The sequence below is a fragment of the Phodopus roborovskii genome, unplaced genomic scaffold, assembly GCF_943737965.1.
Source record: "Phodopus roborovskii unplaced genomic scaffold, PHOROB, whole genome shotgun sequence".
Taxonomy (NCBI): domain Eukaryota; kingdom Metazoa; phylum Chordata; class Mammalia; order Rodentia; family Cricetidae; genus Phodopus; species Phodopus roborovskii.
The window spans coordinates 11,310,535-11,454,713 of NW_026126638.1; the positions used below are offsets into that span (position 1 = coordinate 11,310,535).

At 42.2% G+C, this 144,179-nt stretch overlaps 2 protein-coding genes across 2 annotated transcripts; one reads left to right on the top strand and one right to left on the bottom strand.

Annotated features, from left to right (window-relative positions):
• Positions 1 to 44,986: 44,986 nt before the first annotated feature.
• Positions 44,987 to 83,444, bottom strand: Plcz1 (phospholipase C zeta 1; the record flags this gene model as incomplete). Its single annotated transcript, XM_051173116.1, has 12 exons — positions 44,987 to 45,102; positions 45,823 to 45,972; positions 46,337 to 46,457; positions 55,156 to 55,328; positions 56,843 to 56,959; positions 60,179 to 60,335; positions 62,772 to 63,011; positions 65,973 to 66,122; positions 68,547 to 68,691; positions 73,775 to 73,976; positions 78,074 to 78,305; positions 83,307 to 83,444. Coding segments are annotated over 12 exons (1,914 nt in total), but the record flags the coding sequence as incomplete, so codon positions are not given.
• A 2,153-nt stretch (positions 83,445 to 85,597) lies between these two features.
• Capza3 (capping actin protein of muscle Z-line subunit alpha 3) lies at positions 85,598 to 86,641 on the top strand. The gene has a single exon (XM_051173059.1). It carries the CDS (start codon positions 85,716 to 85,718, stop codon positions 86,613 to 86,615), a length of 900 nt encoding a protein of 299 aa, XP_051029016.1. The 5' UTR covers positions 85,598 to 85,715; the 3' UTR covers positions 86,616 to 86,641.
• The last annotated feature ends 57,538 nt before the right edge of the window (positions 86,642 to 144,179 follow it).

Below are 144,179 nucleotides of genomic sequence, written 5' to 3' on the forward strand. Positions count from 1 at the left end.
GATTCTCCCTGATCCTTGTACCTGGACATATTTCCCCTAAAGAAAGTTTTGTACCTGTAGTCACAAAAGCATAAGTTTAAATTCAGCAAATTTAAATTTTTGTTCAAGCTTTCACAACTAAGGGTAGAAATTTAAAGCCTTAAAAACTCTAAGCTCTTATTCTTTAATCTGGATTTTATGAGTAGTGTTTGGTTATCCTACTAATGCATACTTAGCTTGAAAATAAGTCAATAGAAGTTTTCTGAGATAAATAACATGGAGAAACTATAAGACTGAAACAGAATATCAATAGTCTATGGCGAAAATATAAATCTAAACATAAGCATCTTTTAATCTGCAGACAGACAAAAGAGAAATTCAGGTGAAACAGTATTTGAAAATATATTGGTGTCTCTGACTCTTGCCTGCTCATAGTACCCTTTTCCTCCAACCTTAATGTGAGGGTTTGTTTCTAGTCTTGCTGAATCTTGTTATATGTGTTCAGTTGATATCACCGGGAGGCCTGTTCTCTTCTTTCCTTAAGGGAAATGGAAGAGCAGTGGATCTGGGGGAGAGAGACTAGGAGGGGTCTGGGAGGAGTGGAGTGAGGAGAGGCTCCAGGCAGGATGTAGTATGGGACAGAAGAATAAATAGAAAGAAAGAGGAAATAATGGATATAATTGTCCAAAATTTCTGAACTTTGGTGAAAAACATAAAATTGGAAATTTAAAAACCTCAGTGAGTAACAGAAAGGAAAAATTCGAGGAGAATCATAGTTTTAAATACTGAAATCAAATTGCAGAAGGACGGGGGCACTTTCAAACAGTGAGGGAAAAAAGGAACACACTGGAAACAATGAAGTCGTAGGAGGAAGCCAGCTGAGAAACATGGAACCTGACGGGCAACAAGGACCTGCCAAGTATCCAACAAAGGAATCTTCAACTTGGGATTTTGTGAGCAAAGATAATGCTTTCAAAGACTGTGGGAAAAGAAACAAATAGTCAGAGATAGTCAGAGATAAACAGAGAGAGAGAGAGAGAGAGAGAGAGAGAGAGAGAGAGAGTCAGTCCCAAGCAGGCAAACTCCACAAACTAAAAAGCTACAGTTTTATGTTGTTCCAGGTTTTCTAAGGTGGAAACTAAGGCAATAGCTTGAAATGGTTCGTCTTTTCTGACATAGGTAATTAGAGCTGTAGTTCTTCCTGAACTTTAGCTGTAGCCTCCAAACACTGGTACATTGTTTTTCATTGTCCTTCAGTTGGTGGATTATTTGGATATGTGTTGTTGTTATCACCTGTTTGGGAAATTGTTAGGGATGGGGCTGTCTTTAATATCTACTTAAATTTCACTGTGGTCCCAAGTCAGAGAAATCTGAGAGAAACGGGGAGGCAAAGAAGCCAGCTCCCTTCCAGACACTGGTTGGGTATCAACATAACTTAGAAAGTCAAATTTCTTACAGGGAATGTGGTTGCTTCTAAGGACATCTTAAATAAGGATGTTATAAGCAACAAACTAGGGTCTGGATGTGTAGTTCAGTGTGTACTGAGGTTAGCAAAGTGTTTACTCAGTTTGTACCAAAACCCTGGTCTCAGCCTCATACCACAGCCAAACAACAACAACCAAAAATAAATAAATAAATAAACCGTAAATCATAGTGATACACTCTTACACAGTGGCACACTTGTACATGCTGGTACATGCTTACACACTGGTGCACACTTTCATGGTGATATACTCTTACATGGTGGTACACTATTACACGCTAGTACATGCTTACATGGTGATATACTGTAACATGGTGGTATACTCTTACATGGTGATACACTCTTACGTGGTGATATGCTCTTACATGGTAGAACACCATTACGTGGTGGTACACTCTTACACGCTGGTACACACTTACATGGTGATATAGTGTAACATGGTGGTACACTCTTACGTGGTGATACGCTCTTACGTGGTGGTACGCTCTTACGTGGTGGTACGCCTTACGTGGTGGTACGCTCTTACGTGGTGGTACGCTCTTACGTGGTGGTACGCTCTTACGTGGTGGTACGCTCTTACGTGGTGGAACACGTGGTAGTACGCTCGTATAATGTCACACAGGGAGGGAGAAGTGAGCGGATCCCAAGTTAATTCAAGGATGTATTTCCTATGATCCGAGTCTCTTTAGATTGACTGAGGGAACTCAATAGAGCTTGGCAAATGCTCCAAGTATGACTCTAAAGAATCTGCACAGCCACTGCTCAGTGGCGAGTTTGGTGAATGTCAACTGGGTCATGCTGGTTTATTACGTTGCTCAAGTCTTAGACCATCTTAGTGATTCTGTGTATATTAGTCCTGTGAAGTATTAAGAGAAGAGTGTCAAATTTTTCAAATATGATCATGAACACATATAATCCTTCATGAACATTTGGATTCTTGATTACTTGATTACTCTTGGTTACTGCCATTTGTCATTGCTCCTGATAGGACGTTGTGGAGTTGGGGTTTGTGATATAGATAGTGCAGTTCTCTCTTGACTGATATTAATATGTCTTCTCTATCCTTTTACTTTCCTTTGTATCAAATGCAACTTTGGAGGTTTTTTGTTGTTGTTGTTATTGTTGTTTTGTGTTGCTTCACTGTTTTGTAGGCAAGATCTTACTATGTAGACTAGGCTGGTTGTCGTGTGGGCACATGTGGAGGCCAAGGATTTGCGTTTGGTGTCTTCCTCTGTTCTCTCCATCTCTTTTGAGACAGTCTCACTGAACTTGGGGATTGCCCCTTCAGCTAACCTGACTGGCCAATGAGCCCCCTTGATTCGTTGGTCTCCAGCCTCCCCAGTACTGGGCTTGCAGATGTAGATCACCACATGCTGGTTTTTATGTAAATACTGAAGATCTGAACTCAGGCCCTCTGGCTTGGGCAGGGCACACTACCGACTGAGCCACCACCCTGGCACCCATTCTATTGTCTTCAGCTTCATTAGACACAGTTTATTGTTTCATACCTCTCAGCTCAGCACTCATTACCAACTCCAACATGCCACAAAGTCGGGCTAGATATACATTACATACCAAATCATGAAAACAAAACTCTAGGAACAAGATTTGTGAGCTTCTGAGAAGCATAGGCAGGCAACTCTTTGGACCCCTTAAAGTACTCACTCTGCCCTTTCTAGGCCAGTTTTCCCCTACACTGATAAGCGTAGGGCAGAACACATCTACTCTTTTAATATTTGCTGTTTTGAATAGCTTCTTAATTTAACATCACGTGGTCATCTCTGACTTGTGCACTTTCCTTGGGACCTGGAGGTAGAAGTCAAGAGTCCAAAGGTTCAGAGCAGCTCAACAATTTTAAAACGAGAGTTTAATTATCAGCTGACCCATAAACATCTCATCAACCTTTTCTATTGAGCAGATTATAAATAGTAATGAAGTTTAAAACCCCACTTTTTACGTGTTGTTAAAATGAGGAGCAGCAAATCTTGATGAATTCCACACAACGCTTCAGTGATATAGTCTGTGGTTGTGATTAGAATTCTGAGTTTTTAGAAGCAATTCGATTGATATGCACTGAGTCAGAAAATCTATCTGAGTTTGACTTTTGTGAACTGTTAAAGATGTTAGGTTAAAGAAAAAAGTGTTTTTTAAATGCAATAATCCCTTGGTTGCAGGAATCCCCTGAAATACCTAGATTCCCTGTATTAAATGATATACTTTTGCAGGTAACCCACACAGAAAATGGTATATACAGAAACCATCTCTAGCTTGCTTATGTTGATGGTATTATGACTATTACAAAAAAAATAACTGTTAAGTTACATTATTTTGACAATAATTGTGAGTAAAAACATGTTTTCAGAATAAATACAATTTAAAAATTATTTTCTATCTGTATTGAGTTGCAGCCAAACCCCGACACTCTCTCTCTCTCTCTCTCTGTGTTTGTGTGTGTGTGTGTGTGTACAAATGCATGTTCCTGAAGTAATCACATCAATGAGTTGCTTATGTCTTTGAATACACCAGAGAGATGACTCTGCATTTAAGAGCATAGCACATACTGCTCTTGCAAAAGACCAGAGCTTATTTTCCAGAAGCCACTTTGGGTGGCTCACAACTGCCTGTAACTCCAGCTACATGCACATATCCACATACAGGCATCTAAATACATGTAACTTCAAAATGATAATAAATAATTATTTTTTAAACAAAAATAACAAAGTATGCTGATGCTTTAACTCTGTTTGGTCATGGACCTCACAAAATAATAAGTACATGATAGTTAGACTTTAAGAACTATTGTTAAAAAGAAGTCTTGAACATCATCCCCTAATAATATGAGTCTGTGAAAGGCTTATATTAGTGTGAAATTAAGCAGAGACCATCCTGGATTAACTCATAAAAACCCCAAATCATTCCATTCATATTGATCAACATATACAGGTTGGAAAGATGATTATAGTATTTAAGTAAAGAAAAAAAAAAGAAGTCCCAGGCACCTCTATCATACACTTCTGTTGTTTGCTGCACACCAGCTAGTCTGATGACTGACTTGAACACAGACATTACAATTTGTCAGGCATGTAGACAGGTGAGAAAATGTTTATGTCACATTCTTTTGTTTCTGGCATCTATCTCAGGCTTTGAAAATCCTATCGTATTTTAACCATGGTCAGTTGATTTCCACTAAAGCTTTCATTATTCAGTGATTGGAGGCATTTAAGTTAAAAGTGATGGAAAATTCTCATAAATTATTCATTGGAAAGATAATAATGGATTAAACACAATTAAGCTTTGGATTAATGCAATGAAGGCTCCAAAGTGTCTGGTGACTTTAAGCCATCTGCATCTTCCTCATTCTCCCCATAAAACTTGACCTAGACGTACCCTAAATGACTTTACTTGCTTCATGAAGCTGTGGTTAGATGTGAGTTCTATAGACAAACCTCTAATGAAGTACACAATATTAACTTGTGCATTGTTTTAAGAAAGTGGTCCAGAATTAGCAAGATGGCTCAGAGTAAAGGCACTTTCTGCTAAGAATGCCCGCTTGAGTTTGATCCCTAGGGCCTGTATGATAGGAGAGAAATGACTCTCTCTGGTTGCTCTCTGACCACCACTTATATGCCATGACATGCAGGGACCATTTTTCTAGACAGTTTCACTTCTTGTGTCTAAGAACAACAACATTAGCAACACAGGAAGCCATTTGAAATGCTATGTGCAATCCAGAGCAAGAAGTAAAGGCAGAAAATTAGTGTATTCAGTTATTCATGCAAGTAAAATGAGATCAGTTCGACATCAGCATCGTGAACAAAGACTTGTGAATGCTCGTGCACACCTTTTAAATTCAACCACATCGCTCATCCCCTACGCTTCATTCTTGAGTCAAGGAAGAAATCATCCCACTAGTAAATTCTAAGGTCACCTGAAGCCCTTGATTCTATTCTTTTAGACTAATGGGAAACTTGTAAAAAATTACTTATGAAGGGTGTAAAGGGGTGTACACATGTGTGTGATGGTGTGTATGTCCATGCTGCATGTGTGGAGGTCAAAGGTCAACATCAGATGTCTTCTTCTTCAACCTTAGTTTCTGAAACAGAGTCTCTCATTGAATCTGGACCTCATGCACTAGCTGTCTGGCTAGTCAGTCCTCACCATACTCCAGAGTCCATCTCGTATCACTGAGGTCACAGGCATTGGTCACGATGCCCAGCTGACTATGTAGGGTTTGGGCATCTAAACTAGGGTCCGTACTTGCCAATAAGCAATTTACCCACATTCCCAGCCTCCAAAGGATCACTTCCCAAATGATTCATTGGGTTTCACTGAAATCATTCCAATGCCTGCGCATATCAAATTTATGGAATATACAATATTTTCCAAATACTGTAAGTGAAGTATTGCTTTTTATTATCTTTTTCCTTTGTTCTTGTGAGGCAGTGTCTCACGGAGACCAAGCTAATCTCAATCTCAAGATCCCCCTGCCTCTAACTACCCAAGGCAGGAACTACAGGTATTGATCACCACATCTAACTTGTAAAAGCAGTAATTTTTTAAATATCCATGTTTTGCTAACAGAACCAAATAAATATACTTGACAAAACAATAGCAGATATGTTTCAGACATTGATTTCATCTGTTGAAAATAATGACAATGGTGAGTCCCTCCTCAGCCTTCAAATAGGGATCTCTATGAGGTATCTGTCCAATTAAATGTGAGGACTGTAATCAATATCACAAGAATAAAGAAGCATAGTAATTTCCTTCTGATTCATCCTTGTTCTCAACAAAAGAGGAACAAAATGGAACGAATCTGTAGAATAAGAGAGGGTACAAGAATACCCCACAGCATACCTTCCATTTAGTCACAATCCAGATGACCATGCATTTGCTTTTAATGCTATAATAAACACTGACAAAAAATCAACTTGGGGTTTATCTTGCTTTGCAATTATAGTTCATTACAGTGGGAAGCCAGGGTAGGAACTCGAGGAAGGAACTCAAAGCAGAAGTTGAAACAGAGAACTTCTCAAGGCCAGTCTGGTCTACAGAATGAGTTCCAGGACAGCCAGGGCTACATGGTGAAACCCTGTCTTGAAACACACACACAGAGAAGGGGGGAAGAAGGGAGAGGAAGAGAGAGAGGGGGGAGGGAGAGAACATGGTATGCTCAGTTGGCTTTTTTATATGACCCAGGACCACCTGCCTAAGGGTAGCACTGTCCACAGTTGCCTGACCCACATCCACCATTAAAGGTGAAAATGTCCCCCAAAGACTTTCTGCGGGCTTAAGAAGAAACCCTAGCAAACTGCCATGTGCATAACTCTGAAAAGACAACAACCCTCAAGACACTCAAGCAAACCCTCAGGATGGTTTGGAGGAGAAGTATTTTTAGCACAGAAATGACAGCTCTATTCCTGCTCTTCCCTAAGTTCCCTACAGTGTGACAATAACTCCATTCCTGCTCTTCTCTGAAGACTCTACAGTGTGACTTCAGCTAACAGGCTTCAGCTAATGCTGAAGCAACTGTGTGAATTTCTCTTCCAAAAAGGGGTCTGACTAAGTTACTGGCCTCGAGTTCACTTGTAGCCATGGGGTACAAGTTTACAGTTCCGAAGTAGTAAGCTACACTAAACAGCCTGGACATACAGTTGGCAATACCATCCAGTTGTGTGTAAGTACTCACCGTAAAGAATTTCCCATGGTGCTAGGATCATCTGACAGTTCATCTCTCAGAGTACATCCTCATGGGTCTATCTTTGGTGCTGCCGCCTCCCAAGCAGCGTTGGGGAGAATGTTTGAGTAGGAAGGGCACGTCTATTTAGGAATAAAGGTAAAGGGAAGCCAATTTTTAAATAAAAAATTCAAGCTTTTCATTTGAGACTGGAAGAATCTGCAGCTGGAGTCAGGTTAAACTTATCCATTAGTTCTCTATTGCTGTGACAAAACCCTGGCACAACTCTTGATTTGAGCCCAGGGTTTGAAGGGAGTTCAGTCCGTGCTCTGCTGGCTCCTCTGAGTCTGGGCTATGAGTGGGAAGAGCTTCCTGGTCAGGGAAGCACGGAGGGTCAATGTTCATCATCTTAACCAGTAGCAGAGGGAGAGCACGTGTAACACTCACAGGTATACCCCCAAGTGATCCAATTCCTCCAGCCAGGCCCCAGACGTGGAAGTTTCCAGAACCTTCCAAAACAGCACTATCAGCTGGTAACCAAGCTTTTCATGCACCAGCCACATGAGGGAACATGGTAAGATTTGTGAATAAGTGATAGAGAAAAAGCACAAAGGAATAGGGAACAGGTAGAATGAGAGGGATCTTCCAGGGACGAACATGAGCCCCTAAGATGATATACACATGGGAAAGGTTTGTTCCCTGTTGTTTGTTTTATGATCCATTTCAAATGAAAGTCTAGAATGTGTAAAATTTGAATGAACAACAAAAACTAGGCTGATAAGGTTTCACATTAACTTTTAAGCGCTTTCTAAAAATAACAGCCAAAATTCTAAAAGAAAGTAGTGATGCTATTTTACCACAGTCCACCATGAATAGAGAGTCTTCCCATTGCTCAGGTGGGGTTTGACCGCTCTCCAGGTGTCTGCTGAGTCTTTGTGAAGGTCAAAAGACAACCTGAGTTAAAAACAACAAAATAAAATCCTGAGATGAGAGTTAGACAAGCAGGAGTTGTATAATGCTTTTAAAGTAAAAGTTAATTTGCATGAATATAAGGGCAAAGAGTAAATTGAGAATTCTTGATGAAGAGACGCTGTTGATGCCTGTAATAAATTATTTGAGATCCTGAAGGAAGAGAATGCAATGCCAGAAAGAAAAAAAGGCTGGGGGAGAGAATTAATGATGAGAAGACAGCTACACAGGGAGGAGAGTTTCTTGCAAGACCCAAAAAAATCGATGTCTGCACTTAAAGCTCTTAAAGGACAGGGCAGCCTGCTGCTCACAATCACCACACTCCTGGCTCTCGCTGAAACCTGTGCTCTTCTGGCATTCTGAAAACTCAAGACTTTTCAAGGATCTTCTCAAGGATACTGAGTTGGAAATAGAAACCAGAAACTTGAGTGTGACAGTTGATAGAGACTACTGAACAAAGGCTTTTAAAATTTGGTCATTTGAGTTGATTCTTCAGGCACAGGAGAAGACAAGAACATCTTGGGAAGCAAGGTGATGTAGCCCAATCAGTGTGGGAGTGCCATTGAATAAGCCAGTGATCTACAAACCAAGCCAACGGAAGGAAATAGTTAAAAGGAGATTTAAAAGGGCTGGACAAATGGCTCTGTCAACAAAGTGCCCAGCTTCCCTGTGAGCATGAGGAGAGGACCTCAGTTTGGTCCTCCGTCCCTGGGCATGGTGGCACACAGCTGTCCTGTCCAGCTTCCTGGCTAGCTAGACTACCCAAAATGATTAGTCACAGGGTCAGTGTAGATGCTGTCTCAAAATAAAATAAAGTGGAGAGCAATAGGGAGGCAACCCCAATGTCACCCTCTGACCTCCACATGAGTGCACTCAAGCATGTTGTTCACCCCCTCTCTAACACACACACACACACACACACACACACAGACACGTATGTATGCACCCATGTGTACACATGCATCAAAAGAGTAAAAATACTTCATTCGTTTTTAATCTCTTTGATATACTGGAGCTTAGATACTGTCATAAAATTAATAGCCTCGTTCAGGGCAATTTGAACTTCCAGCTCAGTGCGGTCACCATCGTGTCTTCTAGTAGAACACAGCGTGTGGGAGCAATAAGTAAAAAACGTTACAAGTGGGTCATTGGAGTGGAGAGAGGTCCCACTCCTTTTCCACCCCTTGACCGTGAGGGCCATGGACTGGCATGGGAGACATACAGTTCCATATATTGGATGCTATACATTAGCTATACCCCTGCTGGAGATTCTTTCCCAACTCTGCAAGGTATTATCTCCTAGCTAGAGCTGCAACTGAGTCTTCAGAAGGCCATTCAACCATTCCATAAATGACAAACATCTCAGGCTGTGAAGAAACATGATAAAAAGGAGTGCGTTCCATCGTGTCACTTTTGTGGTTGAAGTGAGTCTCTTGGTCGGGAGTAATGTTGCATGGAAACCACGGTGCTGCATACAAATTGGTATCATCCTATCTACCCCAGTATGAAGGGAACATTGCCCTTCCACATTAGAAGTGGTGCCGTGCAGTAACCCTGCTATCGGGCAGCTGCATGGCTCAGGGCATGGCCCATCTTCAGGATTCAATATCCTCCTCTCTTCTGGGCAGACTGGCCACACCATCATGGGCATAGCCTGGTTGTATGAGGCTTTTCCTGGGAAGATGCAGAACACATGTCTACTCGCCCCAGATTGGGAAACCAGATACTTCAGAGAAAGGGTTGCACCCAAGTCCTCCTTGGTATACTAATGACTTTTTACTTGTGGGAGCATGGATGGCTCAAATGCAGCAGCATCACCGAACAGCTTCACAACGGGGTAAAGCCTCGTGAAAGTTGTGTCGCTGGAGCTCTCTGGGTCACTCATAGGTAGCTCTATAGATCCAAGGCCCTCTTGTCAACTACCTTGTTCGGAGTCTCCTTCCCCCACAGATACTTGTGTTTTCATAACTGTAGGGGAGGACCCTCGTGAATCTTGAAGCTTTCCCACACATGTGGGGTTTACTCCTAGGTCTCTGGAATCTGGCAGCCTCCTTCCTTGACAGAATGCTGCAGTTCTGAGTAATCTGTTATCAGATACTTGGTCAGCTTAGTGGATGGAATCTGTGTTGCTGAGCCCTTAGAAACTTTAAAACATCCACCACACCCGCTTTCCTCATGGGTCCATTGGGGAATGGGAGAAGTGGTCGGTGGAAATGGATTGGGCTGTCCTTGTACACTTGATTATTAATATCCCACTCTGATGATATTATTCTCAGACGATAATTTGCACAGACCACAAATACATTCCTGGCTTTCTCCCCAGTCAAAAACTCTATCCAGTACCTTTCTCCCAAATTTCCCTTTCCCCAAGTTTGCAATCATGTTCTTTCCAAGTTCCTGCCCTTGAGCTGGTACATAAACACATCTGGCCACTTCAGCCTTTGAGCTGGTACATAAACACATCTGGCCATTTCTCCTTCCAAGCAAAGTGAACAAGCAGGTGTTCATGCTTGAGGTCCTGCCCCCCGGGGTGATTTCTTTAGCCTGGCCTTCAAGACTGGAGATGGGAATATCCAGATATACCTACTGGTTGTAGAGAGCTATATCTGTAGACCAGGCCTTGGCCTTCACTTCCTTTGCTAACCAGTCATATGAAATTTTGGGGAAGAGATGAGACTCAGTGGCAGAGCATATATTGCACACACAGGTCTTAGGGGCAATCCCCAACATCAATAAAAACTGATAGGAACTCTTCTGCTGCAGGAGGTAAAATCTGGGTGGGGACGAAGGACAGGGTAGCAGGAGTTCAGGACTTTGAACATTTGGACCAAGTCATATAATACCCAGGCCACCAAGATTGTGACAACATTGTATTTTAGAGTATTAAACAATAATTCTTGAACATTATAATAGGTTGCATAATAAATAATAATAAGCCCTCAATCACTCATATCTGATTTTTAAACCACCTTTCAATTTAAATCTTAAGAATATTTCTCACAGAGTTATTCACTAAATGTCCATCTCACCATGCCTTCAGTGATAGGGTCCATTTACTACAAGTCATTTTATTTTTTAAAACAGTAGACTCATTCTACAAATGGTAAATTAATAAGCAAAAAAAAACTTAAAAAATAATAACCAATACGCTTGAAGGAAAGGCAGATATTCCCAGACAATCTGTAACCATTGGCTACATTTTTCCAGAAAGGTCTGATAGCCTAGCATGTAGTCTCCATGTACTGAATACCATTTAGATGGTGTGGGAACTTAATAATCACTGGGGACTGCAGGGGAGAAGACGTTGGGAGGGGTCAGAAGACCACAGTTCCGCATTGCTCTGTGGGCAGCTCCTTCAGCAGACACACCACCCCGTTGATGACACTGTCTAAAAAGTTACCTAATATACTCTACAGTCACTTAGGTGATAAACTCATCGTAGCCATCTAAAACCTTGTGGGCGTTATAGGTCCGATTGCTTTGTTGATCAAACTTCATGAGAATGTGATGTCATCATAGATGCATCCAGAACACTAAGGGCTTCATCTCACTGTATGGGCTAGTATCTGTTAAATTTGATTTTTAAAAGAGTCCTGAATACTGTACGTCCTCCCGAGATATTTAATTCCCATCTTCATTTGTGACTAATATTCTTCTCTGTCAAAATTGCAAATTTAGATTCCACTCTAAAAAATGAACTGTAATTGATGGACTTTTGAACTCTGTTCTCTCATATAACAACTTCAGGTAGGAAATAACCCTTCCTTTCTCCCTACCTTCCTTCCTTCGTTCCTTCTTTCCTTTCCCCCTTCCTTCCTTCTTTCCTTCCTTCCTTCCTTCCTTTCTTTCTTTCCTCCTGATGAACCACAGTAGCGTTCATGATTCCAGATCCTATCTCTGGTTTGGCCACTTGGTACCCAGGTATTTGCTGTCTTTGATAGGGGCACCATTAATATTTATGGCCACTTTCCTTTGCAGCATCTCCCAGATGGCTCTGCGCCCAGTGCACATGTTGAAATTTATCTTTTACCACATCCCAGTGAAGTTCGCAAGAGGAAAACAAAGTCGGTTCCAAAATGCACTGACCCCACTTACAATGAAATTGTAAGTATAAAAGTTATCCACCTGTCCAGGTACTTTGTTTTCCTCTTAACAGGTTTTTGGTTTGGTTTGGTTTTGGGTTGGTTTTTTTTTTCCAGCTTCACAACCAAATACGGAGAATTTTTAGTAATTGGAAGCATTGTTCCATAAAGGAATGATGTTGCCCAAAATAGTCTTAGCATTCTGAACAGTGCTCCAGATGCCATGGGAACCAGAAAATACAGACTCGGCTATCACAGTTCTGACAGGTCAACCTCCAGCAGGCTGGAAGGGCTGGTTTGCATACTAACACTTTCCCTAACTGCACTGAATTTTATCTACTAAGTTCATCCTATTCTTTTAAACTTTATTCTGGTGCACTTGATTTTCCTTACCTAATCGTTTTATCAAAAGCTATTGTGTGAAGAACAGTGAATCTCATAATACCCTTTTGACAAAATGAAAAGAAAAAGAAGAAAAGTACAAAACACAAATCAAAGCTACTGCAAGCCCCAAATAGCAAATCCAGTCTTTGGTTTCTTTCTGAAGCCACTCCCTGTGTTTGTCCCTCTGGACCTCCTCCTCTCCTGCCTCGATTGTTTGCCTATTTGTTCTTGCTGAGTCATCTGCCACAGGGTCCACTCAGAAGTATCTGAAAACGAAGGCATCTCGCCTTGACATTTCAGTTGTTTGTTGGGACAGGCCTTACTGTGCAGCCAAGGCTTCACACTAGCAGGTATCCTCCTGTCTCAGCCTCTCCCTCTCTGAGTGCTAGGATGACATGGTGTTGACTCATCTCCGCCTTTCTGAGCAACCTTTCTTTCCCTTGCTACCAGCCCCGTTAAGACATAGAAGCTGTTTTCACTGCACTGATGACTTTCACCCTCTAATACTTTGTTGTGCAGATTCTCACCTTTCCGGGTAGGCCTTTACACCAGCATGTCTGCAGGCTACTAAGGGCTAAACCTAATGAGCCCTCCGGCTCTTCCCCCACAGCAGGTGCAAACTGATAGCAAGGTACCCCGACTCTTTAAACCATTCTGGTGCCTCCCAGTTCTATCTTTCCTTAATTCTCCCCCATTTTTCTCTGACCAGTGTCTTGTTTCCATTCATTGCAGTTCTTCCAGTTAAAATGTTGCTTGCTGAAGTCCCACAGTCAGCCCTGGTCTGCTTGCACTCCAGAAACAGCCCCCACCCCCAGCCAAAGGTTGTGCATCCAGAAGTTCAACCAACCTCACTGATGAAAACATGTCTTAAATCTATATGGGTAGGGACTCCAAGTTCCTTTTCTCCCAGGACTCTCTAAGAATCACAGTGACACCCACATATTTCTTGAGTAGTTATGGATAAACTGCAGATGACTACAGTACCCAGAGTGAGGAGCACTGGCTACACCTAAACTCTCAATAGTTGATTTCCTTGGCATCCTTGAACATCCAAGGGATTTCTGACATCAGTCTACACTGGACGCTAAAGGATGAGGATAGAGACTTATAAAGTCTGGATACATCCACTCATTTTTTTAATTGATTTTTTATTTAAATTAAAAACAATCTGATTTTACATACCAATCCCAGTTCCCTCTCCCTCCTGCCCTCTCATATCCCCCCTCACCAACGTCCCACAGACCCATCCACTCCTCAGGGAGGGTGAAGACTCCCACCGGTAGGGGGGATCATCAAAGTCTATCACATCATTTGGGGCAGAGCCTAGGTCCTCCCCCATGTGTCTAGGTTGAGAAGAGTATCCCTCCATAGGGAATGGGCTCCCAAAGCACTATTTTTTATCACCATCTCAGTATAAGCTGCATCTGTATTGATTACCCAAACTCCAGCTTTCTCATATGACCCAGGCTGGTCTAGAACTCGTTTTATAGCCAAGGATGACCACGTACCTCTCATCCCCCTGCCTCTACCTAAAGTGCTGGGATTACAGGTGTGCACACAACACCTGATATCTCTTAAGGTTTGACCTGCCCCTCCTCCCCATTGCTGGAGCATACCATGTAGAGTTCTCCTGGGTATTTGGAAGGCAGGCTTGCTTCTTTGCCATCTCAAAAGATGGCTTCTTTTCGGGGGAGGGTACAGGAGTAGTTTTTATTCTTTGACAGTCTCATACGTGTATATATTTTATAACTCAATGTGTCCAGTTAGTGTAGGTGTGGAGCTATCCACTCAAGTGACCACCCCTGAAAGGGAACTGACTACCCTATCCCAGAAGCCTTTCATGTAGGGGTGGGGTCACCCGAGCCCCTTCCTCATCAGCGTTAGAATGTTGACTGGTTTGATTATGTGCAAATTCAAAAAACACCATGTAACGACCCCTCCTTCTCCCTCACACACATGTCCAGCTAAGTAGAGTTGGTGCCATTGCCGCTAGCGCATGGTTTGACCCCTGAATGCAGTCTTCTTGGTGCAATTCTCTCTGGGGTTCCCACCTCTTTAGCCATTACAAAGCTGTTCTCTTGCTCCTCCGTAGTGTTGATTTTTGTTTTGGGATAGGATCTCACTATGTAATCTCAACTGGCCTAGACCTGGCTGCGTAGACAAGGCTGGCTTTGAACTCACTGAGATCTACCTTCCTCCGCCTACCAAGTGCTGGTGTTAAATGCATGTGAAACAGTTTTAACAAATCTTTTACCTAGGGCCTTATCCAGACATAGCTGTTAATTATCCATTTAAGTTATTTGAAGATTCCTCACTGCCAACTGATGATCAAAATTCTAAATGTAGCATTCACATTCCTTAAATTTTTAATTCAATTACTTCCCTCAGTTCTCCTGTTGAAGAACAGCACCTGCTGTTCTTTTCCTTCTTAGATTCATGTGAAGCTAGAAGAAATATTGCAGATCTCAATGCCCCTTGAGGTCTTTCCCCCTATAAGACTGTAGTTTGCATCAACACTCGAAAACTGAAGTTGGTATGACCAAACTGAAGTTGGTATGACCCAAATAACTCATTCTAATTTTAGCATCCCAGAAGTCCCCTTCTGTGGGTGTAGATGTTTAGCTCTGAGCATCGGTTCACTCTTGTTCCCAGAGTCAAGACACAGAAAAGAGCCATGCAAGGTTTACAAAGACTGCCACTGAATGGCACTGGATCTCTATCCCTATGAATTTATCATTTGAAACGTTACATGAATGGAACTGTATAGTTTATAATGTTTGAAACTGGCTTTTATGTCAGTTACTTTTTATCATGGCTATGACAAAATATGTTGAAAAAGCAACTCTAGAGGGTACGTTTGGGGCCACAATTAGAGACCATGGTCCAGCATGGTGGGGAAGGGATGCCAGTGGGGGCCCAGGCACACGGCCATCGTGTTGCCCACATTAGGGAGGTGTCTTCTCCACTCAGGAAAGCTAGTCTAGAAATTCCTTCCCTGGCATGTTCAGAGTTTTGTTTCCAAGGTAATTCTGAAAACCATTAAGCTGGCACCCAAGACTCAAGCTTTTTATACTCACTGTAACTCCAAAGCATTTCACCTAAATAGTGGCATATGGTTCTGATGACCCCCTCCACCCAGTCACCCCCCCCCCGCCCTTCTCTGCTGCTATACTGGCACCTCAAGCTCCTACACTGCTTTGTAACCTTTAGACCTAGAATGTAAATTTCATGAGTACAAGGGAAATGTCTCCTCTCCCCTCATATCTTTAACACTTGGTGACTTCTAAAAGCTGTGTCTTTAAATATTTAAGGTTGTTTTATAAATGATACTACATATGTATGTGTAAAATGTTCATGCAGCCATAGCATGTATATATGCATGCCTACAAGGGATCTTCTAAATTAATAGAGATATTTTGATGTCTTATTACTCACAATAATGCCCACTCCACTCATAGCTAAAGGAACATATCCAACAATATGGAACCTATTTCCTTCCTTGAATACAAGATAATCAACCCCACTATCAAGACATTTTTCAGAGACCCTGTATCAAAGGGTAAGTAGGGGACTGGTGAGATCACTCAGTAGTTAAGAGCACTAGCTGTTACTGCAGAGGACCCATGTTTGTGTCCCAGCACTGATGTGGTGGCTTGCAACTCTCTTTAACTCCAGCTCCAAGTGATATGACATCCTCCTTTGTCCTCCATGGGCACTGCACATGTGTATTATACTTATACACCCCGGCAAATGCTATGCATACAATATTTTTTCAACCTAAAATTAAATGAATTGGGTGGATGGAGCCTAGGAAAAAATATCTGGAGAGGTCTTCTGGCTGCCACGTAAACAAAACACAGACACCGACAGACAGATACACACACACACACACACACACACACACACACACAAGCTGTTGAAATAGAAAGAAAAAGAGAAGCGAGAGAGGGAGGGAGAGAGAGGGAGGGAGAGAAGAAGAGAGAGAGGGAGAACAGTATGTCTCAGTCTCCACACTACAAGTCAGTGTTTGCAATCTATGGAAACACTTAACAAAAAGCCCCTAGAGAGTCCGTATTATTTTAATAAAGTTGGAAGTTAATTTACCAAAATCTTAATGGATTATAAAATCAGCAGTAAGTACACATGCATGAAGCTTAGTTTATAATTCTTGGTGTGGACACAAATTTTCTGGTGGCTTTGAAATAATCCCAGGTCTTCCTAAATCCATGACCTAGTGGTTCAAAAACACAATCACTTCTCTACGATTCCTTTAGGCAGCCGAAGCCTGCCTAATGCACAAACACGCAGTGTTTGTATTTCGTGCACATTTTAAAAGACTAACAAGTAACATAGTCCACACTCGCACAGTTCCAGTGTGCACGGAATCCAAACCAGCAGAAAGCTGAAGGAATGTGGGCTTCAGAGAGCAGGTCAAGACTGATGGGGGACAGAGGCAGGCCAATGAATTCAGAGAGACGCAAGACAGAAACAGGTCACAAGATTCAGTTTTCTCCAGTCATATTCTTCTTCTCCATCAATACAGCTTATCAATAGGGCTCATAAAATATGCACAAAACGTGCATTTAACTTTACATCTGACTTTATTTTCTCCTGCCCTCCACTGTGATATACGATCCAATTTCTGTGATAAGCCCTGTGCTTTATTTCTGTGCGTCTTCAAGGGCACCCTAATAGATGTCCTTACTAAGAGACCCGGTGCTTATTAAAGAGCTCAGAGGCTTACGGCGCCGCACCCACGGGTTTTAAATAGTTCTGCTCCTCCACCTCGTCTAAAGCAAGCTCACTGCATCAGCCACATGCTGCAGCTGCGATTCCTCAAACCATCAAGGCCTTGCAGCACGCTGTGAGGGAAGAGGAAAAGACCTTATTCCCATCTTTGGTCTTTGTGTAAATCTCTCGGAGTCAGAGGAAGGGGATAAGGTGTTGCATATCAATGTTTTGCCAAATCTTTCACTAAAACAATCCTTCTCCCCCCCTTTTTTTGTTTTATTCATAGCCCCCCCCCCTCAGAGGGAAGGCTAGTTCAAGGACTGTGTCCAGTGGCAGGGACTCCACCCTTCAATTAGCAAAGCTCTGGTCTAGAGCCCAGCTTGTCTATCTGACACTTCCCAGTGTGCACCTCAGCAGGTTTTGCCAGCAGTCTCTCTGAATTCTCAATCTTACAGAAATCCCACGGTCCATCTGGGCCAGGAGCGGGCGGCTTAGGGCACCGTCCTGACAGCTTTGAGAAACAGAGCTGTGTGTGATTCTAGCCCCGTCGTCACCATTGTTCTTTGTGCTCAGCTACCTACAACACCTGGCTAAAAACTGTCATTGCTAAAGGATTCATAATGAAGGGAGAATTTCTACCCTGTATTACATGGTTATAGTCCATGTGCTCCTGCACTGTCATTTTTGAGGGTATATAGAAACATTCTAAAGGAAACTCTAGGGCAGGACACTCACGTGCTTTACCAGCCTAGAGCTCTCTTGCAGATGAGCAGTGACAGTACAAGGTCACAGTGTTCTAGGTCTAGCCAGTAGCCAGCATTGGCATCAATTGCAGCCACTGGTACCTCTCCACCATCATTATTCTCTGTCTGTCTGTCTGTCTGTCTGTCTCTGTCTGTCTCTGTCTCTCTGTGTGTATGCCTGCCTGACTCTGTGTGTGTGTGTGAGTGTGTGTGTGTGTGTGTGTGTATGTGTGTGTGTGTGTGTGTGTGTGTGTGTGTGTATGGAGACTAGAAGTCATCATCAGGTGTGTCCTTTCTCAGGTGCTATACTTTAACTATCTTTGTTTGTTTGTTTGTTTGTTTTTGAGACAAGGTCTCCCAAGATGAAGGCTAGACTGACCTCAAATTCACACAGACTGCCCCTGCTCCGCCTCTGACTCACTTCCAAATCTTGGGATTAAAGGCATGCACCACTACACCTAGTTTTTCTTATCACAGGTTCTGGGGATCAAACTGGGGTCTTTTTTCTTTGCTGCTGAGCTAGCTGCCCAGTCCCACCTCTTCTGATGTTCACAAGGTGATAAAACTTGTTCTGACACATCCTATAAGTTTCAGAGAGTGGGTCCCTAACTTTCTGTCTCCTACAACACTGCAGCCATCTTCATAAGAAGACAAAGGTCACCAAATAACAGTTTCAGGACACATCTTTGAATTAAATGGCAGGTGCCTATATATGTAAATGATGTTGAGGCCCAGAAAACACACAAGCCGTTCGACCTCGGAAGTGACTGATCCCGAAGCCCAAGTCCACTCCGCCACAAGACCCTGTCCACTCCGCCACAAGACCCTGTCTCCCTTCACACTTTTCTGCTTCGCCGCTCTCAGGTGTACCCAGCTGGCTTTCAGCCCTGCCTCCATGTCCTTCCCACTAGCACAGGCACACTGACCTCCTTATCACACTCCCACCACAATCATGAAAATGCACTTTAGCATTATTGAGTAGGGCCGTGTCAAATAATGCCCAGTGAATGCGTGTGATGAGCTAACAGACACTCAAAGCTTTCTGTTTGAGGTGCCAACCCCAAGCCCAAAAATGCTGAATTTGTCAAAGTAACTAAAGACTTGACTCGTGCTAATGGGTAAAAATGTATGTACATGCTATAAAACTTAATCAAAGGAAATATTTATTCTTTATTCTGTTTATATCAGGACATACTAAGTCATTCGATGAAAACGTCATGAAGAATACATTCATCTGTGTTCTTTTCTAGCACGACACACCAACTAATCATTGCATGGTAAAAGAACATTAAAAACAGCAACAACAGCAACAACAAAAACAGCCCTGTGGGTATGCAGAACAATTAACAGCTTTATACCATCAATGCTATAACTTTGGTCATTTTAAGCAAATGATTTGCATTACTGAGAAACAGATAAAAATCTACCAAGTAACATAAGCTTTGTAGGCCCCAGTGTTTATATTTGGTGCAGGAAAATAACAAATTTCAGAATCACTTCCTGAGACTTCCTACTTTCTGGGTACATGCAGGAATCGCTTGTGTCTGGAAAGAATATTTCTCAGTCAAGTGAGGCCAAGAAGTTTCCTCTGTTGTTGTATTTGATGGATATCTTAAGATGACTTATGACTGTTGGATATTTGGCAGAAAGCTTGCATTATTCTCTCATTAGCTCTTTTCCACAGTGCTACAAGTTAATGTTGTTATCAACACGTGCAAAGGTTCACAGTTGATGAGAGATTCGTGTGACTGTAAGTTATTGCTGTATTTTCCTGGAGCATTCCCTTTTCATAATTGATGTGCACAGTTCACAGTCCTTGAGCCAGACCTTTCCCAGGGCCCACTGCTTGGAATTGTGTTGCCTTCCTCCTCCCCACTGTCAGTCCCAAGGGACCTTCGTCTGTTTTCCCTGTAGGACAGATGAGGCAGGCACTGTTGAAATGTTATAGGAAGGAAAGCAGAGGAATCAGAAGGTTAAAGGTGGCCTCTGCCGAAGCAACGAGGGGGTGCTTACGATGAAGTTCTGGATGGATTTCTGGGCAGCGCTGAGCATCCAGCTATAGTGATAGAGCGTGAGCCACGGGGACTGAATTTGGGGGCATTTGAAGCATTCTTGAAAGCCCTTCGCTATCCCTGAGCGCCGCGCCTGGCTTGGGATACTTCCAATAGAAATACTAGAAAATCAAAGATAATTTCCCATGTGGAACTGAATAAGAGTCTGCAGGACGAAGGAGCTGGGTGGCGAGACTGGATAACATTGCATTCCACATCCTGGGAATCAGCAAATTTTCATACATCTTTGTCTAGGGCAGAGAACAGGTTGCTCTTGAATCAAATGTCTTTGGTAACTTCTATTTATTCAATACCAGGAAAGAAATCATGTTCGGTAATGGATTTCCTTTGGGGCCTCAACCCAGCCTTAGATGATAGAATCAGGGATGATGAAAGGATCCCAACACTACAATTGCTCAGAAATGCGATCCACACACAGAGACCACCCAGCTGTCTGGGGATTTTCCTCTCAAGCTGCCTCCTGTTTTGCATATACCAAGAGCCTTCTCTTCTCTCTTGTAATGTGGTTGTAAACAGCAAATATGTAGCAATGTGTGAAACTCCTTCTTCTAAAAGTATTCTAACACGTTTCCCTGGCAACCGTGTCAACCTTTCACTCAAGGCCTCCCTTCCTTTCAGGTCTCATAACTAAAGTCTTCATCCATACTCCACTTCCAATGACTCTTGACAGCAGCAAGCCTGTCATGGTCATGATGGTAGTATCTTCAATATTAAGAACTGGGGGAAAAGTTAAATAATATCAACAACCATATAAATACATGTGTATACATGTAATATACAAGTCATATCTTTAAAAAGAAAACAAGTAATTGTATATATACATAAGACCAGAATAACATCAAAATGTTGGCTGTGATTATGTCTCTAAGGTGGAATTTTTTTCCTTTCTCTTTTGTTTTTGTTTGTATCAATGTGTATTGATTGGGTAAACATGTTGCTCATAATCAAAAGTCATGCAGTTTTAAGTAAAAGAAGTAATCACAAAATGATCCCATGACATGTGTAAAGAAATATCACCTTCTCTCTTTAAGCAGCACAAGGAAAACATACCAACTGGCCTATCTCTGCTCAGGAACCTGTGACACACAGCATGGTACCCAAGCTGTGCGACAGTCCACAGGTTCAAGGGTAGTTAGAGGCAGGAAATATTTAGCTGTATTCCTGGTGAATATTTGGCAGAATCACTGACTTTGGAGGGGGAATTTTTAACGGAATCAGTAACTGTTAAGATTTTTGAAGAAGTAGTCATTTAACTCCATTATATTAGTAGAGCCTTGGCTCTTCGGGGTTAGCATTGAAAATAAAACACCTTTGACATCAACCTATTTGCCTGCAAGGTATAAGATGTTAGCATCATTTTAAAAAATTAAAATCAGTGTTGAAAAGAAAGATGCAGTCATCCATTTCTGATTTGTCCATTCCTTCTCTTTCCATTTTCAGGTGGTGTACGACGAGGTCTCAGAGCTCCAAGGCCATGTCTTAATGCTTACTGTGAAGAGCAAATCCGTATTTGTGGGAGCAGTTAACATCCAACTCTGCAGTGTTCCCCTTGGCGAAGAAAAGTGGTACCCATTAGGAAACAGTATTATCTGACCAATGTTGATTAAGGACCTGCATGTTTTTAACTTCTCATCCCCTCTGTCACATAAGCAAGGCACCTTTCTTACAGAAAATAGAAAAGTATGAAGGACATAGGAGAACCAGATCAAACTCAGTCTTCTGTAGTTATGTAGTCTCTTATTCTCTTCTTGTTTCCCTATCATATTATCTCCTTGGAGTATTCACTGTGTGAAATTCCATATACAAAATAATGAAAGAACGGTTAGTTTTAATGTATATTTTCAATCAAACATAGGTTCACACCTTGTCTTAATTGCCTTTTGTAGTCAAAATTATACCTTCAAGATGTTTTCTAGAGGATGACAGCTAGGAAAAGCTCATGAATGAATTAGAAAGCTAAGAACATCTGTGATTGCTTTAAAACTTAAATATGTGTGCAACCCACATGTCTAGTCGCAATCATATTTATTGAGAGAATTCGTGAGCTCCAGCCATGTTCTATAATTTTCCTATAAAGAAAATCCAGGGTTTTCTATTATTTCTTATGTTTTTCTTTAACAATTTCATGTGTGTGTATAATGCCTTTCATTACTCTAGCCTCTCACCCTATTTTAGTTCCCTCCCACTCCTATCAATAACCACTCATCTCTACAAATTTCTTTCCCATATTCTTACAGGGACTTCTTTTTTGGCATGAGCATCTTGCTATATATCTCTGACTGGCCTAGAACGAGCTATGTAGACCAACCTTGCCCCAAACTCACAGTGGTCCTCCTGCCTGTCTCCCTACAGCTGGGGTTCCAGGTCATTGGACCTGGCCTGAATGTTCAGGTCTTAGAAGGATTTCCTCTTGTCACTGTTTCTTCCAGCCAGGTCATGTTCACACCTTACACCTTCTTAATCCCCAAACGCAAAACATTACACTTTGAGTTCACCGTTTAAAATTCTGGTTTGTTTGTTAATTATTGTCACTGCACTTGAGCCTTCCCCTTGCGCTCACTGTAACCTGGAAAGGTAACCCTTACAGAGTGTTGTCTGCACAGCAGGCAAACCCAGGGTTGTATGTCTTCATAACGATCAAACTGGAAATCTAAAAATTAAAACATCTGTCATGTAAATTGCCATTGATTTTGCTTCTTTAATGATCTTTATTTGCTTCATTAAAACAAGGAATCCAAATTGTTTTGTTTGGCCATTTATGTAATCATATAAACACATGAAAGCCTCTATATTTAGCCACTGAAAATTACATCAGTGACTACTTACATGAGCCAACAGGGCCTCGCTAAAGTGCATGATGGCTCCATCCCAGAAAGCACTACCATTATGAGAAACTGCTCTGTTCATTCTTACACTGCCCCTGTCCTGTCTTATAGACAATGGCGACACACATGCTCTTCCGCTGAGACCTCCTCGGCATATTCTCCCTTTAGCCACATTCCCCACCGGAGACTTTGTTTCAGCTTGGAATCCATCCAAGGAAACTTCCAGTCTTCCACTACTGCTCTGCCTGCTGCTCTAGCAGCTTCTGTGGTTGCCTCCCTACCGGAAAAGACTGATGGGTGCTTCTCCCAAACCAGTCCCCAGCTGTGCACTTAACACTGTTCCTCACCCACATTACCCCAATGCTCTGTTCCTCTTCACATCAAAACATTTTCAAACGGCTGTCTCTGCCTTCTACAGTTTCTATCTTCCAATGCCCTTCCATGCGCACCAGAGGAAGCTGTTTGCATCCCACCACTCCAGAGGAAACATAACTGGCACCAACTGTGTTCCATCTCCAGTCTGGCCTCTCCCATCCATAGTATCAGAGTGTCAGTGCAGTCCCGAACTGCCATCCACCTACTCTCTTCCAGTGACTTCTCACACAGCCCTGGCCTTCTTTCTGCAACCTTGGTCCATTGCTCTCATTCTCCAGTGCAAGGATTTCCTTCCTCCACCAGACCCCAGTGCCACAGAGACCCAGTCTTCCTTCATCCCTAGTAACGGTCCCGTCCACTCTCAAGGTTTTAAATGTCATCTGAATGCTAATGGATCCCAGCTTTATAATTCTGTCCATCCTACAATACCTCCCAAACTCTAGCTGTGAGTGGCCAATTGCCTGCTCACCATCCCCAAGTAGCTAATAAAAATCTAAAATTTGCTATCTCGGAAATAGAGCTCCTGACCTTCTTCCCCTACTTGTTTTATACACAGTTGTTTCTCTCTTGGTTGATAAAAAGCCTGCCTTCCAGGTGCTAATAGCAAAAGAAGGCCTCAGTATATTCTTAACATCTCCCTATTCTATTCTCTTCTCTCTCTGTCTCTCTGTGTGTGTGTGTGTGTGTGCGTGCTCTCTCTCTCTCTCTCTCTCTCTCTCTCTCTCTCTCTCTCTCTCTCTCTCTCTCTCTCTCTCTCTAGTCAATTAAGAACTTGTCTTAAACTACATCCCAAGTCCAATCACTTAAACGGTCTTTTCCTGCTTCCTCTCTGGTCCAAGTTCCTGCTGTCCTCTTTCTCCTGGATTATAACAAATGCCTTCTAAGTGCTCCCCACCCCTTACACTTTTTCTAGCACCAAGGCCTGGGGAATGCTGATGTCACTCTGCTCTAAACTCTGTGGGGGCTTCTAATCTCAGAGCAAAAGCCCTACCCTTTAAAATAGCCTGAAAGGCCCAATTGCTGACTTCTCAACAGCTGTCTGTCTCTCTTTGTTGTGTCCCTCTATCCTCATAGATCAAGTCCGTGGCCTCCTTTCTGTCCCCTGGGCACCCCAGGCAAGCTTCCTCTTTGAAATCTTTTATCAGCCAACCCCTTCTTCCAAAACCTGTTCCTCTGCCCTGGTGCCCACTTTTCTGACTCCCACACACCCTTCAGATCTTCGGCAAATGCCTCCATCTCTGCCAAGCCCATCCCATGGCACTATAGTGGCACAGCACACTGTGCTGTCCTCAGGTACACACTAGGTCCATCCTGCCCTACTCTGCATTTCCTCCGGCAAGTTTATCTCCGGACAGTGTGCATATTCACTTCTTACTTTACACAGTGTTGATATCTGCTTCCCTAAGCCAGGTAATAAGCTCTAAGCCAGCACAGGTTTTTCTCATGGACAGTACATCCTCAGAGCAGAGAGGGGCTCCTGCTCTATGCCCTCACTGTGAAGAAAGAGCCTTAGCTCCTCCAGAAGTGACTAGGAGTCACACACGGAGCCTCATTCCAGGCCAGCCTTGGTACGGAGATCTGCCAATTCTCCATCCGGGCCTTTTGGCCTTGCTCTCTGGCTCACTCATCTCCAGTCTGACTGTACCACCAGGGGGATAATGAAAGGAGACCGGGGGAAAGCTGGATGTGACTTGAGTGTGCCGGATGAGTGGCCACAAAGATGTACACAAGGCCACCCATGTCGAGGAGGGAGCCAGAGAAAGAAGAAAGAAAGAAAAGCAGCATGTGGGCCCTGCACACAACCAGCTTCCCACCCAGAACAATCCTCAAAGGGCTCTGAAGAGTCAGAATCTGTCCTTCTAGGTCCAGATAGAAGTGTGTTTTTAAGCGGGGGAAACACACTGTACTTAACAAAAGTGTTGACTTTAATTTGCAATGTCTAAATTTAGGCAGATGGTGTGTGATCATTATGAAATGGAATGGAATTTATCCTGCGCGAACAGTTATGGCTGCTTGATAAGATGTAGCTAGTGTTTGCCAAAGGCCCAGCTCAGAGAAAGTGTCTATTTTATTTCACTCAGAACTCTCCCAGTGCTGAAGTAAATACCCAAGGAGAATTTTCCCAGAGCATTTCAGAGTCTCAGATTCTACTGACTGAGCTAGCCAGGCAGCCCACTTGCCTGGACAAGTGTACTAGTTATGTCAGCTGAGAGCAAGGAGTAACTGTCATGACAACAGACTAGCTGAACAGCCAGAAGATGAAGGCTACGGAATGTAAAGCCATAAAGAATGAGCTGGAGACCTCAATGGAGCTGGAGAGATGCTCTCTGATTCAGAGCACTGGCTGCTCTTGCACAAGATCTGGGTTTGGTTCCCAGCACCCACATGGTGGCTCAAAATCACTGTGCTACTCCAGCTCCAGTGAATAAACTCTTCCGGTCTCCTGGGACTCCTGTACTATGGAGCAATGCCCCCACACAGACACAAAGGCATAGACGTAATTAAAGACAGAATCTGTAAATTAAAGAATAAGCACCTGGACATTTCCCCACTAATTCTTAGGGATCTAGCAAAATACACAAATGCCCTTCTTAAATTCACAGTGGAAGTACCCATCTCTGGCTGCCTCCCAGGCTATGCAAGGCTGATGTAAAGGTGATATGGGGTCTAGATCCATGTGAAGGCATGCTTCGCCAAGCCCAGAGACTCAATAAAGACTGAAAAGGATGTATTATATTTACTTAGGTTCTAGGAGTTTAAAGAAATCTGTCAAATTACATTTGACCTCTAAGTTAACTACAAAGACATCAGACACAACAGAGAACCCTCTCTTTAAAACAGGTTCAAAACGGCACAAAACAAACTATGCTAAGACTGCAACAGCAAACCCAAGGACAAACTGGAGGCAAGAAAGAATGGTAAATTGCTTTTATACCAATTAGCCAAGGAGGGAGGGAGGGGGGGGGGAAGGAAGGAAGGAAGGAAGGAAGGAAGGAAGGAAGGAAGGAAGGAAGGAAGCTGGGCATGGTCGCATGTGTTCCCAGCCTCTGGATGCAGACAAGTTGCAAACTTGAGGACAAACTAGGGTGAAAAGTTGGACCTTGATTTAAAATGAAATGAAGTGAGATGCAACTGAGTTACATAAAGAAGGGAAAGAAGGCCTTTAATTATACATCAGGCTTTACAGAGCTACAAAAGCTATGGAGATAGCTCACTGATGGAGCATTTGCCTGGAAGGTTAAAAGCCTTCTTCCAGTCTCAGGCATTAAAAAAACAAAGCAAAGCCAAAGGGGGAAAAATCAGCCAGAGTTGAAGAAGAGGCCACTATTACTACAAAATGTTATTATTTAAATACCTGGCTTTTAAAAAATGTTGTACTATAACAAACCACAGAGAATAACCAACTCAAAAATAAATAAATAAATAAATAACCAACAGCAAGTGCTCTTGGAGCAGGGCCTCCGGCGGCGAGTCCACACAACAGACTTTAACACAATGCATCAAGCTGCTCAAAGCCGAGACAAATACAGAGAAAGTTAAGCAACATGGAGGGCTGGATACAAAGAAAATGTGACAAGGAACCATAATTAAAATTCCACAGCTGAAAAAGTAAAACAAACAATAGCCAAAGTTCAGTAGTAGAATTTAAAGAAAGATTTATGCTGGCAGGGTATGGAGACAGCAAATATTAAAAGGAACAGTGGGGACTGAGAGGCAGGGAAGGAAGTGGCTATAGGAAACTGTAGGGAGACACAAAAACAGACTCCTGCAGGCAACAGTAAATGCCATGAAGGTAATAGGTAATGTTGTAACTTTGTTTTGTAACATTTTGGTTTTTGACATGATTTAAGACATTAAAGAGGGGCTGGAGAGATGGCTCAGTGGTTAAGAGCACTGTCTGCTCTTTCAGAGGACCCAGGTTCAAATCCCTGGCAACTCACAACTGTTTGTGACTCCAGTTGCAGAGGATCCAACACCTGCTTACACAGACAGACAAGCGCATGCAGGCAAAACGTCAATGCACATAAAAGTAATAATTCTTCAAAAGACGTTAATAGCTAAAACTCAATTATTAGTCTGTGGTTTTGGATCCCTATGTATGAAGATGTAATCTTGTCATATAAGGAAGTAAAAGGGATGGTGCTGAACAATAAAAGAAAGGCATAAATGATAAACGAGTGTGTGTGTGTGTGTGTGTGTGTGTGTGTGTGTGAGTTAACCGTTAACCTGTTATAAAGTTGTAATTTCAGGATATTAAGTATAATCTCCATATAAACACAAAGAAAATAGTTATAAAATGTACACCAAAAGAAGCTAAAAGGGATTTTAAGTGCATCACAGCTAAATTAATTAATTAAAAAGAAAAAAATGTATACTAGCCCAGCAGTGGTGGTGCACACCTTTAATCCCAGCACTGATGAGGCAGAGGCAGGTGGAGCTCTGTGAGTTCCAGGCCAGCCTGGTCAGCAAAGCTACACAGAGAAACCCTGTCTAAAAAAAATGAAAAAAAAAAAGAGTTGTGTATTAAACATAAAAGAAGACAGAAAATCAGAAACATAAAATCAATAAAACAGAAAATAATGACCCAAGTTCTTCCTTATGAGTAAATAAATACTCGTATGTAAATGCATTAAACTCTTTCCAATCCAAAGATACAGATTAGAAAGTCCCTTAGCGGGATAAAATCCATAAGTATGAAATCCACTAAACACCACCCTCCTTGGAAAAAGATTTAAAACTTTCCCTTAAGATCAGGAACAAGGGACCAGAAAGAGGGCTCAGCTGGGCAAAGTGCTTGCTGTCAAGTCTGACAGCCCAAATTCAATCCCTGGAACCCAAATGGTGGGAAAACAGAATCAACTCACAGAAGTTATCTTCTGACACACTGATTCACACACACACACACACACACACACACACACACACACACACGTGCAAAAAATAAAATTTAAAAGACAAGGAAAGAGCAAAATTGTACTAACTATTCAACTCACTACTGAGTGTTGTAGTTGGAGCAATTAAGCAAGACAAAAAAATACATTAAATAGGTAAAGACAACTATGATCAAAGATGATGTATGTCATATGGAGAAAACCCTGAAGGCCCCACCAGAAAAAAAAAAATATATATATATATATATATATATATATATATATATATATATATATATATATTAGAATAAATGTTAAGTTTTGTGTCTGCTCTTGACCAAAAATGGAGACTTGTACTTTTTAATTTCTAAGCTTACTACAAAGCTACAATCATCAAAACTGTGGCACTGACATGAAGCCAGCCACATAACTGATGGAATAGAATTAATACCCAGGAAATAAATCCCCCATATATGGCCAGTCCAATCTTGATGACCTTGTCAAGCCCATCAGTGGTAAAGGCAGTCTTTTCAACCAACAATGCTGACATTACTGGATATTTACAAGCAAAGAATTAAAACAAGATCTAATACCATACACAAAATTAACTTTAAATATATACAAAATCTGAGTATAAAATAATAAACTATAAACTCTCAGGGGAACACACTGGACATATTGAAATTGGATCTGCCAATTCTTTTTGCTGCTATGGAAACAATATGGGGTTTTTCAAAAATGAGACAAAAGGGGGGAACACGCTTAACTAGATTGAATAGATATCTCAGTCATTTTGCTGCGCAAACATGCGTATATAAGTTCATGGTTCCAGGATTCCAGAACCCACATGAAAATCTGAGAGTGCCATTGCGCATCTATCTCCACAGCATCGATGAAGTGGGAGAGAAGGGTGGACAGACCCCTGCAACCTCCTCCATGGTGAAGTCTGAGGAGAGAGATACAACACCTCAGTTACTCTCTGCCCACCACACACAGGTGTGCAACCACACCCCACACATGAACACCCATGCACATACACATGGCCCACGCTTACATGAAATAAATAATTTTAAAAGCAAACTTGCTATGTGATCCTGCGATTCTACTTCTGGATTTAACCCCCACCCCACCCCCCAAACACTAAGAGCAGAAACTCAAAGAGATCTACATGTGTCTGTGTGCATCTCTGTCCACGGCAGCATTGTTCATAACTGAAATGCTGCGGAAGCTATACAAATGTCAGTCATCAGATGAATGTATTGTCAAACTACAGTGTATACGTACAGTAAGATACGACTCTGTATGGAAAATAAAGGGAATTCATATGCTATCATAGATAAACTCTGTGTGTGTGTGTGTGTGTGTGTGTGTGTGTGTGTGTGTGTGTGTGTGTGTGCCATGGTACACACGGTGGAGAAGGGGCAGATTGTAGAAGTAACTTCTCTCACCATTGTGGTCCCAATGATGGGACACACACACATCATCAGGTTTTGTAACACAATAAATAAAAGACCTGGACACTGGTGATGGGATTCAAGCTTCAAACTGAAGATCAGAGAAGCAAAGCACCCGGGCACTAGTTCTTACTCTATCTCAGACTGAAAGGCGATCCTGGCTCCATGAAACCTTAGACTGTAACCTCTCCTCAGCATGGCTGGAGAATCCTGAGACTTCAGTGTCTTCCTATCCTCAATGTGGCTGGAGAATGAATGCCTGATACTGACCACTGAAGACTCTGCTCCTATCTTTTAGATGCCTCCAGTGCTGGGATTAAAGGCGTGTGATCTCAGGTGTGAGATCAACTTTGCTTGAGCTGTTTCTCTTTAGGGCCGAATCAATCTTATGTAGATCTGGGTGGCCTTGAACTCACAGAGATCATCTATCTCTTAATCCTGAGTCCTGGGATCAAAGGTGTGTACCACCACCTCCTAGCTTCTGGCTGCTGGGATTAAAGTGTATCACCACTGCCTGATCTCTATAGCTTGAGGCTGATTTTGCTTTCTGAATCCTCAGACAAGCTTTAACGAATCATAAATAATATATCTATCACCACAAGGTCTGGTGGCAAGCACCTTTATTGCTAAGCCATCTTGCCAGCCACACTCACATAGATAAACTGTTGAAATCATTGTGCTAAGTGAAATAAACCAATCACAAAAAGCTAAATATGGTCTGGTTACACTTATTAGGGGAAAGGGACAGAAAACACAAAACAGTGATTACTGTAAGTACTGAATGGGAGAGCAAGATACTCTTTATCAGGTATTTAATTTCAGTTTTCAGGACCAAAGAAGGTAGGGATGGATAGTAGAGAAAATTGTACAAAACTAACGTGTTTAATACCACTGAACAACTCACTTAAAATAAGTACAAGAATCTGTACTGTGTAGTTTACAACAACAAAAAAACAGGAAAAAAATCAGTATTGAAGTGTTTCAGGTTTAAAATGCTTTTGCCTGTATTTAAAATTATAAAACAATAATTCTGAGAATATGTCACATGACATATTTTGTGACAATAAAAACAGCGAGAGATGAAGTCACATAGGACCACGGCTTTCATAATACTTGATAGTGTATGGATAACAGTTTGACCTAGATTATTATACTCTAAAATGTTAATTAGGATGTGCAGGCATAGCATTAAGAAAATAGCTATGCTAGGAGAAACAGGAATAAAAAGGCTATTAATGTGTCTAACACAAAAGAATGAAATCACAGAGGCCCCAAGGAACCAAAAGGGTGCCATCATCAGAAAATAAAGGGAAATTGGTAAGGCTAAGCACTCATGTCTCTGTAATTATATTACATGTAAATGGGTTAAACTCTCCAATTAAAGGCAGGCTTGGAATAATGCGTTAAGTAAAGCAAGATTTAATTATAAACCATCTACAAGAGACTGTATCCATCTGATGTAAATAGGCTAAAAGGAGGAAAAAATTAATTTATGCAAATAGTAACCAAAAGAGCTGAGTAACTATGTTAATATTTGAAACAGAGAAAATAATACTGAAATTGAGAAAATTACAATAGACAAAGAAGAATTATATATATATATATATATGTATATATATATATGTATGTATATACATACATATATATGCATATACATATAATTTATATAGAACTAAAATGTTATACAGCCTTGTCTAGGTTAGTTATATATAATAATATAATACTATAACATATAGTAATAAATAAGGCTAAATCCATTAAAAAGTGACACATTGAACAAAGTTGAACAAAATTGAAAGAAGAAATAAAAATCTCATCAACATTTGAAGATTATTTTGATGGATCATATAGACAGCCTGGACCTATGGGTATAAAGAACACTCCAGCCAGCAATAAAAAAGGAGTGCAATGTATTCTCAAGCCCATAGGTACCATTTCTCAGTATAGGTGATTGATTAGGTCACAAGTAACATTCTAAACCTCAATGTACTGAAGTCTATGTATCTTTCTTCACTTTTCTGTAAACATAAAACTATCATATAAAGATGAAGGCTTACTTAAAGAAATACCCCCAAAAGGCAGGTGTCTTAAGAGTGGTTCCTCAACAACAGAAAGAAAATTGTAGTTTCAGTACACAACTTAAGTGGTAGATTTTCATAATACTGTAGCTTCCATCATCAGATAAAGTTCATCCTTTATCAGGGCAGGGCCAGGACCTCCCTACACACACACACACACACACACACACACACACACACACACAGCAGGGCCAGAACACACACACACACACACTCACACACACTCACACAACACACTCACACACACACACACTCACACACTCGCACACACACACAGCAGGGCCAGGACACACACACTTAACACACTCACACACACACTTACACACACACTCACACACATGCACACACGCACACACACACGCACACATGCACACACTCGCACGCACGCACACACACGCACACTGGCCTCAGCTAAAGAATGAAAACCTATATTTATTTATTTTAATTTTTAAACTTATTTTTAATTCTGTGTCTATGTGCATGCTTGTCTATGTGTGCACTAGATGCACGCAGGCTCCCAAGAATACTCGGAAAGGCTCTGTGGCCCTGTGATGGTGGAGTTACTGGTGGTCATGATCATGAGCTTCCAGGAAAGGATGCTGGAAACAAAATTTGGGTCCTTTGCACCAGCAGTAAGTTCTCTTAGCTGCTTAGCCATCTTTCCAGCTCCTCAGAGAGATTTAACTCTCTGAGGAGCTAAGCAAGTACTCATGACAAAGGCTGCCTCCGTTACAAAGTTGGGAACATCGTAAGACTGCAGGAATCACTGACTTTATTTCCACGGAGTTATTAATTAGCTTGTGACTAGCGCTTAGAGATGTGACTGCACAATACCTTAGTCCCATGCATGGAGGAACCTGGCTCCAAGGAGTGGTGATCGTGAGCCATGAATCTTCAGCTCCTGTAGCCTGGTGGGCACTTGTCAGAGCTGGAACCCAGGTGAGCATGTTCATGTTCTCTCATCCCCACACCCTGATTTCTTGTGATGTTCAGTAGAGACTCTTTAACTATTTATTAACAACATAGTTTTGCTAAAATAACTAGCTTAGGGTGTAGTTTATTTTTAAAGTTTTTAAGGTAGTTTTTCCTTTTATCTTACCCTTTCTTAGTGAGCCCCCTTGTTTACCAATTCCTAAAAAAAATTATATTTAGTACAGCTAATTTAATATGGTATATGATATAAAACTCTGTAAAATAAGCAATCGCATAATTTCTTCCTAACTTTGAGTTTTAATTTTCTCATGTTTATATCCATGCTGATAATTTTCTTATTATTAAGAATGTAAACCTTCTACATTTTCTGTCATCCACCACACTGCATTGAAATCTGACCTCTTTTTTTTTTTTTTTTTTTTTTTTCAACTACTGCCCTGAACAGATGACATACCATGCTCCGCTAGATGGCTCTTTGCCTACTTTGGCCAGAACAACACAGTGGTATAGTGAGACTCTTTTCCTGCATGCTTGGAATACTTCACCAGCCTTTGACCGGCCCAGCTGTATCAGCCATCACAAACGAGGCTCTCATAGCTTAAGTGAAGCCCCAGTCAACTCTAGTCCGAGATTCCCAACATCCTTTCCTGCAGTGGCAGAAATGCTTTCCCCTATCCAATATGGCAGCCACTGATACAAGCTGCTGAGTACTATTGGAAATTGTGGCTACAGTTTTTGAATTTTAATTTTATTTGATTGGAGTGGGTTTAGATATAAGTATAGATTGAACAGATCCAATCTCTCGGACTGTAGTAAAGAGTAATCCCAGGTAGTCTAGACTAATTATAAGTTCACAGACAGATGAGTGACTATTCCAAATCCTGGTTGGGGTTGGGGTATTTTTATGACCATTAGAGATTTATGGATATATTAAAGTTACAAAAGCCATGCAAATCAGTATATATCTCTGCTTCCATCATTCTTTTAATTTTACAGAGGTTTCTCCGGGAGCTTCTGACAGTCGTCTTGGACCCATGAGGCAGGAGACTGCTGGGAAAAGGAGACAAAACTGTGCATATGGAAGCCAAAGAAGAGAGAAGCGAGGTCCCACTAAATTATTTAAGTCTCTTTTGAAGCAAAACTCACCCTTTCTATTTAATAGTAAGGGCCAATGAGCTTTGTTTGCTTAAGCCAATTTAAGACACATTCTTTGTATTTTGCAACAGAAAGAATAGTGTGTAAGCCATATCCCATCTTTCATGTTCTTCTAAATGTCCTTTTGGCAATCTGGAGTTGTGTGGAATTGCCTTTGAGGTATCACACTGAGTGTCTCCCAGCTGAAGAATGGTGTTTGACTTATTCATGTGGGAGCTGTACTACTTTTATAGTTCGGTATTTAAGACAAAAATGTATCCCTGATGCTATAGCGACTCTGATGTAGATTGCAAAGAGATGTTGCCAAAGCGTGAGGACAAAATCCTCAGCATTCAGTATCAGCTCAGCCACTCAAACCAATAATGGCAGCCAAGAGATGAGCAGTGTTAAAAGGAAGGGAGGAAACCTAATGAGCACGGTCATTCTGAGAACAACAAATGTAAATGTCCCAAAATATCAAAGCCATCTTCATAAGGCTAACGGGAACCATGTGCTTTATTTTATTTTATTTTATTTTATTTTATTTTATTTTATTTTATTTTAGAAAAAGAGAAAAGGGGGGCCTGGTCTGTGAGTAGTCGATAGACCAGATGGTCTTGACTGGCTAGGGATCTGGTGGATCATTATCTCCAGGCTGGCTCTACAAGGATTCTGGGGATGTCAAAATCACTGTCATCGCTTAAAGGCAACAAACTGAATTTCACGAGATGCTATCTCTGGCTTCAGAATACAGCCTCACAATTCTGGGTCGTTGCCTGTAACAGGAATAATAAAAACCTAGAGATGGGTGTTGAGGTTCAAGCTGAAGATCAGAGAATCAAAGCAGCCAGCTACTTGCTCTTACCTCAGCCTCAGACTTAAGTGGGTGACCCTGCCTCCACAAATCCTCAGAGTGCAATCCTGACGGTACCAGTGCTCTCTACCAAGCCTCAGACTCTAATCCTCTCCGTTCCTGTCTCCTCCCACTTTATATTTCTCTCTTTGCCCCACAGCCATATCCCTCCTGTCTCTATATCCCTAGTGCCGGGATAAAGGCGGATGATCCCAAGTGCTCACCTTTGTGCAAGCTATTTCTCTTTTAGACTGGATCAGTTTCATGTAGCTCTATGTGGCCTTGAGCTAACAGAGATCCATCTGCCTGTCTTCTGAGTCCCGGGATAAAGGGGTGTACCACAACATCCCAGCCTCTACCACTAACTAGTGTGGCTGCTAGCATTGAAGGTGTGTATCACCATTGCCTGGCTCTGTGTCTGTGAGTAGCTTTACATTTTGATCCCCAATGGCTTCGTTACACCATGAATTATATATATATAAATATTGTCCTCATGAGGGAGGTGGTCTTATTTGAGGCTCATTTCTGTTTGGGGGACAATTTTACTTCTTTGTCTGAAGACATGTGCAAATCCTGCAGTTCATGAAATCTGGTGTAACTGAAGAAAGGGCTGATGCAGGAGAAAAAGACTTTCAAATGACAAACATTGAGAGAAAGAAAATGGACTTCAGTCAGTGACTATTTCTCTCCTCCCACACAGTCCTGCTAGCCAGGCTGAAATGCTGCTCAGCAGAGCAGTCCTGGGCATTTGAGACAATGTGTTCTACTTAGGCCAACCTGCTCACACACCATTCCTGTTATGTCACCTCTCCCTTCTCGCCCAAGGCACTGAAAGGTGAGGCGATGTGAGAGAACCCAGGCTCGATGCTTTCTGGGAAGGTATTTTCGAGGAATAAAGAAAAGTTTGCGCACAGAGGTTCTGATCCTCCTGGTCCCTGCCGCCTTTCAGCCCCAAATAAACACACAGAGATTTATATTAATTAGAAAATGTTGGCCAATGGCTCAGGTTCCTTACTGGCTAGTTCTCTCTTAATTACTAACCCATAACTGCTAGTCTATGTATTTCTACATGGCCTTATCTTACCGGAGAAGGCTCCAGCATGTTACTCCTTCAGTGAATACATGGTGTCTCATCCCAGACCTCTCTCTGCATCCTCTCCCCAGAATTCTCCTCATCCCTTAGCCCTGCCTACACTGACTACTGGCCAATCAGTGTTTTATACATCAACCAATAAGAGAAACATACACAGAAGGATGCCCCACCCCACCAGAAGTTTTGATTTTGTAACCTTTGGGAATCTGAACTCTAATGTAAATGATGAGTACTTACATCTTCATTTTGTCATCTTGCACAAGTACAACCATTCCCAAGGCTGCATTTCTGTTCCGGCATGCACAGATTGCTTTTACCTTACTGTGAGTGGGCACTCAGGCTCAGAGTAGAGCTTTAGCAACAGGAGTTCTGGTAACACGACTGGCTGGTGATGAGAATTTAGTTTCTAGAAAGCTAAAGCAGGCACATAACCCCTGGAGAATCCACAGTGTATCAAGCTGGCAATGAGCAGAGGTCAAGCCAGCAGTCCTGCACTAAACCATCAATAACAATAGCTACAAACCTGAGCACAAATCCGCATCACCCAGGAAGGTGTTTTAGAGCACAGGCTGATGGGCCACAGCTTCTGAGTTTCTTATTCAAGCATCCTGGGGTGGCCAGGATGGGTAGTGTAAGCCTATATCCATTTCATTTGGGAAACAGAGGGAGGAAGACTGGGATTTCAAGGACATCCTGCTCTACATAGCTAGTTCATGATGAGCCCCACTAGGTGGGACCCTATGTATGAACAAATAAAAAATTTTGAGGTGGGGTCTAGGCGGTTGTATTTCTGAAATATGTCCTGAGGCTAATGTTGTTTTCCCCTGTCCTGAGGGTCATATTGAGGTCGCTGCACTGAAGTGGCCTGAAGTACTCAATGAAATCACTGTATCCAGACAGACAGCATACATCACCGCCATCTCTAAAAATGGGATGAGGGCATTTAGCTGTTTTAAGATGCCCTACATGTTTCCAGTGTGCAGATGCGACAAACCACCGGCCTAGTCTAAGAACAATCCTAAGTATTCCTAGGAATATTCATAAACCTTTCTACATAGAACAGCCTCTTCCATTGGACTTTCTGCAGTGCTCATCAGCTGATTAGAACTTCAATGATTGGAGGGTCCACAATGGTCCAAGTGTCAGCCATGTTCCTGACCTGACATCTCTGTGACCATTAGGTCAGTCCTTTGGAATGCACAGAGTACTTGCTCCTAACCAAAAATGGAGATCAGATGCTGCCCAAGAGCATCTTCAGTCTCTCACAGACCCCTCACACCCCTCTTCGCTGTAAGCCACTGTGGTCCGACCACTGTGCTTGGGAAAGGGTCTTGATTTCTGACCTCTTCACTGTAAGCCACTGTCGTCCGACCACTGTGCTTGGGAAAGGGTCTTGATTTCTGACCTTGCTCTTTTATGTTAAAAGCTTCATCCTCTCACATGTGGAAATAATGGAATCTGGGGTAACCTAACCCTGTGCTTCCAGGCCATGGTTTCTAACATGTTGGCTCCAAAATTGACCTCCTCTTATTGCCCTTGAGTGAGAGACTGTGTTTTTGTGTTGACAAGTACGTACTGAATACGTAGATAGAAGATCGAAGTACAGATCTACCTTTTATTTTGTCTTAAATATTTTTTATCAGCATCAATATAAAATTTGCAGTATTTAATTGTAAGCATGCATAAGTCTGTTTGCTCATGAGTTATGTCTAGAAGTTGTTTTCAATCTAACATCCAAAGAAGTCAGTTAGAATTTGAAGCTCTCTAAAATGATCCATGTTCCAGACATGGGTACCCTTGAAGAACTTTCAGCATGGTGCTTCTAGTATTCCTTTCCATAATAGTGATCCAGCTAACAAAAAGGATATTTTAGAAATATGTGCTTCAGTGGTTAAATAGGATGTGTAGACCCTGTGGGTTATATACAAGTGCTTTATGAGTATGTTTCTACCAGCTTCTGCAAAACTCCATGTGCTCCAGTCTAGAATAGCAGTATGTTCCTATCATTCATTCAGTCTTTTGCTGCTCAGACAGGGAAGTTCCCATCACCTAACTGAATTAAAGTGTTGGCTAGTCCTGTTGTCAGAGCACGCATTGCCAGTCCTGAGGCCACTATACTTCTTATGTACCACTGATGCCAGTTATTTGTCAGAATGCCCAAGAGAGAACTGTGGCAGTACTACTCATTATTTTGCAATCAAGGTTTTTATTTCTTCTATGCTTTCAAATATGGTTAAAGGTCATTTTACTTCATGTGTCTAAATGGCACTGCATGCTTAGTTTTGCAATCAAACCACTGTTATCATCAAGGCATTTCCATTAATGCCAAAAGTTTCATGGTTGCTCTCTTCAACATAATGAATTTTCCAGTCCCAACACCAGCATTGAGTGATGCTATTCCTTGGAAGACATGAACAAATGTCCAGTCTCCTTACCTCAGAGAGGAAACTGATGACATAACAAAGTATTGATGCCACCAGAGCCCAGTTTGGTCAACCAATGAGTTGTATCAGGGTTACTTACAGGAATATGGATGAGGGGTTACTTACAGCAGAAATGACTCAAAGATAAGTCTATCATAAAATGTACACCCAGACATGAGGAGAAGCTAGCTGGAAGCCTGGATTGTACTGAATGACCTGCAGGTAGCCCAACAAACTGAAGATTATCCTCTCTGGGCAGCTTAGTTTGTCTGAGTCTCTTTCAAGAAGGTCAGCTGATCTCTGTTTTCAAGGCCGATAGGCTTGTCTGAAAGTGTCTTGACTGCTTATATAAGTTTGAAGAAGAGACCTAGTGAATCTTGTCGAATTCAGGAACTTCCTGGAGCTTTTGAGTTGCTTACTTCCTGAGCTTAAGAAGGTTCCCTACAAACCAGGATATATTCCTGGTGCACAAAGGGACCTTGCGGACACATCCCCCATGGAGGGATACTCCCTTAACCTAGAGGCAGGAAAGAAGTCCTAGTCCCTACTTCAAATGACTTGACAGATTTACATGAGCCCACCTGGATGGCATTGCCCTACATGTGGAATTGGGGTGGGGGGATGGGAGGGAAGGGTGGTTAGAGTGCATGTGAGAGGGCAGAGAAGGTAAAAGGGAGGGAGGGAGAGAGGGAGACAAGGATGGAGGGAGGGAGAAAGGGAGGGACAAAGGGAGGGGGAACTGGGATTGGCATGTAAAATTAAAAAAAATAAAAATAAAATAAAATAAAAAAAGATTCCCTACAGACTGGAACATTTCAAACCCCTCCCCCCATAGAACATCTACTATTTCATTTCCTCTTACAAAAACCCTGGCTTAAGGAACTTCCCTCCAAGACTGACAGCTTGATCTCAGGGGAAATCGTGACCTTATATCCACTTGCTGGTTTCTTCTATGTTTGTGTTTTTTTTTTTATCCATTTGGATAACTTTTTTTTAGTTTCATTGATATTGATGCATGTATCAACAGCAATCTTTTGTTTCATTTAATAATGCACTATTACATGGCTATAACACAATTTATTTTCCATTCCCTGTCAAGATATTTGAGTTGTTTCTAGTTTGTGATAATTTAAATCAAGCTGTTGAGAGGATAAGAAGGTTTTAAAAGTATCGTGCTCTCTCTGAAGCTTTGTGATTTCATCCCATCATTAAACTGGTAGCAGTCAGATTAAAGAAACACACATTTATTAATATATCTAAGCACAGGAGCCACGCATATACACAAGGGGTCAGGACAGTTAGAGCTTGTACCTTATATAAAGCTAAACAAATGGGTCATGGACTTGGGCTTCTTGGGGGAAAGCCCACCAACATGGTATGGAAGGTGGGCTAAGGAGGCAAACAGAGAGACAAACTGGCTCACTGTACAGTAGCGAACAATGTCTCCCAAGTAACAGACACCAGACCCCACAACCTCTTCCTGTGTAAAGACCTCTCCTGGTCAGGCAGAATAATGTGGGTAGAAAATCTTGCTTATATCTACTGGCTGACTGCTTCCTTCGCTGGGGTAGCTTTCCTTTCTAGGTGTACTGACAGCTGTATTTTACAAAAGGCCAGCCTGTGTCTGCAGAGGCCTGCAGTTTCTCTGTGTATCAGGAAAGAAATCAGGGAAACATGCTGTGGAGGGGGTTATTGTCCCCCACACTCCACTGTGTGAAACCCTTGTGGAGACACATGTTTTTGTTCCCCTTGTGGGAATATTTGAGGGTGAATAGCTGAGTAGGCAGATGGTTAATACATTCATTACGTTCTGTTGCTGTGATAAAGCACGGCAACCAAAAGCCACTTACGGAAGTGTTTATTTCGGCTTACAGTACCAGAGGGAGAGTCTGTAATGGCGGGGCGGGGGGTGGGGGGGGGAGGCATTTCTGCAGGCACTGGAGCCAAGGCCGGGAGATTGAAACTCCCTTGGCAAGGGGAAAGCAGAAAGTGCAGCAAAGTTATGAACTCGCAAAGCCTGCCCACAGTGACACACTTCCTTCTGTACGGTTCCTCATCCTACACATCCCACACCCTTCCCAAATGCTGCCGCCCATGGGGAAATTTCTCACTCAACCCCCAACCCCATTTCGCTTTATTAGAAACTGCCCAGCCAGTTCCAAAGTGAGTGCCCCGTATGATGGGTGTGTGGGAGCTCCAGGTACTCCTCTGCAAAATTTGCTGTGGGAATCTTATTCTAGGGAGAGCTAATTAGTTTTAATTTGCATTCTCCTGATGACAAATAATATCCAGTTGATATTTTCAAGTGCTGATTGGTCATACACATGTTTCTCTTGGGAAATAATATCCAAATATCTGCCTCATTTGTCTTATTGTTGACTTATATATGGATCTAGTTCATATCATAAACGAGTGTGGCACATGCCGTATGTACATTTTTTACACATATATTAACACATTACATGTGTAATATGTTATCTGTTATACTTGCTGTTATTATGAATATAATGTCTTAGTTGTTTTTTTCTGTTGCTGTGAAGAGACATGGACAAGGAAACATAGCAAAAGCGTGTTTGATGAAGACTTTCAACTTCAGAGGATGAGTCCACTACCGTCATGACAGGGAGATGACAGCGGACAGGCAACACAGTCTTGGAGCAATAACTGAGAACTCACACCTTAGGGCACAACCATAAGACAGTGTGAGAGAGAGCAAACTGGGAATGGCGTGGGCCTTTTAAACGTTAAAGCCACCCCCAGGGATACCTCCAACAAGACCACGCCTCCAAATCCTTCGCAAACAGTTCCAACAACTGAGAACCAACTGTTCAAATATATGATCCTATGGGGGGGACATGCTTATAAAAACCACTGCATATGGGTATATGACATATATAATACACAAATATGTAACTATTTTCAGAGGGTGGTTACATTGAAAATAAAGCAATTCAGGTTCCCCCCCCCCCGTGGTATTCATAAGGATTTCAATCAACAGTAAACATTACTATTTTGGAAACCCACAGGGTCTTACTATCAACCCCAAAGAAAGGCAATGAATTCATGTCCCTCCTGCCATGGCCTCAGGGGTCTTATAAGCATGCTTCAGAGCCCAGCAACAGTAAGGAACTTCACTCTCTTCTTACGCCCAACATGACCTCCTCTCCCCAGGGTGACTCCCAAGTCTCCCCAGAGATGGACACAAGGGTTCTGGTGGAGGCTCAAACCTAGAGTTTGATCTGGATCTGTAAGAACATTTACAGACTTCCTTATCCAAAATTCAAAGGAGAAGCTAACTTTCGGTTGTTGATTGGAGGCTGCTTTCAGCGGCAGACCGCCTTCTCCGTTAGGCAACTAGCCTGCCACTTACTCCATAGTGTCCCCCCTTCCCACTCTAAAACCTGGCTCAGGGAGGCTGAGGGATTTTGCTTTGACTTTTGCATGTCTGAAGGCTCTGAACCAGCAGAAGCAAACTGTGGTCAGAGCATAACAGATGAATCTATTTTTGATTTTAAAAAAATAAATTAAAAAAAAAAGCTCAGAGTAAACACTATTTAACTTCCATATCTCTGATCTGTGTAAGGTAATAGTGGATGTCTAAGCTTGTGCCCTTTCCTGCAGCCACAGACGCCCACCCCGCAAGGGCCAGACACAGCTGGATCCATTGCAAAGAGGGGACTGCACACGAGAAATCACCGGGTGTCTCTATAGAGCAATGCTTCTCAGGTTCTCAACCTGTGGGTGGCATCCCCTTTGTGGCCAAACAACCTTCCACAGGGGTCACACATCAGATACTTGCAATGCATAATAATTGCAAAAAAAAAAAAAAAAAACACAGTAAGGAAGAAGGAACAAAGTGATATTGTGGTTGGGGGTTGCTATCCGTGAAGAACTGCATTAAAGGGTCCCAGCATTGAAAGCACGCATGAAGGGCTCCACGGGATCCGGGCTTGTGTTAGATGACTTGATTCTAAGTGAAGGTCTCCTCTGGATTGGATGTGTCAGGGATAGGTAGGCACTGAAAGAGCTGGGGAGGAGGCCAGTCAGTAAGGGCCTGCTGAACAAAAATGAGCAGTCACCCACCTAAAACTCACTTGTGGCCACATGCTCCTAATCCCAGCATTGACAAGGATACGATGGAAGCTACGGGCCAGCCAGTCTAGGTCCAGTGGGTGATCCTGTCTCAAAATGTAAGATGAGAGCAATAGAAGACTACACCTGACACCAACACATGTGTGAGCATGCACACACACACACACACACACACACACAGAGAGAGAGAGAGAGAGAGAGAGAGAGAGAGAGAGAGAGAGAGAGAGAGAGAGAGAGAGAAGTGAGTCCGTGGTTGGAAAAACCATCTTATTTGTACACAGAAATAAGCTGAAGCTAAAACTGTAACTGGTGATGAGTCAACCTATTCGCATTAGCCAGAATAAGAGAGGACTGGACACATCAGTACTCTGACGATGCTCATGCCTCTGACACATGCTGAGCTGTGAACACACACTTGTCCCATCACAGGAGAATGGGTGGGTTTGCAGCTGAGGTTTATGTTCTGCAAGGAAAGCCCAACTCCAAAGGCAAATTCCACACCAGCTTCTAACCACCCCAGTGCTCTCCGCACGGCGCACAGCCTGTACCTAGCTGTCAGCTTTACCAGCTGTAAGCAAGCAAAACCAGGAGATGTGACCTAATCAGAACGAGCACACACAGCTTCTCTGAGGAACTGACATTTTTACTGAATCTAAAATGCAAAGGTCTTTTCCCCACCACAGTCCCAAGAGTTCATTTAGCCTTTCCTTGTGCTTTCTTCTCCTCATGACACTATTATTTCTTACAAATGAATTATGCTTAAGAAGCAAGAGTTGAAGCTGACTTTCCACACCATTCATTCCTAATCTTCCCGAGATGTGAGAACATCCCACAGCTCTGGAGCTTCAGCCAGTAATGTCAAAAATACCAGTTCAAAGAGTAAATGATAAACAACACACGTTTTAAAAAATATGATCAAAATGTTTAAAGACAACACAGATTGTTGGATGGGAAGTAAAAAAAAAATATTTCTTCAACAATCATATACAGAGTAGAATATTTTAAAAAATGAATCATCGGGGTGGGATGATAGTTCAGTGAAGGGATTGCTTTGCAAGCATGAGGGGCTGAGTTCAATCCCCAGTACCCACATAAAAGCACACAGCTCACACACACACACACACACACACCGGAGAGCGAATAGTCAGGCCTTGAGGACTGCTGGATAGCAAGCCTAGTGAGCCATGAGTTCAAGTCAGAGACCTTCTTTCAAAAAATTAGGTTGATTAGACACACACACACACACACACACAGTGCTGCTTCACAAACACATACAAGCAACAACAAAAATAGTTTTCCAAGTCAGTGAGATCCTAAATAGTACCTGTGGGAAAGGTAAGAAGACAATCATTTTCCATTTCAAAGCCTAATGCTGCAAATGAAAAAATAAAAGTTTCCACCACTGCAGAATGAATGCATTGCTTGGTAAACTCACTTGAAGAAAGCCTTTAAAAGATGGTGGAATCCCAGATCTGCACAAGACCTTGGAGATTTAGAGGTTGGAGCCTTGAATCAGTGCATGAACATACCCCGCCCCTCTGCTGCTGGGTTTACAATAGAGAACTCAGCAAGATCTGCCCACTGTCTGCTAAATGGAAGCTGTGCATTCCTCCTGAGAAACCTAACTGATAACCCATCCAGCCCTCAGAGAGGGTAAGAGGATGCCTTGGACACTATCGGTGATCACTTGCTTCTTATGCTTGGGAATTCCAATTCCTGGTGTATTTACAGTGTTAAAGGGGATATCTGGTAAAAGATTGTTAGATGAGCCATCAGAGGATAATGAGGTTGGAGTGCGTCTTAACACCGATTTCTTGGATTTTAGTTACATCCAAAGTTGGATTCAGTATCCACAAATTTCTCCTGGGGCTGCTAATTTGTCTGATGTACTGAGTGTGTCGGCATGGTGGGGTGATCATTGCTGGCTTTGTTGTTGTTTTTGTTCGTGTTTGTTTTGCTAGTTTGCCTGTTTTGTTTTTAAGAATACTTAATTAGGAACCATATCCTCCACCACCTTTAGCCAAGTAAAATCTCACTGTTGGTGAAAAACTGAGGACTCTCATCTCTGACCAAGAGACAATCTTAAAAGTACATTAAGGACAGACCCAAAAATACTGCAAATTAATTCAAGGCCCAAGCCTGTAAGTCCGCATAATCGCTTTCTTTTATAGATACGGAGTCTGACTATAGTAGGGATGCAAATCAACTTCATACATGCCTATGAAAATGTCTGTATAATTACAGGGTACCAAATCAAGCACACGGCATCTCAGAACTACATTGAGAATTCAGGGGTAATTACTCTCTAGGATATAAGAGGGCACAAAGGGCCCGCAGCTTAATTCCTTCCCACTGCGGTAGGTGGTGGTGGGTGTTGAGACGTTACAACATTCTTCGATTTCATGTCTTCTGTGCTGATATTTGCCAACACGTCTTAGGTGAACAGGCATGGTTTTTAAAGCCGTGCATTCTACTCATTAAAGGTGATAAAAGCAACTGAAAATGCGACCCTGGAAGCAGAACTGTGGGAGAGATTGGCAGGCAGGGGATGGTACATGCACACCATCCGATGCTTTTATACCCCCCCCCCGTTTTGTCCATTTAAAGGTGAGTAAATAGGGTATTTCTGACTTGAAAGAGTTAGGTATTTCTGACTTAAGGAGGCTTTTTTGGTTAATTTTACGATTAATAAAAGGAAAAGTACCAACATTCCTTTGGACTTTTTATTGTTGATATGTTGCTAACAAGTCCGGTACATTTAGTCACTCTCTGATGGACCAAACGTAAATGAACAGCGAAGAAGGTTCAAGGTTTGCTCCCTCTTTGGAAAACAAAGGAACACGACGATAACCTGCAGTAGAGGAATTGTGTCGAATTAGAAATAACAAACTAATAGCGGCAGGCTCTACTTTGCTGCTGAGGAAGAAGGTGTTATCCACTAAGAGTCTTTACATAGTTGTCACTGTGGCTGCAGAGTTCCTGAATTCTGTGTATCCCCATGTTGAGCCCATAACCTTATATGTCTCCACTCACAAGGGCATCATGATCCAAAATTAGCCATCACCCTCTGGTTCAGAAACCCTGCCTGCTTCCTGGCATTCCTCAGCTTCCTGAAAGGCAGCCATTGCTAGCATTAAGTAAACCACTCTGGGAAGGAGCCTGCACCATGCTGCCAGCCCAGAACATGGTTCAAAACAGTCTGGCCCCCAGGCTCCCAGGGCTCTACTCAGGCAGAAGGATGTGCCAGTGTTTCCCCTCAGCCTTATCCTTGTCTGTCACATCTTCTTGTAACCATGACTACCTTTCACTTAAAGGGAAGAATTATGATCCTGGCAAAGAAGCACACATGCCAAGTTTCCCTAGCATCATACCGTACACAATCCCATCACTTTCTACACAAAGAACACATCTCTTCAGTCCCACAGAAGAAAGTACACGGGTCCACTTAAAACTCCCTTCATACCCCACTGGCGTATATGAATAGATAGAGAAATTTGATATGATCAAAGTGGGGCTTTGGTAGAGATACATATCGGCGGCAATAAAATCATCTTATATTTGATAACATTACCTTTGTTCATGCACAGAACTGGTAAAGTGTACTGCCCAAGAAATTCATTTCCTGCTATAAAGCCTTGATTTTCAACAACAAAACGTATCAATGCCAGTTCTGGTACTTGAATAATAAATGTAAACGTTTCATTCCACCTTGGACTAAAAGCTGAAACATAAAGAAAGGAATATAAGAATATCACAGAAACTTTCTCAAAGGAAAATGAAATAATAAGAGGTTTCCACAGCTTTTCTTTCTGACACTTGGGCAATAAATAAAAACAATAATAGTTTGTATTTTCAAGCACTCAATAATGTAGTCAGAGGGTACAAAATCTTATAACAACAATGACACTGGGTTTTGAAAACTTTATATAGATTGAAACCCCAATCTGGGTTAACAGGTGAGGAAATGGTATCAAAGATATCACACCACATTCTCTCTGACTAAGTTACTTTCAAATTCAGCTTTTTCTAAGAATTAATATCAGAAAAAAAATAAATTTTTTTTTCTAAATAGTAGAAGAGCTCACCATTTTTCTTAACAACACGAGTCTGCTGCTTCACGTGGTCGTTTGGGACACCGTAGACTTCTATGATCACTAATGCATTGCTAGAAGACATGTTAATAGGCAACTGGATCCCACTGATGAGCTGTGCAAACATAGGCGAGCAGGAGAGCTTAGATGAGCAGGAAACTGCATTACTACTTCATCCCAATCAGACAGCATAGCCCAAAAAACCAAGACTCCGTATCAGCTGCTACAAAACTGAAGCTGGCCAATCACGGTAATCTCACATTTCACGTCTTTTACCAGCAAGTGTCACTAGATATTACCAAGAACCTCACCTCCTCCAGTGCATCTGTAGTGGAATCCACAGTGCCCAAGGTTTGTAGTGCATTTGTATGTTTTTATTTTAAAAACACAACCTTTTGCTGGGCGTTGGTGGCACAAGCCTTTAGTCCCAACACTCGGGAAGCAGAGGCAGGCGTATCTCTGTGAGTTTGAGGCCAGCCTGGTCTACAGAGCTAGTTCCAGGACAGGCTCCAAAGCCACAGAGCACAAAGAAACCCTGTCTCAAAGAACAAAAAACAAAAACAAAAAAAAGGTAAGGACCATTTTTACTAGTTCAGTATTACTGCTCTGATAATTTGCACTGTCTTTAAAATCATGTTATATATACTGAAATACTTCCAAGAAATATGAGATTAGATTACTTTTCAAATATAAAATATTACACCATAACATTTTTCATGATAGCATTTGCTAAAATAATTTATATTGGAATCATTTATAAAATTTGATATCATCCACTCTTACCCATATTACCATACCAAGAAACTGGAGCTGGCAAAGCTCAAATATCTCACATGTACATTAGGGACATGAATAAAAAACATACTTTAAAAAGTTTCTACTTAAATTTTTATTTAGATTTCTTATTTTCCTAGATAATGACTGAAGCAAAATTGTGTTTTTTTTTATTTTAAGAACAAAGTGAACACAGAACATTTGAAATGTGTTGATTTAAGGCGAGAAATATAAATTACAAACCTAAAACACTAGGCCTGGACCTGACTACTGCTAGGAGCCATTCACCTCCCACATGCCTCCTCACTACACACTCAGCTTCCTCAGGTCTCCTGTCCACAGCCATCTGTTTGCCAGAGCTTACTTGTGGTGTAGCAGCTAGACTCCGAGAGCCACACCGGAAGGCAATAGAGGATAGGGCCAGCTGGAGATGTGCTGACTCTAAAGTAATCTTCTTACACAGACTTTAGCACACTTTCAAAAGACTGGAGATGGAACCTACAAACCTAAATACAATTTCCTTAGAAGAAAACAGTTGAATCAACCCTCTCGCAGCTAACCCTCTCTTCAACATTGTGTATGTTGAATGAGGAAATTTGACAAGCACAACAAAAAACGAAGATACAAGTAATGAATTGTTTCAGATTCTCCAGTTCTAGAACAGAAGTAAAAGTAACATTAAAAAAAAACATGACAACATGTCCCACACACACACAAATAATAATAATAATAATAATAATAATAATAGTAATGACTAATCCTATAGTAATGAACCCAATTCAAACGGCCAGGAAGAGCCTCCAGACAGAGTTCAAAAGAACAACTATAATTATGTTCAAACATCTCAAAGAAGATAAAAGCAAAGTGCTGAATGAAATGTTTAAGTCAATCGAAGATATAAAAATTCAATTCAATACAAATACAATAGGAAAAAATAATTGTAAACATAAAAAACTCAGTAAGAAAAAAAAGTGAAAAACCTCACCAATACAATAGGTCAGCTGGAAAATGACAAGTTGGGGCTGGAAGACAAAGTAGAGAAAATACATAACTCAGTAATAGTGAATAAAAATGTAAAATACATATGGAAGCTTCAGAACAGGTCACTATGAAAAGACAAGTTTTGAATTATGGAACCAAAGGAAGAATAAAACATAGAAAAGGCATCAGGGATATCTTCAATAAAATCAGAGATTTCCCAAACCTAGAGAAAGAGATGCCCATATTAAGACCTACAGAACACCAAATAAAGAAGACCAAAGAATAATCTCCCCATTAAATACTATAGCTAAAAAATAGAGAATAAAGAAAAATTATTGAAAACTGCAAGAGACAAAGGTCAAGTCACTCGTCAAGCCAGTCCCTCCAGAATAAAAACTGACTTTTCAACAGAACCTTTTAAAGACAGAAGGGTTGGCAAAAATGTATTCTAATTTCTGAAAGACCACAAGAGTCAACCCAGTCTATTATACATGGCAAAACTATCCATTAAAATGAAAGGGAACTAAAAGCTTATCAAAAATAGGTTAAATGGATTTTTGAGCACTAAACCAGTTCTACAGAGGACACAAGAAGGAACATTTCAGTATGAAGAGAATGAGAAACATGCCAAAGGCCACAGGAAAAAGGTAAACACAGCCAGGACCGTTAACCAGAAGTCTAACAAAACAGTACAGAATCAACAAGGTGACAGCAATCGATACACATCTTTCAATAATATAGCTCCTAATGTATCAGTGTACTCAATTCCCCAATAAAAAGATACATCCTCGCAGAATGAATGAGAAGACAGGACCCATTTTTTTTTGTCCCCAAGAAATTCACTATATCATCAAAAATAGATGCCACTGTATGACAAAAGGACAGAAAAGGGTTATTCCAAGCAAATAGAACTGGGAAATAAGCAGGTGTGGCTATAGCTATTTTAATATCTGACAATAAATTTCAAATAAAAAAATGAATCAGAGAGAGTAAGGAAGGTCACTTCATATTCATTAAGGAGCAATCCACAAAAAGGCTAGTACAAATCTTAACACATAAGCCAAACACAGATGTACCCAATTTCACTGAAGACTTTACTATATTTAAAACCATAATTTGAGCTGTCACCAGTAGACAGGTCATCTTAGCAAAAACTAAACAGAAAAACTTTGGGTATCATGAATCAAATAGACCTAATCCATCTATGGACTATTGTGCTCAAACACTAAAGAATACACTTTCTTCTCAGCAGTCGGTGGCACTTCCACCAAAAATGACATGTTGGGACTTAAGTCTCAACAAATGTGAGAAAATTGAAATAATATCCTAAATGTTTTCAGACCTTGATGTAAGTACTGAACTCCTGAGCCCGTTAGAGAAGAAAGTTGGGCATATACTTCAACCTATAGGCACAAAACACTAAACAGGATCCTGACAAGACAGACATCAAGACAGACACCTGATGAATTAGACCTCATGAAACTAAAAGGCTCCCATGCAGCAAAGGACATCATCATTGAACTGAAGAGACAGCCTACAGGATGGGAGAAAATTCTTTATCAGCTATGTGTCTGACAGAGAGTGTCTGCAAAAAGCTATAAAACAAGCAAACAAACAAAATAAAAACTAAACATCACAAAAACAAACAACCAATTAAAAGATATAACATAGGACTAAACAGGAAGATTATATTACAGTGCATGATGCAGTTTAAAAATGGAAGCACAGTTTGAATCACTGAAGATAATTATATTCTTGTATATAAATAATTATTCATATAAAAAAGAAAGAGGGAAGGAGAGGGGTAGGATAGAGGACAGGATGGGAACAGGAAAGCTGCTAGTGTGTTAACTTCTCCTGTGCTAAACCCACAAGTCATGACATCAACTATACACTGTGTGACTGAAATACTGAGTGACCCATATTCAAGAGGCAGATTATTCAGCACAGTTAGACATCTGCAAGTCTGGGAGGAAAATTCTTTATAGATATTTACTACACATTCCCAAACATGAGTGCTGGCCAGCTAATTATCAGCTATTTGGAGAAAGGGCCTACCAAAATGGGGCCATTTCCACGTTAGTACACGCTATCTCCAAAAAAAAAAGAGAGAGAGAGAGAGAGAGAAAAGAGTGAGCTAGACAAAAACTCTGAGTTCACAGGGGACAGAGTAAACTGGATGTGATAATTGTCTTCGTCGAGGACTCCAGGAAGCTTACAGTAAAGCCAGGCCTTCGGGGTTCCATAACACAAAATAAGCAGGAAGGGAGGACTCGCTCACATGGTTGGGGTGTGTAGCTGTGGTGGCTATGGTGGCTGCCACCCGGGAAACTCGGAAACCTGTCTGAGGCCAAGGCACTTCAAATCTCAACACGCGGTTCTCGGAATATAAGCCCACAATGCTTGTCAGTGCCCCAGTGCACAAACTGCCTTGTCGCTTCATTTTCAGCAAGACAGCACAGACACGCGGTACTGTCTCAGCAGGCAACAGACTCCGTCACTCATTCTGTCAACTTCCACGTATGAAGCATGTGTCGTATGCCAGGCCCTGTCAACTAGGCTTGAACAAAGCACGGTTCTTGTCCTTAAATGTTGCTCAGATAAATGGGGAATAAGGACAAGAAAATAATAACGCAGGCCGAGTGTTATAATATGTGCTCATGTAGGTGGCAACAAAGAAAGGAAGGAAGGAAGGAAGGAAGGAAGGAAGGAAGGAAAGAAAAGAAAAGAAAAGAAAAAAGAGGAGGAAAATGAAGAAAAAAGGCTTCAAAAACTAGTGATTTTTTTTTTAATATTATGAGCCCATCAGGTTATATTATCTAAATTTAATTCTCTCTGTGAGTTCAAGGCCAGCTTACTGGCCTAGATAGCAAGTTCCAAGAAGTTCCAAGATAACTTGTTTGAAGGGAGAGAGAGAGAGAGAGAGAGAGAGAGAGAGAGAGAGAGAGAGAGAGAGAGAGAGAGAGAGAGGAGAAAGAGACAAAGACACGGAGAGAATTCAACAGGAAAAGTGAATGGTAAGGGGGAAAAAGAAGACCGCAATTCAAGATTCAATCCTGGTCATGGCTATAGAATAAGCTAAGGCTACACATGGTGAGACATGGTTATAGAGAAGGAAGCTAAGTCTTGGCTAGGAAAGTAATTGGTGGACAGAAATGAATGTCAAGTACTAAGGAGATCACCACTGTAGCAAAATCTAAAGTTTTCTTTTCAACATAAAGAGGAGTGGGCTAAGGCGACAGAGACAGGCTGTTTTACTCTAATCTCTGACAGAAGTGGCCTCGAAGAAGAAATGCTTGTTCCACTTACACTGTGTGGAAGTCAAGGCAGGAGCTTGAAGCGACTGGTCACACCCACAGTCAAGAGCAAAGAGAACTCACACACACACACGCTTGCTGCTCAGCCTACCTTCTCCTTTATGCATCCCAGGACCCAGCCTAGGGAATGGTGCCTCCCACTTTCAGACTGCATCTTCCCAAGAAATCCAATAAAAAAAACCTCTTATTTGGGACTAGAGAGATGAGTTAAGAGCACCTACTGTTCTTCCAAAGAAACAAAGTTTGATTCCCGGTACTGGCTTGGCGGCTTACAACCTTCTGTAACTCCAGCACCAAAGGATCCAACGTCCTCTTCCAGCCTCCATGGCCACCAGGCATGCACAAGACACATAGACATATGCAGACACCCATACACATAATAAAATATTTTTAAAAATAAAACTCTCTCAAAAAAAAAAACAAAAAGAAAAAGAAAAGAAAATCTCTCATAGACATACCCACAGACCAACCTAATCCAAAAGCTCTCTCACTGATACTGTCTTCCCTGGTGATTCCTGACTGGGTCAAGTTGGAAGTTAAAATTAACCATCAAGTGGGCTGATTGGACATGTTTAAAAGGCCAAAAGAAGAGACCTTAATGATAGATAATAAATTCCTGAAACAGGACAGGAGCAAAGGTAGCTACACCACAGGAGTCGATAATGAAGGCAAGAGGTGGGCTGGGTAGAATTTAAGGATGGGTGATACAGGAAATGATGGAGCTGTGTAATAGCTTCCTGTTTCCTGGTTTCACTGGTTAGACCATTCATTGACATATCAATAAAATATTTAATGATAGGTTGACTAGGAAGGGATGTTCGGGTTTAAGATTTTTAAGTTTGACAAAATACTGACTTAATATGTGTAGATGCTTGGAATACTGTTTAAAATATTCTTTGATTTCTAAAAAGTGAGCTCACAGACAGCTGACCTGAACAAGGGGGAGCTCATGGACCCCCAGACTGATAGCTGGGAAATCAACATAGGACTGAACTAGACCCCCTCAACTCGGGTCTCAGATAGAAGGCCTGGGCTATCTAAGTGACCCCTGACAGTGGAACCAGGATGTATGCCTAGTGCACAAAAGGACTTTGGGAGCACATTCCTGATGGAGGGATATTTCTTTAACCTAGAGACAGGAGGGAGGACATAGGCCCTACCCCAAATTACTTGACAGATTTTGATGATCCCTCCTGGAAAGCCTCAACCCTCCCTGTGGAGTGGGTGGGGTGTAGTGAGGTAGTCCTTCTGTAGCACTGACCACGCCCATTGGGGGGTGGAGCTATGGGCGGAGGTGACCTGAGGAAGGAGGTCGGAGGGGGCAGGAGCGCCTGGCGTGACTCGGACAGGAGAGGATCGGGTTGATTTCCTGGGATCTGTTAGGTGAAGTTTTCTCCCTGATAAACATCTATTCGGCTTATTTGTTTATCCTGATCCTTATTTACCGCAATAGTGGGGAATGGAAGGGATGGGGGGCATGGAAGGATGGGAGGGAGAGGGAACTGGGATCAATATGTAAAATAAGAAAAAGAAAAAAATGAGCTCAAGTTAAAGATTTGAGCCTTATTGGTGGTTAAAATCATGAACTTTTGCATAAGAGAATTAGAAAAGAATCATAGTTTGGAACAAGGGTTAGATAACAGCTTTATCCAGTATAAATACTTTAGGAGTGGGTACAGAAAGAGGAATCCTTCAATGGAATTGAAACAGAGTCCCATGGCAGGTAAGGGAAGAATGCAGGGCTAGACAGCAGAAGGGACTTGAGTGTGACATGAAGGGTTCTTAGGAGTGGCTAATCCACCTTTGCCCCACTGAGTCAACTATTTAAGGTACAGAAAGAAGGCCTTTGACAAGCCCCTTGTAAAAGAAGCCCAGTGGTCAATAATACTTCTCTAGAAGCCAGAAAAAGTGTCAGCTAATCGATATTGTCTGTACCCATTGTAGGTGATTTCTAGGTCTCTACTTTGGCTGGATTACAGTGTCACCATGTCCTCACAGAAGGAGCAACGACAGCTGTGTACCCCACCAGCACTGCCTCCCGCCAAGCCCGAAGCATTTCTTCCCAGGCCGTCTCTGCTCTATTCTCCTTTCAAGATCATTTTTGGAAAGTGGCTATAAAATCTATTATCCCTCACTGGGATTAAATGGCTAGGACCTGAAGCAGGTGACGGTGGGCTCCCAGGCCCTGTAGTAGTGTGACAATATGGACAAAAATGAGAGAGAAGTTATACATGAATCATATTATGGGGACTCCAGGGTTTCAGGCACTACAGCCTAGAATAAAGATCAGAGAGGCCACTCAACATCTGGTAGAGTCCCCGCATCGAACATGTGGCTGGAGACAGCAAGATCACTGACCCAGATTCCAGAAGAGCATCTCACAACAGTGTCTACGGTTGCAGGGGCAACTAGTTAACAGAAGGAGGCATTCCAAAGAGGCCATGCCTATCCCCTTCATTAGCAAACAAATCCTTCAGTTGCAGACATTACAGGCAGGCAGCAGGGCAGCCTAAAGGAGTGGCTTGTAATTACGTGCAACCAGACCTTTGTAAGGTTCATACAAAGTGAATAAACATTGCATTTAGGTCATAGAGAATAAAGAAAAGCCTGCGCTAATGGAGACAGCTGCTTTGGCTCCCAGTGAAATCTCACAGGAAGCAATAAAGCAAAGGATGAAATAATGAGGCGGGAGAACTTGGAGGGGCAGGATGCAGATAGAAACAGAGAGGAAGCAACCTGAGCTAACTGGCGAGTGGAGACTGAAAGTGCAGGAGAAAAACACACATCTTCATTAAAATGAAAATAAAATTGGACCCAAGATTCTGAAGGGATGGCTCAGTGGTTAAAGGCACACACTGCCAGGGATGAGAGTTCAATTTCTAGCACCCGCTGTAGCGTGAATCCACGAGAGTCTGGTAAAGGGTCTCAAGAATTTATTTACGTATAAAAATAGGGGTAAACACTCGCTGATAAAGAACAAGTTAGATGCCATTGCTGATCCAGCTGCTCACAATCCCCTGGACCTCCAGCTGCCCTCTTCAGAACTCCACAGGTACACGCTCCACACGCACACACACACACACACACACACACACACACACGGAAATAAACCTAAAAACTGAAGTATAGATTTTGAATCGTAAATGTACAGAACAAATGTCAAAAGTTTTCCCAAACTACAGGAGAAAAACAATGAAAACATTTTAAGCTTGTTAACACATTAAAGGACAAGGAAGATGGATACAGAAAAAAGTATACACATACCTTCCTTCATTTCCAACTGAACAGAGTTCAGAGACTTAGCAGGGAAAGAATACTGCATTACAAAAGTAAGAGATTAATGAAAAGGAAATAGCTCCTAGAATTTGCCGGTGAAACTCTTTAAAGTTAAGGGACAAAAAGTGGCATGTCCACAAGGTCATCAGCGGGCTGAAATCAAACCACTCCATCACAGTGCTAAATGGTGAAATACAATGGAATAATATAAATAGATCTCTCAGAGGAAAAGGTTTTAGCCTCAATATTTCTGTTCCCTGGCAGAAAATCACTCATGTGAAAATGCACAGAAAGATATTTTTCAGACACAGAAAATGATGCTAAAGCAGTACCCATTAATTATGTCTAAAAAGATTAACACGAATTTAAGAGGCATTAGAGCAAATCAGTGGAATTGAAATATTAATGTACATGATCTAGTTTACTTGACGACCAGCAAATAAAAGAACAAGCCATTAATCTTACTCGTACTGTGAGGGTGATCGGGTGGCCATCTCCTTTTGCTTCACTTGGGTTAAAGCTCAGGGTTGTGTCTCTTAGAAAGTCTGGCTTCAGAAGATATCCAGAGCCTCCATTATCCAAAAATTTTCCATTCTGCAAATCCATAGGCAGTCCAGGGGTTTGGAAGTTCAGGGCCACTGTGAGAAAGAAGTAGATCAATATTGTTAAGAAACAGGGAGTGTAGTTAAAGATACTCAATCCAGTATGTATCAAAATCATCGTACACTGCGTATCTTCCTGTATTCTAAGAATATGGATCATTTACCTAATAATTCACGGTCGTTAAATATTTTATTGCTGTCTCACTGTGGTGGTTTGAATGAAAATGGTCTGCATAGGTTCATAGGGAGTGGCACTATTAGAGGTATAGCCTTGTTGGAGGAAACGTTGTCATGTAGGGTGGCCTTTGAGGTTTGAAATACTCAAATGAGGCCCAGTACAGACAGTACCTCTCTCTCTCTCCTCTCTCTCTCTCTCTCTCTCTCTCTCTCTCTCTCTCTCTCTCTCTCTCTCTTCCTGCTGTCTGAGGATCCAGATGTATAACTCTCAGCAACTTCTCTAAGACATGTATGCTGCCATGTTTCCTGCCATGATTATAAGGGACTAAACCTCTGAACTGTAGGCCAGCTCCAATTAAATGTTTTCCTTTATAAGAGTTGCTATAGTCATGGTGTCTCTTCACAGAAATAGCAACCCTAAGACACTGCCTATGTTAATTATGTCTGTGAACTGTAACATAATTTGTAAATTAAATTATTATATAGTTGTTGGTTGGTGAAGTCCCAAATCCCTTGCCTCCCCTTTTCCCAATACTGAGATTACAGGCATGTCTCATGATATCCATCTACTATACAGCTTTGAGTAAGGAAATAAATTAGTATTCAGTATGGATTACAGAAAAGTAATGCCTGTATCAGATAACATTCAATAATTATAAAAATAAAGAAAATAGGGCTGGGGCTCTAACTCAGGGCTGTAGTGTTTTCTTACTCTGTCTGGGCATTTATATTCAATCATCAGTACTGGTGTATACCACTAAGGAAGAGAGGGCACCAACTATATCACAAATATCCAGGTCCTAGAGATGGATGTGTTCCCTAAGAAGGTGAGAAACTGGTACAGATAGTGCCTGATAAATGGCCCTGATACACAGCCCTCCGAATTCCATCGAACCCTCGTGCCTACATGTAAGCCTCTCCAGAGTTCAGGAAATGAAGAACGAGCCTTGACAAACTATGGCACTAAGTGGTTGGTGCTGGTGCCATGCCTGCTCTTTGGTTAGAAACAAGGAGAATCTGGCATAGAGAAATAACCAGCCCTGTGAGGCTACTCACCTTCTGAATCTCATGTGAAGTTAAAATGATGGACACTGGTTTGAAGAGGGCTTAGCCTAACTCAAGCAAGTAACTTAATCTTCAGTTCCCCTCTGGTCAACCCTGTCTCCCTGTCCCTCAAGCACACATGTCCCAGTGTCAAGTCTTGTGAAATTAGTTTAGATCTTCCAACCCTTTCCAGCCATTTGGGGGAAACTTTAGCTTTGGAAACCAGTGATTTACCATGAGTGCCTCATCCCACTTCCAGGACCAAAACTTTTCCAGAAATTTCTATTAACTCATAGAATAAATTCATTCCATTATCCTAGATAACCTACCCATCTGACAGCCTACATTCCAAAACTCTTGAGGGTCAAAATTGGAAGAGTCTGCTCTGGTCAGTCTAGGGTAAACTCTGGTGATGAATGTCCTGGTGTGGAAAATGAACTCATGGGCTAAAAAAGGGAAAAAGTATTACAATTTTTTGAAGTATCTGTAATCAGTTAAGCAAGCTAATTTTGTATATTATTCATACATGTGAAATAATTCTATGCGTAGCCTAGACAAAAAAAAAAACATTTTTCAGTCACGAAATAAAAGAGAATCCTATACATTTATGCTTAAAGAGTCACTCATAAACTTTTATAATAGTTTCATGGAACAACATACACAAATTAATTTTATACTTGAGGAACTATTTCACTTTCACACATCCAAATTAATTCCACATTAATATGAAAATACACACAATTCCAAAATAAAATGTTTTTTAAAGAAATGTATTTACCAATTTGATTCTTTAACCTCAATTTTCACATTAAGATGGACTTGCATGTAAGTCATATGAAGCCATGAATTTCTAGTTAAATTAGTTTAGTGATCTTTTCACATATTTAAAGAGCTTAGAGGGACCCTTGAATTATCTGGCTTAGCCTCCTACCCCTCTGGTCCAGCATCTTTTTTCTCAAGTGTACCCAATCTCTGCTTTCAACCTTCCACTGTCTACCTCACTACTTCCCAAAACTTTTATTTTTCATATCTCTTTTGCTGATCTATCTACTTTGCTTGTAACATGTACATATGTATGCATGCATATGTAATCTATACATACTCTGTGTATTTCTGCTTGTCTATACACTAAGTAGTCTGGTATTAAGAACTAATTTGCATCCTTCACCATTTGACTGACATCTTTTAGCTTTTTGAACATGTGTCATGTTTTCTTCAATATTTTTCTTCTTTCACTAAACAGATCTCATTGCCACAACCACTTCTGACAATATGGCAACTGCCATTGAGGGAAGTTATTGCTATATATAGCCCATGGTGTTTGCTAGTGGGATAGAGTCCTTTCCTCCTTGACCTAAGCAATATTAATTAAGAAGTGTTATTAAGCTGGGTGTTGGTAGTGCATGCCTTTAGTCCCAACACTCGGGAGGCAGAGGTAGGCAGATCTCTGTGAGTTCGAGACCAGCCTAGTCTAAAGAGCTAGTTCCAGGACAGGCTCCAAAGCAATATGTCTTGAAAAAAAAAGTGTAATTAATTTAAAAGCTGAACGCTGTTTTGAAATCACATACCCTTCCGAGCTCTAAAGAAAATCTATCCATAAGTACAGCTTAGGATCTAGGGCTTACCATCTACACAGTGATGCATAAATGGTCTCCATGATGATAAATTCCGAGTGTCAACATGATTGGGTTAAGAAACACCTGCACGTGTGTCCCTGAGGGTATTTCTACAGAGGATTAACTAAGAAAGATCCCCTCAATGTGAGTGGTATCCACCCATGGACAAGGTTCTTACATTGCTAATAAAATGGAGAAATAAGGAAAGCCAATGGATCACAAGCATCCATCTCTCTTGCTTCCTTATCTAAAGAGATGTGAGCAAGCAGCTGTCTCATGCTCCACCAGTGTGGAGCTATATCCACCATGCTCTCCAAGCCAGGATGGAGTGTGTCTCCTCAGACTGTGAGTCACCTCGGCCTCCTTCCTGAAGATGCTGCTTGCCAGGAATTTGGTCATGGTAATGAGAGAAATAGCTAACACCATCTTGTAACATGACATACCTGTGGTGCTTCTGAAATTTGCCACTAGAAATTACACACAATTTATTACAAATACACTTCATGTTCTTTCCAGAAGCATATGGAAATCAAATAAAAAAGAGGAAATAAAACTTCGTACAATCTCATCACTCAATTAAGAATTACCAATATCTGGATGATGTGTTTCTTTCCATTCTTTTCTATCTATATGATAATTTTTCAAATAGATTTATATTATGTATTCACATTCACCAGATACCTTTTTTAACTTAACTGGAATAATGTGAGAATCATTCCATTTTGATAGCATTCCCATATTTTATTTTTGTAGTGTTTATAATGATCTGTATAGTAAGTCTAGGTATCTGTGCAGTTAACCTTTGCCACTATCATTAATTATTTAATTACTGGCTTTTGGCACAAGAAAAAATGTTATACTCTCTATATGGAGATATGCAATATATCTGGGCTCACTGCCCCCAATCATTTTTTAGAATTGTTTGTGTGTATTTAATATACAAGGAATGAGAAAATTGTAACTATTCCACTCTGCCCAGACAGGCTGTTCTTAATAAATCTAAAAAGCTAGCCAGTAAAGTAGGTCATTCAAACTCTCTTGATCCAATATACACAACCCAAGTTGAGAGACAAGAGCTCAGCAGTTAAGGGCTCCCATTGAACAAGCATGCAGACCCAAGTTTACAACCCTATTACCCACTTAAGAACCCAGCATGGCTACATGAACACCTGTAGCCTCAGCACTGTGGCAAGACTCCCCCAGCTGCTGACTACAGCTCCAGGTTCCGTGAGAGATCCTGCCTCAAGAGTTTAAGACGGAGAATGACAGAGTAAGACCATGCTATCTTCAACTGGATTCTGCACGATCACACGTGCATACACGTACATATCAGTGTCCTCTCTCCTCTCTCCCTCCTCTTTCTAATGGCTTCATAAAGTATTCCTTCCCGTTACCTACAATATAGTCTTCTATTCTACTGTATTTTTTTCATTCCATCCCATTCAATAGCTCTCTATCTTATTATTTTATTTGTTTGATCCTCTAGCTGTTATGCAATGCACCAAACCATGCAGAGGCTCATGCCACTCCCAGAGTGCATCCTGCTTCTGCTTCCCCTCTCTCCCAGGGAAATCCGAGTGCTTTTTTTTTTTTTTTTTTTTTTTTTTTTTTGCCCTGTCACTCATCACTCTACAGTACCACCTGCCCACCACAGATTTGCCCACAGAAGGATCCACACCTCATACTCCCAACCAAAATACCATGACTTAAGAAGGCAATTAAAACATGATGTTGACACACCTTTAATCCCAGAACTCAGAAGGCAGAGGTGGGGACTCTGTGAGTTCAAGGCCAGTCTGGTCTACACAGTGTGTTCCAGTCCATCTAAGACTACACAGTTATACCGTGTCAAAAAAAAATGCTAAGGCAGTTAGTAGCAAAGTTTTATGATGTACAACAATGCAACTAAAACTATAACCCCTTTCTAAATTAAGTGAATTAAAACTTAATAAGAATATACACACTATAATTATGACCAAACATGGCAACTCCTCAGCAGTGAATAGAACTGATTTAAATCCTCCATCCTTTGGAGTTTTAAGAGTTTACCTCTCAACTTTGAAAGTTTTCGAGCTCGAGACTCCCCAATAGAATTATTTTCATTAAATTGCTGATGAAGTCTTGAATATTGGAAACTTCGGAACTTCTCGGCTTTGGTATAAATGACAAGATCAGATAAGGCCAGAGCTATTTTTAGCTTCCTGCTCTAAAAATAAAATGCAGTGATTTCACATTTTTACACTAATCATTTGAAAATTTCCTATGCTAACAACAAAAAAATATATACTTTTAAAGAGATAATTTCAGTTTTTTCTTAAGCATATCTTCCCAAAAATTCTTTGGACTCAGTCAATGTGACCATTTTTATGGCCACAATATTTAATAACCATATGAACTAGACTAAACTCTGAATCTAGGTAATATTTCAAGATTTGAGAACAGCAATTTTTACAATTTTCTCATCTCCCAAAGATCTCAGCTTATTCTCACAAATTTTTACAAATTTAAGAACTGTAATCATGAACATATTTCCAGTTTATTGTGACATTTAGGGATGGTTTCTATTGTGTAGTCGGTATTTGCTCATCCACTGAAGTTCCCTCAGCCACTTCCCAGGTTTGTGAAAGAGCATCCCTTACTCATGTTACACATTAATACTTAAGTTAGTATGGAAATGATACATTTCTTAATGACATCCTCGAAAGTATGTACCATTATACCCTCCTCCAACTCATCTCTATCCCACAATGCCCTTCCCCTGTGGTCCTTCTGGCTGCCTCCTGCTCCTTCTCTCCTCGAGTTTTATATCATGTAGACTCCATTATCTTCTCTTAGTCCTATCTCAGTCCTTAAATTCCTTCATCCAGTCCTCTTCCTATTTTTGTGTCATATATTATATATATACATATATATATATATATCTCATATATATATCATATCATATATATATCATATATATATATATCATACATAAATATGCATTGTTTCCCTGAATCTAACTTATCTCCCTTAGTATAATGACCCGCAGGTCCAAGAAGGTAGATGTCAGGAAATAATGAAGACCAAAGGAAAATAGGCATCCATATCATACCCCTGCAAGGCTCAGGGAACACTACAGAGGGGGAAGCAGAAAGATGATAGCGGCCAGAGGTCAGGGAATGTTGCTGAGAAAGGGTGTTTGCTAGACACAACATAGCCACCACACTAATGAACTCACAGCAGGTGTGGTCGCCTGCACAAGACCCACACAAGCTCAAGCCAGCCAGAACTCTACCACGGAGTGGGAAGGGTCGCCTGAAGATCTATTAGCAGTTGAGGGTCACTGAAGGAAGGAAAGTCAGTTTCCTTTAGTAGTGTGGTCGTGATGGGTTGCCCTACACCACGAGCATACAGATGGACATAGGATATGAACATACAGGGAGCATTAGCTGGCCTAAGAGGAGGAGATGGAAGGAAGGAAAGAAGGGGAGAGGGGAGAAAAGTGAAGAATTCACTGAGTGGGAGGAGTTTATGTGGGGGCAATGACGGGAGGCACAAGAGAAGCACCCAGTGGATAGGGCCTAAACACATTGTGTTTGCTCATGAAACAACAAAGAAGTTAAAATTTAAGAAATGGAAATGTTTAGAAACTGAAGAACAATGATAATTCGATTAATTTAAAAGATAAAACAAAATTCGATAAAGTAGAAACTAAAAATCAACACATAGAACCCATCAAGCAAAAAGTTGGCTCATTGAAAAAATAAGATCAACAAACCTCTATCCAAACTGCGAGAGAGAGAATCAGAAGGAATAACGTTAGAGACAAAGAGGGTGCTACAACAGATCTAGTGACGTACAAAGGATCATTAGGAATACTTTGAAAACTTATTTTCAAAAGAAAAACCTAGAGGAATCGGCCCAATTCCTAGATGCACACAGATTGTCCATGTTTAAGTACAAATCATTCCACAGGGTCTCCCAGTCAGAGCTGACCACTCCAGCATCAGCAATCGGTGCAAATGGGAAGACTGTGGTGGTCATTCAAAATAAAATGCTTCTCTACTAGATATGCATGCATTGTGTTTGATCCTGTAAAGTATACAACATTGATTTTTGCAATAATCATTCCCAAATACAGAGAAATTGGGAGCAAAGATGCACAAAGTTCTGGACGTCTGGTTTGACATACTGTGTCAAGCCATTCCTCAAACAAGATTCCTTCCCATGAAGTGCTCATGGGAGAGGGGAATCAGGTCTCATCTCCATTAGCATGCATTTTAACTTAATAATACAAATACATATAATACTGTGCACCATTAACATTGATTCTGTTGCTTCTGCCTCTGCTATGGGGCAGGGAAATTGTGTTATTTACCTCTGCGTGCTTTCTACACCGTACAATGTCCACTACATAGGAGCTCATCGTAACTGTCTCCTCTGGCCAAAGTATTGTAAGAAAAGCTACCCCAGAAAGAGAGATCTGTTTCAAATGTTCTTATCCACTGTCAACGTCTTTCAAATAATAAGATTTTAAATTGGATTCAAGTTGTCATTAAAAGGTACTGACTCCCTTACATAAAATTATTTCTACTCTCCACCAAGAACATTGGAACCAAAAACATTGGTAGCTTGTAAAGATTTGCAGGAAACTTGATCTCACCTTTTTCTTGGCAACTGTTCCTCCTGTCAGCTTTGAGATATCTGCCTCCTTTTCCTGCTGGACCCGTGACAAAAAGATGTCTCGTGTTTCTGGTTCTTTCAGTGACTCTTCCTCATCATCTTCATACACATCTTCTTCAGCCTCTAACACCTGGCCCTCTTTATTAGTCCCCTTCCTCTCATGGGTCTCCGGCAAGGTCCCTACCTTCTTATTTTTCACTAGTATCTTAAATTTTAGTGCCTATAAGAACAGTTGGAAATGAGACATATTCACAGGTAAGTCATCACTGCACACTCCACAGGTACCCTGACATATGTACAATAAAAAGAAAGTAGGACTGAGTCTGGAACTCACCTACAGCAGCAAGATACTGCAGGGATCTCACTGTGTTTTAGAACACTATCCATGCTCATTAGAAACCAGTGGCATTACTGTCCTGTCCATAATTCACCCTAAAAGAAACCTGTAGGGACTTACTATAAATGATCTTTTCTACATTCCATGCGTTGCTACCATTTGATAAGTTTGAAATAGGTTGGAAACTGCAGGTATGTACATTGAAATGTTGGCCACATTGCTGAAGTTAAAAGGTTGCAACTCCTGGCAGTAGATGCAATACTCTTAATCCAAGCGTCCAGTGGGATCAGGTATTAAAAGTCTGTCTGACATATAGTATGGACTGCATTCAAAATGATAAAGCTTCTTCTGTTGAAACCCATGCAAATATCAATCCATCAAATCACAGATGGGACAAAATTCACCACTGTCAGAGAGGGTCATTCACTGTGAGTTCAAAGCCTTCTGATGCATTTCTGAGCTATCTCCACCCTTTTCAAAAATCTATTAATGTATTTAAGTGCCTGCCATATCACATTAATACTGAAATAAGTGTTCTGAAGTAAAGTTTCCCTCTAAAGAGACCTTAGTCTTCCTCCCTCCCTCCCTCTTTTCCTCCCTCCCATCAGCCTCACATCTTGATTATTCTCTTTTATGATGTCCCTTACATTACTCTCTAATATAGAATTTCCCAAAATGTATTCTGTGCCCAAATGCCAAAGGTGCTGTGAATGACTCTTGCTAAAGGGGCACATTTTGGGGATGTACTTCACAATTAAGAAGTCCAAATCTTAACTCATCTCTCTTGACTCAAGTGTCTGTTACCTACATCCAGCCCTTCCTCATCTCCGCAAGCTTCCCTCCCCCTTTTCGGTCTCCACTAGACACACCCGAATCGAGAAGGGGGATACAGAGCTGATTGTTCTTCTGCTCTTAAATCTGTTGTGCATTTTTTCCATTCTTTTTGTTGGTGGATAAATTCACGAAAGTGTTTTTCATAGTGAAAGTGTAGAATTCAGCATGAACCTCCATGGCCCCAGAGTGGATAGCCCAACTGTACAGGAGTTTGCTGAGATCTGTGGACTTTGGGTCAAAGTTTTAAGAAAAGCTATCTTAAGTTGTGGGGCTGAGATAAGGCTGTGTTAACAAGGTCCCAGGGAGTTGTCTCTCACACTGAAGTCTGAGCACTGTGAAAAGAGGCTTTATCTCTAATTATTCATTGATTCCTCAGAAACCACCCCCTTATAATAGTGTGGAACTGAGACCTCAAAGACAGCCATGGAGTGGAATGCAAGGAAAAACCAAAACAAAACAAGAATCTGCTAATAGGATTCAATATTCACAGAGAATTGTTTAAAATTTCCCAGAATTGGATCATGGCTCTGAAGTTGCATCTTTGGTGATTTACAACCAGCATTTTGTGTAAATTCTTACAGCTTTTGTCAACTGGGCATACTTAGTCTCAGAGCATTCTTCAGGGGTCATGATTATTTTCACTCACCAATAAGTTTATATTGTCTGTGTTAGTTCTATCATGTGAGCACAATAGCTTTTTTTTTTTTTTAATTTTGACATTTCTCACTAATTGAAATGACACGAGGAAAAATACTCAACTCTCACAAGAAATAATGCTACATTATCAAAGCTGAAGTCACATCAAAAACCAAATACTGACTGTTAGAAAATACTGTTGAGGAAAAAGAAAGTACACTTATCATTTTATGGCATTGAGGGCTATGGGTCAGCCAAAGAAATCATAGAAGTGAGTTCGAGAGAGTGGATCACACTGCATCCATGCTGGAAGCAATGCTGGAAAATAAGCGAGCATTTTAAGGAAAGAACAGAACGGAAAAGTCCTGGCTCCTGTGTGTTGCTGGGGAAACAGGTGGGTCACACGTACTCTGGGACAGACCCAGTGGGATCCATCGGCAGGAAGAATTGTGATGACATGAATGCCGAGCCCTCTGAGGCAGGCGGAGAGGAGACAGGCAAAGGGGAGCCCTGGGAGCTGCGTGGAAAAGGGGAGTTCACTCCTTCTTTGTTGATATTTCGAGTATGGATTCTGTTAACAACCTGGGTATCTCACCTCTTTCTTAACCTTCTGCCTATAAAATATACCACATTCCTGAGGTTCTATATGGAAATGCCTTCACGGTTTGCACTCATGGATGAAGTTAAGCACTCCATCAAAAAGTGGATTTCACATCTATCTCCTCTTTGGTTCCTTTCCTGTAACTATTCTTGACAAAAGCCACTTGAAGGAGGAAGGATTTATCTCAGCTCACGGCTCCACACTACAGTCCCTCCACACTACATAGCAGGGAAGTCCCAGCGGTGGCAGGTGGTCTAGGGAACTGGTCACATTGCATACACAGTCAGGACAGACAGCAGTGAATGCATGCCTGCCAGTGCTCAGCCTTGACAGTCAGACAGCCTAGGTTCCATTCATAGAATGGCTCTTCTCACATCAGCTAAAGCCAGCAAGGCAATCCCCCCTCCCCTCCCCTCCTCGACATGATTGGCAGGCCCAGAATCCAACCTCCCAGGTGATTCTAGATTCTTTCAGGTTGACAATTAGCAAAAAGCCACCAGTCTCTATGAATGTCCCTTGTTTGCCATGTTCTATTTCTTCACCAGCATAACTTATACTTAACAGAGCATTCCTTAGGCAACACAGAGCGAAGCAGCTTCTCTGTTAAATAATTAAAAATGGAGCATCTGTGCTGGTCTCTAACCTACTCAAGAAGGTGACCACGATGTGTACTTTGTTTTTCGGTTTTTGTGTGTTTGTGTGTGTGGGGTTTTTTTTGTTTGTTTGTTTGTTTTGTTTTTCCTTCATCTGAGCTTTCTCAGACATAGCTTTACCTCTGGAGATGGTAGTCTGTCAGGAAACTCATCAAGCATGTCAGAGAGCAGGAAATCTCCAAAGGTACTCTGCAGAATGTCAGCCATCACTTCCTGCTGGCTGGGGGAGCAGTGGTTTTCCAAGGACAGCACCACTGGGTACTCAGATGTCTACAATAGAAACCACTGCTATGGTTACACATCCGAGCCTTTAAACCACCCTGATGCAATTCATCTAAACATTTCATCTCTACATTCATCTCCCACCATCTTTCCAAAATAAGCTTGCTTTAAAATGAAAATTATCTTTGCCTCTGACAAAGGGCTTCAAAAACCTATGTAAAGATTATTATTCTTGTTTGCCTTTGAAGTATGAGCAAAGCTTGAATCACCCATCAGTGGGGATTTATTTCAGTAAGTTGTATCACGTCCATAGAAAAAAATGACTTAGGTTTATTACCAAGAAGTTGAAAGCCAGGCTTGATGGCTCAGGCCTGTAATCCCAGTTAATCAGGAGACTGGGGGGGGGGGGGGAAAGACCCACATTCAAGGCTAGCCTGGGATAAAGAGTCTAAGGACAGCCTTGGCAACTAAGTAAGGCCTTGTCTTAAAAAAAAAAAAAAAAAAAAAAAAAAAAAAAAGTAAAAACAAAGGTGTGGATTCATCTCTTTGGTAGAGCATTTGCCCAGCATGCACATGAGCCTGGCTTTAATCCTCAGTGCTCAACCCTGCCCTCAAAAGATCTGTGAAGCTGTATATGCCACTGTAACAGTTGAAAGGCCCCCAAAGTTACGAGAGGTATGCTTAATTAACAAAATAAGGCTTCATTGTAACACTCATAGATGCACTTGGTCCATATTCACACATATTACTTGCTATTTACCATAAATGGGATTTCTTCCTAAATTTCATTCAGTTAGGCCATTTTTTTAAAACAAAAATTGTTATTAATTATTTATTTTTATTCAGATTCTTTTATTCTACAAATTTACTAGCTCTCACAGTTTTTTGAGAAATGTTTGTGATTTTTTTGTTTTACATTTATTATCATCACCTAAAAATAGAGAAACTTTTATTTCTTCCTTCATAATTTTAATGTCTATTACTGATCTATTTCTCATTTTTACACTTGTGTAGTGTATGTGTGCACACCTACATGTGTGTGTATGACACGTGTGTGGAGGTCAGAGGACAACTTGAAGAATCTGTTCCCTTCTTCCACCATATGGGGTTAGGGATCTAAGAGTTTGTCAGGCATGGTGGCCCTCGCCTTTACACACGGAACCACCTCTCCAGCCCATCCTTTTAGTTGCTCATCAATGTTCTTTGGACTCTTGGAAAATTCAGGCTTTTAAATCCTTGTGAAGACTTTGAATTTTAAGACTGTGTCTTTTGCCTTGTAGTGTCTAGTTAAATTAAGCTTTAAGTTCAAGCATTAGGGAAGAGAATTTTAGACAAGTAGAACACTAAGTACAAAAGGTTTTCGATGCTCCTGGAAAACAAAACAAGACCTGAGTGAACAAGGGACAGAGCAGCAGGGGGACTCAGAGGTCACAGAAAACTTGTCGCATCACCACGGGGACATGGCAAAACAAGGGCGGAATCTGGCCTTTGCTCCAAAAGCCATGGAAGAGGGAATGATGTAACTTGTCACAAAGTCACACTGATGAAATTATGGATGAGAAATATAATGTGGTTTCTAGCTTACGTTTACAGAGTAGGCGATGCATTTGTTTATTGAACCTGCAGGTTTCCTTTTTTATGTACATACTTACTAAATAATTGCTGAGGAGGATTTAGTTAAATCCTTTGATGGTAATATCTCTCTCTCCTTTTTTCTTTTTCCTTTCTTAGTTTTTCAAGACAGTGTTTCTCTGTGTAACAGCCCAGGCTGTCCTGAAACTCACTCTGCAGACCAGGCTGGCCTCGACCTCACAAAGATCTGCCCACCTCTGCCTCCCAAGTGCTGAGATTAAAAGCATACACACCAACAGAAGCAATTCAGATGCAATAGAAAATAAATTGGCTGTATTAAATTTTCAAAACAGACTTTCCTTTAAAGGTTTTTTTTTATGAGATCACTAAAATCAGCCCAAATCATATCAGACTTGTAAAGTGCACTTAGTTCCATGAAAATTTAGACCTCTGCATCTGTAGCTAATGAATTAGTTCATTTAAACTCCAAAGGGTACAACAGAACACTACTTGTGATTACCATTGTAGTTGTAAATAATGTCATCAATTGAGATGATGGATAGTTGACACATTTTATTTTTGTTGAAAAAGTAAAATATTTGGGCACGGGTAAAATGTTCATTATTGTCTAGATCAGTATACCTCAAAGTTTCAGTTCATGACACATAATAAAAATAAATATATTTCTTAACATAACACACACAAGACTAAATAAGAAGTCCCATGAACACCCACTATCTTCCATTTTGGTAAACCTACCTTCAGCTACTACCCACCCCGTGGACTTTCTTGCCTATGGTAGCTCACAATTTAAAATGCTACAGGTTTAAAATAAGGACACGCTATACAGAATTTGGGAGCCGGAAACTCTGAACGACTGGGGCAGGGATGTGCACATACCAAGAAGGCGTACTTGTTTATTGCTTGGATGACAGTTTTGAAGAGGAGCTTGCTGGTAAAAGTGTAACCATGGTACACAACAGGTTCATTCTGTGCTCCATCCCAGCAGTCGATTTCTAGACAGCGGCAGCCCTTCACAAGGGCACTAACCAAAATTAAGCAGAGCAGTGTCATAGGCAGACCATAAACAATGGGTAGAATAAGAACTATTCAGACTTTTAAAATAAACATGTAAGGCAATCTGTAATAGAGAAACACTGTGAACCTTAGAAAATCATAACCTTATAAAGTAGAAAGACTATCTTTGTATCAGACAGATGACAGGTTCTCCCATGTCATTCTGTATTGATCTCTATGAAGCTTGTAGGTATTGGGGGAGTTGGAGATGGCTGCCTCTACCTATCTGTATTGATCTCTTTATGAACCCTGTATGTGCTGGGGGGGGGGGGGAAGAAGATGGCTGGCTGCCTCTAGCTACAGTTCCGAAGTCCTTTGCATCCGACCCAAACAGTACTGCTTGTTCACGGTGCTACTATTGTTTACTTTGTCATCATTGCAGTATACAAAGGCATCTGGGAATAATAAAATACATTAGTAAAACTGTATACGGTTCTTTTCATTACACTATGTTATTTTTTTGGAGGTGTGCGTGAATTACATTGTGGGATGGGAAAGGAGGAAAGAGAAACCATGTCCAAAGCAAGCGAAAAAGAGCAGTGTGGTTGCCAGCCCGGTAAGCCTGTTTGACCTTCTCATGAAAGGACTACTGGAACCCTATTCCAGCTATTCAAAGCCGGAAACCCGCACACCTGCTCATCTACGCTGCTTTGACTCACAATGTCTTTGGAGAAAATTGTGAGTGACTATTTCAGAATGCACCAATTTCACAGCTCTCTCCAAACTGAGGACAATACATTCCCACTTCCCTTCAGATCTAAAACTAATTTGATTTTCCATCTATCAAATAAATCAGCTTCTTGAGCTACACATAAATTCTACCTTGGGTATTGAAGTCTGTTGTACCTGCTGGTTTTAAATGGATTTTCAGTGTTCTTACTCAGAGAGTGACTGGCACTTTAATAAACATATACCTTTATTTAAAGTATGGTAACTGGAGTAGACTGCATTCAGATTTTTTTCACTGAGTTGACAATGGTGAACTGGGCAATGAGGGCTGTTGCTAAGGTCTTCAGGGACATCCTCAGGCAATCATTTTATGTCACTGTGAAATGGGTTGGGCTTTGACAAGGGTTTACTGTGACTTCCTGATTTAATTGTAAGAATTGTTTTTACCGTGATGGGGATACAGCTCAGGGGCAGGGTGCTTTTCTAAGCTGTGCAAAGCCCTAACTCAATCCTGGGGATCACAAAGGGTATGTTTAGGGAGCTGTTCAAATGTGCATAATAGAAATAGGATGTTTATTTCACATGCACACACAGTTGCCTAGAACTAAATACATCTTCCTTCCTTCATTTCCCCCGTGACTGGGGACTAACATGCTAACACAAAGGCTAATACCGCTGCCGCAGTGCAAAGACAGGATCCGCTGCCACAGGTCAGACTCTCACTGCGGCCACTGCTCACTACGGCCCAAGCTCCAGGAGACTGAGAAGCTGCCCTCTCGTAAAAGCAGTCTGACACAGAACCAGTGATTTACCGGTGTTCCGTGTTTATATGAGAAAAGGACAGGAGCCCTGCCTGGTGGCTAAGAAGACAAGCAAATGAGACAGAACTAAACCACATCTTTGGAGGAGCCAAAGGTGCAGAAAACCAGGCTGAACTGAAGCCCCAGAGCCCTAGAAGGTTCTCACTCATTCGGGAATGGGTTCAAGCAGTTCACTTGTCTTAGCACAGAACTACCCTCTCCTCGGAGAAAATGCTGAAGGCTGGCTTTTCCAGAAGGATCTTATTCTATATGCCATGTCTAGGTGGCCAATTCTCAGATGGAGGTATACTGAGTCCCACAAGATGTCTAGCAGTGTCCAGAGGTGGCTTTGATGGCCACAACTGGAGACGGTAATGAGATTTAAGCAGAATCCTTAGGGGTGCATATAGAAATGTTGGTAAACATCCTACCATGCACAACATGGAGCCTTCCCGCCAAGGGTCATTTCATTCAAATATGAGAGTGTGACAAAGGCTAGCCCACACTGTAATAGCATGGGATGGGGTGGTACCAGCATCATGCACCTCATCCAGTAGATGATGGAAACAGAAGCAGACACACACAGCTAAACACTGAGCTGAACTCCTGGAATCCAGTTGCAGAGAGGGAAAAATGATAACAAAAGGGGCCATAACCAGGCTACATAAACCCACAGAGACAGCTGACCTGAACAAGGGGGAGCTCATGGACCCCCAGACTGATAGCTGGGAAATCAGCATAGGACAGACCCAGACCCCCTCAACACGGGTCTCAGTTAGAAGGCCTGGACAGACTAAGGGACCTCTGACAGTGGAACCAGGATGTATCCCTAGTGCACAAAAGGACTTTGGGAGCACGTTCTCCATGGAGGGATACTCCCTTAGCCTAGAGACAGGAGGGAGGGCCTAGACCCTACTCCAAATGACTTGACATATTTTGTTGATCCCTCCTGGAAGGCATCACCCTTAAATACTGCCTGGAAAACATTATAGAATATTATTAGTTTTATTTATGAGAAATTACTTTCTATTATGTGAATAGTTGTTTTTTATTGTTATTATTTGCAGTTGAATTATAACCATAAATTATAAGGTTTGGATTGGGGTTAAGGGATGTAGCTTAGTTGGTGATGTGTTGTTCACTTGCCTTATACACAGGGAGATTCCAGATCCTATTTCCTGCACAATATAAACCATGCATGTCAGGAAACATAATCCTTAAGGAGTAGAGGCAGGAGGATCAGAAGTTCAAGGTTATCCTCACCTTTATCGTAAGTTCCATGTCATCTTGGGATACTTGAGACCCTGCTTCAAAACCCAGCCCTCACATTTGGAGAATTCTTGGTGGATTAAAATGGTTAATGTTAAATATGGTGGTACTGGTTTTCTGTTTAGAATGAATAGAGATGTGTGAAGGTCTTAACCATCACATAGTGAGGAGGGGAGACAGAGGAGAGGACCAGAAGCTCAGACACTACTCTGGGACACTGCTTTCATCATTGGCCGAGAGCAAAGATGTTTGGAAGGATGCTTTGATATGTATCTTCCAAAGGTGTTTTGAAGGAACAAGAGAAGGCACCCAAACGCAAACTCTGATTTTTTTTTTTTTTCAGTTGACTGGAACAGTCCTTGGCATTCAGAAGTAAGTTTCTGTATGTCTAGACAGATGCATTTTGAACAGTTTTCCCTCTTTGAAATAATGGAATAGCATCAAAATTTCTATCGTAAGTTTGTAACTGGGGCTATATACTAAATTCTAAAATGATAAGATTCTTTAAAATTTCTATGTTTATTTGTCTACTTGGACTTTCATTTGGACAAGCATGGGCAATTGTTTTTAATTTTATGTTACTGTAGGATTATATCTTCCCTATATGATATTTTCTTTAAACAACACGACCCAGTCTCATAGTTTTAAATATCACCTATAAACTAGCGACTTCCAATTACATTTTTCCAGCTTGGAGGGTTTTTTTGTTGTTGTTGTTTTGTTTTGTTTTGTTTTCTGAGATACAAACTCAGATTAAACCCAGCTGCCTGCTTGACAAGGCCTTCAGAAACAGGTTGGTGTCACAAATTCGGAATGGACGCCCTAGGTCTCTTGCTTTGGACTCACACCCCACCCCTGTGAGCAAGCATCAGTGCCGGTCAACAGTCTCCCTACAGGCTTGGCTACTGGGCCAAGCAACTTGAATTCTCTCCCTCGCTCACACTGCTTCCACAGCACCTGTTAAACCGCCATGGTCCTGCCTCCTCAAACCATTTCCAGCTGTCATCACCACGGCTGCTACCCCTGCCTTCATCATCTGCGGTCACATCACCACCCAGCCTGCTGTATCTCTCCTGCTCCTAGGGCGTCAAAGTGTGACACTGTCTCAAGGAAAATCTCCCTGATGACTCCGCCACCTTTCCATCATCAATAAGACCTTCACACACTGTCCCTTCTTCCCAAACCCAGCCCCTTCGTTTACCATACACTCGTGGCGAGATGTTTTTGCTAACTTCCAAGATTTGAAAATACCAAGTCCTTAAAGTGTCTCCATTCTTCTATGGGTTCCTCTTTACCCTCGGCCAAGATAACGAGAAATCTTTTCTGACAATGTTAAGTGACACCCTCAGGCCCATGTCATACTCTTTAATGTTTGGTTTATCATTCTCATAAAACTCATCAGCTCCTGATAATATTCATTTACTTTTTTTTTTTTATCTTATTCCCTGCTAGATCGATCTCTGCTGACTAAGCTGGACCCACTGTTAACAGCATGATGTCTTTTAGGATATGAAGTTGGAGGTATGGAATGGCCTGCTTTAATCTACATAAATTATTTAACATATTGATCCACAAAATATCACTGTCTGGAACACCAAACCACGCAACTTACTGTATTTATGAATTGGCTTTTCTTAGAACATTGTGTCCTGATGTCTAAGAATTGATACTAACTATATTTGTTAATTATCTAGTGTATTCCAATTATGTATAAAAGTCATTATTCTCCTACAAGAAATGTACAAATTGGTCAAGAAAGTTCAGAGTGTAGACCCATGGAGCAAAGGTCAGCAGAAAGGACCAGAGGGGAAGTCTATGGTGCTAACATGCACAGTATGTTGCATTTCCATTTCATCCAAAGGATGGACCAACAATGTAGGAACAAATTACAATTCCTTGTAAGTTTTTTTATGCATAATCTCCTTATCACTCAGCACTCTTACTGAGTTAGTACAGCAGGAGATTTATATGTAAGAGACTCCAAAGTCCAAATAGCTGATTGTGATGGCACATCCAGGTAGGATATGAGGAAGAGGCAGAGGCAGGAGGATCACAGGTTCAAGGACAGCCTGTGCTGCATGTTCTAGGGGCCGGAAAGACAGCACAGAGGTTAAGAGCACACACATGGTTCTTGCAGGGGACCTGAGTTTGATTCCCAGATGTCACATCTGGGGGCTCACTCCAGCTCCTTGGAGATCTAACACCTTCTTCTAGACTCTATGGGCACCTACACTCATATTCACAGAATCACACAGAAATACATGTAGATAAGCTTAATTTAAAATGAACTTTTTAAAGAATCAAAATAAATACCTTACGTATCCCCAAATGTCACTTGGTCCCACTAATTGATCAGATATCAAATATGTGTTGTGAGAAGATGAAATAAAGTAATCACTTAATGGCTGATTCATGTCTTGATACACTGTTTTACACTTCTGTTTAAATACCAGACACTCCGGTGAAAACATGTATCTTGCAAAGCCTTCAAATGACATCTGGCCTTCATTCTTCACTGTAAAATAAGTAAAAACGATACAGATATACCATTAGTACCTTACAACTTTTATATCTCAATTGTAAACCTTGTGGTAGAGCACATCTATAAAATATATACTTAGAAATAATAGTAATCTCTTTCTAAATCTTTCTTGGGAAATAAATTAATACATATACATATATATATATATATATATATATATACATATACATATATATATATATATATAAATTCTGTGCCTGGTTGTTTATATAGACACTACATATATGGAGGTTCCTGCAGAGGTCAGAATAGGACACTGGATCCCTTGGAACTGGAGTTACAGATACCTGTGAGCCACCACATAGGTGGTAGAAATCAAACTCAGATCCTCTGGAAGAGCAGCAAGTACTCTTAACCACTGAGCCATCTCTCTAATCCATTATGTGGCTTTTATGTCTGGTTTTGTTTGTTTTTTGTTGATGTTGGTTTCGTGTGTTTTACTTTCTTTGTGACATTTACTCCTGTGGTTAAATGCAGTCACACAAGGCTCATTTCCATTGCTTACTAAAGAATTCCATTCTACAAGTGTGCTATGCCATACTCACGATCCCTCCCTTCATGAGCATGTCATTTCACATGAGGAACTGTCACAAAAAAGTTCTGCTGTAAACCACTAGTACATGCCCTGGGGTGTGGATGTACATTTCTGCTCTGTGAAGGCCCAGATTATGACCACTTACAGCCAATTACCTCTCAGCTTTTAACTCACTATAACAACATGCACTGAAACTATAAACCTGTGCTCCGGATCCAGAAAGCCAGGTTTTGAATGCATTTGCTTGTCATGTGACCTGGAGGATGCTGGTTAATCTCCCCCAGAACATGAAAAGTAGTTACCAGAAAAGTTGCCCATGTAGAGCAATGTCCATTGCTATTGTGGCTGTTGGCTTGTGTTTGACTCAAAAGGAAAGTGGAGAATGCACATTCACTTTAGAGCCTGGGCCTTTCACTTTCCCTATTGTGAGTCTAGGTCTCAGAAGCCAAGTTAATTTCTAGGAATTAATCCTGAAGAAGACAAAATTTAGACAAAAAAGTGATATGCACACATACTAGCATCATTAACATTGCTTACAAAAGCAGAATAAATAGGGGGAGGGGGAAAAATGAAAGCTCAGACTTTGGTGCAGAGCTAAGTAGCCATTAAAAATGGTGTATCGTGAGACTATAGTGATATAAGTCAGCCAATGTTTATGACAAAATAGAAGTGAAATGACAGCTTTCAAAACACTGTCATGAAAAGAAAAGCAAGCCAAAAAAAATACCCTGCTGTTCCTTCTTATCCAAAAACTAAAAACCCAGAAGAAAACACATAAAATTTTATAGACATACAAATTGTTTCAAAGCCATATAAATTCAAGGATACGGGGAAGATTCAGAACAAAAGCATCATGCAACATAACAATAATAGTTAGCATTAATTTATTAATTGGATTTGGCTTGGAATCCTTTTGAACTCCTAAGTAATTAAATAAATGTTATTGAACAGTAGAATAGAAAATGAGAGACTAGGGAGATGCCTCAGTTGGTAGTGTTTGCTGCTCAAGCACCAAGACCTGAGTCCAACATTCATGTTAGAAATAACAGACATGATTTTAGTCCTAGCACTGTGGAGGCAAAGACTGGGGGGTCCCTGGGGCATGATGGTTAAAGCCCAAACAAACAAACTAGTGACCTCCAGGTTGTGTGTGTGAGAGACCCTGCCTCAAAACATACAGTGGAGAGCAATTGAGGAAGGCACCCAACACCAACCTCTGCACACACATCTGCACACATGAGCACATACACATGCAGTGAAGAAGATATAATAGAATCATTTTGTGTCACTTAAAACCACTGGATGGGGAACTCACAAGACAGCTCAGACAAAAGTACTTGTTGGGCAAGCCTGAGTTTCATACCTGAAATCTACCATAAAAAGAGAAAATCAACGCCTGAAATCTGTCTTCCTCCACACACATGCTCTCCTCTCTCTCCCCTCTCTCTCTCTCTCTCTCTCTCTCTCTCTCTCTCTCTCTCTCTCTCTCTCTCACACACACACACACACACACACACACACACACACATGCACACATGCACACATGCACACACGCACACAAAGACACTTGACAAATACTTTCTAAAACTAAAGATATGATGAAAATTAATCTCAAGGATTTTGGTACACATGCCAAGCTGACAAGAGATCACAGACCTCAGCAGCACCGAGGACTATATATAAGATCATGAATTACACGGACTTTGAAGACTAAATTGATGAATAATTATATTGATCATACAGAAGTCTTGACTTCATATGACAGTGTCTATGATGAGTAGAAGTTCAAAAGATGGAAAAGAGAACAATGCAATGCCCAGATTAAAATGAAAACACTTCTCCACAGTATCAATCGCTATCCTTTTGTATATTTAATTGGCTACCCAGAGATAAGATTGCCAGTTTGAGTTTTTATATATATATATATATATATATATATATATATATATATATATATATATATAATTTTCACTAAGTCAAGCTGGAAAGAACTCATCTGCAAACGACTGTTTCTAAACAACGGCTACATAAAGAACTTTAGCCATACTATCCATCAACTCACAGCATCCCTGAGGAAAGCTTGCTATTAAAGGAAGGAAAGGTCAGCTGAACTTTCCATCTAGTGCTGGTGATACAGCTGTTAGCTGTTTTACCTACTGGTGCAAGTTCTTTGTGTTCTTTCACAGCCAACAAAGGTTAATGGTGTTTGGGGCAAGCTGTGACTAGCACTGTATTTCATCATGTTAGCAAAGCGGGTAAGTCCTCTCCATATGTATGATGCTGTCCTGAAGCTCCAGCCCTAACTCTGGCCTGGAAGGTCTGCTGTGATTTACCTATCACCTTCCCATCATGCCTCAAGCTCTAATCACCCCCATCTGGTAAGATTCTCCTTGAAATAAGATCCAGTTAACACAGAAACCCTCAACTGGGCAACAGACAAAAAATAAGAGGGTGTGGCATTGCTCAGCCCTAAATGACACTTCTATGTCACACCGATCCCCATAAAGCCCAGGGATTACTGAAAAAAAGAAATGAAGGAAAGATTGTCAGAGCCAGAGGTGGTAGATGACATCAAGAAAAGAATATTTTACAGACGCAAGACAGCTGTGTATGTGAGCTCATGTATGTAAGCACACTGCCACATATGCCCATTCCTCTGACACACACTCTCTATGTGACACACTGCCTTGCCACAAGTTGAAGCAACAGGGACAGTCATGGGCTGAGACCTCTAAAGACATGAGCCAACGTCAGTCTGTGCTCGTTACAAGATGATCATCTCTGGGGTGGGTGCAGTGATGGAAAGCCAGCACATCTATACACGTCAGAGTTGATCGAAAGCAAGAGACCATGAGCTTGTACATCTGTTTTCATTTGACTTTCACGTGCCCATAGTTTCTTATTTAATCATATTGAAATGGCACAATGCATTAAACATCAGGCGGTCTATATTTTTTTGTTTTGTTTTTGTCTTGTGTTCGTCATAGTCATGAGATTAAAACACTTTTAAGACATATATGTATGTATGTATGTATACATGACTTTAGCATGTGTGTCTGTGCACATGAATGTATATGTATGTGTGTTTGCATATGTGTATATGTGTGTTGAGGTACAAATGTGGAAGTTTGAGAACACCACACAGTTCATGCTCTCCTTCCACTGTATGGGGTTCTTGGGATCAAACTCAGGTCACCAGGCTTGGCGGCAAGTGTCTTTAACAGCTGAATCATCTTCATTGGACCTTCAAGATACTTTTCTTTATAGGCACAGGTAATAGAACTGTCACCTTGCTTTTACGGTGAAAGATCAGAAATTCAGTTAAAAGAAGATGCCTAACCAGCAGAGTAGAGGTGGATGTCATTGTTGTACGTTACAGATTAAGAAAAAGACAGACATCCGATGAAATACAAAAACAAAATTTATGCTTCCTAGAAGCTCATCCACCTCCAAAATTTTCATTTGATGATCATAATTTACCAAAGCACTTTAAATATGAGTATGCTGACAGGTTTTAACTGTAAACAGAGCTTACCTTCGTCAATAGGCTCGTACTTTTGAATGATCTCTGTTGAAATGGAGTAATTTATCTCCAGTTCATACTGCTCTCGGGTTAAAAATTCAATTAGATTTTTTTCAGAAAGAATCTTCCGGTTCTCAGAATATGAGTTGAAAATCTCAATAATTTCTTCTCTGTGTGCAATACACCGATAGATGGCTCTAAATTCTTCTATGGTGATTTTCCCTTGTTTCTGTCTGTCATTTTCCTACTAAAAAAAATGACTGGTGGGCTCACAGTGGAAGAATCAAAAAATACAAAGTAAATGTCACCATATTCACATCCTGTATGATAATCCATAAATGTTAAACCCTATGTTGGATCCTTATTGAAGATAAAATGCATTAACCTGTGTGGAGTGAGGTCAAAGTTGAGGATAGGTTAGTACCTGGTCAAGTCAGGAGACTGTAGAAATGTGGGGGGGGGGAGATAAGGGTTTTAAGATGTTTGTCAATTATGCTTTGTGTGTGTGTGTGTGTGTGTGTGTGTGTGTGTGTGTGTACTCCATTCCACCTCAGTTCCTTTCCAAAGCCAGGCCATGATCGTGTGCTTCCAATTCATAGCCTGGGTCATATATGTCAGACACATTCAAGATCATGGTAGACTGTAGCGGCTATGGTCATTAAGAAGCATCTTGAAAAGAAATCTCAGCAAGCATTATAGGGTTTGATACAGGGCCAAATAAGATGGGCTCCGGACACGGCAGCTGCTTTGATCTTTGAAGAACGCCAGCTCCACATCTTCTAATCCTCTCTGTCTCAAGTTCTAGGTCTTCTGAAACATTCTTCACAGTCTCCTCAGAGGAAGTTCAGTTATTCCTTCTTCTCCTGAGAGAAAGAGCCTCTCTTCTTCCCCACAGTGCAGACTTTCTGAGAGACCAATTGCTAATTGCCTAGACTATGAAGACCCATGGAGACAAATTCTTGAAATTTACAAGGATAGAATTTCATACTTTACTGGCAAGCACAGGTATAGTCAAAGACTACATGCATGTATTGAAGTCACATGCAATATTGCTTATAAAATATTATAATGCTCTAAATTAAAGACCATTGTAAGAGCAATAAATCTTCTTGTAAAGGTATAATTAAAAAAATAGTTTAATGGATTGCTGCTCAAGCCATGACTCAATCATTTATCTTGTACAAAGAACTTCGGAATATGTCGCCAAGATCATAAACTTGTATGTTTTTTTACCCAAATTTATAATAAAAAGTCACCTTGTTAAGAAATTGAATTTATGCCATAATCTATGTGAGCTCTTTAGGAAATCAATATATTTTGAATAGTTGCAGCTTCATTCACTGCTTGCAAAGTGTATACTTTGCGCACATACAAGGCACATTCATAAATAATGTCTTATTTATGACAGAACAATCCTCTGGGATAATATCCCCAATTCACAGACTAAGAAATTTGTTTAGGGGATTTTTGGTTTGCAAAACCAATAGCTAAGCCTAAAATCTCTACAGTTTGAGATACTGCCAGATTTTAGTCACCCAAGTCAACTTTGTTTCATTAGATTTATTTCAACAAAAAGTGCAGCCATGTAAAAAGGAAAACTGAGCGGATTAGGGTTCAGTGAGAGTTAGATGCTCTGGACTGGAGAGAGGGCACAATAGACAAAGCACCTGCTGTACAAATACGAACACTGGAATTTAGAGGGCCAGCACCCACCCAGAAAGCTGGAAGGGAATGACAGCCCACTTACAATCTCAACTCTCAAGAAGCAGAGAAGGGTCCCTCCAGGCAAGCTGATGAGTTAACCTCATAGAATATGCAAGCTCTGGTCCAGTGAGGGACGCTGCCTTGGGAAATGAATTGGTGTCAACCTCTGACTACTCACATACATGTCCATGCATGCAAACATACATACATGCATATGCCTGAAAGACTTGAGTCTGAAGACAGACAGCATTCACCCAGCCAATATGCATTTCTTACCTTTTTCATTCAATCAACCTTTGGATATCAGTTTAGCCTGATACAACAAAGTAGCAGAAAGCTGAGCCCTACTTTCCCAGGTAAGCTTACCACAGTCATCACTACTGTGTCTAAAGTTAGCATGGGCATTCAGAGCAAACTCAGAGTTTGTTTACAGTCTTCTTGGGAATGTAGCCGTATCTCACAGTAGTTCTATGTTTCAGTTTTGGGGCCCTCTCCATGATATTTTCCACAATGATTGCAAGCACATTCTATTCCACCACCTGTGAAAGACATCACCTGTGGTTTGCTCTGCATTTCCCTAATGGCTAGTGGTGCTATGCACTTTTCATATAGCTGTTGGCTATTTGCATATTTTTAATAATGTCCATACACTTCTTTTGCTTATTTTTAAGTGCCATTACTTTTGCTCTCTACTGCATTTTGTAAGTTCTTTGTTTGTTTTGGATATTAACCCCATATCGAATATGTAGCCCATAACTATGTCCTCTCACTCTGTAGGCTGATTTCTTGGTTTTCCACTTGCGTTGTTATGCCAAAACCATTAACTGAGTGTAGTTCCATCTCCTTTGTCTTTATTTCCTTTGTGTTTGTTCTAGAAACCACTATGAAGACTGATGTCGAGAGGCCTTTTTTCCTACGTTGTCTTATAGGACCTCTCTAGTCTGGAGTCTGAATTTACATCTGTAATGTGTTTTTAATGGATTTGGTATGCAGCCTCTGAGTCCAGTTGCAAGCTTTTGCATAAGAACATCCGGGTTTTCCAGTGCTGCTTTCCAGTGCTGCTCATTGAGGAAACTCTCCTGCTGTTGAGTGTGCTTAGCACCTCCACTGAAGACCACTGACTTCATAAGAGCAGCTTATCTCTGGGATTTCCCTGTTGCTTCATTTGCTTATTCACCTGCATCACCGCTTTGCTCTATCTCAAGGTATTTTGGATATACAGGGTCTTCTTCAGTCCAATGAGAATTGGAAGGTTTTGTTTTGTTTTTTCTCCTCACTTTTTGGAGAGAGAGAAACTGCACTGAATTTATATATTGTCTTTGTCAAAATGAACACACCAACATAAAATGTTTCGATTTATCTCTGTATTTTAAATTTTCTTTTGTTCAAGTTTCATTGTTCTGAATAAATGTTTTATCCCAACATTTATCCCAATTAACTCTTAGGTACTTTATTCAACTTGGTACCTATAGACATGAAATTGTTTTCTTGGTTTCTTCTGGAGTGATTCAATGCTGTTGAGTAGAAATGCAATGATTTTTGTACATGATGCAGTACCCTGACACTTAGCTGGATTTATTCATGTGATCAATTTTATTTTTACAAAGTCCTTCATGTTTTTTCCACATAAGATCATGTGTGACCAGAGACAATTTTACTTCTGCCATTCCAGCTTAGACAAGTTTGATTTCTTTGTCTTCACTAGCTTCCCTGGCTAACATGTCTTACTCATAGAGTCTTAGAGTAGAATCGTTGAGGACCTTTGCTTACTCCAGCTCAGAGAAAAGTCTTAAGAGTTTGAAGGCTTTGTTGTTTGTCTTTTTGTTTTTATATTTTTGTTTTGGTTTCATTTTTCAGTCTTTCATTTCTGGCTTTTTGCTTTTGTAATTATGTTAGTATTTCATTTATGGACTTTGTTGTATATATACCTCTATATTTCCTTGAGAGTAGTTGTGTGTGTGCATGTTCATATGTATGAGTATGTGGGTATGTGTGAGTACATGCGCACATGGAGGCAGAGTTCAACATTAGGTGTCTTTCTCAGTCACTTCTCCCAGTGTTTTTGAGACAGGGATGTTTCAAGGAACCAGGTGATAGACTGGCTACTCGGGTAGCCTCAGAGATCTACCCATTTCTACCTCCCCAATGTTGTGATTAAAATCATATGTTACCATATCTGGCTTTTTGTAAGACTTAAGGATTCAAAATCAGGTCCTAAAGTCAAGTGTTTTGCCTACTAAATTGTCTCCCCAGTTCTGAGAGTTATTTTTTATCTGGGAAAAAAATGTTGAATTTTTTTAAGGTGATTACATAATTTTGTTTTATCCTTTATTTTTGTTGATGTGGTAGACAAGAATTGTTTCTGTATATTGAACCATCCCTGCATGTAAGTGGAAGATCCCATCTAGTCATAGCATGGAATCCCTCTTGAGGGTTCTTAAATTTGGTTTGCTAACATTTTGTTGAGGAATTTTGCATCTGTGTTCATCAGACATAATGGCTTGTGGTTAACTAGCATGTGCTGTCCATGCTCAACTTTCACAACACCCAGACTTTACTATATTTATAAGACAGCATTATAATCATGTTCACTTCACTTTTTATAGAAGTGTTTCAAAAGGATGAGTCTCAATTCCTTTTAAATCTTCACCTACAAAGTCATTTAGTCCTGGGCTTTTCCTATTGAATATTTCACCTTATTAAGGACTAGCTGTTTTTTGTTGTTGTTTTTATTGTTGCTCCATTCAAGTTTTCCAATTCTTTTTGATTAGGTTTTTGTAGGCTCTGTGAGTGTAGGTATTTCTCCATGTTCTACATAACCCAGACAATCTGCTGCTGTGTGATGGTTATTTTCCCTCATGATGTTCTTTATCTCTGTGGGGTCAATTGTAATCTCTTCTTCCATTGAAAAAAAAGAGAGAAAGAAAAAGTATTCATTTGAGCCTTCTCTCTTTTTCTCTTTTTCTTCCTGCCTTGTGAAGGGTTTGCCAATTATTTAATTAATTACTGATTATTGTCTGCTAATCAAAAAAAAAAAAAGCAAACAAACAAAAAGCCTGCAACCGTTCACTTTTTGCATGTGATCCTAATTCAGCCAGTCCTAACGTTGGTCTTTATCCTAGATCTAGTGGTACCATTTCCGTGCGCTAGGAACTGTTTCAAGCCAATGTCCCGGTATTGTTTCAAAATTTAGTAGCCATGACTTCTTTCTGTTCTTAAGATAGTGGCTTGCCACATATACTTTTAAATGCTCGTTTGGGTGCATATGTAAGGACCTGGGTGCATGTAGGTGTGGCACATACTTAAAGGAGTCCAAATAAGTCAGAAGAAGGCCTTGGGGGAAGTAGAGTTACAGGCAGTTGCAAGGCAGCATGTGCATGCTGGGAAGTGAACACAGGCCCCCTACAGGAGCAGTTAGTCACCTGCCCAGGGAGGCATCCCTCCAGCCCATGTGTAGAGCACCCAAATGTCTACTGATGCCTACTTACACTGTAGCAATCTGGCATAGGTTGAAGCAGGCAGGGGGAGGGTTTCATCTCACCTTAAAAATATGCTTCACATGTTCAAAGTTGCATGGAATGTCAAGCTTTTCAAGCAATTTGTGAGTAATTTCAACAGTGATTTTTCCACCTCTGAATTCATCCTGAATCTTTGATAAAAACCATGTATGAAGCACAGGAAGTTAAGGAAATTCTCAAAAAAAAAATAGTCACTTACTGAGGCTTTATAATTCTTAAATAGATAATTTGTGTTCAGTTTTAATGAGTCATCTGTCCTGTGCTCAGACGGTAGTAAATAATTACTATTCACAACAAAGTGATATTGTTATCTACTATATTACAGGTATAAAATATATAAAAAGATATAAAACCCTGTCAAAACTCGGAACAATTTTTTAAAACCTGAGAAATAAAGTTAGCACTTGGGAAATTCATTATAGTTATTACATCCTATCTGCCTAGAAGTCTGATCCTGAGACTTACTGGACTCCAGGGTTCTCCCACCCGCCTGACCTCCCTCACCCAGAAAGATGAGCAAATCGACACTTAATCTTACAAAAGGCAGAGCATTAAATAAGTTCATAGGACATTATTAAACACAGACTGAGTGTTCAATGGTGACTATGACTAATTTAATTATTACACTAGTCAGATGTCCTGATACAGGTTTGCCTCAAAACTAGTTCAATTACCTTCAGAAAGGGTTACAGATATCACAATGCAGGCTGGGGGGGTACAGTTGAGTTGGTAAAATGCCCTCTTAATCATACTTGAGGCCCTGGCTTTAGTATCCAGTGCCACATAAACCAGTTATGATGGTGCATGCCTGCAACCCCAGCATCCCAATGGTGAAGGCAGAAGAGTCAGAAAAGCAAGGTTGTCTTTGGCTACAGGACAAATTCGAGGCCAACCTGGGTTACCCGGGCTACATGAAACCTCATCTCAAAACCACAGAACAGTCAAAGGAAAAGAAGCTGCAATGAGTTTATACTTGACGTGAAAAGAGAAAGATACTGTTCAAAAATCAGGATACCCCAACTTGTAAAAAAAAAAAAATAGATTAAAATGAAATAATAGAATGAGCTAAAAAAAAAAAAAATCATGGAACCTACAGGTGACACCTTCTCCAATTTCAATTTCTGCTCAATTTTAGGTTGTTAAAAACTAATGAGTGACTCTTGAACTTAATGGCTGTGTCACAGTATGGAAAGGTGCATTTTCTTGTAGTAGCAACAGCAATAACATACAGGAAGCTACAGAGACCCAGAGAAGCTCAGAACTGTAGAAAGTTCATATTCAAATGGCTGACACCTGAGTTCAGGACTCTGTAGGAAGAGTAAGAGTCACACAAAGAGGAAGAAAAGAGCCACAGGAGGGAGGATGAGGTAGCAATACTGAATGGATATTTTGCTTCTGCATACTCATGGTGTCGCGTTTCCATATTTTCATCATCTGTGCCACGTGCCCTCCCATAGAGGTCTCTCCGCCTAAGGTGCTGTCACTTAACCTTGAAGTAACTTGCCCTCTTCACCATACTCCTCAGCTCTTCTTACTGCTGCAGCTCTTCTAGGGAAAAGGCAGAGAACACACAGCCTGTTACACACACACACACAGAGAGAGAGAAAACATGAAAGAACATTTGACTTCTTATGTTCTGAGAATTTCCCATCCCACTGGCATTTTTCAACAAACTCCACTTGTGTTACTCTGTGTGTGTGTGTGTGTGTGTGTGTGTGTGTGTGTGTGTTGTGTGTGCACTTTCCATAGCACCTGTGTTGAGTGAGGTCAGAGGACAACTTGCAGGATCTTTTCTTTTCCTCCATGTTGGGCACGGGGATCAAACTCTGCCTGTCAAGCTTGGTAGCAAGCACCTTTCCTGGCTGAGCCATCATCTCTCAGCCTTCGGTGAATCTCTTGTTATTTTCCCTATTTTGTTTCTAACCCCTCAAACCTTCCATCACAATGTTCACCCAGAGGGGGGGTGGGGCAAGTACTCTAAGGGCCTGAGTGGAGATCAGTGTCCTGTGACAGCTGAAGAGACAATACACTGTCCAGCGTCAACTACAAACCCCAGGCAACTTCTCTAGACTGCCCACAGCATAAAATGGACACTGAAAAAGACACACCACTCTTGAAGAAGACTCATTGGGAAGCAAGTTCTTAAACCTTCACAGTTGGTATAACTAGTAGGCTGGGCAGCACGCTGTCAGGTGGCTCTCATTTTCTTCTTTGGTTCTGAGCACTCATTGTGATATCATTTGCAATTCCACGCTTCTCTGTGACCTCACCAGGAGACACAGAGCTTGACTGACCGCCCATCCCCATGCTGGGACATACTGATCTACAGCTTAAATGATTAACACCTTGAATGGGCAAGGTATCCCATGGATCACTTTCTTACACTGTAAACACCATTCATTTCAGAAGCTTTGCTTCTGCCACAACTAGACATGTCACTCAGCATCCTGAGCAAGAAAGAGAAAGAAAGAGTCATCCGCAGACTCTTAGTCCAGGCTCCTCCCGGGGAATTTGTGAATGCCTTTGATGATCTCTGTCTGCTAATCCGAGATGAGAAGCTCATGCACCATCAGGGTGAGTGTGCGGGCCATCAGCACTGCCAAAAATACTGTGTGCCACTCTGCATCGATGGCAACCCAGTCCTCCTGTCTCACCACAATGTAATGGGTGACTTCCGCTTCTTTGATTATCAGAGCAAACTTTCTTTCAGGTTTGACCTGCTCCAGAATCAGCTGAAAGACATCCAAAGCCATGGCATCATCCGGAACGAGACTGAGTATCTCAGGTCTGTTGTTCTGTGTGCCTTAAAACTCTATGTGAATGATCACTACCCAAATGGGAATTGCAATGTGCTGAGAAAAACCGTCAAAAATAAAGAATTCTTAATAGCTTGCATCGAAGACCACAGCTATGACAATGGAGATTGCTGGAATGGTCTTTGGAAGTCTAAGTGGATCTTTCAGGTAAACCCTTTCCTAACCCAAGTAACAGGAAGAATTTTCGTGCAAGCTCACTTCTTCAGGTGTGTCAACCTTCACATTGAACTCTCCAAGGACTTGAAGGAAAGCTTGGAGGTTGTCAATCAAGCCCAGTTGGCTCTCAGCTTTGCAAGGCTTGTAGAAGAACAAGAGAACAAGTTCCAAGCATCTGTCTTAGAAGAATTGCAGGAGCTGTCGAACGAAGCCCTGAGAAAAATACTGCGAAGGGATCTCCCAGTGACTCGCACTTTGATTGACTGGCAGAGGATCCTCTCTGACTTGAACCTGGTGATGTATCCCAAGTTAGGATACGTCATTTACTCCAGAAGTGTGTTGTGCAACTGGATAATATAAAGGGCTGCTCGTGGCTATTGTCTCAAGCTAAATGTCTGTTTTCTGGGGAGTGGGTGCTCGCATATAGCTGAGAAGTTCTTGTGCCATTGGTTTCCAAGCAAGTTTAAAGAGGAGAAAGAATAGGGAAATTTTACACAGATAGTATTCACAAACATGGCAGAAAGCAGAGGGCAAATATATTTCATAATGTTAACTGTCACAAATTCAGAGATTATCTTAGAGTCTAAAATAACTTGATAGTGGGGAGTGGCGAGGATTAAGACTGGGGCTCCTCTGTGTGTGTGGTTTTTTTTTGTGTGTGTGTGTGTATCTGTGCATGTGTCTGTGAGGAGTGTTTGTGGGGTGTGTGGTCTGTGTGTGTGGTCTGTGTGTGTGTGTAGGGGGGGTGTTTGTGTCTTATGGGTGTGTGGGTGTGTGTGTGTGTATCTGTGTCTGTGTGTGTGAGTGTGTATCTGTGGGGGGTTTGTGTTTTATGGGTGTGTCTGTCTCTGTATGTCTATGTTTGTGTCTGTATCTGTCTCTGTGTCTGTGTCTTTGTGTGTGTGTGTCTGTGTGGATCTGTGTGTGTGTGTGTGTGTGTGTGTGTGTGTGTGTGGAGGGTGTCTGTGTTTTATGTGTGTGCCTGTGTCTCTGTCTCTGTGAGTATGTGTCTATGTCAGGCTGGAGAGATGGCTCAGTGTTGAAGAGTACTGGCTGTCCTTCCATCAGAATTGGAGTCAATTCTCAGCACCCAAATGGTGGCTCACAATGCCTGTAACTTGAGACCCAGGGCCTCCTGGCGTTCTGCATATTCATAGTGCACAACACTGCACCCACTTGCAAGAAAAACACTCAAAACACATAAAATGAAAATGAAGGAGGATAGTATAATTGCATCCCCCTAACCCCTGCTCCCTCCCCACCAATAAAGAGGATATGAAGTTGCTGCTAATCTAGGAGCTTCTAGAATAGCAGGTCTAGAAACCTAATGCTTACTTCGTATGAAGCACTAAATGTTCTACATAAAACATCTCATATCTACCTCATTCTAGTATTATCCCCATTTTATATTCTCAAAACACTAAGGTTTCAAGTTCTCATATCACCAAGACATCTAACATCTTAATCTAGTTTATTCTGGCTCCCACAGTAAAAGCCTGTGATGTGTGGGGCCCATGAAATGGCTTGATGTATAAAGGTGCCTGCTGCCGAGCCTGAAATGTCCCTACTACCATGCCTGAACATGAGTTCCATCCCCAGGACACACATGGTGTAAAGAATCAATACCCTCAAGGTGTCTTCCAACCGTCACAGGAGCCCCTGTACCAAACTCCATGCACACAAAATGAAATAAATACAATTCCAAACGTTAGCATAAAACGAGACGCTGACTAGAAAACTAGAGTTCAACAGTCAGAGGCTGGATCCAGGATGGAGTCAAACTGGGTGTGGGCTGAGTCAATGCCTGCTTCCTCTGGGGGGTGGTAACCCTTGTGGTATAGCACATCTTGGAAGAAGCAAGATGGTTCTCCGGATTCCTTTTTATATATATATATATATAAGTGAAGCAATCCTGTTCATAAAAGCCACATGCTCGTGATCTCCTGGAGGCACTCAAGGCCACTACCCTGGAAATTACACCTCACCATTCGAAATACTATGCTTAGTGGCTGGTGTGAATGACCAAGGATCACACTCCATTGAATCGGCAATATGGGGGAGACCTGTATGATCATCACGTGATGATTCGAACATGAAATGCTCTCCTCTCGTGGCAAAAGCCTTAGTTTTGAGTACTTAGTCTGAAACTGATGCCACTATTTGGGGGAGTTTCTGGGAACATTTAGAGGCTGGACCTGATTGGAAGGAGCAGGTCCCTGGGGACACACTTTGAAACGATTCTCTTAAAAGCTCCCTGCTCCCTTCTTGGCTCGATGTCCTCATGGGGCGAGCAGCCCCCTCTTCTAGAAGTTCCCACCCATCATTTGATGTTTGCCTAAGTACAGACAGCCCCATGGCCATGGCCTGGATTCTCTGAAGCCATGAACAAGGAAACCCTTCCTCTACTATGTTTCTGCCAGACATTTAGTCACAGTGATGGGAAGACCACACAGCACACACAGATGTCCGAGAAGAGGGATCTGCTGCCGTCCAGCTCAACCCAGTCCCAGAAGCCATCGCCCTATCCATGCTTCCCATGTGTCTGCTAACTGCTCTTCCCATGAATTCCCCTGCTAAACATGAGGACCTGGAAGTGGTAGGTAGGCCTCATCCTTCAGTCCTGACTTAAATGAAAAGGGAATTACTTAGGATCTTAAATTCTTGTGACTTAAAATGCTCTGTTTCTATCCAGTAAACATCAGGCAGACAAGAGCCCGGGCGGGAATTTTTAAACCTCAAATCTTCCCCCGACTACAGGTTATTTATTGTTAATGTATTTACTTCTGTGTATACATGGTGTTTGCATGCTTGTGCTTGTGGGGTTGTGGGCGTGTACATGCCTGTGGAAGCTGCATGTCCATGTTGGTGTCTTCTTTGATAATCATGTTTTCTGAGAGAGTCTCTCATTGAACTATGGCCCTCCAATATGGCTACACTGGCTGGCCAGTGAATCTCCATGGTCCTCCTGGGTCCTCATAGTGCGTACAGATGGGTGGCCATGCCAGCTTCTTTTACTCGGGTGCTGGGAATTTGAACTCAGGTCTTCATGCTTGCACAGCAAGCACGTTACCTGCTAAGCTGAGCTGTCTCCACACCCCTGGCTCTTCAGTTTGATTAGAGAATTTTCTGGGTATGTCTTCAAAAATACAAATTCTTGGAGCCCATTCTAAAACTAACTCTCTCTTTCTCTCTCTTTCTCTCTCTCTCTCTCTCTCTCTCTCTCTCTCTCTCTCTCTCTCTCTCTCTCTCTCTCTCAAAGATTGAACCTAAGATCATTTACCCTCTATCACTGAGCTACAATCCCCTACACACACTGCCCAGGGGATCTACATTTTAAAACAAGCATCAGAGATATTTCTGATACAAAGGCTACCAGTCAGGACCACACTTCAGGAAATATTGCTGTAATCTTAAATTAGTATGCCTAATTTCTGTTTACTTAAAATTATTTCCCAGAAATCCATGGCCCAGTGAAAAACATTTCTACTGCTCATGGTATATGGACCAAAGCCAGTATTTCATCTGTTATGAAAAATAAAAAGTCCTAAATAAAGCAGAAAATAAAATTATTCTCTTGAACTAAAATGAAGCCATCAGATAAGCCTTTAACAAAAACGTTAAGTAGTTTGTAATCACTCCAAAACAGGACCCAAGAGTTTATGAGTGAAAGTGAAAATCTCTCCCAGGGATTCCCGAGAGGTTAACCTAGTCTAGATAACTCCTTACTGGTAAGGTCAGGGACTTCTTTCCTGGTTTAGCCTAAACACTGTCAAGTTGGCGATCAATATCAATCATCCCACACTACAACAGTCAGCCTTGACAATAAGGTCACTAGCTGTGTCTGTAATCTCAGCATTCAGAAGGCTGAGACAGGAGGCTCACAAATTCAAGTTGAAAATGGCCTAAATGATGTTGTGTTGCTAAAGGAAAACCAAAAACCACTAACTACAAAAACATTGTTGCTATTTCCAGATAGCTGTCACATGTACAAATGGTGGGGAGTGCTTAAAATGTAAAGTATTGGTCTACCTTTCTCCATCTAATTTGGCAGAGTTGTTTTCAACATTAAGGATACATAACGTAAAAATTTATATTTGATAATCTTTTACATAATGCATGCATCATAAACATTGCCCCATATCATTCAAAACTTCCTGTGCACAAAAATTTAATTATTTACATGGCATTCATTCCATAAATGAACCATAACAAGACAGATATTTCTCTCTTCGTATATAATTTAGACTTTTGGGATTTCTCCTGCTATCAATTGTTCTACAATGAGCGTATATTTTTCCACACTTCGGGTTATTTCCCTCTAGACAAATTAGCCAAAGTTTCATGTTTTAAAAGACACAAAAGCATTAATGCTCACACTGCTTATTTCCTAATGCTCTATAGGCACATTCTTAACAAATTTAGAATCCCTCAGTCACACTGGGAAAGCGAATAGCTGGGCATGATGGTGCACACCTATAATCCTTGCACTGAGGGGCTGGAAGAAGCAGGAGCAGGCCTTAAAGGTCATCCTCAACTGTGTGAGTGAGTTTGAGGCCAGCCTGGGCTGATCTCTATCTCACAAAAATATAAAAGGGAGGAAGGGGAGAGGGGGTCTACCTCGCTAACTAACCACAGAGATCTTGATTAGCATTTGAAACAATAAGGTAGAAAACCTTGAAATGTATGTCATTAGCTTATGCCACGTCTATGCCAAGTGTACTTCCTGAAGGTAATTTTCTATAAGGTGACCAGCACACCCAAGAAAATGCAGTTAATGGCCTCTCTCTCTCTCTCTCCCTTTCTCTCCTTCAAGTACTCAAGTGAAAGTATTGTCAGTAACTCAAAGTAAAAACTCTAGGTACATTTATCTCCCTCTTTCCTAAAAAATAATCACTCAGGTTTTGTATTTCTATCTCTCTAAGTGCTTTTCTTCTTCTTTTCCTTACCAACTTATTAATAAACTTGGTTACTTCCCACTTAATGAGTTTTCTTATTGGCCTACCTTTCTTTCTTATTCTACGAAGCTCTTCTCAATTAACTTTCATAACCCTTTGCTGACTACCTGCTGACATCACTTGATTAAACACCTCTCCGTAGCATCAACTGACTCGTTCCAATTCCTTTCACCTCCCCAGGTCTGAGAGCTGAACAAGTTTACTATGCTTTGTTATGGACCACACTAGCTCCTCTCGGCTTCCAGCATCTTTCCCAAAAAGGCATTCCAAGTGCACGTTCTCCATCCCTAGATTAGAGCAAAATGCATTGCTAATTAAGAATGGGACTTGTTCACCTTTATCTAGTTATACCTATTATCCTGTCTCAATAGGGAAGTAAACATCTTCCATTTATCAGCAATGGAGCAGAAATCCATGAGACTTTGTGTCAGGACACCTGAGTTCAAATCTTTATTTGAACTATTACTACTCTTACAAGATTAGGGGAAGTGAAAATGAATGAGTTCGCTGGTACTCAGTTTTTGCAGCTGTAAGCTGTAGCATTTAGGTGATGGTTTACTGATTTTGTGTGAGCAGTAAATGGCTGAACGAATAAATGTGCAAAGCAAAGAATATTCCTCGGACTTCACGCACACTTCGCGATTCTAGCTTCCAGATGTCCTTATTCCAAGTGTGGTGAGGACTTTAAAGGTCCTTCATGTCCAAGACATCCTCCCGACAGCACAGCCCTGTGTCTTCATTAACATCTAGCTGACACCAATTCCTTAAGGAAGGCCGGACGACAAGACAGACATCTCTCTGACAACTGTGGACCTCAACACAAAATACGGCAAATTGGGAAGTCCAAATGTAAAATAAAAAGGCTTGGGGACCAGAATGTGAGACTACAAAGAGAGGGAAGCAATATAAAAATAAAACACAGGTCTTCAGATCTGGACGAGGGGGTGGCTACTACATGTTAAAGAGCCAGGTCTCTACAGCAGGCCACCACGGAGACGCTTAATATAACAACAAAGACCCAATGCCAGTCTCAGCAGCAGTGCGCCTGGGAAAAGGAAGCTGACAAATAATTCCTTCAGAAATGATATTCATTGAGAGAAAAGGTCGTTTGATAGAAATGCTGTAATATATTAAAAAGCACAAAGCAGGACCTTAAAGGGCTCCGTGGACAGAATAAAGGGGAGAGGGAGAGAGAAAGCCTCCGTGGAAAGGAAGGCAGGAGAGAGGCCAGAGAGACGGGGGGGGGGGGGGGGGGGGGGAGACAGGGGCGGGGGGGCAGGGACGGGGGGGAGAGCAGGGGCAGAGGGGGGGAGAGGGGGGAGGACGCAGCCTTTGGAGGGACTGCAGGAAGGAGGCCAGAGGAAACTGACTGGCAGGACATTGCATATCACGCGATTTATTTCAATGAGTGTGTGCCAAAGAACATGGAGGAGCCAAAGTACCAGTTAGGACCGTAAATTAGGAGCTCTTCCTCAAAACGCTGCCTGTGTGTGTGTTCCTAATGACTTTACTAAATGAACTAAAAGATAAAATATTCTCGGCGAACACCAGATAATCATTTCCCCAAGTAAGTCTTCAAACTGTCAAAACCCACTTATGGGTGAAGGGTGTCCCATCCCACCACTGGCCCCTGCGCTACCCTCCTCCTGCCTCTTCTAGCGTGGGTAAGCTTGTGTTGATGGCTTCCCTCACCTTGTTTTCTGATTGGTTTTGCAATTGAGGATTCTGACAGAGTGAAGAAGGTAGAAGGACCATGTTGTTTCTTCCGTGATAGTCTTCTCAGTTCTGCAATGTCCTTCCTTAGGGACTAAGTAAACTTTTCTAAGCACATGCAGCTACCCCCTGGAGACAGAAGCGGCCAGGCTTCCCTGAAGAGATCAGGCCACACCTCCCTGCAGCTTTTCCTGGGACCGAGAACCCGGGAACCTGTCTTTGCTACAGCAAAGGAAGAACTCCTAATTTATGGTCCTGATAAAGCAGAGATAGAAGGATCACTAGGCATTACCGGCCTGCTGGTCTACCCAAATCAGCGAGCTCCTGGTTCAGTGAGAGGTGGGTCTCAAAAACAATGAGGTGGAGGGCTTGCAAGATGACTCAGTGAGTAAAGCCTGTGTTAGAGCCCCAGAGTACACACACACACACACACACACACACACACACACACACACACACACACACACACACACGATTGAACATAGAGGGGAAACTAAAAACTGTTTTGCTGGTTCAGAAGCAGCGGGACGTCAGCTGACCTGAATCAGAGGGGAAACTAAAAACCGTTTTGCTGGTTCAGAAGCAGCAGGAACATCAGCTGACCTGAACGGCCCCTTCCCACCACACACACTGTCCCTGCTCTTCCCTCTCATGTGACTGTAAGTGACAGGTCTGCAGCAGCAGGGCTGAAGCTGGGGGCATTTGACAAAATGCCACCAACAGGTTTGACACTGAAGTCTTCAAAACAAGGACAAACTGAAAGGGAAATGACTGGCCTACTGCTGTTCCTGCTTGAAGAGAATTTGGTTTCACATACTGGCACTGGTCCAGCCATTAATGTGGAGATTAAAAGAAACCAGCCATGCAAGGAATGCGGAGTTCTAACAGGTAAACTTCCATACTCAGGCATTTCACAGAAGGCCTAGAGATTCCAAAAGCCTGCTCATGAAGATCCATTTGGGGATCACTGGAAATGATAATGCTTCCTTCCTTTAGAAAGGATTCACGGAGGCACACATACACTTCCCATGTGTGCAGTTTCCCACCTTCAACTCCATCCATGTCTGTCTGCATGCCGTCCCTCCCTCCTCAATGGCACAGAAAATTAGCTGAAAGGAGTTGCTGAACTATTCATTTGTTAATTTCTACTTAGGATAGTTCAATGCATATGTCAGAAGCAGCAGAGTCACAGAGATAAAATCCATTCCTTGTTTTAACAGAGTGCTACACTGTAAATTAACTGTAAAATTATTACTCAGATTTCTTTTTTTTTTTTTTCTGGGAAATAGCAGTGAAGGGAAAATGAGTTGACATTTCTCAAATGGCCATGGGAGATGCTCTGGTACCCTCGACTACAAATCATATGCACTCCACAAAGGCCTTGGAGTTTCTGGCACAAAGAACAAGACTGTGTGAGACTACATCCAATCCAAGAATATGATTAGTCAGAGGGAATATCACTCTCTCCTGCAGTTCATTTCACAGCAGTAGGAAAATATTACGGGCATTACGATGGCCAAACTCAAAACACATACATGAATATTTTAAGTGTATGACTGAATACAACCCTGCTGCACTGAGCCAAAGGGCGTTTGGAATCGCAAAGCCGAGAAGAGATTTTATGAAGTCAGCAGAGCTGAAGAGATTCCCTCTCAGAGTCTAGGCTCAGATTCCTAAATCCAGAATTAGAAAACTAGCCCGTGCCCTAGCTACATTTCCATTGTTGTTACAAATACCAGGACCACAAAGCAAGCTCAAGGAAGAGAGGGTTTATTTCATCTTCTAGATCACAATTCTTCATTGAGGGACGGCAGGGCAGAAACTCAAACAGGAGCCTGAGGCAGGAACTGAAGCTAAGCTCATGGAGGAATGTTGTGTGTTCCCCATAGCTCACTCAGTCTGCTGTCTTATACAACTCAGGACCACCTGCACAGGCACGGTGCCATCTATAGTAGGCTGGTGCCTGGTACATTACCTATTAACCAAGAAAATGTCCAACTGGCTTATATATAGACCAATCTGGTGGATGCATTTTGTCAACTGAGCTTCCCTCTTCCCAGATTAACCTAGCTGGTGTAAAATTTGACCAAAAAAAAAAAAAAGTAAGAAAGAAAGAAAAGAAAGAAAAATAAAATTCCCCTCTGTCTTCTTGGAAATGCAATGAGGGAAAATCCTAAAGTGATGCCTACAAGAAACATTTCCCAAATGTCTGCATGTCATTGGGACGTCTAAAGCTGACCTTGGCTACCATCAGTAGAACAGAGTATAAACTCTGGCCCACAACATCCTATAGCACTGGACTTAGAGCATATAGATCCTTTTGTTTTAGCATTTATTCTATAAGTTATGGTCTGAAAATGTCCCTGTACCAGGAACTATGAATCTTGGAAAGCAATCTAGGCATTGGGTCCCTGTTTGTACCTTGATGATTCAGGGCTAGCACAGTGAAGAGACAATTGTATGTTGACTGGATGTCTTCACAGAGAGCAAATCTTGTTCACATTTATGTGTGTTAGGATTTGTGTGTGTGTGTGTGTGTGTGTGTGTGTGTGTGTGTGCATGCGCACTCCATGTATGCATGTGTGTGTGTGGTGCATGTGTACATACACATGGATGTGCAGGCGTGCGTGTACGTTTGGAGGCCAGAGATTTGTGTTAGATATCTTCCCCTCTCTTCCTCCATCACTCTCTGCCACCTCACTTTTAAACAATTGTTTTAACTGTATTTGCGCCTGTGTGGTTGCATGCACTGCACGTGCACCCTGGTGTGTGTGTGAGACCTGTGCATGTGTGGTTGCATGCTCATGGACCATGGTGCACGTGTGAGACCAAGGGGTAACCTACAGGTGTCAGCCCTCTCCTTCCACTATGTTTCTCCGGGATCAGTCTCAGTCTGTCAGCTTTGTGGAAAGTGTCTCTACCCACTGACTCATCTCAATGCCTCACCATCACACACTCACATGCAGCATGACTTCCAACTCCAGTGTGGGGCTGAGCTCACATGTTCCACTCTTCGAATGTCAAATACAGTCATAAACATTTTATGGAAATAAGCCAAGATCTGTCTTAAAAAGACACGTGCCTGTAGACAGCCATTCTGTTACTTACACGGTGAGCTTCCAGAGAGTGTCCTATTTTTCAATCTCACATACGCAAGACCACTCATTCATTCAGTATTTACTGAGCCCATTCTGTGTGCCAGCCCCTGTATTCAGCACTGGGAACACAAAAAGAAGTAAGACACCATTGCTGTTTGTAAGCAGGTCCCCTCTGAGTAGGAGACAATGACCGGTAAAAAGCTAATCACATGAGTAACACCAAACCTTTGCCCTGTGGGAGAGCAGAAGAGGGTACCAAGCTCTCTCTGTGAACATCAGATAAGGCTTGGGCAGTGACTGCTTCCAGAACCCCAACCCCACCTTTAGGACTAGAGTGGCCACTCGTCTTGCTATCAGGAGCCCTGATGGAGTCATATACAGGGTCATAGTCCCTTCCAGGAGCAGCTCACATTCACAGTCTGAACCACACTGGAAAACCCCATGATGTCTTAACACACACACACAGTTCAGTAGATTAACATAGTGGTGTAACATTGCTCAGCTCCCGAGCATCTTCAGGACTGGCTAGGCCTTTGCCATGACATCTCTACCTTCCTCCACCCACTTCTAACTCAGGAATAGACAAACCTTTCTAAAGCATCTGGGTAATGAATTTGGCCTTTGCAAACCACAAAAGGTAAAACTCTGCCAGCAAATACATCTTTTTCTTTTCTCAAAATTTCCCAAACTAAAAATGTAAAAAAAAAATAAAAATAAAAATTATTCTCTCTTAGCTCAGAATCATACACAAACAAGCCAGAGACCACAACTGGATTGCTGAAGGCTGCTCCAAACAGCCCACAGCTGCTCATCTTAGAAAACATCGGATGAAAACCGTAAGCTACTCTGTCTGGAGGCCACTTGTGGGAGTCCAACTGTGGGAAAGGAAAGCCATAGAGACAGGCAGTTTTAACAGCAGTAAGCTAGTCAGAAGTGGTGGAGACAATGTTACACTTGACCTGAATCCTGCAGTCCTAGAAAACAAGTAAATCACCTTTACCCATTGTTTCCCAAAGCCCATCCCCCTTTTATACACTAAGAAAGCCTTTTCTGAAAGGAAACCCTTCCCACAGTAACTTCAATGGGCCCTTCTTAAAACTTGTCCATTCACCCATTCACGGCTCCTCTTCACCTGAGAAAGTTGTACATGGCCTTACATATAGAGGTATATAACATAAAAATGAAACATCTACTGGTAGTCAATCACAAATTTATTTTAAAGCAATTGTTTGGTATACATATGATTATCCCACTTACTAAAGATTAAAACAAATTTGCATACTGATGAGATAGATGTGTTTGCTTGGCAAACGCAGTACAATACAAAGATAGGCTAATTTGAGATTTACGAGTCAAGGACTGATAGTAGCAAAATACTAAAAATCTTTGTCTTCCATAACTAAGCCATTTTTATATACGCACAGAAGGCTTTGCACGTACAGCAAAAACATATGGCAGTCTATATTCTGAGCTACAATGCAGGAAGTTTTCGTTGATGGTGTACGGTGTGATGGTGTACATAATGCAAAGTGCACACATGTGTTGAGGCTATAGAAATCCCCCACGATGCAATACAGGCAGTAACTACCAAAGACACATCAGCTAACTGCATGTTTTATTTTGAATTCATTTGGGGGCTTTGTGCATATAGAAAACTTTTACACGTGCCAATTTTTTATAGCTGCCCCAACCAATCACACAACTCCTGGTGGGGTCACAACCCACAGTTAAGGACTCTGAGTTCACTAAGATGTATAGCTCAGTTCATTGTTTTCTCCTCACTCCCATAAGACAAAGATGACTTTCTCTTTTACGGGGGTTTCAAGGCCAGACACTGACCCCAATAATGTCTGTTCTTTATCTCCTACATGATAAACTGAATTGTGTAACCCCATGCCCTGAAGAAAACCAGCGTGACACAGAAATGAACATTACTTATTCATCTGTCTAAGAACCTCTTCCGATGACACAAACAATCATAGCTGACAAATCTTTCATGCTTTGCTTGTCTGTTCTTCCCACTCTGCCAGGACACTCTGACCCTCAGCTCTGGGCAGCTCTCTCTGTTACAATATTCTGGAAATTTTCCATGAGTTGCTTGTTCTAGCTTGTTCCTTTGATAGTGAAGAAATAACTCGAGAAACGTAGTGTACCAAGACGCCAGGCACAAACTGCCTGTTCGATCAAAAACACTGAGCAGTTTAAAGTTGGGGGCACTGAGCTCCGGGGACATTCTGGGGGACAGCAAGATGAGGACGCGGAATATTAAAGCCAACTTTTGATCTTTAATACTGTGGCATTGCTGCCTTTGTGCTCGCTCTTCTCAAAGACCAGGTGATTTGGCCACTAGCAGAGAACGGGTTCTACGGGGCGGGGGGTGGGGGTGGGGGGTGGGGGGGATAGACATTAAAGCTGTCACCAAAAAGAACACTGCACCCTGCAGTGGGAACCTGACAAATCCTTAGAATCTTCAAAAAAATGGAGAAGTATGTGTCTATTGGTACATTTTTTCACTCAATATTGATACAGAAGTTTCTCCTCCAGGGTTGCTGGGATTACAGACATGGAACACTGTGCCTGACTACCAGATGTATCTTTCCAAGTCAAAAGAGTTCTGTAGAACTGGTGGATTTTAGGGGTTTGCCAGACTGAGAACACTGCACCTCACACCAAGCATACACCTAAGTGAATAGAAGCGAGGATGCTCTTTATGCGTGATAACATCACTAAGCTCCTTAAGTCCTACTAAACTTTGAAAAAGTCATTACGGTCACGCAGTATTGTGTGCAGGGAAGGATATTAATTCATACCAAGCATCTGCAGGTGAGTAGAGTTCAAAGGACAACTTGGAGGAGTTGATTCTTTCCTTCACTGTGTAGCTCCAGGGGTCAAACTGCATTGTCAGGGTCAGCAGCAAGCACCGTTTTTACCCACTGAGCCATCGCTCCAGCCCCCTTTTGAATTTTACACATGCACACATACACACACAAATGCATGCGCGCGCACACACACACACACACACACACACACCAAAAAGTATCACTAAAATAATGTTAAAGTCGATCGAAGTTCTTAGTTTAGAGCATGAAGAAAACCAGGACTCTTCAACACCCAGCCTCCTGCTTGCAGCTCACTCTTGTCTTATTTAATCCAATAAAACAAGACAAGCAAGGAGGTACTCTAAAACATGTAATGCATCTTCAAAGCAGGTCAAAATTTGGAAACATCAGGTCAACTTGTTCTACCAGTGGGAAAACATACTCTGGACCTTAACTGTGCAAAGGCAAACCATATTGTTAAATCATCAGCACAATGGGGTGGCAAGGTTTAAGTTCTCATCCAGTAAGTGTTTGCTTACACCTGTCTTTAGAAGTATGAAATTCAGGGTTGGGATCATGGCTCAGATGCTAGAGTGCTTGCCTAGCACTGTGGGTCCAACATAAAACTTCCAGTGCTTAGAAGGTACGGAAAGGAGAATTAAAAGGCCAAGATTTTTTTTTTTATACAGAGTTCAAGGGAAGCCTGAGATACATGAGACTCTTCCTCAAAAAGACAAGAAATATAGACACCATTGTGAATAGTCAGATCCTTTAATATTTACTAAATAGCAAGACAAAACATTTTCATATGTAATATAACATAACTTATCCACAGTCTTACAAATTGGATTTGTGTCAAAATGCCATATATGCATGACTACGGTAGACAGCTAGGTAGACAGCTATTGAAGAAGTGAGGGATAGTGGTCACAGTTGGTTTATAGCCCTTTGGTATGCATGGGTGCACTCATGCATTCAACTTGGGTCTTCAGCTTCCTTGTACAACTCAACAAAAGATACGTATAAACCAGACCCACAACCAAAGTTTCCTTGTATTATATGATGAAAAAAAATTATACGTACTGCTAAAAATTACTTCATCTATCAGTTAGCATATTTATGCTAGCAGGAAGTAGAAACTATTAAATGTTTTACAAATGAGTGAAAAGAGAGTAAATATTTTATGAGGTTGAACATGGAAGCTACAGTCTGCAACCCCAGGACTGGAGAAGCTGAAGCAGGAGGGTCACTGAGAGTCACCAGGGAAGGCCGGGGTGCAGAGTGAGACTCTGTCTCAAAACTAACGAACAAAAAGAACAAACACCTTATAATATGTCTTCGAAGTAAGTTTTCTTGAGCAAATGATTAACTCCCATCTGAAAGAAACTAATTATTCACCTACAATTTACATGCAGCAACTTACAAAAGTTTAATAGTCCCAATTTAAGGTACCATGTAAAAGAAGCATTTCATATACAGCTAGCAAAGCCCTGGCTTCAACTATGAACATTTCATCTTGAGCTAGAAACACACTTGTGACTACCTTGGAAATTATTAGCAAGAAGTCCTAGCCTTTGCTGGAAATCTTTGTCCTTAAGTCTCTCTCTCTCTCTCTCTCTCTCTCTCTCTCTCTCTCTCTCTCTCTCTCTCTCTCTCTCTCTCTCTCTCATACCTTGTTTTGTTGTCGAGACAGGGTCTCACTATGGAGCTTTGGCTGTTCTGGAACTTACTATGTAGACACCAGGCTGGTTTCGAATTCCCAGAGATCCACATACCTCTGCCTCCCGGGTGCTGGTATCAAAGGCGTGCACCACCACACACAGCACACTCTCTTTAGAAGGGCATATTCTAACATGATACTCAAAGCAGTTGAAGAGGCTCATCATCAGACTGCACTAGCCAAGTTCAGAACATGGACAGAACTCAGATGCCTTTCTCTTTGCATCCAAAATGTTCCACGCCCGGGAGAAATGCACCTGGGTAAGATGAGGTGGTGGGAGGAAGCTATGAAAAGGAAAGTAGCCACAGAGACTTTTCTTGAATCCCATGAATTTTCTTGAACAGTGTGAGCTCTTCTCTGCAGACAAGCTACAGGAAAAGTACAGTGTACAGAAAATGGCGCTCTTGAAACTATCTTTTACTTTTCATTGTAAACCCCAAATACAATTCTCGTCCCACCGAGCACCGATGCCATCTGCCCCTCTCCAAGTTACCAGTGAGCAAGCTGTGTCCCAAAGCCAGTGTTCAAATACAGAGCTGTGGGGATGGAAATGAGTGGGACAGGATAGGATGGAGTGGGAGGGGATGGGGGGAGGGAGGGGAGGGGTGAGAGGACACATGGAGTGGGATGGGAGGGGGTGGAAGAAAGTTACCGGTGACAGCAGCAGCGAAATCATTGCCCAAGCACTTGAGATTCTAGGAAAGAGTGTGTCCCTCCTATTGGAAGGGTTGGAGTGACAGCTGCTTGTAATTCCAGCGCTGAGGAGGCAGAGGGTGAGTGCCTGGAGCTCACTGCCCCACTTGGTGAGCTGTAGGCCAGTGAGAGAGCCTATCTCAAAAAATAAGCAGAGGACACTGCCTGAGAAGCAACACTCAGGGTTGTCCTCTGGGCTCCTTACACACACGCGCACACACACACACACACACACACACACACACAAACACACACACACACCAGGGGTGTCCTCTGGGTTCCTTACACACACGCACACACACACACACACATGCACACACACACACACCAGGGTTGTCCTCTGGGCTCCTTTCACACATGCACACACACACACATGCAAGTACACATGCACATGCAAACACGTGAGCGCGTACACACACACACACACACACACACACACACACACACACACACAGCCTAAAAGTAGAAGGCAAGACAAGAGACACAAGCAAGAGAGAGACCTGGGATACGTTAGAAGAAAGTACGATGACACACATGTATGGAAATTCCACCAAGAAACTCTGTAGCCTGGCTAACAATTTTTAAAAGCATTATAAGCAATGCTTGTTTATTGCCTAGACTTTTGGACAAGAAATTAAAAGAGACTTGAATGCAAAAGTCTCAGGCCAATGCCTGTTTGAGAGGTCTGCCTGTTCAAGAATCTCCCTGACCTTTTAGCACATGTAAAGTAGAAAGGGGCCTCTTTGTTTTAGCTAACAATTTATCTAAACTGGGGAATACATAATTCTGTACTTTCCAAGCTAACATACACATGTGTATGAATCTTTATATACTTGAAATGAGTAATAAGGAAGAACTCGACTGTGAAAACTGTTACCGAAGACTGTTTATTCTTCGCACTGATGATGATAAAACATGAAAGAAAAAGAATTTTCCACAGAAAACCACGCAGAAAAAAAACCACGCGAGTGCTTTAATTTCCATTTTAAAAATTAATCTTGCAGCATTTCCTGCTGAGTCTTATAATTGGTTCTATAGTTAATTAAAATTTCATTAGCGAGCTGATATGAAAAGCAGTGCTTACTTGAAGTATTCATTATTCGTTCCTGGATGGCTAATGAATTAAAGCCTCAAGTGCTCTGTTTGAAAGTAGGCACCCTACTCATTCATCCACTCCCAGCGAGTAATAAGTTAAAACCAAGAAGCCCCATATATTTGGTACTATTATTTTTCATAACCAAATTGCAAATGTAAATGAATTCCATGGTACGTTCTGAAAAATTAACTACTATTTCGGCTAACATCATTCGTTCCACTCCAGTCACTTCAGTGATTAAGATTCTGTTTGAATTTCATTTTCATTTAAGCAGGTGATAGCTTTTGTCAACACTTCCCTCTTTGCCTGAAGATCTATGTGAAGTTGTATCGACAGCATTAGCTTCTTCTGGCTCTAGGGTCTCTGTGGAGTGAGTTGCTCTGTCACTGTCCGGAGTTTGGGTCACATCCCGTCACCTGCTTTAAAACATCCCTGAGAACCCAGCTTCAACAGAAACCTCCTCCGCGCTGCTGAAGACACTTAACGTAATGGCTTGCAGAGATGCTCCCTGACCACACATCTCCCCAGAGGGTCCCAGTCTGGTTCCCAATGCAGCAGTGTGCTGAGGCTCTGAAGCCGTCATTGTCCATTGGCAGAGTCATTTTTGATGGATTGCTGGGAGGTGGTAGAAACCTTTGGAGTTGGATGGTCTTAGTAGAGTAAGCAGGTCACAGAGAATGGGTCGAATGGATCCTTGAAGAATTCTCTCTTTCCTCTCTCCGCTCTCCCTCTCCTTCCTCCCTTCTCCCCTCTCCATCCCTCTCTGTATCTGTCTTTTCCTGTCCCTCTCCACCTCTCTCAGAACTGCAGCTTCACCACATATTTCCTGACATATCTCCCCTTCACAGGCCCCAGAAAATATAGAACTAAGTGACCATGGACTGAAACACAAGCCAAAGAAAGAAAGATTTCCTCCTTCCAGTTGATTCTCGAGAGGATTTTTTCACAGTGACAAAAACCCTGACCAATGTATTATTTCATATATTTCTTAATAACCCGTGGCCTACTAGAAAATGGACCCAGTCGTCTACAAAGCAAAAGTGGGTAAGAGAGAGATACTGATGTTTTTACTAGTGGTGACTTTTATTCAGATTGGACACAATAAACATGAGAAACATTCCTTAAGGGCTTAAAACATTTCCTGTTGTGAGCACTTCTCACTGCTAATCACAAGTCAACTCAAAAGCCCTAGTGTAACTATGAGCATTAGCATGGACTCACTAAGCTGAACATAGGAAGTGAATTTTTCCCACCTGAAGTAGAAGTTAAGCGTTGTAGTGAAGGGCATATGTAGCTTTTGGAATACTCTATTTACATACACACACACACACACACACACACACACACACACACACACACACACACACTAACCTCAAATCCTAGATTCATTTAAGAGAGCAATATGGGTTGGGGGAGCTACCCACTTCTTGTCTTGCGATTGAGTCACACAGAATTGCTAACGTTTGGTCTTTAACTGAACTCCACAACCAGCAGTTTCTTACAATCCAGTCTACGTGGTTGGTGTAGGTTTCTTTTCGTTTCTGTTTTGGTGCTGAAATTGCACTCAGTGCCTGGAACATGCTAGGGACCGAATCTTCCATTCGAATACAATCCCAAATACATCTTTCCATTTTCCCCTATTTCCTGCCTGATTTTGGAGCATGCTAGGAATTGTGAGGAAGTCTGCACACTGCTTCTTAGGAGTGTCAGGAACTGGTGCCGTGTGAGAGGTCTGTGGAGGGCTCGAGGGATGTGTCACTGTGTAGTCAGATAATCTCTGTCTTGCTCTCTTTAATTTTATGAGCAACTAGCAAAACATAAAGAAGAGGAGATTAGCCTTACAAGAACAATTTTGAAAAACCATAGATACACGGGAAGGAGAAGAGAGCAGAACACAGGGCAAATCTGGTCAGAGTGCATAATAAATGAAAACGCCTTTGTGGAACCCATCATCACACACAGGGAATGCCTGACACGCGACTCATCTGATACAGTGTTGCTGCTCAAGCATGGGGACTTGAGTTTGAATCCCAGCACCCACATGAGAAGCTTGCTGTGAGGGTGCACATCTGTAAACACAGCGCCAGGGAGGCCGAGAGAGAGGACCCCCTGGAAAACTCTGACCACCCTGTGTCGCCAAATCAGTGAGTTAGTTCCAGTTCTGGGTTCAGTGAGGGGCCCCGCCTCAAAAACATAAGGTGGAAAGCCACTGAACAAGATGACCAAATAGTAACTGCTGGTCTCTATGTGTTCACCCACCTGCACACAGATGCATACACCCACAGAAGAAAAAGGTAAAATAAAATCCACCAAGGCTCATAGGTAATGCTGCTGTGTCACAAAGAGATATTGAAGTCATGGTATAACAAAATGCAATAACTTCATCTAGTATCCTCGTTAGAGCAATTACTGAGGCCCCAAGAGAAATGCTGTCTCCAGGGCAGCAGGGCAAATTTCAGCAAACTCAAGCCCTTCAGTTGTACCCCAAACGTCTCTTTACCTTAGCATTAAATAGTATTATTGCTTCATAAACCCACGGCCTAAGCCCTCCACTTGCTAAGCCATGTCTCTAGTCTCTTCATATATGTCCAGGGGCTATGATCTCTAGAGACTTCCTCGATCAATGGTCCATATCCCCAAGTTTCCTCCTGATAAAAGATAAGCTGACCATCATGTGTCAGCAGTATTTTAACGAGTTTCTACTCCACTTGCTCTCCACGCACAGTTGTTTTAGTCTCCGCCTACAAGAAGTAGAAGTACAAACATCAGTTGTTGCTTTTCAGAGCTGCCTCTATATTTCTGCCACTTTCCAAACTGACAGGACCAAGTCTACAAAAATGTCAATTCAAAACAGGGAATTGGAGAACTTTCCATAATGGAAGTGGAGTGGAGAATTCTGGGTACAGAAATGGACTGAATATCGTCACAAAATTCCAGCCCACCTCCCACCAAGCATAGCTGATCCAAGCATCTGAAAGATGGCAACTGCAGCCTATTTCCCTAAGGGATGCAAAACACTCTTCTCTCGCAGCGCTCGTAAAACCAGCATCTTGGTGAAATAAAGCGCCATCTTTAACTCAGTAGGTGACTCTTAGAACAGAGCGGTCATAGAATCCAGTGGAAAGCCTGTCGGTGAGAGAGGTGATAGAGGTGGCCTCTGCCTGTGAGGGTCACCTCTTCAGTGTGAATACTCAAGGGTGTGGTTTTATCACCCACCAAGAAGAGAGGGGCTATTCATTAATTCAAGACTCGCGCCATTACCCCTTGCCATGCAGGTGTTGCACATGGGAGCAGCATGGACCAAAAATCTAAAACAGCAACAATAACAGAGCAATCACAAATGTTCAAGCCAGAAAAACATAGACGTTTAGAGACCCAGAAAGCTCAAACAACTTACCAGTAAGCTCAAGGGACTTATGAAATCTAAAATAAAACACATTCCCCTAAGGTCTGTTTGTTGGTGTGTTTAAACTTTCATCTATCTCGACTTTACCCACTTTACCGTGTTAGTCTGTGTGAAATTGGGGTCAAAACAAGTTTCCTTGACTGCGTAGAGCAATGATACCTTCAGGGTTGAACCCTCATCCCCACACTAGTGTGTGCAGCCCCCCAGTGGTGCTGTGTCTGTTCCCATCTTCCGCTTGTCCTTTAAGTCCCTGGCTCCTTCTCTTGAGTCCCCATCGTTCACTTCCAAAAATGGAGCATTGGGATTTTGTCATCATTCTTTATTGAAAGGTCTTGGCCATCTCAATCTTGTTATTTTCTACTCAGTTAACTTTAGAACTTTGTCAAAATTATTTTTCAGTTCAGCTGGGGTTATGTCAGATTATTACCAAGTTTGGGCAAATTGACAGCCATTCCAACATTAATTATTGTGGTTCTTCAGAACACTGTGTTGAAAGCATTAAAAACCACTGTGACTCGATTTACTCACGCAAACCCTAAGAAGGGTCACTGTTACCACTAGCATAAATAGTAAAAGTGAGTTTATGGAATTTTACTCTAGTGACTTTACTAATATTTATTCTGCATCTCATTTAAGAAATCTACTCATGCAGACCAGGCTGGGTTTGAACTTAGGTAGTGGAACACGTCCTCAAACATTTGATCACTCTGCCTCTACTTCTCAAGTGCTAGGATTACGGGTGTGCATTTCCACGCATACCTTTACTGGACACCAGGGATTGCGTTTAAGCTTCGTCTATGACAGGCACATGCTCTGAAGTGAGCTATGTGCATAGTGTTGAGTTCGGGGCATTCTTAAGAGCTAGTATGTGGAAAAACGAGAAACTCGGTCTGAGTCTGTTAGGCGATAATCCATGCTCTTCATGCAATGTGGGGCTTAAAAAACAACTAAGAAGTAGAGGAGGAGAGCTTTGGTTCAGCACAGTCAGGAGGCTGCAGTGTACAGACAGTTGGCCCGTGGCCCTGTGTAATGGGGCAGTACCTCAGGGCTGTGCTCTGGAGCAAAGCTACTCACTTCATGCCCCGGAGTCTCGACACCCCCCTCACAGACACGTGTCCAGTGACCTCACTTCCTTCTACCAGGCCACCTTCCAAAGGTCCCACCACCTCTAGACAGTGCAGCAGACTGAGAGCTGAACCTTTAGCCCATGCCTTTGAGGCGCAGGATGGGTGTGGTGATTCATTCCTGAGCTGCAAGCCCTGGGGAGGTAGAAGGACGGTGGAGGGAGGTCGGGAGATAATGGGCAGAATTGTGTGTTTGAGGTCAGCCTGGCTACAGTGCAAAGCCCGTTAAAAAATAATCTAAACCATACTATTACCTTCCACCGACTGCACAGGAGTAAGGCATTCCGTTTGTGTTTCTTTACATTTCTGAAGCTGATTCCTAAATACGCTGATCGTACTGCTCTGTCACTGCTGTGGGACGGATTCCCAGTCACCTATTTCTTTCAATAAAGTTGGTTTTCATCCTGTAGAGGAGGATAACACTTGGGGGAGGTGACCTTCCTTTGTATGGCCTTGGTACCCCGCCCTTCTCAAGCTCGCTTGTCATATCTGATGCTGTGTCCCGTGCTTGCTGACCGCATCAAGCAAACACTGGGATCAAATAATTAGGTACTTCTGGAAAAGCTGCAAGTCCCAGATGAGGATGAAAAGGTCCCATGCAGCCTCCCCGCTCTGCTTTCACAAGACCCGGGAGAGTGAAGAGCCGGAGAGCCATCAGAAAAAGTAAAGACTCGGTAACCGGGAAGGGCCGCTTTAGGAAGGCCGGATGGGATGTTCACCCTGCTCTCTCACATGGCCCTGTCACCCGTCAGCATGGAAACTCTGCCTTCTTTCCTTTCCCTCCCGCCCTGGCTGGATCCCCGGGTGCGGCACCCTTCCACAGAGTACAGAAGATGACTGCTGGAGAGGGGGGTATGGGACTAAAGAGGCCCACACGTGTTTTCAGCTCCCAGCAAACGGTGTGCTGCGCAGCTCCTGGAGTATTTACAATATTCAAAGACTCCGTGACTTTGGAGCCTGTATTTTTTAGATAACGAACATGTCTTTTTTAATTTCTTTCTTAATGGTCACATTAGAAAGGTTTTCTACATCTTGAGGAGATTTTAATTCGTTTGCCTTCAGAGAGTTATTGAAATGTCATTGAAATGTTCGTTCACATTGTCTACTTGGATGTGCTGGAATCTCATAGGATCTCACTCTCCTCTCCATTTATTGTTCACTTCCCTTTCCTATTTCCAAGGGCTTGGATATTCTTTTTTCAGGTTTTCCATTCACTTTGTTTTATAAGCCAGTCCTTCTGAACACTTATCGTTCAGTTTCATAAATACATGTCTCTTATTATATATGCATGCATTTGTGTCTCTCTATCCTCCCACTGGTATTTTTAAGGCTTTTGTTGCATGTTTTATTACCATCTTTGAGGAATTTATTCATTTCATTTCTCTCTCTTTTTGGGGGGTGGGAGTGGAGGAAAAGGGTTTCTCTGTAGTTTTGGAGCCTGCCCTGGAACTAGCTCTTGTAGACCAGGCTGGTCTCGAACTCACAGAGATCTGCCTACCTCTGCCTACCCAGCTGGGATTAAAGGCGTGTGCCACCACAGTCCAGCTTCATTTCTCTTTTTGCAGTGTTCGACATGTGCATACATTTACCCTTGGGTAAGACTGCCTTTGGTCAAATAACAAAGATTTTGTGTGGCATTATCTTTTTCTTTGATAAGCTGTTAAACTTTTGTTTTCTCTTTGATCCTAGAGTAACTAGTGGACATGTTTTACATACTTAAGTGATTAAAAATCATGATATTAATACCAATTTCACTTTCAAGAACCAAAGAGTTTCTTCTATATGATCTCTATATTCCTAAAGACACTTGTTAGCCTGCACTTAATGGTCATCATCTTTGCATTTTTAATTATTTTTACTTTTAGCTATGTGAATATCTGTCCATAAGTACAAGTGTCCATGGAGGACTGAAGACAGAGCCAGACCCCCTAAAACTAGAGTAACAGACAGCTGGGAGCCACCCACCGTGGGTGCTAGAAACCCAACTCAGTCCCTCTGCAAGAGCAATACAAACTTTTAACCACTGAGCCATCTCTCCAGTTTAAAGCAGTTTTATTTAATAATTTTCAGAAGTGTCAACTGTTGTAAAAAGCATCCAAGCACAAGACACTAAGCCAAACTCATGAAATTCAGTTGCAGAGAGCGGGGAGTGATGAGCAAAGGAATCAAGACCATGCTGGAGAAACCACAGAAACTGCTGACCTGAGCAAGGGGGAGCTCATGGATCCCAAGTCTGAGAGCTGGGGAACCAGCATAGGACCAACCCAGATCCCCTGAATGTGGTGTTAATTAGGAGGCCTGGGCAGTCTATGGGGTAGTGGATCAGTATTTATCCCTAGTATACAAATGGACTTGGGAGCCCATCCCACATAGAGGGATTCTCTCTCAGTCTAGACACATGGGAGAGGGCCTAGGCCCTGCTCCAAATGATATGACAGACTCTGAAGACTCCCCATGGAAGGCCTCACCCTCCCTGGGGAGCAGAAAGGAGATGAGATGGGGGTTGGGAGGCAGACAGGGGAGGAGGGGAGGGTAAGGGAACTGGGACTGGCATGTAAGACAAGCTTGTTTTAAATTTAAATAAAAAATATTACATAAAAAGATTATTGCTCAGGTTATTCACGATTATGTATGGCTTTTTGTCTTCTTACTCTAACATGGAAGTTTGGGAGAGTGTCCCTTACTGTATTATTTTATAAGTAGTAGTGGGGTAGTAATAGAAGTGAGGTGTGTGCGCTTGTACGAGTATGTGCATATAGCCACATGTATGGTAAGGTACACACATGGAAAACAACTTGTGGAAGTTGGCTCTCCCCTTCCACCGCGTGGTGGAAGCAAGGGCTTTGCCAGTGCAGCCATCTCGCTCACCCAGGGTTCCTACTACTTTTTTGTGCACACCACTTTATGCTTCCAACAAAATCTGGAGTAGCAAGTTATATTTCACTTTAAGTTATTTTGTTTGAGTGTATTTGTTGACATCACGAACCAACCATTTTGCTATGGCCTTTATGGTTAGCTGCTCATCATCCTTTACATTTTGTTTAAATTTGCCTGCTGTATCTCTTTGCCTCTGTTTAATTTCATATTGCCGTGCTCCTGCATGAAGCAGGTCTCTCTGCTAAAGAAAAATTTCTCCATTAGATGGAAGCTTATTCATATGGAGATTTAGTCCATTTACATTAAATATCATAATTGCTTCCTGTGCTTAGGCTTCAACCAGGTTATTCTACGCATTCTTTTTCTAGTTCCCTTTATTATTCTCTGCAGAAACTATTTTAAAACTCAGCTTTGTTCCTACTCGTAAGTCTGATATAAGATTTGTGATGATGACCTATATTAAATTAGCATCCATGCTCATCAACAAAGCCATGTAATTTCACTTTCTCTTTGAAAGGAACAAACTCAAACTCTGAGTGCCTGTCTTTCTTTCTAATTCCTCTACAAATTACTGGGACAATAATAACAGTAATACCAATAAAAACGGTTACTGTTTATTGAATACCTAACTTATTCCACCCACTGTCAAACACTCCATGTTGGTTAATTTTATCCATTTATCATTTTGTCCTGTGATTAAGTGTTGTTCTTGTTCCCAAACAAAGTGGGAAAACTGTGCTGCTGAGTTAATTTGCCTTGCTCTAAAACCCACTATGTGTCAGAGTCCACCTTGGGACCAGCAACTATGGAATCAGATCCCTCACACTTAAATACTATACTGAAGTAAGTCCTTGTGAGTTGGTCTAGATGGTTAGAGAAAACTCAGTACTTGATTTCATGTATTTAAATAAGTATTAAAACTATCTTAATCAAACACCTCATTCATGTTCCTATACAAATACTACCACCATCTTCTCACCCTTGACTACCATATATAAAAAATAAATAATTATATATGTAACATATAATAAAATAATAACACTTCATGTACCCCATCTTCTCCTCCCAGACTTCATTCATTCTACCATACTTACTATCATCAATCCTTGCATGCATTACCCTTGTTCATCTTCTTCCATCTTCCACCTTCCCTACTAAAATGTAAGTGTAGCATAAATAATATAAACCCAGAGACAGATACTGGGGTTCAAGCTGAAGCTCAGAGAAGCAAAGCAGCCAGTCTCTTGAGAGCTCTCACCTCTACCAATGCTCAGACGGAAGGGGTGATCCACCCAACCTCAGACTGCAGCTCCAGACTGCACTGTTCCTCACCAAGCCTCAGTCTGTTCCTGAGGCTGCACTGGGCTCCTTACATTCTCGCTAGTGATGGAATTAAAGGCGTGAGCTCTGTTTCTCTTTTAGACTGATTTGCTCTCATGTAGTACAGGGTGGCCTAAACTCAGAGAGCACCATCTGCCTCTGTTACCTGAGTCCTGGGATTAAAGGTGTGTGCCACCACTGCCCAGCTTCTATAGCTAGTTTTACACTCTGATCCCTAGGCAAGCATTATTAGATCATAAACAATATATCACCACGATTCCCCTTTTTTGTCTAATACAAAAGGAAAAAGGCTATAACTAACATAAGAAAAACCATGTACAATAGTGCATAACCCCAGCCCTAGAGAGAATGTAAGGAGCTCAGTGCAGTCTCAGGAGCAGTCTGAGATATGGTGAGGAGCAGTGCAGTCTGGAGATGCAGTCTGAGGTTGGGTGGATCACCCCTTCCGTCTGAGCAATGACAGAGGTGAGAGCTCTCTGGTGGCTCGGCTGCTTTGCTTCTCTGACCTTCAGCTTGACCGCAGTATCTGTCCATGGGTTTTTATTGTTCATGCCACATATAATTGCCATGCAGAAGTGCAATCACAGCTGCATCCCAGGCTCCCCAAACAGTGCAATGACACAGTCCTCACACACAAACACTAAGTGAGTGAGTAAATAGGGCAATGGCTGACTGCGGTCACATCAAGGCCTTCGAGTTGGTGATCATTCCTGAGCTTGTGTCTTTGATTCACTTTTCCTTCCTTCTTGTACAGCTAAGGGCTTTGAGTCCCCAGTGAAAATGTCTAGTTACAACATTACTTTTTACTTTCCCTTGGAACTATGTGTCTTTTAGTCATTATCTTATAATAGTCCCTGACACAGAACCAAATCTGGGGATAATTTCATTTTTATCTCCTTATATGTAATTTTAAAAGTCATTTTTAATGGAGAAGGATTTTTGGAAAGGGAATGCATATCCTCCCTCAATATCTCCCATTATGATGTGAAACAAAGTGCTGTGTTTGAGAGGCTCGTTCATCCACTGAGACGCCATGCAAATGGAAAGAGAGAGAAAAAATGATGTAGTTGAGTCTTGGTTTGTGAACAAAAAAGAAATGCCAATGGAATGAGCAAAAAAAAAAAATGAAGAGGCTAAATATTTCTGTGAAAGTAAATTGTCATCAAACAGACTTAAGAATAATTTTAAGGTGCTATTGCTTGTAACCATTTGCTTAACATTAAGCAAGGTTTGGTCCCTGTAGGGTACTGTGCATCAGAGCCCGTTATCGTTTTAATAGCATGAATGTTACAGTGGAGCAGTGTTTGACAGGAAGACATCAACAGACACGGGTAACTTCACACCAGGCATCTGCAGAGGCCAAGATACTGAGCCTTAACTACACAGAGGTGGCTAAAGTTAGAGCTGAGGGCACGCCAGGGTTCATGAGATGACTGTTGCTGTGCGAGCCAAGTCCCACCAGCCCAATCTCACAATGGCACACATATGTTGCCATGTCCTTCTGTATGTCAGAGTGTCTAGGGGTAGGCAGGGCTGTGCTCCTTACAGAGAATCAGGAAGAATATGTCCTCGTGGATGCCACTGACTTCCTTGGCTCCTCACCTCTGACTGGTTCTATCAGTCATCAGTCCCTGTCCTCAGACACAGTGCCTTTCCCTACCCCTATCAGGACACTTGTGATTTCATAACAATCTCTCCTTTTGGAAATCTGCAGGTGAGGGACTGGAAAGGCATCTCAGTTGGTGAAGTGTCTGCTTTACAAGCAGTGGGTCCTTAGTTCTATCCCCAGAAACCATAAACAAAACCAGGCATGGACTACATGCGCAATGCCTGCACTTGGGAGACAGAGACGGGGATTCCTGGGGTTCCTTAGCTTGTCAACTTAGATAGCGCAATGAGGGACAGGCCAGTGAGAGACTCTGTCTCAAAACAAACAAGCAGAAGGAGGAGATGATTTGTGAAGAATCTGCATACACACGTGGGCCCTCACAAAAAAATATTGAGGCACACACCAGAAAAGATCAATCCTTAATTGAATCTCATCTGCAATGGCCCCCGGCCATGTAAACTGTGAGGGCTATGGGTGTGAGGTTACTAGGAAACACAAATACCCCAAATTCCTACTGTTCCATGTGCAATGGAATGTACAGGACCACGTTAATACAGATAATTCAGTAGAACAGAAAAGGTGGTGATTTTTTTTTTTTAAAAGGAGGAGGGCCTGAAGATGATATAACAACAAATCCTTAAGGAGAAGGAGACCCAAAGCTACTTCTCCCTCTCTGACAGGAACTTATACATTTTAGGGACTTGACAAGTGTCTGCAAACACTATTCTGGAGGACAGGCACTTACTGAGAAGATACCAAGAGGCCAAAGCCTCGTCTTCATCAAAATGAGACAGAAATGAAGTCATGCAATAATAAAGATTAGAAGCCACTGCTGTGAAATAGTATTTAAGATAAAAAGAAGGACTGCACACCCCAGTCTCAGGGATGAGAGGCTCAGGAAGTCAAGTGGGGTGCAGAAGAGATGTCTTCATGGCTGTGCTGCCAGACTATCTGGGTTTGGTTCCCAACACCCACAGTGACGCTTACAAAGGTCTGTATCTCCAGTTCCAGGAGCCAGTGCTCTCTCTTCTGGCCTCTACTGGCACCAGACACACATGTGGTGCACAGACATACATGTAGGCAAAATGCCCATTTACATAATATAAAATAAATGTATCAAAGTATTCTTTAAAGAGAATCCATGATAATTTTCTCAGCTTACAATGGCTTCAAGGCCAACCTAAGAAAGAAAATTAGAGAGGGAGGTTCAATTTTTAGAATGGCAAAATTTAAAATTTACACACTAAAAGTCATAAGATACGCCAAAAGTAATATTTAAAAGAAAAATACCCTTTTGAATATGACACCAGCTTAAAACTCAAGAATGAAATCAAATAAAGTTGGAAAAAATGACACGTTGAAAAGGAGAAATGAGTCCACATGGGAAAGAGACAAAAATCAGTAGGAGTTGATTGACATAAACAAGCACAGCTCAAAGCACACAAGCTCAAGTCAGTCAGTCCAGGCCTGGGGCAGGAGGATCAACCTCCGGCTCTCACACACCCCTTGCAGAAGGTAGGGGACTTCTTCCTTGACAGCTAGATCTCTGGACTAGAAAAGAAGGCTCTTGACAGGCTTCGGCAGGAAGCCTCTGGATGTGGCTTTCCTGAACTGCATAGGAAATGGGTCAATGGGATGTGATCTCTGGGGGAATGGAGTTGTCAGCACCCAGTTCTCAGGGATGGTAAAAGGGAACTGTTTAGGTTGAGCCACACTGAATGTGGCTCAGCAAGTGACCTTGTGGTAGGATGGAGTATTCTTGGGGTATATGAGCAAGTGTGGTCTTGAAGTTCCCAGTTCTCTGAGGAACCACCATATCGATTTGCATAGTGGCTGTACAAGTTTTCACTCCCACCAACAATGGAGGAGTGTTCGTTCCCTTTGCTCCACATTCTTGCCCGTGTGAGCTGTCACTTGTGTTACTAATATTAGCCATCCCCATTATGAGAAGTGCAAGATGGAATCTCAAAGTAGTTTTCATTTGCATTTTCCTAACGGGAAGTCAAACTTTTTTCTTTTTTTCTTCCTTTCTTTCTTTCTGTTTTGTTTTGTTTGTTTGTTTGTTTGTTTGTTTTGTTTTGTTTTGTTTTTGAGACAGGGTTTCTCTTTATACCAACCTAACTAACTGTCCTGGAACTTACAGAGATCTGACTGCCTCTGTCTCCCACATGCTGGGATTGAAGGCATTAGTAAAGCTAGAGGCTAGGCAAGGCTCTGGTCAGTATAAGTCTGGTTTTCCAGTCCAGTCCAATGCATGGATAGCTCTTTCCCAGAGGAAAACACTCACACTAGTGACAAATCCTAGGTCAATGAAACAAATGATCACTTAAAAGGCCATTCAGAGCAGGACATGGCAACCCCAATACATCAGAGGCTAAGATGGGAGCTCTGTGAGCTTGAAGCCAGCCTGGGCTACACAGTGAATTCACACCCAGCCTATGCAGCATAAATAATAAAAACCCAGAGACAAATATTAGGGTTCAACCTGAAGATCAGAAAAGAAAACAGCCAAGCCACATGAGAGTTCTCACCTCTACCACGGCTCTGACCAAAGGGGGTGGATCCTGTCCTCAGAGTGACTGCAGACTGCAACGCTCTCCACCAAACTTCACCCTGCCCTGAGACTGCACTGAGCTCCTGCCTTACCTTCCTCTCTAGTGCTGGGATCAAAGGCGTGAGCTCTGTTTCTCTTTTAGACTGATTTACTCTCATGTAGCCCAGGGTGGCCTCATGTAGCCCAGGGTGGCCTTGAAGTCATGGAGATCCACATGCCTCTGTCTCTTGAGTGCTAGGATTAAAGATGTGGCCACCACTGCTGTCCTCTATGGCTAGCTAGTGGCTTAGTGTGTGTGAAGCTAACTAGTGCTTGAGCTCTCCACTCCGATCTTCAGGCAAGCTTTATTTGTTAGATTACAAACAAAGTATCACTATAAACCTGGACTACAGATTAAATTCAAGCCCGGCCTGGACTACATAGTGATAACCTGTCTCAAAAACTAGAAATAGAAGTGGGGCCGTAAGGTAACTCAGTGGTTAAAAGCGCTTACTGCGCCCACAGAGGGCTCAGAGTTCAGTTTCTGACAGCTGCATGTGGCTGCTCATAGCCACACACACGTCCAGTGGATCACAGACGCTCTTCTGGCCTCTCCAGGAACACACATGCAGTATCCACACATGCTTGTGCACACACATACATATGAATAAGTAATATTATACATTTTAAAAGTCATTTAAATAGTTCCAAATATTCTCAACTATAAGACTCATCGGAACTGGAGGACCAAATGTCATTGAAAACTATTTACAAAGACAGAATTTCTAACAAAGTAACTAAAATGACCACATAAATGAAATCAATGAGACAAAATGTCAGTGGTTGCTACCGAGTACTGCATTGTCACAGAATCATTGTCAAGCTTAACTAATTTTTCAAAAATAATAGATCCATGACAATAACAACCTGGAACTATTTAAAACAAAAGGGCTCCAGCTTTCATGTGAAACAAAAACTGCTTTGATTGCTAAATCTAGAAAGGAAATGCCAGGAAAAGTTCCTTAGACTAATCTCAAACATCCTAGTATAAAATTTGCTGGTGGTCCTGCTGGGACTTCAAATCAATGTATCACAAGGAAATTAATCAGCATGACTCATCGCATTAACAAAGGACACAGCTGACAAAAATCCAGCTCCAATCAATGCTGTCTAAGTGAAAATTTTCAAGAGTAATTTTTAACTGACCTTCAAAAGCTTTTGCTATTTCAAGGTATATGTTGATTGCTTAGCACACACAAGGCCATGGGTTTACTCTCAGTAACACACACACACACACACATTCACACAGTTTAAGTTATGTATTGACACACTCAATACAGATTAATTTGAGTCATTCCTTAAAAACTACCAATGAATGGAGAACATTTTAGCTTTCTACTTACATATTAGGAATTGCTGACAGATCATATATTAATATTTTATGATTGTATAATTGTTATTTTTATTCTATGTATATGAATGTTTGTATGTATGTATGTGCACTACGTGCATACAGTGCCCACAGAGGTCGAAGATGACATCAGAACCCCTGGAGCTGGTGTTACATGTAGTTATGAACTGCCATGTGGATGCTGGGTAAAAGTAGAAATGCTCCTAACCATTAAGCCTCTCTCCCTTCCCCATGGACTATTGTTGACCCTATTGCTTGAACAAGAGGAAGTAGGGGGACAACTTTAAGAATAAAGATATAGTGGTCATGCCTTTAATCCCAACACTCAGGAAGCAAAGGTAGCTAGATCTCTGAGTTCGAGGCCAGCGTGGTGTAAGAGACAGTTTCAGGACACAAGGGTTACACGGAGAAACCCTATCTTGAAAAATAAACAAACAGCAATAACAAAAATGAAGGCATGAATGAATCAGGTCTTTAGCTACAACGACAAGTCCTCAGAAAGACATAAGCAAAATTTAAGTGATGAAACTATCACCAGAAGCAATAACCTACCAAGTTTTAAGTCACAAACTCAACTGCATCTTTTCATGAAATGATAAATGATACTTAGCTAGCATAACTAAAATACAGAATGAATTTCACTAACAATAGATGTAAACATATTAAAATGATAAATGTTCATTTAATTTAGGTCATTGGGTTTGGGTTATTCATTTTTTGTTTTGTTTTAAAACATTTTGTTTCAAAACAAAACAAAACAAAACCAAAAAAAAGGACTCCAAAGTTGTCAGCACATAATGTAATTCTGGTTGGTAATGTGATATGTAGAGAGCATCAATACCCATGGTTGTTTTATAATACAAGTTAATGGCAATATTGAATTGTATTTATGACTTAGTATGGGACATCTTTATGGAATGTGCTTTACCCCTTTTCTTTTTAATAGTTAAAATCTAAGGAGGTAAATTCATTCTAACTCCCACTTTATAAACAAGGAAATTGAGGAAGAGAAAGAGCAAAAGTTGACTTAGTCTCTGTTCCGCCTGGTCCCGCAGCTCTTCAGCCCCAAACACACACACACAGACTTATATTAATTATAAACTGTTTGGCCAATGGCTCAGACTTCTTACTAGCTGGCTCTCTCTTCATTATAACCCATTTCTATTCATCTAAGTATTTCCACTTGGTCTTACCTTACCAGAGAAGGTTCCAGCATGTTACTCCTCCAGTGATTACAAGCAAACACTGTTGTAGTTTGGGTATGAACTGTTTCCCCTAGGCTCATGTGTTTGAACACTTTATCCCCAGCTGATGGTGCTGTTTTGGGAGGTTTTCAGAGCCAACAGGAAGTAGAGCATTGCCTGGAGGAAGTGGGTCGCTGTAAGGATTAACTTGGGACTTCAGCCACACCTCACATTCTGAGCATGCACACAATGTGACCAGCCAGTCTCCTACCTCTGCCTCCATGACTTCCCTGCCCGTTGTGTGTCTTTAGGTTGTGACAGACTCCATCCCTCTGTAACTGTGAGGCAAAGGCAAACCTCTCTCCTTCGGTTGCCTTTGTCAGGGTACTTTATCACAACAAAAATTAAAAGGACAAACTAGAAACGGAGCCATTGTGGTGTGATGAACCTGATCTTGTGGATCTCAGGCCTTTGGAGCTGGTTTGTTGGAGGAGTATGGATGACTTTAGAACTTGGGGCTGAAAAAAATCCCCCGAATGATGTGGTCTGACAGATTGAGAAACACATTAGAATATCTTCATTTCTGCCGGCTAGTCACATGATAAAGAAAATACTTTGTCTGTGATTAGTATGTCAGTACCATCTGGCAGAGGCTGGACACAAACAACTTCCCAGGCTACTTCATACAAACTGACGCATCCCCCCCACCAAAAAAAAGATACCAATGGCAAATGGTGTTAATCTTTGGGTATGCAACTGGGCTGAGGGATTGGAGATATCTTCTTTCAAACGTTAGTAACTCTGACAAAGATGTAGAAGGTCAAACCCTGAGAATCAGATGGAAGTCCCCTGTGGTGGCTGGTCAATCTCAGGAAATGTCCTCCAAGGAAGGAAGTGAAGTGGGGATCTCATTTCTTGAAAGATGGTGCTAAAATGTGAATATCACTTACTCTGGCCATTTTTGATTGATAGGGTACCTCTCAAATCTGAGCATAGGGTAAAGAGGCTTGTATATAACTGCACTTTAGCAAGGGACCCAGGTACCACTCTGCCTTGCCCCACCAGTGACTGAATGTTTTGGGGGCCCGCTATAGAAAACATAGAACTTCTTCAGCTACCTCCACCCAAGAATGTGGGGAGTAGGGTTTTTCCGCCCACCGCTGGTCTTGTCCCGCCGCCGCGCCAGCCCCAATTAACGCACAGAGACTCTGTATTAGATATAATGCTGTTGGCCAGTTACTAGTTTCTTATCGGCTAGCTCTGTCTTAATTATTAACCCATTTCTTTTAATCTATGTATTCCCATGTGGTCTCATTTTACCGGAGCCCGCTGGCGTTCTGCTCTCTCCAGACTCTCCATCTTGACTCCTCCTTACTACTTCCTCTTTCTTCCTTGTCTCCTAGCCCTGCCTGTCTTCCTTTCCTATTGGCCAACAGTGCTTTATTCATTAACCAGTATGAGAAACATATTTACAGAATGACATCTCCTATCACAAGGACACCACAACATTCTTGCCCAACAATTCCAAGAGACACAACGGTGTGAGAGGAACCATCCTTCCCTCCCTCTTTCCGTCTGGGTCAGCCAGGCATTGCTGTCTGTGTGATTTCCAGGCTCTGTGGATTCTTTGTTTCCTCAGAGGCATTGCACCTAACAAAAGCTGTGCATATCCGATTCTACTGGGCCATCTAGTTCTCAGAGAACTCAGATGAATATAAAATTTCTGTCAGTGCAAGGACACTTGAAGGGTGTATGGCTATTTTTATTTTCTTACTGCTTATTGTATGCCCTGCCACTGGGCCTACTCAGAGTAGATAACTTCACCTGCAGTACCACTAGCCTGTTGTCTGCCTCTCTTGTAGCTAAAGATGAGTGAACCATCAAATTCAGGTAGCCCTCAAGCTGGGTGAAGAAACCATATGTATATATGTATGTACATATAGAGGGTGGCATGTAAGTGTAACTTCAGGTGTCTGTGGAAGCCAGAGGTGTCAGATTCCTTGAAAATGAGGTTAGAAGAAGCTGCAAGCTCCCTGGCATGGGTGGCGCTGAGAATTGAACTTGGATCCTCTACAATCAATCCTCTTCAACAGTGAGTCATGTATCTCTCCAATCCTGTGGCATCCTTTACTGTTAATTCAAAGACAGAAACCCTGGGTAGCAATCTGTGTGAAGTGGTACTGCCAAAACAGCCCCAGAAATAGGACTCGGCATCACAACAAACCACGGTGACCAGGGACCTGAAGAGATGGGACTGGAAAGAGGAAAATAGAACCCAAAGCTAAGGCAGCAGCAAAGAAGGGGACCATGCAAGCCTGGGGGGGAAATGGCACGCATTCCAGAGCTGTCAGATTCCTGTCTCCAGGTGCCCAGTTGTGATGTGCAAGGTGTTACGGCTTGAGTTCTGCCCATCCGCGTATTTGAACATTGAAGTGTTAGGTTCCTCAGAACATGTTCACATTTGGAAATCAGGTCCTTGTAGATGTAATCCACACAAATGACTAATACAGAAGGAGAATGGGTACCCTTACCCAATGCAGCGTCATCCTTTGGGAGTATGGGGAGAGATACGTAACCCCTGAGAAGGCTGTGTTAAGACAGAGACGGTGTGACGCTTCCACAACCAGCAAATAACTACAGCAAATCAGAAAAACACCAGGACAGGGTGAGAGACCACTTCCTTGCCAGAAGGTTGAGGTAATCAGTTCTTGCTTATAATGCTCAACCCACGTCACTCTGTGCAGCCGGCAGCCTTGGGAGCTAATCTAACCCCGTGTCAGTGTGAGCCCATCTGAGTTGGTTTCTGTTCCCTGGAAAGCAATCAAAACAGGAACACAAGCACCCAACCTCCATCACTGCCTGAGCTCTGAGCACAGGGAACACCCTGCCAGAACCAGGATTCTGCTCAGAAATTTGTTTTTAATCTCCTCTAGGACAAAGATAAATGAATGGGAGAAAATTTAAAGTTCTCATCTAAGAGCATGATGAAAAAGTTTTAGCCCAAACAAAACTTTGAAGGCAGATGAAACTAAAATCTTGCCTTGGGGAAAGACACTCTCAACCATGCGTGTTCAGCTGCCCAGCATTTCTCCAGGATAAAATAGTCATCAGATGCATGTCATTTTCCATGAGACTGATGTTCATTGCTCCACTAAAATGCAGGGAATGTGTTTTAAAGTGCCTTTAGTTTCAGACTAGAGGAGTAGATTACTTTTATCACAAAAAAAAAATAAAAAAATAAAGGTGAGCTAGCAAGGCCTTGCGGCGTGCACATTTAAACCATGTGTCTTCAGTGCCAAGCACTTGCCTCTGGCCTACACTAAAACTGCATAGTCAGTGAATTCTCCAACCCAGGGCAGACTGTTGCTAAGGTCATGGTGCCAACCACAGCCTGTCCCCTGCTCAGTCCCACATATACTGGCAGGCACTCCACTGAAAGCCCAACCTGGGAATCTTTAGTGACAGGTGCAAGCCACATCAAAGGACCACCTGACTGCTCACCCACTTTCCTGCTGCATCCTGGGAAGTGAGAAAGCCTGGGTGCAGACTTTACTGGAACATTCCCTCTTCTCGGAGACCTGTGGGAGGGACTCAGCTCAGACACGCGGGCCTGATGCCTCCTTGGCATTCCCTCCCCAATACTGTCAGTCTGTCCTGCTGCAGCCTGATCTCAAAACCCCCACCATGCGGTTTTCTGGCGTCCATGGCAGTAGTAAGGCTTCTAATAGGCTCCCTCCCTAATAACATGCTCGCCCACATCCAAGACTATTTGGCAGACGAAGGTAAAAAAAAAAAACGATACTTCTTGTAACCTTTCATTTTTGTTTTACTTATTTTTAACTGGGTCTGGGGAGGGCATGCGTGTGCCAGGTGTGGAGGTCAGAGAGCAACTTCCAAGAGTCGGTTCTCGAGCCTTCTATCGGAAGGATCCCAACAATCGAATTCACACCTAACAGCAAGCCCCTTTACCCACTGAGCCATCTCACTGGCCTGAGAAGGAAGAAGAAGAAAAAGAAGAGGAGGAGGAAGTGGTGAGGAGGAGGAGGGAAAAGAGACAGAGGTGTGAGTGACACGCAGAATCCAACCAAGCTTGGGCAATTACTAACTCCTTTAGCTGGAACACAGTAATTGCTACACAACCCACAGAAGCTGAGTGTTTCTGAACACGTAGGCCACAAATTGTCTACTGTTGATGATTTAGCAGGAGTGGAGTGGCAGTATACAAAACCTGACTGTTTGGTGTATAAATCCACAGCCAACACAGGCCACTTTGAATGTAAAACACTGAATTAATGTGCACATCTTGAGAAGTTGACAAAACATGATTTGTGTATGAGGGACTTCAGGAAGGGCAACTTTTTTTTTTGACTTGTAACCTGGCACTAACATTTGGTGTGGACTAAACAGTACATGCTTGCTAAAGACTAGAATTATCTGAATCTCATCACTTTTATAAACCATTGTAAGCTTTTAAAACAAATTTTTTTCTTTCCATATAAACAGTCCTTCCACTTAAGGAATCATCCTGCAGATATCTATAAACTTCCAGGAAATTTCCCCCAAATGCTGGGCTTCTTGAAGGGTGTGTAGCTCCTCATAAACACACAAAAGGAGGCCACCTTCTTTTCCCTGACTGGTTGGCTGTGTTTCATCAGAGTTGAAATAATAGTATCTTCTAATTTTTTGTTCATGTGAGAATTGGCCTAAAAGAACTGTAAGACTGTGCTGGGGAACTGTCACCACAGGTAAATGTCATGTCACTCAAACCTGAGAATCTGAGTTCAGAGTCTCAGCACCCACGTAAACGCCATCTGTGGCAGCACGGGTCAGTAACCACAGTACTTCAGGAGAAATCAAGCAGATCCCACTCACCTACGGTCCAATCAGTCAGTTCCAGCACAGTGAATAATTGATAAAAGACTGCCATGTTGACCTCTGATCTCCATGTGCACATGGGCATATACATGCATAACACACACACACACACACACACACACACACACACACACACATGACTTAGCACTTAAAATTTTATACATTTAGTGTGTACAATGTGCTTTGTATAGGTGTATACTAGTCTACGAACATGACTTTCTAGTTTCAAACATTCTCACTCAGCAGTGTTTTGTAGTTTTCCTGTGTATTTTGCAAATTTCTTGATAACCTTGTCCCTGAGAACTTTATGACTTTTGGTGTTATTGTGAATTGTGTTTCTTATTTCATTTTCCAGTTGTTTTCGCTGGCATGCAGACATATCAGCCTGATAAACTAGAGCTTTGCTCAATTTACTTCTTAGCTATATTAGTCCCTCTAGGCACTGCTTAGGGTTTTCTATGTTAAAAATAAAGTCATCCGAGAGTAAATAACTTTGATTCTTTCCAACCTTGCGTCTTCTATTGCCTCGCCTTGCCTTATTGCTCTGAGAGGCCTCGCAGCGCTGTGCAGGGTATAAATAACGGAGCAGACATCCTTGCCTTGCTCCTGGTCCTATTAAGGAAGCACCCAGCCCTTCACAGTTACATATGATGTTTACTCTGGCTGTCTGTGCCCAGTTAACGAGACACATCTCTGCTTAGCCCTAAAACACTTGGCACCCTGAATCCAAACATGGTCTGCATTGCCTAGCTTCTGTGACCACTCTGAGTCCACACTGCTCCTCCCCATCATTGACAAGTGGTGCTGGTGTTTGGAGTTCAAATATGACTGTCGAGCCTCCACCTCAGCACGCTCACATTTGATATTCGTCTTCACCGCCTGCAGTGCCATGCTGGAGCACAAGCCTCCCTCCCTCTGCTGACATCTATCTCGCCATGTGAAGAGAGGCCTTTGCTGACCAACCACCTTAAAGGAAAGGGACACCCTCCCCTCCCTAGCTTACCTGCTCTCTGCCCCTTTCTCCTGCCTGGCTGTTCGTCCTTGAGTTATCATCATCTAACATAGTATATAAACCCCTGGGTGGTTTTTTAAAGCTTTTAGTATTAGTTGTTTCCCCCTCCTTATGTGTGTGTGTGTGTGTGTGTGTGTGTGTGTGTGTGAGAGAGAGAGAGGGGGAGAGAGAGAGAGAGAGAGAGAGAGAGAGAGAGAGAGAGAGAGAGAGAGAGAGAGAGAGAGAGAGGGATGCCACTTGTGTACAGCTACCTAAAGAAGCCAGAAGAGGGTGTCCTGGAACTGGAGCTACAGGCGATCGTGTGTCACCTAACATGGGTGCTGGGAACTGAACTCAAGTTCACTGAACCACTGAGCCATCCTTCCTGCCCTGTTCTTGGGGTGTTCAAATGTCCTGCAATTATCTAGCATTTTTGAGGGCAGACACTTTAGAAACGTTAGGTGTATTACATCATACCACAACCAGTTTAAAATTCTAGTTCAAAGATCTGGGTTAGGCAGTTAAAATCTGAGATAAAACCTGATTCTGGACTATAATTACATGGCACAATTGTCAAAACTACGCACTAGGAAGACACCTTGGAAGGCATTTTTCTCTAATAACTCAAGAGATACTGGGCTGCACTTTGTCAGCCCTACGTCTCTTTCCAGGTGGCCATGGACAGTGACTGTTTTTTTTTTTAGCTCAAGCACAGCTGATTGAACTGTTTCTATTAACGGTAACTGCCTGCAGGGCTGGGGAAACGGCTCGGCACTTAGTGTCTGCCATTGCAAGCATGGGAACCCGGGTTCAGACCCCTAGCACCTATGGAGACAGCTGGCTGTGACAGGGTGTGGTGGCTCCCACTTTTAATCCTAACGCCGAAAACAGAACCCGGGGACTCACCAGCCAGCCAGTCTCACCAAATTGGTGACCTCCAAGTTTATGAGGATGCCATATGATAGAGGAAGGTACCTGAAATTGACCTCTGACCTGCATGTACTGGCAGGTCACACACACATAGACACACACACACACACACACACACATAGACACACACATACATACATATACACACACATACATACATACATACATATACACACACAGAGACACACACACACATACATAGACACACACATACATACATATACACACACACATACATACATATACACACACATACATAGACACACACATACATATATACATATACACACACATACATACATACATATACACACACAGACACACATACATACATACATATATACATATATATATATACACACCACACACACACATACACACACACACACACATGCATATGTATATATAGAGAGACGCACAGGTTAGGAGTAGGTCACACACACATACATACATACATACATACATACATAGACACACACATATATAGACATGTTCATACATACATACATACATAGACACACACACATACATACATACATATACACACACACAAATAAGAACTTGAGTAAACGCCAATGTATTGCTGTAAGGGTCCTGGGTTGTTACTTGGTTAGGATGACTTGTTAGCTGTGTCTGGTCTGTAGAGAGCTTCACAAGATGCTATGCTCTGGACCTGTGTGCAAGGTTGTGACCCCAGCTGGCGGCACCATCAGGAGCTTAGTGGCTGGGCAGGGTGGGGCTGTGGGCGTGAGCCCTGAGGTGGACTTGGTTTTTGTCTGCTTTTGCTTCCTAGCCACCATGAGGTGAGCAGTTTTCTTGCCTGCATCACGCGCTTTTCAACACAGCATTGTGCGTCACCACAGACCCGGAGGTAACAGGGCTAAGTGACCGTGGAATGAAACATTTGAAACTGCTAGCTAAAACAATTACTTCCCCCCATTTTAAACTGTTTATCTCAGGGGTTTGTCGCAGGGATGGAGAGGTGACTGTCTGACATATATGACATCCCCAACTCTTGGAAACAGAAGAGCTAATATTAGGCACAGAAAGGTAGGGGTGTGTGTGTGTGTGTGTGTGTGTGTGTGTGTGTGTGTGTGTGTGTAAGTGAAATCAACTGTGGAAGCCGATAGGAAGGAGGGGTGGGAGGAGGAAAGGGGTGGTGGTGTGAGACACCTGGATGCTTGGTCCCCAGCTGGCAACACTCGGCTGGCAACACTGTTTAGGGAGGCTTCCTAAGTATGCCGTGGGGGGTAGACTTTGAGAATTAAAGACTCGCACTGTTTCTAAGACTCGCACTGTTTCTACGTTGCTTTTTCTGCCTGTGTTTGCAGTTCTAGATCGAGCCCTCAGCTCCCTGCCCCTGCCATGGTCTGCACTCTGCCATCAGGATCTCTGACCCTGTGGAACCACAAGCCCAGAGAAACACTGTCTCCCACGGGTGTCCTTAGCCGTGCTGTTGTATCACAGCAACAGAAGAGCCACCAACACACCACACCCGTGGCCCCCCCCCGTGCAGAAGGAACCTCACCTTAGACACTGTTACCACATTACTATAATTGCGGGGGTGGATGCAGGAAGCGTTCTTACATTGATAGAATTCAAATACAGAATGCAAGTTACTCACACTTTCTGATATTGCAATGATATGCAAAAGGGATTAACTAACCAGAAAATTAAAACAGCCTTTTCCTTTGATAAAATTGTCCCCTTTTCTTTATTCCTGGCCCCCCAAAAAAAAAAAAAAAACATAACTTACAGGACCTTACTATTCAAGTCATATCTTGAGAGTCAGTGTTCACACAATATCACATCCTGAATATGGAATATTCTAGACAAAACCTTCGATAACAGAGCACCTTGTTTCATTTCAATTCATGCAGGTTTATAGTAAGCTTAAGAGCTCGGGGGATATGACATGCTGCCAAAGAGGTCATTTAAATAAATTGACACGATGCACTCTTTGCATTAGAAAGTGGTTACCTACACAGCAGTCCACTTTTATACTTCTAATACTAGTTATTGTGAGAGCTAAGTCCCGGTGTTTTTAGAGCCTGCTCTTCAAACAATAGATGTGCATGTTGAAAGTATATTCCGTATTCTCACTTGGAATTTTATATAAACCAGATACAGCCATTCACATCTATGACCCCTGAATTCAGGAGGTGGGGGCATAAGGATACTGAGTTTAAGGACAGCCTGAGCTGTATGTGAGACCCTGTCTTAAACAAACCAAACAAACAAACAAACAAACACAGCTTTCTTTTAAACAGTCATTTACTAATTGACATTGATTGGCAGCTCCTAGAGCTGGATTTACTTTTTCAGTCCACATAGCACACCATCCTGCAAAAAAGAAGGTTGTGGTTTTTATCTTATATACTGAGGACATCAGTCGAACACATCCTAAGTCATGACTGTCCACTTCCAAGAAGGTGTAATGCCTTCACCAGAAACCATGGCGTGTGCTACATGACTCCTTGTGCTGGTTCGTAATTGGATTAGGAAAGATCAGTGTTTAATTGGCTGTATGCAATTCAATATGTCTTGATAATCAGAGCATCTAGCCCTAGACTGAAAGCAACAGTGAGAAATGCCACCCTCATCCCACAGAGATATACAAAAAGGTTTCTATTTAGACATCTGTAAGCAGTAGACATGGGCACACACCCAAAACCGCCCTAACGGGGTCATTTCTAGCATCCCTTCAGGAGAAAGGGAATTGGAGAAAACTGAAACCTCACCTCATCACACGCCATCCTCAGCTAGCCCTACGCTCCAGTTTAATACAAAATCTCAATGTTAGCCACTTATAGTTTCCTTTAATATTGCTGTAATAAAATACCCCGACAAAAGAAATGTAAGGGAGAAAAGATCCATCCCAGATCATCGTTCAATGCACAGTTGGCCAAGGCAGGGAAGGCGAGGGAGCAGGAGGCCGAGGGAGCCGGTCATGCCGTATGCAAGGTAAAGAAGCAGGGAGATTTGGTGAGCACATGCTAATTCTCAGCTCACTGTCTCCATCATTCACCTCAAGACCATCCCCAACCCCTCCCAGGGAAAGGTTTTCACCCATGGTGGTCAGCTCCTCCCAGCCAGAAGCATGCTGGGAGGCCAGTCTCCCAGGTAATTCTAGACTTCATCAAGTTGACAGCACTGACTCCTGTATGACTGAAGAGCCACCTCATGCGAATTTTATTTAACAGAAATAATCCTCGAAAGGAACGAAAGCATAACCAGAAAGAACCTTTATATTTGAAACCAGATACCTTGGTAATGAAAAGGGAAATTTAACTCATATGTATACATTTGTTATAAATATCTACAAAGTCTAGGGCTGAAGATATAGTTCAATGGTAGAGGGCTTGCCTAGCGTTCTGAGCTCCATTCCCAGCACCACATAAAATGGAGTTCAAGGCCAGCCTGGGCTACTTAATTCCCTCTCTCTCTCTCTCTCTCTCTCTCTCTCCATCATCCCTCCCTCCATCCCTCCCTCCATCATCCCTCCCTCCATCCCTCCCTCCATCATCCCTCCCTCCATCCCTCCCTCCATCCCTCCCTCCCTCCCTCCATCCCTCCCTCCCTCCATCCCTCCCTCCCTCCACCCCTCTCTCCCTCCACCCCTCTCTCCCTCCCTCCATCCCTCCCTCCCTCCATCCCTCCCTCCCTCCACCCCTCCCTCTATCCCTCCCTGCGCATGCACACACAGGATACTGAGTAAAGTCCCCTCTCCCTTGTGTTTATTGTACAATCATTTTAGCTGGTGCTGGAGGAAAACCTCTAAGCCAATTGAATTACAAACGTGATACTTTAGACACCTGAGACAGAGGCAGAATCCCAATTTAACCTAAAGAGCTCAAAATTAATCTAAAAAAAATTTGCACCCATTATTCACACCCGTTGGTGTTCTGCCATAATGCCTGAGAGAACACGATTAATTCATGTGAAGCGCCAAGGTCAAGTTTGTTTTGGAAACAGCAACCCCATAGCATTCAGTTCACACTCAGTAACAGTGTACAGTGTCCGTGCTTACACATAACCATTGGGAGCCATGCTACAATAAAAAAAAAAAAAGGGTACTACTTGGTGACATTTTAAATACTGCATGAAAGAAAAAAATTATTCATTAGTTTTTTAGCATATTTTAAGAACACAGTCGTTTCTCCCTGTGTCCGTAGCCTGATCCGTGGGGAGAATACGGTGTCATTTCCACTTCTAATCTCTCTCTATTTTCAAGTAACCTTAGCATAACACAGCTTTAGCTCATTAACTGTAGATAGCCATCACTTTTCAAATTAGATATGCTTCATTGGATTCGGCCGCACTGTGAATTTATACAGACTAAGTTCTATATTTTTTCAGTGACCTCCCAAATATAATAGAAAATGTGATAACATTGAAAAGTTCTCTCCATAAACTTTCGGCACAAGAGGTAAGAGAGGAAGGGCTGGCTGAACCACAGAGGCCCCCTTGGGGTAGAACCCCCCCTCCCCCCCCCCCCCGGTGTGGCTGGTCTGTCATTGACTTGACAGGTATCTGCACGCCCGGTGTTCTGTACCGATTAGGAAAGTGCCCCATCAGCGTAGAAGAGACAGCTTCCCTATAGAAGAGGCATCTTGAGCTCCAAGCTTGTTTTGATTGGTGTATGAAACGCCCCAGTATGCCTGTGTTTGAGCAAACACCCACAGCTCCACTGGGCGGAGCTGTTCTGAGACTGAAACTTTGAGAAGGTAGCGGTTTACCGGGCAAGTATGTCACCTTGAGGTTTATACCCCAGCCCGCTCTGAGTCCTCACCACAACCGTGTGAGGAGCTGAGGAATCCCAACTGAGAGCTCCTGCCACAACAGAGTCTGGGCCGTGATGAACTGTCTTCCTCGAACTCACCCACTAGAGGGGCATGCCGATAAGCAAGTGCTCAGTTCTTAAATTAAGGCCCAAGGCCCAAGAGACCTCACGTCTGGAAGGTTTTTGCAACAAAACAGCACTGACCTGAGTCATTTGGCTGCAAAATATGGGCTATAGCAGAGAGAGGCTATCTATAGACTTAATGAATGCCAGTTTGGGTGGATACTGATGTTTCTATGCCAAGCTAGGAATCTGTTGGTATCCTAGAGAAACTTAGTAACTTGATCAAATTGCACAGCTGTAAAACATACTAATTTTTTTTTAAAGATCTCTAAAGACTCAAATATGATACCTATCTGGAAAACAATGATCCAAAAGTATCGACTCACCCCTGTATCCTCAGCACTCAGTAAACTGAGACAGGAAAATGACTGCAAGTTCAAGGCCAGCCCAGACTACAACGTGAAACCCTACCCCAAAGGGAAAAAAAAACAATTAGCCATGCCTGTGGTTCAGCTGGTAGAGTGACTAGCGTAAATTAAGCTTTGGGTTCAATCCCCAGCACCGATAATCTGAGCATGGCTGTGCAAACAGGAGCTTCCAAACTTCAATATCGTTCTCAACTAATTAGTGAGTCCGAGGTCAGCCTGGGACACATAAGACCCTGCCTCAAAAGGAAAATAACTAAAGTACTTTAATTAATTCCAAATGTCAGTAAATGATAATCTCCATTGGAAGATACTTGGATTCAAATTGTCATTATGTATGAGGTAGTGATTTGCAGGGGGGAAGGAGGAGGGAAGGGGGGAGACATATGGAAATACTAGCAAGGATTGAGGCCTGGGAGTAGGTCTGCTTCTACCTTAGGCAAAGCAAAACTAAACTAAAACCCTTCCGGTGGCAAGATGTTTGATAGCGATGTAGTCTTTCCCAAATGGCCTGAAAGAAATGTAATCTGAAGAGAAGGGTGGGGACTTTTGATAACGCTGAGAGTCTAATTCAAAGTTCTTACATATTAAGTGGAAGCATTAAACAAAAGGGAGTTTGGTCCGATTGCTCAAGCAGGGGATGTCTGATATATTTGCACCCCCAGCCAAGTGTATTTTTGCCTCCTGCACTTTCTCTGGTTGGAAACAATTAGGAACTTGAATTTTATGTATGCTTCGAGTGTTCCACGACTTCTGAGTGTGCAGAAGGGATCACGCTCCGTGTCTGTGTGGAGGAGCCCTAATCAAAGAACACTTTCACGTGCACAGCATATCTGGTACGGAGAGGGGCACTGGAGTCTGGTTTGTCGTGGCACTTGACATTTGGTGTGGCTGTGGAGGTGCAGGTCTCCATGGAGAGGAATTACTAAAAAGGCGGACAGAATATTTTACAAAAACCACACTCTCTCACTTTAACTTTCTTTTGTTTCTTGATATTTAACTCATTCTAATTAGAAATACCCTTCTCCTGTCTTGTTCATATCACTTTGATTATTTCCTCCTAGATTTGGGTTTCCTTCTGCTAAACCCTCATGCTACAAAATCCTTCCCATAGCAAGCCTCACCAGAAGTCCTTTGTAACTACTGAGGCTCATGTGTCTGGTACTTTGGGCTCCTTCCCCCAGATTCACCCAGTTCATACTTTTCCTCTAAACCATGCAATGTACTTTATAACACATGTTATCTTGTCAGGAAAGCGCTCAGCTTGGCATGGAACAGTGTACTGTCTAACAGCAAGCTTATTAAACATTAGGGGGTGATTATTTGAATTACAAAAGACTTCTTTAAAAGTTGTCTCCCTTGGTGTGTTTAAGTGTCTATTTACTCGACTCCTGGGCTTCTTATAAGAAAAGTGGCTGAAGCAGCCACTGAGAAATAAAGGTCAATTCTCAGAGAAATACGCCCGCCAGGACAATGAGGGTAATCATCAGGAAAACGCCATTACATTGCCATTACTGAACACCTCATCCCTTAGACAAAGCAAAACATCCTTGCAAGAGATAGCAGAGGCTGGGCCATCACAATTGACGAATGTCCCACCAGTTACAGGTATAGAGTAAGCCTCCTATTCTTGATTAATTAAGCAACCTCTATTAAATTATAGTTTAAATGTTGGCAAGAATTAGGAAAAAAATGAACTTTAATTAAACTCAGTGGGTGACAAAAATATTGCCAACCAAAATAATAACCAAAGGTGTACAGAAATAGGAAGGGGACTTGGAAGAAAGAAGTTAAGTAAGGGTGAGAAAGGAATAAGGGGGATGAGAGGGCTGACAATGACCAAAATGCATACATGTGCACATAGGAAATTGTCTAAGGTCTTCCAAATTAAGGAAGAACCAGACAAAGAGCCATTAAACAGCTCTGGGAGGGACTAAAGCAATGGTTCACCAGTTATGCGAGCTTACTGTGAAATCCTGAGGACTAGAGTTCAGATCACAAGCTCTAGGCATCCCAGGCATGTGTATGACCTCTCTGAGGCTTGCTGGCTTCCAGCCCCATCAATAAACATGAGGTGCATGCTGGGGGGGGATTCCCTGCCTCAAAGGAATAGAGAGAATGTGATGCATAGGGACACCCAACACCCTCTTCTGACCTCTACACACGCACAGGCAAGCATTTGAACACACACACAGAGAGAGACAGACAGATAGACAGACATGCACACAGCACAGGCAAACAAAGTTTTTAAACACTGCAGTATGCTTTTTTATGCACTACAAATGTAGATTTTCTTAATTTTTAAAATTATTTCTACGTGTGTGTGTGTGTATGTGTGTGTGTGTGTGTGTGTGTGTGTGTGTGTGTGTGTGTTCCCATGCCACATCATGCTTGTCAATATAAAAGGACAACTCTGGGGAATCAGTTCTCTTACCACAAGGTGGGGTCAGAGAATTTTAATTCAGTTTGTGACATAACTGCCTTTTGCTAGTGAGCCACCTCGCCAAGTACTGTAGTTTCTTTCAGTGTTGCTAATGATCCAACCGACCCTAAGACCTAGTGAAATAATTGTGATAGAACATCTCTCCACAAAGTAAGTAATGATTACAACAGGCTTTTAAAATGCATTGTCTATATCAGAGAACTAAGGTCTTCATATGAACAATGGGATAACAATATGTGTTAGGAAAAAAAACATACCACCATAAATAGTTGAACAGTACATATAGCACAGGAACATACTATATTCTGAATATGAGGGAAGGAGATATTTCTGAAATGGACCCTTTAATTTCCGTGTTGCTAATCAGCTTTCAGGGTAGCTTTGTACAAGTTCTTAGACGAGCATTGGGTTGGAAGTGAGTATGAAGGGCAGAGCCCTGTAAGTGGATGAGCCAAGCAGAGAGCAAACTCATGCAACACAGTATGGACCTCAAAAGCGAGAAAAGAGTGCTCTCAAATTCGCATCGTGGTATTAATTTTTAATACAACTTCAATGAGTGGCTATCGCTTTCTAGAACTTCAAATTATTTTTAGCAAGACAAAGACCACACCATGACCAGCTTAGCGGGATACACATTTAGGTTTTACTACCTGGAGACAAGGTCATTCGTTAGGTCCAAGAAGCCTCAACAAACACTAGGGAGACATTTCTACAAAGAACAGAACCAGGAGTGGCATTGGCCATGTTTATGCTCCCCGTGGAAATGATAAAAGGTGGTAAATATACCTTATAGTATAAGAAATTTAATTGGGATCTTGGGCCCTTTTTTACTGAGTTTACTTCAGAAGCCAAAAATAATCAGATTTACTGTCAAAGTCCCTGATAGACTGTTTCTCTACCCTAAAAGCCCAGTACACCAGCCTGCTGAGTACTGAAAGTTTACATGAGGAATTGTGTCCAACAATCAGCATGGGAACAAATGTTAGAGAGAATGCTGCAGTGAGCCATCCAGTCTGGAGCATTAGAATCGACTGGGTCAGTCCCAACAAAAGAGATCCTTATCCATCCATTACTCAAAATCACGAGTATCATCATAATAACAAAAGTCTGCATAAATGTCGAACTTGTGAAGTCCCTAAGAATGGAGGCAACGCTAGAATCCTTTGGGAACAGAACTTAATAATGTTTAAACCTGGAGTCACCAAAGCAGCTGATGTCTACAGAGAGGGAGATGTAGCAGGGTAAGTCCTGTACAATGCCCTGGGTGGGTGAGAATGTTTTAGCAGCCACTTCAAGTGCATTCCATTTAGGCAGTAGAGATGTGTGGTGTCACTTATCTATTTCCACAGCAATGATATGAACCCATTCACCCAAAAACTTACAGCTAAACAGGACATTTACTTAGTGTGCAAGCCTGTGGGTTAGCAGTTTGGACTGACCTTGACTTGGCAGTTTTAGTTTTAGCTGGGCTCACTCACGTGTCAGGCAGTCAACTGCAAGTTAGCAGACCTTGAATGGCCTCAGCTGGAACCAGAGCAACTCAGGACTGGGGTTTTTCTTCAGCAAGTCAACCTTTCTCAGAAAAGCAACAAAAGCCAGGCATGCATCTTCAAGCCTCTGCTTACACAGACTGTGCCGACCTCCCAATGCTCCTATCTGATCATTGCCTGGACTATCCATTCCTGACTCTACTGTCTCCTTTAAAGCAGTTCTACAAACAGACTCAAGAGGTGATGCAATGGACTCTGCCCCATTAGCCAGAGAAAACACAAAGTAAAAGGCCTGGAGTGGTCAGTTATCTGTTTGTGTCTCCTTTAAAAACCATCTCCAAACTTTTAATATGAAACGACTGCCATTTATCCCACTTCCTGTTTAGGATGAAGTTTCTAAAGCTGCTGCTGAGGCTAGAAAATCTGCAGTATCCCTACCCAATGTCCTTACAGCTGGTCTACCTATCAGCTAGACCGTGTATATGAATGCACAAACCCAGGATGCCCCTTGATAAGAGGCAACAATCCTCAAGGCTCAATTAATTGCTTTGCTTAACAATTGCTAAGGTTCCATTGGCCAGAGTGAGTCATGTGCTAAAAACAAACAAACAAACAATTAAAACAATAAGCACCCCACAGAACAAGCCCAGGATCAGTGTGGTAAAGGTTGCACTAGCATGGATACAGGAAGAGGTGTACCAAATTACAAATGATGTAAGGGAAATTTAGGAGACAAGCCTAGAGGCGTATCAATGCAGTAACTATAGCATAAGAAGGAGGTTAGGAGGAGGCAAATTTAAAGAACCTCTGGTAGTATATGACTGTATCTCTTAGGGAATTTCAACAAAAAGCAATAGCAACTTCACATCTAAGAAGTTTTGATTGAGGCTGGAGAGATGGCTCAAAAGTTAAGAGTGTGCACTGTTCTGTCAGAGGACCCGATTTCAGTTCTCAGCACTCACACCAAGCAGTTCACACCTGCCTGCAGCTCCAAGAAGTCTAATGCCTCTCTTCTGACCTGCCACAGGCACTGTGCTTGTGTGTACAAACCCATGGATAGGCACACACATATGCAAATAATTTAAAATAAATACACACGGGGATCCCTGGAAGTGTCAGGTTGGCATGGAAACAATCCAGTGAAATAAGAATGAAACTCTGGGCGGTGATAGCACATGCCTTCAATCCCAGTAGTTAGGAGGCAGAGGCAGATGCATTTCTGTGAGTTCACGGGCAGCCTGGCCAAGAGAGTGAGTTCTAGAACAGCCAGAGCTATGCAGAGAAACCCTGTCTCAAACCAACAACAACAATAATAACTAATGAGACTGAAACTAGATTCAACTTGAGTTGGTCAGCCATCACTGGTTCAAACTTCCAGAGGTTGACAGCAAGTCATTTAACAAGCGTTTGCATTGAAGCTCTTTACAAAGTGCAGGAGGCTTCTTCCATGAAACTGGACTCTGCTGACTTATGCTCAAAATAAGGGTCAAGGGAGAACACCTGAGTTAACGTAAGGCCTGTGGGGGTCGGGATTGGCCTGGTCTAATGACAAGTGAAATCTCTCATAAGGATGGGTTTAACGGACCATCCAAGATTTAGCAGGGAATGGTTTGGGGTAAACGAAACAAATTCTGAGAAATAGGGTTGAAGCCTGGCCCTACAGGTAGCAAAGGATCACCGGGTTGTAAACCACACCCTTCCCAGCATTCCCAGAGGACAGGCCAATGTCTCCTTCCCTTGAAGAGATAAGCCTGTGTGTTTAACCTTCCCTGGTTTCTCCAGTACTTATGTGTGTACACAGGACTTCTTGCCCTCTACAAAGCTTGGTGAGGTTTTGCTATATAATGTGGTTTTCTTTCTCCTTTATGTATGTAGTCCAAATTAACGACATAAAGGATTTGAAATGTTTTCAATTAATCCAGTTAGAGGTAAGTCTTTAGCTACAGAAGATATTTCTTGAGCCATAATCCATGTAGAGTTGAACTTTCAACATTTTCAGTTCCTGCACATTATATATTGAGTAGTTTAAATACAATCATTCATACATACATACGTGTGTGTGTGTGTGTGTGTGTGTGTGTGTGTATAATCACAAAGCCCTAAAAATTGATGTCTTCCTGAAAACAGAAGGAAAACCAGTAACCAAATCTCTTCAAGGCTGGCCCCAGATTTCACAGACTTCACCATTTAAGATGGATGCTCCAAGATCAAGTCTGAAACAGGATCTACCTTGATTCACCATGCAGATTGGCTGAGAAAAGACACCTGGCCTAAGCTGGGTCAGAAGAATCTTCCCACCCTAAGAAATGAGATTCTGAGGATGGGAAATCCCAATCAGGATGACAGACTGTCGGAGCTGAAGCAGGTGGCCCATGCCAATCTCCTACAGTCTCTGAAGACTTCCAACTTCCTTCCCCTTTAGGTATTTTATACTGGCTTTAGATTTCATGGAATATTTAAAGTTTTTTTTTCCAAATAATCACTTCTCCTCTCTTTCCCCTTTTTAAATCACTTGGAACGATTAGATTCCTATATATAGCAAATGGTAGAATGGGCCACACAGCACACCTTTCAGCACCAAGACACTGGATTCTCTTGACAAGGCAAAGCTACACAAGCCTCCTCTGCACCAGAGGACAAGGAGCTGTCTCATCCTATTCCTGGGACAGCCTGTGCTATATCACCATTTCTAGACCCAGGTCAACTACTTGATGGCCATTTGATCTCTCCGAACTCCTCACCTCTCAAACATGTAGCTGCCTTAACTAACCAGAATCTGTGCATATTTCAAGGGCAGGGTTCCTTTCCTTCTTGCCAACTCCTGGACAGTCCTACTCTGTGAAGGCTTAAAGAGTATCTCTCCCCTGGTAAAGTCCCTCCTAACACTCCCTGTGATGGGTTGAGACACGTTTTATGGGAACAGCATTGTAGTAAGTAGGGAGCCTACATCCCTGGGATGCATTGCTGTGGTTATAACTGTCCTGGCAGAAGTGAAGATATTCTAGAGGGAGACACCCATGCCTTTCCCTTCAGCTATGAGATTATAGCAGGAACAGACTCTACGGAGTTGGAATTTCCCCAGGAAATTTCATAGCAGTGGACGAGAAAGGCTGAAGCCCTGATGATGAGAGGAGGGACTCATGTTCCAGAAAGAGATGCCACGTAGTTCTGACACCTTCCAGTGCAGACAGTAAAGAGTCAGTTAGGACCACACTTTGACAAGGATGGTTAGCTTTATGTCAACCTAACCCTCGTGATCAGTGCCCTGAAGACGCCTTCCCGATGCGGCACCTCCTTTCTCAGGGTTTCATTATGACTTGTCTTTGGTGTATTGAGGACAGGCGGGTGTGCCTCGCTCATTAGAATTGCCAGGACCTAGGCAAGTATCCCGAAAATTGTGATACCTTCATCACAAGCCACACCACCAAACGCTAGCAGGCTGAAAGAGCGTCAGTGATGCAGCAGAGGAGCTGCCAGAGGACGCCGTGAGGACAGAACACGATCACCGAGGACGCAGCAGATGCACTCAACAATCACCACACGAGACTGCCTAAAGATGCAGGGCCCTGAAACTAAAGCATGACAGCACACATAGCTCTGTGTACCATCACTGTCACTGGCCACTTGGACAATGAGTGTGGACCCTCCCTACTAGGCTGGTATTGCTGCTATAAAAGACCTGATTTGAGCTTCTCCACCAAGCAACACACACTCCACATGACAAGTGACAGGAGCCAAGGAAAGCGTTTATCACACCGTGGGGTTAACTAACCCTGAACGTTAAGGGGAAGCTGCGGTGGTATGTTGCTTACGATCTAATAAAGCCTCTGAAGAGCAGAATGCAAAGCCAGCCGCACTAGTTAGCCACAGAAGCTGGGCAATGGTGGCACACACACCTGTAACCCCGGGACTCAGGAGACTGAGGCAGGTAGATCTAGAGTGAGTCAGTCTAAAAGAGAAACAGAACTCACACCTTTAATTTCAGCACTAGAGAGACTATGAGACAGCTCAGGGTCTCGGGCTGGATTCATTCTGGCATTCTGTCTCCTGGCAATTTTAGTCTCCAGCCACACTAAGGATCCATGGAGACAAAATCACCTTTTCAGTCTGAGGTAGAGGTAAAAGCTAGTGGCTGACTGCTTTGCTTCTCTGATCTTCAACTTGAACCCCAATATCTGTCTCTGGGTTTTTATTATTTGCGTTACAGGAAGCCACCGCTCTGATGTATGTGGACAGGAAGAATATACCCACAGTAGACTGTCTCTTAGTTCTTGTCAAGACTGTGGTTTGTGTGTGTGTGTGTGTGTGTGTGTTATATTGTGTACATACATGTGTGTGTATGGTTTATATTGTGTACACATGTCCATGTATGTGTGTGTACGGTTTAGGTTGTATACATGTGTGTGTGCGTGCGCGTGTACACACAAATAGAAAGTATCCCTCCCTCAACCTAGGGGTTCACAGTTTCATCTGTACTAGCTGGCTAGTGAGCTCCTAGGACAGAGCTGATCCTCCCCTGGGACCAAGTGCAGGAGTTACAGAAGCATGCCACCATGCTATTTATTGAAAATCTGAACTCAGGACCCCATGCTTGCAGGGCAATGACTTTACCACTGAGCCTTTCTCAAAGCCCCTGACTTTTTATGGTAAATGGCCAAAAGTGGTAGCTATGAGTAAAGCATGATTACAGGGGCTGAAACCTCCCAGTGGCAAGAGTCTGGAGTCTCCAGAAGACCAGGAGAGTCACTAGCTCAGGTTAAAAGAATCAGGATTTAGTAGAAGACAGAGATTCTAAGTATCAATTGTGGTCCTGAAACCAGCAATGATAGCAAAAAGATAGGATCTCTCCCTACAAACCTTATCCTCTAAGCTTTCCCAGGACTGAAAGATCTGGAATCTTTGAAAGCCTGCTTCTAGAACTTACTGTCATGACTGTATTTTTACAGGACAGGTATGGAAGCTTGAATGACTTAAGAAGCTTGTGACTGCCTAAATCTGGCTGACTCACAAAACTATAATTCACAGTGCAGTAATGGCCTCTTTACTGAGCTGAGGATAAAGGGGGGAGAAATGAGCATTCCTTCCATGTCCTTCTGGAAGCTCTTTATGCACAGAATCTGTGCTAAGGCCAAGATAAGATAGCCTTCACCAAAGCAATCATTTCAACAACCCCATGTCTGTTTTGTGTGCACATGGCTGTCTCTGTGAGAAGGCACTCTATAGAAGTCCTTGAGGAGATCACCAACTGCTTCCTAAATATGGAGACATGTTTCTGTGTGACACAGAGATTTTGCTTGCAAAATGATGATCTTGGCTTGCCAATGAATTGCCAAAGGACTCTTCCCTTTACCCACAATTTGATCCAATCTGATAAAGAGGAAAGATAGGAAAGGAAGGAAGGAAAGAAGGAAGTAGGGAAGGAAAAAAAGAGATAAAAGTGTTAGTATCATTTATCTCAAGATAGAGCTGTAGGATTTTCACTGTATTTCCTAAGCTTTCTGCATTTCTAACAGTTCTATACAAAAAATAAGTAAAGCATCATAAGGAAGGGCTTACAAGTTATGATAGCCTCAAAAAGAAAGGAGAACTTCTGGGAAACACAGAGGGAAGAGCAGGTTAGTGGTGCATTGAGGCCTGGGGTACCCTGAAATGAAAGAAGCAGAGACATTATCGGGCCAAACCGCTCCACCCAGAAAAGGAACAGTTAATGGAAGACGGGCCTCCTCACTTCCCACCCTACTGAGTCTGCTCTTCCTTGGTCAACTGTCCGCCCACTTGTGCATGAGGGCCACAGAACTGACGATATTCACAAGCACAGGCAAGAGGTCAGCAGGCTCGGGAACTTGCACCCTGTATCAGAAATACTCAGTGTGCACAGCAGGTGAAAAGTAATTAATAACCAAGTGAATGCTGTTGTTAAAAGGCAAAACTGGGAGACCATTTGCATAAAGCCCCTCCCCCCCACCGCACCCCCACCCCTGTCAAAGTTCTTAAGAAACTCACAGTAATTGGTCACCAAGCTTGCCGCTTTCTCTGCCAACACATCTCCAGAGTTTATTTAACCAAACTGCATACTCAAACAGCCCAGATGTTTATAGCTTTTTGTCTATCCAGCCGGTCACTGGAGTGACCTTTCTAAATGAACTGACTTGTCACGAGATAGTCACAGCCTCGTGCAAGAAACTAGATAGAGAACTGTTGCTTTATTTTTATACAATCTACAATTTATCCCTCCACACTACACTCCAGAGTACACTTTTTCATCTAATTCTGAAGAGGAAAAAATATATTAGAAACAAGCTCTGGCCTGTCAAATAAAATCTGAGCTAACCGCCTTGCTGGGTACTTTCCCTTCAGCGTTCTGTAGTTCGCACTGTGCTTATTTCTGAAGGGCAAATGAGCCCAGCAGGTGACTGAGTGATGACGGCTTTTGACTTGGAGTTCATTTTTAAAAAACATGAGCCTCATGAAGCTTGCTGCATGCCGTTGTTCGAGGTACAGGCCTCCGATTTGTGAACTGGATCCTGCCTTGCCTAGAATCAGCAGCTGAGTTTCAGTTCCCAGGAGAGCAGGAAGACATACCGCAGAATTAATTCTCAAAGACATATTTACAGTGCTTGCTTTTCATATTCCAGAGATGAATGAGAGGAAATGGTTTGAAACGAAGGGCTCCTAATGAAGTTAAGGGAGAGGGTTGCTCCTGTAGACTCTATCTCAACACAAACACACCCACATGGGCGTCTTGGGGAAGGCGTTTTATTCCCCAGGGAAGTTATAAAAAACAAAGGCAGTAAGATAACAACAGGAAAGCCGTCCTCAAACAAATCTCACCCTCTGGCATCATCTCCTCTATTGATGCTTTGGGGTGAGGGATGGCGAGGTAGCCTGGTGAGTAAGCAGCTGTCATATAAGCATGAGGAGCCCAGTTCAATCCTTACGATCTAATGAAAACATTTACTCAGGATACTGTGCATCTCTAAGTCCAGGACCAACTTTGCTCAGGAAGTGTCTACCTAGCTTTAAAAAAAAAAAAAAAAAAACTTGCCTCTTTCCAGGATCTGAAGCTTGCTGATTGGGTAGCTAGCTTGTCCAGGGAGCTCCTGAGAAAAGACACTCAAGGCTGACCTCTGACCTTCACACATGAACACAGACACACACTCACTGTGATCACAAGTAAAAACCAAAATTGCTCTGGGCGGTATTCTTGGAATTCCAACTCTGTAGGTCTGTGCTTATTTTTAAAAATCATGGGTTTGCTTGGTTCTTTATCTTCAATTCAAAATATAAAAACTGTAATACACTGCATTCTAAAGCCTGCTATGGTGGCCAAAAGCCACATCCATTCTCTGAACTTTACCTCACAGAAGCACAGAGTGGCTCTTTGGCAAGGGAAGGGACACCTGGCAAAAGTCTAATCACACGGAGGATGGGAGAGCTCCTGTCTGCAAAGATACTTCTGCAAAAACCAAACCAGAAAATGAAGAAACCCCCTATGCTGTAAGGATGTCTCTGCATCCCTTGGACCTCAGCCACTTGATCACTCATCACCTTGAAGATGTGCATCCATCAGAGCACTTTGCACTCCAGCCAATGTGGAACCTATGGTCTCTTTACAAACATAACAAGCTACATCAATAAAGCGCCGCTGTCGTGGAGTGAAATGGGGCCATGCATCATAATGTGAGTGTCAGGAAGATAAAGATGACTAGTATACGAAGTCGAGAATGCTGGCATCGTTTTTTCCCTCCAAATCTCTACTTGCTATCTCAAGTGTAAGTATCAGGTGGTAGAGAAAATGAACGGTTAAAGCCATTCTTGAAAAGCACAGAGGGAGGGAGGCTAGGGAGATATTTCCGTGACTGCCACACAAGCGTAGGGAAATAAGTTTGACTGCCTGAACTCATGTAAAAAAAAAAAAAAAAAAAAAAAAAAAAAAAAGCCAGATACACTAGCTTTTAATGTCACCACTGGGGAGGGAGGGACTGGAGGATCCTCAGGGTTTTCTGGCCAGGCACCCTAACCAAATCAGTGAGCCCCAGGTCCTGGTTTCAAAAACCAGGATGAATGCTGGTAAAGGGTTCTTGCCACCAAACATAAAGATCTGAGTTCAAGCCCCAAGACCCACATGGTAGAAGGAGAAATTCGACTCTCACAGATTCTAAGTGCATACCGTGATAGTTAAATGCCACACACATACACAAATAAATAAATGTTTTTTTAAATGTGGAAGTGTCTCAAGAGTAGTGATTGTCTACATTTAAAAAAAAAAAAAAGAACTAGATTCAAAAATACAAATGTCCCCAGAAGCCTGGGAGGAATCTCCCCTCTCCCTGCCCCAACTGTCTTCTCTCCCCTCCTACTCTTTCTTGTCCAAAATGGGGGAAGGCATCCAGAGAACAGGATCTTTGTTACAAGGGTTTTCAAGCCTTTTATACATCACTGTTTTCCTAATAATTTCTTGAGCCTTGTTTGCAAAAGTTATGATCTGATAGGAAAAACAAATCTACATTTAGACGTTCCCTACATGATTTAGAAAAAAAGCAAAGAAAACCTTTCCCAAAAATACGGTCACAGAAATAAGACAGAAATGGGTTTCTGTCTCATTTACACCTTACACCAGAGAGCCAAATTGGTGGGGAGACTAGAGGCCTCTAAGTCATCACAGAGCCCATCTCCTTCTCTCACTCAGCAAGAACCAAGAAGCACTTGCAAGCATAGCCTAGGATCTTGCCCAGCAGCTCCCTCTCAACAATGAGAGAAGTTGCACACACTTCAGCTCCACACCCATCTCTTCCCTGAGGGTTGTAGGGATCTTCTGTTTGGGAAACAGTCTGTGGTTGCATATCTGTGTATCCAGTGGGAAATAGAGACCACATTTGTGAGAACCCAATCTCCTCCCACTAGTGTTAGAAATGCTCCCCAGGTCTGGGTGAGTTCTGTAGCAACGCAATATTGTGCCTAAAGAAAGACGGGTGGTAACAGAGAAACAAATTACCCTCTGACCTCCATGTGCATGCCTATTTATACGCATATGCGCCTCTACACACATGAAACACATATACATATACATATACATACATGCACACAAAAAATATTGATGCTGTCCAGACCAACAGTCCCAGCATAAATAAGAGACATTGTGTTCTTTTGTGTATACAGAAGTTAAAACTAATTTGGCATGGGAGGCTCGTGTTGAGTTCCTTCCCAGAGGTGGTGACTGATTTGTGCTTGTTTGTTTGTAGTCTCTGGTTCTGTCTGTGGTGATCGATGGCACCCATTTGCGAAATGACAGCTGGGAGTCAACCCGTGGTCACGGAGCTGAGCAAAGTCAACTGGCCCGTGTGATAACTGAATTAATGATGCGGCAGTGATAAGCACTGGACTCAGAAAAGCTGAAATAACTGAACATGGACCATCCTCGTGAAGACATAGACTAAAGACGATAAGACTCGGGGAAGAGCAGTTTCTCTTTGTTCCTCCCATGAGCCCATTCATTAACGCTTGCAAATAAAACCGGCTGATCTGACAGCAGGCGCCCTCATGCTATGTGCCAAAGTAAGATGAACTCCAGCACACCTCCCCATTCCGTACCCCAGTCGGAACCACCAGACAAGGCACAGCACGTGGTTCGTCCTGTAGCATCTGTGTGTGTCCCCCTCCTTTGCAGAGAAAGCAGAAATGTTTGGGGTAGGAGTAAAATAAGTCTTTTTGCAGAATCTCACATTTAACCAATATCAAGATGTCTTTTCCATGTAACTAGACCAGACTCATCTATGACACACAAAGGAACTCACAGGGAAAGCTTTACTCTCCTACGGGTTATAAACAGGTCATTTAGAACTCCTAATGTTAATGCTTCCTCATCATACTGGATCTACTTAGGGTGAGTCACGCCAATAAGTTTTGCTATTAGAGACCTACGCCGTATGTGTCTGTGGCACTGGCTACTCCCTTGCACAGGTCTGAATTCAGCTCCAAATGTCAAGATTAAACCATGGAGCTCAGCGGATCAGAAATTTTCCACCTTATGAAATAAGCCTCAGAGCAGCAATTTAGTTCCCCGAAGCAGGGACTAAAACCCTTCAGTTCCTCATGGCCCTTCTAAGTCTATTTGGTGGCTAAGCTGAGGAACTAATGGACAAGTCTCGAAAACAGAAAAAGGGCCCCAAGGCTTTGATGTGTCACTGGAAAGCCAGTCAATCTCAGTGCTGCTGTGTGCAGAAAGACCTGGGGGACAAGCGGCAATTACAGAGGAGTTTTCACAATATGCAAAGTATCTTAGTGAAGAGAAAGGGATTCTTCTCCCTAGGAAAGAAACATACATAACTGACGATTCTTTAGTAAA

Coding starts and splice junctions, on each gene's coding strand:
- Capza3 (XM_051173059.1), top strand. CDS start 85,716: ATGTCACTCAGCATCCTGAGCAAGAAAGAGAAAGAAAGAGTCATCCGC.